At 44.0% G+C, this 134,724-nt stretch overlaps 1 protein-coding gene across 5 annotated transcripts; it reads left to right on the plus strand.

The window, feature by feature from the left end:
• The first annotated feature begins 5,732 nt into the window (after positions 1–5,732).
• On the plus strand, positions 5,733–119,610 carry LOC117523751 (solute carrier family 22 member 7-like). 5 transcript variants are annotated; one of them, XM_034185362.1, is made up of 11 exons: positions 5,733–5,748; positions 6,946–7,346; positions 12,289–12,392; positions 38,329–38,483; positions 38,580–38,748; positions 41,221–41,344; positions 57,875–57,984; positions 68,240–68,454; positions 72,762–72,870; positions 118,592–118,798; positions 119,530–119,610. In XM_034185362.1, exons 2-11 carry the CDS (start codon positions 6,963–6,965, stop codon positions 119,600–119,602), a joined length of 1,650 nt encoding a protein of 549 aa, XP_034041253.1. In that variant the 5' UTR covers positions 5,733–5,748; positions 6,946–6,962; the 3' UTR covers positions 119,603–119,610. The 5 variants fall into 5 exon arrangements, with proteins under 5 accessions (XP_034041253.1, XP_034041254.1, XP_034041255.1 ...); XM_034185360.1 differs by lacking the exon at positions 5,733–5,748 and adding an exon at positions 6,759–6,846; XM_034185363.1 differs by lacking the exons at positions 5,733–5,748; positions 118,592–118,798; positions 119,530–119,610 and adding exons at positions 6,758–6,846; positions 73,679–73,795 and having other exon boundaries at positions 72,762–72,876.
• The last annotated feature ends 15,114 nt before the right edge of the window (positions 119,611–134,724 follow it).

Consider the following 134,724-nt stretch of genomic DNA (forward strand, 5'->3'; position numbering starts at 1 on the left):
AATCAGGGTCTACTAGAAAACTGTATAATATTTAGCAGCCTTTCTTAATGTTTGTTGAAGATATGGATGCCAATAATATAGTATTGTAAACATCCGCTGTGTGTTTTATTATTGTTATTATTATTATTAATTCAATGGTATCTATCTGTTGCTGTTTTGTCCTTTTTTAACACTTGGCACTGTGAACTCATATGAGGGAGTCATGCAAGAAATGCTCCAATAGGTAACATAATTATGTCATGATTTGCCCCTGCTCTGTTTGTGATTAGGTTTTTCTGCCAGTCTGTCCTTATTGATTTCTTTTTATTTGCTTTTTTGATCATCAGTTTATTTTGCTTTGTCACAGCTGCTTGTTTTCTGTTCATCACACATGAGCCACATCTTGAGTTCCATTCTGCTTCAGTTTAATCTTTTTTGATTTTTGTTCATCATTGCTTTTGTCACAGCAAAGGAAAACTGATCACAGAAAAGAAAGAAAGCAAAAAGGAAAAAAGATCATTTCTTTTGACACCATACAAACTCACTGGCAATATCACCCAAGTCATCCAGAGGCATACAGTTTTAACTTATGGTTAAACTTTTAACCAAAAGAATTTCAGACACGTTATTTAAATTGTCACGTCTTAAGTTATATAAAATAAAATATCAGATATATGTTTTAGTTTTAAAGTAATGCACTAATTTTGAAGGATTTAGTGTGGACATGCTGTCTCCACACAGTGCATTATGGGTCATATCAGTACATTCACGACAGGAGAAATGCATTTGAGATGCTCTGATCAGGCTCCACACGGACAACAGCATTAAACACTTTGTATATTGTGCCTAAAACTCTCGTGAATATATTCTCTGGGTTTATAGACATTGTTATTGTGTTTGTTTTAGGTAAAAATGCCAGAAGCAGCCCAGGTTGCTTCTCCATTATTTTCAATTGGAATCATTGTGAGCTGCAATCGCTTCCTGTTTGCTCTTTAATGTCCTGCTTATGTCAAACACTGTCTGTCCTCTTTGTTCCAGAGTAATATATATAAGATGTCTGAAATTCACTTTGCATTTATTAAATTCCACGCATCTTAAATGTAGCAGACACGGATTATTTATTTCGAATATTTGTTTTAATAATACTGATCACACTTCAGCCACATGTTGAGTTCCGTTCTTGTTTAGTTTAGTTTTGAGTCACTGTTTTTGATTGTTTCATGATTGCTTATGTCACTTGTTTGATTTCTCAGGTTTACCACATTTGTCTTTGGTTGTATTATTCATGTCAGTTCTGTTCTAGTTTCAGCTTTTGATTTTCTTCTTGCCCTTGTTGCAGTCTTTTCCATTTGTTGTCAAATCTGATTCTGCCCATGTTTAGTTTCCATGCAGCCTTTGGTTTGAGTTGTTCTTCTCTGTCTTGTTAGTTTAGTATTGTTAGATTATGGTTTCTAGTCATGTCCATGCTGTCACTGCACTCCCTTGTGTGTCTCTTCTCATCTTGTCGGACTCTGTAGTTTTCTCTGGGCCCCTCCCCAATCAGACCGGGAGTGACATGTTTAGCCGCATGTTCTCCTTGAATTGCTGGCTGTCTGAGTGGTGTCCAAAAAATGAGGTGGGCTTCATAGATAATTGGCAAAGCTTCTGGGGAAAACCTGGTCTTGTTAGGAGAGACGGCATCCATCCCACTTTGGATGGAGCAGCTCTCATTTCTAGAAATCTGGCCAATTTTCTTAAATCCTCCAAACCGTGACTATCCAGGGTTGGGACCAGGAAGCAGAGTTGTAGTCTTACACACCTCTCTGCAGCTTCTCTCCCCCTGCCATCCCCTCATTACCCCATCCCCGTAGAGACGGTGCCTGCTCCCAGACCACCAATAACCAGCAAAAATCTATTTAAGCATAAAAATTCAAAAAGAAAAAATAATATAGCACCTTCAACTGCACCACAGACTAAAACAGTTAAATGTGGTCTATTAAACATTAGGTCTCTCTCTTCTAAGTCCCTGTTGGTAAATGATATAATAATTGATCAACGTATTGATTTATTCTGCCTAACAGAAACTTGGTTACAGCAGGATGAATATGTTAGTTTAAATGAGTCAACACCCCCGAGTCACACTAACTGTCAGAACGCTCGTAGCACGGGCCGGGGCGGAGGATTAGCAGCAATCTTCCATTCCAGCTTATTAATTAATCAAAAACCCAGACAGAGCTTTAATTCATTTGAAAGCTTGTCTCTTAGTCTTGTCCATCCAAATTGGAAGTCCCAAAAACCAGTTTTATTTGTTATTATCTATCGTCCACCTGGTCGTTACTGTGAGTTTCTCTGTGAATTTTCAGACCTTTTGTCTGACTTAGTGCTTAGCTCAGATAAGATAATTATAGTGGGCGATTTTAACATCCACACAGATGCTGAGAATGACAGCCTCAACACTGCATTTAATCTATTATTAGACTCTATTGGCTTTGCTCAAAAAGTAAATGAGTCCACCCACCACTTTAATCATATCTTAGATCTTGTTCTGACTTATGGTATGGAAATAGAAGACTTAACAGTATTCCCTGAAAACTCCCTTCTGTCTGATCATTTCTTAATAACATTTACTCTGATGGACTACCCAGCAGTGGGGAATAAGTTTCATTACACTAGAAGTCTTTCAGAAAGCGCTGTAACTAGGTTTAAGGATATGATTCCTTCTTTATGTTCTCTAATGCCATATACCAACACAGTGCAGAGTAGCTACCTAAACTCTGTGAGTGAGATAGAGTATCTCGTCAATAGTTTTACATCCTCATTGAAGACAACTTTGGATGCTGTAGCTCCTCTGAAAAAGAGAGCTTTAAATCAGAAGTGTCTGACTCCGTGGTATAACTCACAAACTCGTAGCTTAAAGCAGATAACCCGTAAGTTGGAGAGGAAATGGTGTCTCACTAATTTAGAAGATCTTCACTTAGCCTGGAAAAAGAGTCTGTTGCTCTATAAAAAAGCCCTCCGTAAAGCTAGGACATCTTTCTACTCATCACTAATTGAAGAAAATAAGAACAACCCCAGGTTTCTTTTCAGCACTGTAGCCAGGCTGACAAAGAGTCAGAGCTCTATTGAGCTGAGTATTCCATTAACTTTAACTAGTAATGACTTCATGACTTTCTTTGCTAACAAAATTTTAACTATTAGAGAAAAAATTACTCATAACCATCCCAAAGACGTATCGTTATCTTTGGCTGCTTTCAGTGATGCCGGTATTTGGTTAGACTCTTTCTCTCCGATTGTTCTGTCTGAGTTATTTTCATTAGTTACTTCATCCAAACCATCAACATGTTTATTAGACCCCATTCCTACCAGGCTGCTCAAGGAAGCCCTACCATTATTTAATGCTTCGATCTTAAATATGATCAATCTATCTTTGTTAGTTGGCTATGTACCACAGGCTTTTAAGGTGGCAGTAATTAAACCATTACTTAAAAAGCCATCACTTGACCCAGCTATCTTAGCTAATTATAGGCCAATCTCCAACCTTCCTTTTCTCTCAAAAATTCTTGAAAGGGTAGTTGTAAAACAGCTAACTGATCATCTGCAGAGGAATGGTCTATTTGAAGAGTTTCAGTCAGGTTTTAGAATTCATCATAGTACAGAAACAGCATTAGTGAAGGTTACAAATGATCTTCTTATGGCCTCGGACAGTGGACTCATCTCTGTGCTTGTTCTGTTAGACCTCAGTGCTGCTTTTGATACTGTTGACCATAAAATTTTATTACAGAGATTAGAGCATGCCATAGGTATTAAAGGCACTGCGCTGCGGTGGTTTGAATCATATTTGTCTAATAGATTACAATTTGTTCATGTAAATGGGGAATCTTCTTCACAGACTAAAGTTAATTATGGAGTTCCACAAGGTTCTGTGCTAGGACCAATTTTATTCACTTTATACATGCTTCCCTTAGGCAGTATTATTAGACGGTATTGCTTAAATTTTCATTGTTACGCAGATGATACCCAGCTTTATCTATCCATGAAGCCAGAGGACACACACCAATTAGCTAAACTGCAGGATTGTCTTACAGACATAAAGACATGGATGACCTCTAATTTCCTGCTTTTAAACTCAGATAAAACTGAAGTTATTGTACTTGGCCCCACAAATCTTAGAAACATGGTGTCTAACCAGATCCTTACTCTGGATGGCATTACCCTGACCTCTAGTAATACTGTGAGAAATCTTGGAGTCATTTTTGATCAGGATATGTCATTCAAAGTGCATATTAAACAAATATGTAGGACTGCTTTTTTGCATTTACGCAATATCTCTAAAATCAGAAAGGTCTTGTCTCAGAGTGATGCTGAAAACTAATTCATGCATTTATTTCCTCTAGGCTGGACTATTGTAATTCATTATTATCAGGTTGTCCTAAAAGTTCCCTAAAAAGCTTTCAGTTAATTCAAAATGCTGCAGCTAGAGTACTGACGGGGACTAGAAGGAGAGAGCATATCTCACCCATATTGGCCTCTCTTCATTGGCTTCCTGTTAATTCTAGAATAGAATTTAAAATTCTTCTTCTTACTTATAAGGTTTTGAATAACCAGGTCCCATCTTATCTTAGGGACCTCGTAGTACCATATCACCCCAATAGAGCGCTTCGCTCTCAGACTGCAGGCTTACTTGTAGTTCCTAGGGTTTGTAAGAGTAGAATGGGAGGCAGAGCCTTCAGCTTTCAGGCTCCTCTCCTGTGGAACCAGCTCCCAATTCAGATCAGGGAGACAGACACCCTCTCTACTTTTAAGATTAGGCTTAAAACTTTCCTTTTGCTAAAGCTTATAGTTAGGGCTGGATCAGGTGACCCTGAACCATCCCTTAGTTATGCTGCTATAGACGTAGACTGCTGGGGGGTTCCCATGATGCACTGTTTCTTTCTCTTTTTGCTCTGTATGCACCACTCTGCATTTAATCATTAGTGATCGATCTCTGCTCCCCTCCACAGCATGTCTTTTTCCTGGTTCTCTCCCTCAGCCCCAACCAGTCCCAGCAGAAGACTGCCCCTCCCTGAGCCTGGTTCTGCTGGAGGTTTCTTCCTGTTTAAAAGGGAGTTTTTCCTTCCCACTGTAGCCAAGTGCTTGCTCACAGGGGGTCGTTTTGACCGTTGGGGTTTTACATAATTATTGTATGGCCTTGCCTTACAATATAAGCGCCTTGGGGCAACTGTTTGTTGTGATTTGGCGCTATATAAAAAATTGATTGAATTGATTGATTGATCTTGGTTCTCATGTGTTCACACCCAGTCTCACTTCTTTCACAGTTGATCGTTGATGTTCTTATCTCCGTTCCAGCTCTTGTATCTGTTTTCCAAGTACCTAGTCATAGTTCCTCGTTGCTGACCGTGCCTGTTTTTCTTGACCTTGCCTTTTGTCTTAGCCCTTGTAACTTTGATTGCCATGCTCTGACCTCAGCCTGTATTTTTTGACACCTTTGTATTACACCTGTGTGTACCTTCACCTTGTTGACTGCCTTTTTGTGGACCAGACTCTCTGCCAGAATTTATGATAAAGCCTTTTATATCCTCCCACCTGCTTGTGAGTCTGCATTGTGGCTCCTACCTCAGCTCCCCTAAGAATCATGACAAATTAACTTGTGCTTTGTAATGTTTTACAACTACATGTGCAAATGATTTTATATGAAAGACAGCAGAACCAAAATTCAGCCTTTCTGAGTAGAAGAAACCTGCAGACCAGCCAATCAGTAAATATCAAGTGAATAATAAATTTCTTGTACAGGTGAGTATTTTAACATTTCTTGCAATACATTTTAAACATTGTTGGTTGATTCAAGACTGTCGAACTCGACTGTCAAACTCAACTTGAGGAAGTTGGCAGTTTTGGCCGTTTTCAAATCCTCACCATCATCCTGCTCACCAGCCATCGAATAACAGTGCCAATGCACTTCTTGCTGAATATCTTCATTGCTGGTTGCCGACTCACCAATCAGTGTTTAGCGGAGGCATTTTACCCATAATGCCTTTCGTATCTGTCTGTGTTTGTTACAAAACTTCAGAATTACTGCATTATTTAACATTAAAAGATATGTATATTTAACTTTGTACAAATGACAGAATTGACATTAATTGAGTTATTCTATCGGTATTAATTTTATTTTTAAATTCAAACCATAAGTCAGCACTCTTTATTTTCCAAGACCTCCGCCTTACAGCAACGCTGTTATTGAATAGAGAGTTGAGGTTCACTGCTCCTCTCAGCCGCATCTCTGGTGCAAGCTAAGTAGTAAACAGGAGCTTCCAGCAGGGGGCTCAGAGACAGAAGTGCTGATTCATTGTTTGGGTCTGTGGTCGCCTTTGATGCTACCAGAAGCGATCGTGGTGTTAAAACTCAAAATCAGCTTGTCAGTAGTTACAAGTGTACCGGAGACAATACTGGAAGTTATCGGTTAGCTGTAGCTTCCGATAAATTTCTGGGTGGTTTATCGGTTTAGCTTTATAAAACATAACTTTTCAGTTAGCTAATTATCTGTTATCGAAGCTGCCTTTTTGGTTAGCTGTGGTCACCACTGCCCGTAGGACCAGTGACCCATAATGCCGGCAACCCGTAGGACCAGTGATTCAACAGTCTCTCAAATCACAACTTTTTAAAATGTAATATATTAAATGAAGAAAAAAATGTTGATCCTCGTGTGAGGCATTCAAGAAATGTTCCAATGTGTCACATATTTAACTTGTGCTTTGTAATGTTTTACAACTTACGTGTGCAAATGAGTTTATATGAAAGACAGCAGAACCAAAATCCACTCCTTCTGAGGAGGAGAAACCTGCAGACCAGCCAGTCAGTAAATATCAAGTGAATAACAAATTTCTTGTACAAGTGAGTATTTTAACATTTCTTGCAATACATTTGACACATTGTTGCTTGATTCCATGTTTACTACTGTCTTCATGAAATAAATATAATTATACTTTTTAGGGCTCCCACAGACTGTGATGATGATGTTTGAGACTGTCCTCGAGGAAGTTGGCAGTTTTGGCCGTTTTCAAATCCTCACCATCATCCTGCTCGCCAGCCATCGAATAACAATGCCGATGCACTTCTTGCTGAATGTCTTCACTGCTGCGTTGCCATCTCACCACTGTGATATCAGCACCCTGGATGATGGAGTACACTTCCAAAATTTAACACATGAGCAGAGACTGGCTGTCAGCATTCCTGTGGGAGATGACGGCGGCATGAAGTCCTGTGAGATGTTTGTAGAGCCTCAGTTCCAGCTCCTGTCCAATGGCTCCAACAGCACCAACCTGCCCACAGTTCAGTGTCAGAGTGGATGGGTCTATGATCGCTCAACCTTCACATCCACCCTGGCAACAGAGGTAGGGGGGGAAGTGGTGAGACCTCAGACGTGCTTCCACTCATACAATCGCCTTCAATACAAGCTGAGACTTAAATATTAATGTTTCATCCCCTCACTTGTAAACAGAACTGGCTGTAAAAGTACTGGGTTGTGTTGACCCCAGTCCATGTTGCATTTGTCCACTTACATACTGATTTCTGAAAATGGATTGAATACATGTAAAAATGCCGGCAGTTCTCAGTTGGTTTGGAGTATTTCTGATTATTGTTGTGACCAGATGATGTCTTTGTGGCCAAGGTGGGGTTCAAACAACAGATTGCTCGTACGTAAGTCTAAGGGTCTACCAGGTCAGCCAAAGAGGAATTCCCCACTCGCTAAGTCAGAAGGAACATCCTTTCACATATTTTCTGAACCTTGTTCCATTATTATTATTGTGGTTATTACTGATCCTCTTGAATTAAAGCTCAAAGTTGACTTGACAAGTTAATTTTGATTGATTTATTTCAGCTCTGTTCTGGTGGCGTAGAGACACAATTACAAGGTCAATGTCCAAGTGCGAAGATCTGGCACAGTCCTGCATTCAAAAAGAAAGACACCAATGAAAATAAAAGACATTTTTAGAAAGTCGATGTCAATTCAATAAATTTCCATGACAAGGGAAATAAGTCTTCAGTTGATCTAGGCTGTGTTATAGTTAGACCAGAAGACAAGGTTAGGATCTGAAATGCAGAGTAAGGATAAAGCCAAATATTTATTGTGTGAACAGAGGACAGTAATACTACACACATTCCAGGAAGGAGATGCCAGAGTAGGTTAGATGCTGACTTGACCAGAATGCTTCACTATAGAGTTCCCAGACCAGTTGGAGGATGGAACCAGAACCAGGACCAGGCAGCCACGACGGAGCTGACAGGTGACTGGAATGCTGGAGGCAGAAGAAAGAGTTGTCAAAAATGCAAAGATAAACAGATCACAGAAGAAAATCAAGAGAGTAATTCACAGAGGATAAAGAACTAATGCCAGGTCCCACATAGGCAGAGTTTCTGGCAATTGTAGAGAATCAGGACCGGAGTTTAAGTACAGGTGTGGTTGATTGCCGGCAGGTGTGAAAAATCAGCTCCGTGGTGGGGTGTCTGGAGGAACAGGAGGGGAGGGGGAGCAGAGCTGACACAGGCAGTACAACATTACCTCCCCTCAATGAGAGCCCCCAGGCGACCTACCAGGCTGGCCCACGACACTCAGGAGTGCTCCTCAGGTCCATAACTCTCCCAGTGTTGGGGAAAGTGTAATGCACGGACCCGCAACAGAGGGCGAAAATGAACGGTCAATAGATAATCCAATAAATACAATTTATTGTGGCAAATGTGCACAACAGTTCGAATACTGCTTTTAGACACTCGATCACAAAATATAATAGGTGACGTGTAGGCAGGCCCGAGGGTAGGAGACGCCTATCCAGAGAAGAGCCGGGGCCCACAAGGTCCCGCCGCCAACGAAGACCTGCAGTACACTGAAGCCGCCAAGTCCCGAGTCCCCAGGTGGCCTCTGCTTCCAGCTGTCAGATCCGGTACTGCTGGCAGGAACAAAAACAGGTTAATGGTGGGTGTGTGGACACCCAGTAAGCATTAAGCAAACTCACAGTTCTTATCCACTTGGAGGGAACACCTCCACCTCCAGCTCAGGAACAATTTAACGGCAGAGCCTGAACCACTAGAAGTTCGTCACTCCTCCACCGTCCACAAACCCAGCTCCCAGCTGCAAATAGAGGTACAGGAACTCCTGCAAATAGTTCAGAAAAGGATTACGTGCAATCGGCACAACAACGGCTGAGAATTTACCTGTGTGGTAAACTGATATCTCGGCAGAGATGTGGTGTCTCCTCCAGGCTTTTATGGTGCAGTGATGATGATTACTGACAGCTGTCAGTCCTGGCTCCTGGGTAGTAACTGCACCCTCTGGTGCCTGAAACCCGACTACAGGCATGGCGCCCTCTGGCGTTGGCCAGCAGTACCTCCTCTTCGGGCGGCCCACACAACACCCAGTGCACCAGATCCTGGAAACCCCAGTACTGCATTTCCAGAATCTGGTGCACAGTCCACGCTGGATGGCCATCCACAAGCCGGGCGGAAGGAGGGGGATCAGCAAGAGGCCACAGGGTGCTGGTGTGGACAGGCTTCAGCCAAGACACATGTAATACAGGATGGACCTGAAGCAACTGAGGCAGATGAAGAAGGGCCGTGGCAGGGTTGATGAGATGGTCAACCACAAAGGGCCCAAAATACCTCAGTGCCAATTTCCTGCCCGCTGACTTGAACGGGAGATCCTTGGCTGAGAGCCACACCTTCTGACCTGGCTGGTATTGGGGGACTGGGGTCTGGTGCTGGGTTGCATGGCATGTAGTCCAGTCCAGTAGTCCAGTAGTAACACACTATGCCAGTATGGTAGCCATAAGAGAGTGAAAATAAATGCATCTTAAATCTAGACTTGAATTTCTCCACAGAATCTGACTGTTTTATTGACGTAGGGAGATCATTCCACAAACCAGACTCACAATAATAGAAAACTCTGTGGCCCGCAGCCTTTTTATTCACCCAAGGGACACAAAGTAATCCTGCACCCTGAGAGCAGTCAGGGGTGCCCGACGGAGGCCCTGTGTCTTTAGCCTTTGGCGCATGCCGCCTCGTGTCCCCCTCTTCCTTAACCCAGACAGCCTGTGGCTTCCACCATAAGTTTCCAGTGGAAGCTCAGGATGGATGATTTCTGCAGGAAAGATCACCATGGGATCCACAGTGCAAACAACATTATTCCGTAAATACAGGAGGAATTCACAGCCATACCGTGGTTCACCAATTCCAAAAAAGTACCAAAAAAAGCCTAAAAAGTACAGGAGGATCATCATACCCCGGTGAGATCATAGATTTTGCTTCCATAACATCCCAATCCAGTAAATTCAGTATAGATAAAGATGAAATGCACACACCGGCAACACACACACACTGTTGCTACCTGTTGCCATTACCAGCGCCATCAGATTTAAACTTGTTTAATTGAATAATGCAAGGCAATCTTCTACGGACTTTATGTGTATGATATTGCCAGCAGTTATCGGCATGTACAACTGAGTATCATTACACAGCAACAAAAGGTAAATCCCAAAATGCTGCAATATGTGCCCAGGGGTGCTATATGAAGGGAGAAAAGCAGGAGTCTAAGATGGGACCCCTGTGTCACCAAGGGAGGGGGAGTAGATACCAAGGCAGTACAACACTAACACAATATGCTGCAAATTCTGTGACTGGGAATTTTGTGGAAGAAAATAAAAGGCCAACGACTATTTCCACATAATTGTTTGACAAATAACACCAGACATGGAATTCTCTCAGTTATATACTTAATTCCTATGAAATCCCAAATGTGCTAGCATAGGTTACGACTTTGGATGTGGAATACCCACATTTTGGTTGACAGAACTAAAGGAAGTTGGTCACACTAAAGGTGCGTTTAAACATAAGCAAGTAGCGTTACGAATGTCATTTTTTCTGTCATTCGTGACACATTCCTGACATTCTTAATGTGACTTAACACATCTGAATTGGTTTCTTAATAGTGTGTGTTGGTGCGTGATATTCTTGATATTCGTGGAGCATGTTCCACGAATGTCACACACCACCCTCCTTTCGTCTCACGTCGTGGAGGTCGCAACTGAGTGTATTGATCCATCTTGATGAGTAGTGATCCTTAATAGAACGTGACAACATTCGTAATGGTTCCTGTGATGGTTCTTGGAGCCCAAACTGTCATGCGTTATTACGAAGTGACACGGAAACTGTCAAGTTTTGACACGACTTGTAACGCGGCGTCACATTTCACTGCGCGCCACGGCGAATCAGTTTTCTGTCACGTGTGCACAATCAAACTCGGCTCCAAAATGTCGTTTCACAGTTCCTGCTGAAGCTCCTCAGGATGCTCCTGCAGGAGTTCCACCTGCTGTTGTAACCGATGAGCGGGAGAACGAGTCTGAGCAACCAGAGGAGCTAGAGGAGACTCACATGCAGCCAGACATCTCTGCACCTCCTCCAGTCCGGCGGAGGAAGAAGCGTGCGCACAATTAAACCCTGCTGCACCGCATTCAGTTTGATTGCTGACACCAAGTCAGTTAAAAGTCAAATGTCACTGCTCTTCAACGCGCTCCTGCAGGTGTTCCACCTGCTGCATGTGCCTGATGTTTGGGAAAATGCGCCAGACGCGAGCCGCATGAAGCCACACATCTGGCTCTGTCTGTCTCCTCCTCTCTGCGCCACTCCATGGCACAGAGCCCAACTATGCATGCAGTCACAAAAGTCTTCTGAAAAACTGCAGCGATCTGAATTCGGTGGATGAATATGGGTGTGTGTGTGTGGAGAAATTCACCTCGTTCACAACGTGACAGAACTTAACGATGCGCTGTTACGCGCAATAGCACGCGATAGCGCTTAACAACGCAGAACACTATTCTTGACTGTGCGTAATGGTTCCTGATAATTCTCCGGCAACATGTGCCATTAATCGTAATGTGTGGTAACAGGTTGTAGCAATTCCTGAGGACACCTGACTCCTCTGCCCCGAATACATTCGTGATCAGCGGCCAAGAATGTGTACTTCGTGGCATTCGTGACTTGTCGTCGTTATGTGTAAACGCAGCATAAAGAGCAGCAAAGAACTTCTGTTATAATCTGAACCCTGGTAGGTTGAAATGATTTCTGGCAACACAAACTGCACAGAGTGTTCCTGCAAATGCTAACATTAAAGAGGAAAGCTACTATGAACAAATCATATTTGGCTTTTTCACGCTTGTCAAGGTCAGGTATGTGTCATATGTTTTCTGAAAAGTATTTGGATTTTATTGCCACTACATTTGAACTAATTTGTAAGAATTTATATCCTGAGTATCACTTTGTGTTCTCTGTTATCTCCGTTTCCAGTGGGATCTTGTGTGTGAAAGAAAACAATTAGCAAAAGCAACAAGCACGATCTTCTTTATTGGAGTGGCAACTGCCTCACTGGTGTTTGGATTCTTCTGTGATAAGTAAGTGCTGAGTTGAAGCCTATATGACAGCCATACATTTGTTTTAATGTTGTCATTGGACAGATGAGATGTATTTGGTTTTTGGTATTTGGCTTTTTTTTTTGGGGGGGGGGGGGGGGGGGGGGGGGGGGGGGGGGGGGGGGGTTGGCTCAATTTAACACTTGCTGGCTTATGTCAAATAGGTCACACTGTTCTTTTGGTCTGTCTGCTTATCCTTCCAGAAATAAAGAAAACAATGTCATTTAAATAAGTGACATTTAATACAGAGGGAAGCCTTGGGCCTAATTTACTAAAAATTCCCACATAATTAACGTTGAATTGTTTCGGTAGTCATCTGCACATTAGGGTGGTGTTAGGAAAAATGACCTAAAACCCTCTGACACAGACATAATGACACACCAAGGACGCAGGTTTCAACATTTAGAATATTTTATTTAAAGCTTTAAAGGTACATGTCAAACAGAGTGTAGGTCTGAAGACAAGTACTCAGAACATTCAGTTTCACGCCACTTATATACAGTCCCAAGGTGTGACAAAGTTCATTGAATCAAATCATATGATGCCATAAGACAGTCAGTCTCAGAGTCCTTTATTGCTCCTTCATCATGCACTGATGAAAGAATGTCTCGCCTCATCAATCTTATCTCTGCTCTTTGCACACTTCCCTCTTCGATGGCCCTGTTCAGTGGTGGGCACAGCTAACCAACAAGTTAGCCTCGATAACCATTAATCAGATAACTGAAAAGTTATCTTTTATGATGATAAACTGATAAAAAAAATTTATGTTGTGGTTTGCCCCTCGTCTGCTGGTTTGTCTGTCTTTGTGTTTGCAGGTGAAGTTGAGGTGGAGCTGCTGGGTGAAGTTGCCACATGTGTATCTGCTGTGGGTTGCTCGTGGGCCCTGCCCCATCTGTCAAGTCAGCACGTGAAGTGACAGAGCGGTGTCTTACAGCTGATTTACATTCTGCTGAGTGGGAACTTCACAGCTGAGTCTAATGGCAGCTCATCATCATTCTGGATTTAACAATCTGTATATTACAGAATACCATGAAGTGACAAAAAATGTACAAAAAAAAACTATACATTAAAGTGGTAAAAATGGTCAAGCGCAATCATGTATCATAAATAAATGAACTAACAACAGAAGTAAATTCTATACCCATTACTGTACACATAAGAAGAAATAAACACTATTGTGTATCATAAGTAACAGGAAGCAACAAGCGAAGAAGTTAACACTCTTTAAAGGCAAAAATGGCAAACCACAATAATTTGTCATAAATAACAAGTGCAAAAGAAGTAAGAGGAAAACAGTCTATATACAAAAGTTTGCAGGAGGCATCATAATTGTTTGCCACAGTGCTCACTATCCGTGATGTGAAATTCCATCAAGTTGGAGCATTTCTGGGCAACCCTGAGCAGCCTGCAGACTCAAGAAAAGACATCCTCTTTGTGGATTTGGACAAAAATGTGGCAAACCCAGAGAGTGATGCAAAAAATATTCTGCACTCAGATAAGCATTTAGCCCCCTGAGACAGAACCAGATTCAGTCTGTGTGCATAGCAATGCACAAACATTGACCTGGGGGCTGTTGCTTTAACTTTGGCCTGCAAACCACTGAGAGCTGAAGCCATGACAGCAGCCATGGCTTCTTCGTAAGGAAGACTATCAAATGGCTTCACCAAAATCCGGTCCACAACATTCAAATTGTCTGCCATTATGTGCAGCTTGCTACCTAGCTAGCTCGCTAGCTGGGACTGGCGCGAGGCTCGTGTGAAGTTTGTCCGCCTGTGAGTGCTTTGTGACGGTGGAGGAGCTCAGCAGCACCCGCTGCTCGGTAGGGACAGAAACTGCGATAGAAGTCAGAAAGAGTGATAGAAGTCAGTCTCCAAACACAAGCAGCTATAAAAAAAAAACACACCAGAAATAGAAGCTTGATTTGTCGCTAGTCGTTTTTAACAAAGAAAATGCCGCTAAGAGGATTAGGAAAGTCTCCGGTTCAACTCAGAACAGAATGAAATTAAAAATGCTCCCACGGATGTTTACACCAAAAGATCGCTGATTCGCTCATTTCGCTGTCAATCAAAATGGGATTCAGCCTCAGACAGATCATCCAATCATCAAGCAGAAGCTGAGCGTCCGGGCCGGCCAAGGCCAGCCCACTGCCCATAGACCCCCAGACACGCTGAGCGTCCGATGGGCGGGACAAGCCCCGCATTTATCCAATGACTCGTCTCATTTCGCTGCAGTCTTTGCTTCGCTATTAAACTCTGTGGACGCTCAGCGTCCACACTGTTTAAAGCACTGTGAAGCTGCTGGAATATGTAAATCAATACATACCTTTTTCCTTTGCTCGTTTCTCCTTTTCTTCTTTCTTTTTCTTTCGAAATTGGGCACCTGATGGCTTTGATCATTTCCTATCCATGATTATGTCTTACTCCGTTTCGACCACCTCCTCGTCCAAACATTGAATGATTCCCCCCTCCCCCTGCACAAACTCTGCATGGGCAGCGTTGCTCACCTAATGCGAGAGGTGAGATGGGGGGGGCTCTGCCGTAACGTAACCACGAACTCCCCCGTCAGGACAACTCCCCCACCCCCGGTTTTATTATTTATTTATTTATTTTTTGGACAGGTTTTTTTTTTTGACCATTTTTTTTTCCTCCGCACGCTCGTGCCCCCCCAGCCTCCAGGACGGCCCCTGGCTGCGTCCAAATAAAAGTTTTCAGTTATCTGTATTAAATATAAATTTTTTTTCGCAATTTATCGGTTTAGCGTAATAAAGATAACTTTTCAGTTATCGGATTAATGGTTATCAAAGCTAATCTCTTGGTTAGCTGTGCCCACCACTGGTTTGGGTCTCATTAACCTACAGTCACTGTCCTCAAAACCACTGTTGATCAATCAATCAATCAACTTTTTTCTTGTATAGCGCCAAATCACAACAAACAGTTGCCCCAAGGCGCCCACATTGCAAGGCAAGGCCATACAATAATTATGAAACACAGTCTACGTCTAAAGCAACATAACCAAGGGATGGTCCAGGGTCACCCGATCCAGCCCTAACTATAAGCCTTAGCGAAAAGGAAAGTTTTAAGCCTAATCTTAAAAGTAGAGAGGGTATCTGTCTCCCTGATCTGAATTGGGAGCTGGTTCCACAGGAGAGGAGCCTGAAAGCTGAAGGCTCTGCCTCCCATTCTACTCTTACAAACCCTAGGAACTACAAGTAAGCCCGCAGTCCTGAGAGCGAAGCGCTCTAATGGGGTAATATGGTACTAACGAGGTCCCTAAGATAAGATGGGACCGTGATTATTCAAAACCTTATAAGTAAGAAGAAGAATTTTAAATTCTATTCTAGCATTAACAGGAAGCCAATGAAGGGAGGCCAACACCGGGTGAGATATGCTCTCTCCTGCTAGTCCCCCCCAGTACCCTAGCTGCAGCATCCTGAACCAACTGAAGGCTTTTAGGGAACTTTTAGGACAACCTGATAATAATGAATTACAATAGTCCAGCTAGAGGAAATAATGCATGCAGAATTAGTTTTTCAGCATCACTCTGAGACAAGACCTTTCTGATTTTAGAGATATTGCGTAAATGCAAAAAGGCAGTCCTACATATTTGTTTAATATGCGCTTTGAATGACATATCCTGATCAAAAATAACTCCAAGATTTCTCACAGTATTACCAGAGATCAGGATATGTCATCCAGAGTAACGATCTGGTTAGACACCATGCTTCTAAGATTTGTGGGCCAAGTACAATAACTTCAGTTTTATCTGAGTTTAAAAGCAGGAAATTAGAGGTCATCCATGTCTTTATGTCTGTAAGACAATCCTGCAGTTTAGCTAATTGGTGCGTATCCTCTGGCTTCATGGATAGATAAAGCTGGGTATCATCTGCGTAACAATGAAAATTTAAGCAATACCGTCTAATAATACTGCCCAAGGGAAGCATGTATAAAGTGAATAAAATTGGTCCTAGCACAGAACCTTGTGGAACTCCATAATTAACTTTAGTCTGTGAAGAAGATTCCCCATTTACATGAACAAACTGTAATCTATTAGACAAATATGATTCAAACCACCGCAGCGCAATGCCTTTAATACCTATGACATGCTCTAATCTCTGTAATAAAATTTATGGTCAACAGTATCAAAAGCAGCACTGAGGTCCAACAGAACAAGCACAGAGATAGTCCACTGTCCGAAGCCATAAGAAGATCATTTGTAACCTTCACTAATGCTGTTTCTGTACTATGATGAATTCTAAAACCTGACTGAAACTCTTCAAATAGACCATTCCTCTGCAGGTGATCAGTTAGCTGTTTTACAACTACCCTTCAAGAATCTCTGAGAGAAAAGGAAGGTTGGAGATTGGCCTATAATTAGCTAAGATAGCTGGGTCAAGTGATGGCTTTTTAAGTAATGGTTTAATTACTGCCACCTTAAAGGCCTGTGGTACATAACCAACTAACAAAGATAGATTGATCATACTTAAGATTGAAGCATTAAATAATGGTAGGACTTTCCTTGAGCAGCCTGGCAGGAATGGGGTCTAATAAGCATGTTGATGGTTTGGATGAAGTAACTAATGAAAATAACTCAGACAGAACAATCAGAGAAAGAGTCTAACCAAATACCGCATCACTGAAAGCAGCCAAAGATAACGATACATCTTTGGGATGGTTATGAGTAATTTTTTCTCTAATAGTCAAAATTTTGTTAGCAAAGAAAGTCATGAAGTCATTACTAGTTAAAGTTAATGGAATACTCAGCTCAATAGAGCTCTGACTCTTTGTCAGCCTGGCTACAGTGCTGAAAAGAAACCTGGGGTTTTCTTATTTTCTTCAATTGTGATGAGTAGAAAGATGTCCTAGCTTCACGAAGGGTTTCTTATAGAGCAACAAACTCTTTTTCCAGGCTAAGTGAAGATCTTCTAAATTAGTGAGACGCCATTTCCTCTCCAACTTACGGTTATCTGCTTTAAGCTACGAGTTTGTGAGTTAAACCACGGAGTCAGACACTTCTGATTAAAGCTCTCTTTTTCAGAGGAGCTACAGCATCCAAAGTTGTCTTCAATGAGGATGTAAAACTATTGACAAGATACTCTAACTCCCTTACAGAGTTTAGGTAGCTACTCTGCTCTGTGTTGGTATATGACATTAGAGAACATAAAGAAGGAATCATATCCTTAAACCTAGTTACAGCGCTTTCTGAAAGACTTCTAGTGTAATGAAACTTATTCCCCTGCAGGTAGTCCATCAGGGTAAATGTAAATGTTATTAAAAATGACAGACAAAGGGAGTTTTCAGGGAATACTGTTAAGTCTTCTATTTCCATACCATAAGTCAGAACAAGATCTAAAATATGATTAAAGTGGTGGGTGGACTCATTTACTTTTTGAGCAAAGCCGATAGAGTCTAATATAGATTAAATGCTGTTGAGGCTGTCATTCTCAGCATCTGTGTGGATGTTAAAATCGCCCACTATAATTATCTTATCTGAGCTAAGCACTAAGTCAGACAAAAGGTCTGAAAATTCACAGAGAACTCACAGTAACGACCAGGTGGACGATAGATATAACAAATAAACTGGTTTTTGGGACTTCCAATTTGGATGGACAAGACTAAAGACAAGCTTTCAAATGAATTAAAGCTCTGTCTAGGTTTTGATTAATTAATAAGCTGGAATGGAAGATTGCTGCTAATCCTCCGCCCCGGCCCGTGCTACGAGCATTCTGACAGTTAGTGTGACTCGGGGTGTTGACTCATTTAAACTAACATATTCATCCTGCTGTAACCAAGTTTCTGTTAGGCAGAATAAATCAATACGTTGATCAATTATTATATCATTTACCAACAGGGACTTAGAAAAGCGACCTAATGTTTAATAGACCACATTTAACTGTTTTAGTCTGTGGTGCAATTGAAGGTGCTATATTATTTTTTCTTTTTGAATTTTTATGCTTAAATAGATTTTTGCTAGTTATTGGTGGTCTGGGAGCAGGCACCGTCTCTACGGGGATGGGGTAATAGGGGGATGGCAGGGGAGAGAAGCTGCAGAGAGGTGTATAAGACCACAGCTCTGCCTCCTGGTCCCAACGCTAGACAGTCACAGTTTGGAGGATCCCAAAAAATTGGCCAGATTTCTAGAAATGAGAGCTGCTCCCTCTAAAGTGGGATGGATGCCGTCTCTCCTAACAAGACCAGGTTTTCCCCAGAAGCTTTGCCAATTATCAATGAAGCCCACCTCATTTTTGGACACCACTCAGACAGCCAGCAATTCAAGGAGAACATGCGGCTAAACTGTCACTCCCGGTCTGATTGGGGAGGGGCCCAGAGAAAACAACAGAGTCCGACATTGTTTTGCAAAGTTACACACCGATTCAATGTTAATTTTAGTGACCTCCGATTGGCGTAACCGAGTGTCATTACTGCCGACTGTTACAATCTTACCAAATTTACGCTTAGCCCTTAGCCAGCAATTTCAAATGTCCTTCGATGTCGCCTGCTCTGGCCCCCGGAAGACAATTGACAATGGTTGCTGGTGTCGCTAACTTCACATTTCTCAAAACAGAGTCGCCAATAACCAGAGTTTGATCCTCGCGAGTGTATCGTCGAGTGGGGAAAAACGGTTAGAGATGTGAACGGGTTGACGGTGTACACGGGCTTGGTTAGGGCTACGCTTCCTCTCACAGTCACCCAGTCAGCCTGCCTTCCCGCTGCACGGGTCTGGGAATGTTCTATTTGAAGAGTTTCAGTCAGGTTTTAGAATTCATCATAGTACAGAAACAGCATTAGTGAAGGTTACAAATGATCTTCTTATGGCCTCGGACATGGACTCATCTCTGTGCTTGTTCTGTTAGACCTCAGTGCTGCTTTTGATACTGTTGACCATAAAATTTATTACAGAGATTAGAGCATGCCATAGGTATTAAAGGCACTGCGCTGCGGTGGTTTGAATCATATTTCTAATAGATTACAATTTGTTCATGTAAATGGGGAATCTTCTTCACAGACTAAAGTTAATTATGGAGTTCCACAAGGTTCTGTGCTAGGACCAATTTTATTCACTTTATACATGCTTCCCTTAGGCAGTATTATTAGACGGTATTGCTTAAATTTTCATTGTTACGCAGATGATACCCAGCTTTATCTATCCATGAAGCCAGAGGACACACACCAATTAGCTAAACTGCAGGATTGTCTTACAGACATAAAGACATGGATGACCTCTAATTTCCTGCTTTTAAACTCAGATAAAACTGAAGTTATTGTACTTGGCCCCACAAATCTTAGAAACATGGTGTCTAACCAGATCCTTACTCTGGATGGCATTACCCTGACCTCTAGTAATACTGTGAGAAATCTTGGAGTCATTTTTGATCAGGATATGTCATTCAAAGTGCATATTAAACAAATATGTAGGACTGCTTTTTGCATTTACGCAATATCTCTAAAATCAGAAAGGTCTTGTCTCAGAGTGATGCTGAAAAACTAATTCATGCATTTATTTCCTCTAGGCTGGACTATTGTAATTCATTATTATCAGGTTGTCCTAAAAGTTCCCTAAAAAGCTTTCAGTTAATTCAAAATGCTGCAGCTAGAGTACTGACGGGGACTAGAAGGAGAGAGCATATCTCACCCATATTGGCCTCTCTTCATTGGCTTCCTGTTAATTCTAGAATAGAATTTAAAATTCTTCTTCTTACTTATAAGGTTTTGAATAACCAGGTCCCATCTTATCTTAGGGACCTCGTAGTACCATATCACCCCAATAGAGCGCTTCGCTCTCAGACTGCAGGCTTACTTGTAGTTCCTAGGGTTTGTAAGAGTAGAATGGGGCAGAGCCTTCAGCTTTCAGGCTCCTCTCCTGTGGAACCAGCTCCCAATTCAGATCAGGGAGACAGACACCCTCTCTACTTTTAAGATTAGGCTTAAAACTTTCCTTTTTGCTAAAGCTTATAGTTAGGGCTGGATCAGGTGACCCTGAACCATCCCTTAGTTATGCTGCTATAGACGTAGACTGCTGGGGGGTTCCCATGATGCACTGTTTCTTTCTCTTTTTGCTCTGTATGCACCACTCTGCATTTAATCATTAGTGATCGATCTCTGCTCCCCTCCACAGCATGTCTTTTTCCTGGTTCTCTCCCTCAGCCCCAACCAGTCCCAGCAGAAGACTGCCCCTCCCTGAGCCTGGTTCTGCTGGAGGTTTCTTCCTGTTAAAAGGGAGTTTTTCCTTCCCACTGTAGCCAAGTGCTTGCTCACAGGGGTCGTTTTGACCGTTGGGGTTTTACATAATTATTGTATGGCCTTGCCTTACAATATAAAGCGCCTTGGGGCAACTGTTTGTTGTGATTTGGCGCTATATAAAAAAATTGATTGAATTGATTGATTGATCTTGGTTCTCATGTGTTCACACCCAGTCTCACTTCTTTCACAGTTGATCGTTGATGTTCTTATCTCCGTTCCAGCTCTTGTATCTGTTTTCCAAGTACCTAGTCATAGTTCCTCGTTGCTGACCGTGCCTGTTTTTCTTGACCTTGCCTTTTGTCTTAGCCCTTGTAACTTTGATTGCCATGCTCTGACCTCAGCCTGTATTTTTTGACACCTTTGTATTACACCTGTGTGTACCTTCACCTTGTTGACTGCCTTTTTGTGGACCAGACTCTCTGCCAGAATTTATGATAAAGCCTTTTATATCCTCCCCCTGCTTGTGAGTCTGCATTGTCCTACCTCAGCTCCCCTAAGAATCATGACAAATTAACTTGTGCTTTGTAATGTTTTACAACTACATGTGCAAATGATTTTATATGAAAGACAGCAGAACCAAAATTCAGCCTTTCTGAGTAGAAGAAACCTGCAGACCAGCCAATCAGTAAATATCAAGTGAATAATAAATTTCTTGTACAGGTGAGTATTTTAACATTTCTTGCAATACATTTTAAACATTGTTGGTTGATTCCAAGACTGTCGAACTCGACTGTCAAACTCAACTTGAGGAAGTTGGCAGTTTTGGCCGTTTTCAAATCCTCACCATCATCCTGCTCACCAGCCATCGAATAACAGTGCCAATGCACTTCTTGCTGAATATCTTCATTGCTGGTTGCCGACTCACCAATCAGTGTTTAGCGGAGGCATTTTACCCATAATGCCTTTCGTATCTGTCTGTGTTTGTTACAAAACTTCAGAATTACTGCATTATTTAACATTAAAAGATATGTTATATTTTAACTTTGTACAAATGACAGAATGACATTAATTGAGTTATTCTATCGGTATTAATTTTATTTTTAAATTCAAACCATAAGTCAGCACTCTTTATTTTCCAAGACCTCCGCCTTACAGCAACGCTGTTATTGAATAGAGAGTTGAGGTTCACTGCTCCTCTCAGCCGCATCTCTGTGCAAGCTAAGTAGTAAACAGGAGCTTCCAGCAGGGGGCTCAGAGACAGAAGTGCTGATTCATTGTTTGGGTCTGTGGTCGCCTTTGATGCTACCAGAAGCGATCGTGGTGTTAAAACTCAAAATCAGCTTGTCAGTAGTTACAAGTGTACCGGAGACAATACTGGAAGTTATCGGTTAGCTGTAGCTTCCGATAAATTTCTGGGTGGTTTATCGGTTTAGCTTTATAAAACATAACTTTTCAGTTAGCTAATTATCTGTTATCGAAGCTGCCTTTTTGGTTAGCTGTGGTCACCACTGCCCGTAGGACCAGTGACCATAATGCCGGCAACCCGTAGGACCAGTGATTCAACAGTCTCTCAATCACACTTTTTAAAATGTAATATATTAAATGAAGGAAAAAAATGTTGATCCTCGTGTGAGGCATTCAGAAATGTTCCAATGTGTCACATATTTAACTTGTGCTTTGTAATGTTTTACAACTTACGTGTGCAAATGAGTTTTATGAAAGACAGCAGAACCAAAATCCACTCCTTCTGAGGAGGAGAAACCTGCAGACCAGCCAGTCAGTAAATATCAAGTGGAATAACAAATTTCTTGTACAAGTGAGTATTTTACATTTCTTGCAATACATTTGACACATTGTGTGCTTGATTCCATGTTTACTACTGTCTTCATGAAATAAATATAATTATACTTTTTAGGGCTCCACAGACTGTGATGATGATGTTTGAGACTGTCCTCGAGGAGTTGGCAGTTTGGCCGTTTTCAAATCCTCACCATCATCCTGCTCGCCAGCCATCGAATAACAATGCCGATGCACTTCTTGCTGAATGTCTTCACTGCTGCGTTGCCATCTCACCACTGTGATATCAGCACCCTGGATGATGGAGTACACTTCCAAAATTTAACACATGAGCAGAGACTGGCTGTCAGCATTCCTGTGGGAGATGACGGCGGCATGAAGTCCTGGGAGATGTTTGTAGAGCCTCAGTTCCAGCTCCTGTCCAATGGCTCCAACAGCACCAACCTGCCCACAGTTCAGTGTCAGAGTGGATGGGTCTATGATCGCTCAACCTTCACATCCCCCTGGCAACAGAGGTAGGGGGGGAAGTGGTGAGACCTCAGACGTGCTTCCACTCATACAATCGCCTTCAATACAAGCTGAGACTTAAATATTAATGTTTCATCCCCTCACTTGTAAACAGAACTGGCTGTAAAAGTACTGGGTTGTGTTGACCCCCAGTCCATGTTGCATTTGTCCACTTACATACTGATTTCTGAAAATGGATTGAATACATGTAAAAATGCCGGCAGTTCTCAGTTGGTTTGGAGTATTTCTGATTATTGTTGTGACCAGAGATGTCTTTGTGGCCAAGGTGGGGTTCAAACAACAGATTGGCTCGTACGTAGTCTAAGGGTCTACCAGGTCAGCCAAAGAGGAATTCCCCACTCGCTAAGTCAGAAGGAACATCCTTCACATATTTTCTGAACCTTGTTCCATTATTATTATTGTGGTTATTACTGATCCTCTTGAATTAAAGCTCAAAGTTGACTTGACAAGTTAATTTTGATTGATTTAGTTCAGCTCTGTTCTGGTGGCGTAGAGACACATTACAAGGTCAATGTCCAAGTGCGAAGATCTGGCACAGTCCTGGCATTCAAAAAGAAAGACACCAATGAAAATAAAAGACATTTTTAGAAAGTCGATGTCATTCAATAAATTTCCATGACAAGGGAATAAGTCTTCAGTTGATCTAGGCTGTGTTATAGTTAGACCAGAAGACAAGGTTAGGATCTGAAATGCAGAGTAGGATAAAGCCAAATATTTATTGTGTGAACAGAGGACAGTAATACTACACACATTCCAGGAAGGAAGATGCCAGAGTAGGTTAGATGCTGACTTGACCAGAATGCTTCACTATAGAGTTCCCAGACCAGTTGGAGGATGGAACCAAACCAGGACCAGGCAGCCACGACGGAGCTGAACAGGTTGACTGGAATGCTGAGGCAGAAGAAAGAGTTGTCAAAAATGCAAAGATAAACAGATCACAGAAGAAAATCAAGAGAGTAATTCACAGAGGATAAAGAACTAATGCCAGGTCCCACATAGCAGAGTTTCTGGCAATTGTAGAGAATCAGGACCGGAGTTTAAGTACAGGTGTGGTTGATTGCCGGCAGGTGTGAAAAATCAGCTCCGTGGTGGGGTGTCTGGAGGAACAGGAGGGGAGGGGGAGCAGAGCTGACACAGGCAGTACAACATTACCTCCCCTCAATGAGAGCCCCCAGGCGACCTACCAGGCTGGCCCACGACACTCAGGAGTGCTCCTCAGGTCCATAACTCTCCCAGTGTTGGGGAAAGTGTAATGCACGGACCCGCAACAGAGGGCGAAAATGAACGGTCAATAGATAATCCAATAAATACAATTTATTGTGGCAAATGTGCACAACAGTTCGAATACTGCTTTTAGACACTCGATCACAAAATATAATAGGTGACGTGTAGGGCAGGCCCGAGGGTAGGAGACGCCTATCCAGAGAAGAGCCGGGGCCCACAAGGTCCCGCCGCCAACGAAGACCTGCAGTACACTGAAGCCGCCAAGTCCCGAGTCCCCAGGTGGCCTCTGCTTCCAGCTGTCAGATCCGGTACTGCTGGCAGGAACAAAAACAGGTTAATGGTGGGTGTGTGGACACCCAGTAAGCATTAAGCAAACTCACAGTTCTTATCCACTTGGAGGGAACACCTCCACCTCCAGCTCAGGAACAATTTAACGGCAGAGCCTGAACCACTAGAAGTTCGTCACTCCTCCACCGTCCACAAACCCAGCTCCCAGCTGCAAATAGAGGTACAGGAACTCCTGCAAATAGTTCAGAAAAGGATTACGTGCAATCGGCACAACAACGGCTGAGAATTTACCTGTGTGGTAAACTGATATCTCGGCAGAGATGTGGTGTCTCCTCCAGGCTTTTATGGTGCAGTGATGATGATTACTGACAGCTGTCAGTCCTGGCTCCTGGGTAGTAACTGCACCCTCTGGTGCCTGAAACCCGACTACAGGCATGGCGCCCTCTGGCGTTGGCCAGCAGTACCTCCTCTTCGGGCGGCCCACACAACACCCAGTGCACCAGATCCTGGAAACCCCAGTACTGCATTTCCAGAATCTGGTGCACAAGTCCACGCTGGATGGCCATCCACAAGCCGGGCGGAAGGAGGGGGATCAGCAAGAGGCCACAGGGTGCTGGTGTGGACAGGCTTCAGCCAAGACACATGTAATACAGGATGGACCTGAAGCAACTGAGGCAGATGAAGAAGGGCCGTGGCAGGGTTGATGAGATGGTCAACCACAAAGGGCCCAAAATACCTCAGTGCCAATTTCCTGCCCGCTGACTTGAACGGGAGATCCTTGGCTGAGAGCCACACCTTCTGACCTGGCTGGTATTGGGGGGACTGGGGTCTGGTGCTGGGTTGCATGGCATGTAGTCCAGTCCAGTAGTCCAGTAGTAACACACTATGCCAGTATGGTAGCCATAAGAGAGTGAAATAAATGCATCTTAAATCTAGACTTGAATTTCTCCACAGAATCTGACTGTTTTATTGACGTAGGGAGATCATTCCACAAACCAGACTCACAATAATAGAAACTCTGTGGCCCGCAGCCTTTTATTCACCCAAGGGACACAAAGTAATCCTGCACCCTGAGAGCAGTCAGGGGTGCCCGACGGAGGCCCTGTGTCTTTAGCCTTTGGCGCATGCCGCCTCGTGTCCCCCTCTTCCTTAACCCAGACAGCCTGTGGCTTCCACCATAAGTTTCCAGTGGAAGCTCAGGATGGATGATTTCTGCAGGAAAGATCACCATGGGATCCACAGTGCAAACAACATTATTCCGTAAATACAGGAGGAATTCACAGCCATACCGTGGTTCACCAATTCCAAAAAAGTACCAAAAAAGCCTAAAAAGTAACAGGAGGATCATCATACCCCGGTGAGTCATAGATTTTGCTTCCATAACATCCCAATCCAGTAAATTCAGTATAAGATAAAAGATGAAATGCACAACACTGCAACACACACACACTGTTGCTACCTGTTGCCATTACCAGCGCCATCAGATTTAAACTTGTTTAATTGAATAATGCAAGGCAATCTTCTAAGGACTTTATGTGTATGATATTGCCAGCAGTTATCGGCATGTACAACTGAGTATCATTGACACAGCAACAAAAGGTAATCCCAAAATGCTGCAATATGTGCCCAAGGGGTGCTATATGAAGGGAGAAAAGCAGGGAGTCTAAGATGGACCCCTGTGTCACCAAGGGAGGGGGAGTAGATACCAAGGCAGTACAACACTAACACAATATGTGCAAATTCTGTGACTGGGAATTTTGTGGAAGAAAATAAAAGGCCAACGACTATTTCCACATAATTTGTTTGACAAATAACACCAGACATGGAATCTCTCAGTTATATACTTTAATTCCTATGAAATCCCAAATGTGCTAGCATAGGTTACGACTTTGGATGTGGAATACCCACATTTTGGTTGACAGAACTAAAGGAAGTTGGTCACACTAAAGGTGCGTTTAAACATAAGCAAGTAGCGTTACGAATGTCATTTTTCTGTCATTCGTGACACATTCCTGACATTCTTAATGTGACTTAACACATCTGAATTGGTTTCTTAATAGTGTGTGTTGGTGCGTGATATTCTTGATATTCGTGGAGCATGTTCCACGAATGTCACACACCACCCTCCTTTCGTCTCACGTCGTGGAGGTCGCAACTGAGTGTATTGATCCATCTTGATGAGTAGTGATCCTTAATAGAACGTGACAACATTCGTAATGGTTCCTGTGATGGTCTTGGAGCCCAAACTGTCATGCGTTATTACGAAGTGACACGGAAACTGTCAAGTTTTGACACGACTTGTAACGCGGCGTCACATTTCACTGCGCGCCACGGCGAATCAGTTTTCTGTCACGTGTGCACAATCAAACTCGGCTCCAATGTCGTTTCACAGTTCCTGCTGAAGCTCCTCAGGATGCTCCTGCAGGAGTTCCACCTGCTGTTGTAACCGATGAGCGGGAGAACGAGTCTGAGCAACCAGAGGAGCTAGAGGAGACTCACATGCAGCCAGACATCTCTGCACCTCCTCCAGTCCGGCGGAGGAAGAAGCGTGCGCACAATTAAACCCTGCTGCACCGCATTCAGTTTGATTGCTGACACCAAGTCAGTTAAAAGTCAAATGTCACTGCTCTTCAACGCGCTCCTGCAGGTGTTCCACCTGCTGCATGTGCCTGATGTTTGGGAAAATGCGCCAGACGCGAGCCGCATGAAGCCACACATCTGGCTCTGTCTGTCTCCTCCTCTCTGCGCCACTCCATGGCACAGAGCCCAACTATGCATGCAGTCACAAAGTTCTTCTGAAAAACTGCAGCGATCTGAATTCGGTTGGATGAATATGGGTGTGTGTGTGTGGAGAAAATTCACCTCGTTCACAACGTGACAGAACTTAACGATGCGCTGTTACGCGCAATAGCACGCGATAGCGCTTAACAACGCAGAACACTATTCTTGACTGTGCGTAATGGTTCCTGATAATTCTCCGGCAACATGTGCCATTAATCGTAATGTGTGGTAACAGGTTGTAGCAATTCCTGAGGACACCTGACTCCTCTGCCCCGAATACATTCGTGATCAGCGGCCAAGAATGTGTACTTCGTGGCATTCGTGACTTGTCGTCGTTATGTGTAAACGCAGCATAAAGAGCAGCAAAGAACTTCTGTTATAATCTGAACCCTGGTAGGTTGAAATGATTTCTGGCAACACAAACTGCACAGAGTGTTCCTGCAAATGCTAACATTAAAGAGGAAAGCTACTATGAACAAATCATATTGGCTTTTTCACGCTTGTCAAGGTCAGGTATGTGTCATATGTTTTCTGAAAAGTATTTGGATTTTATTGCCACTACATTTGAAACTAATTTGTAAGAATTTATATCCTGAGTATCACTTTGTGTTCTCTGTTATCTCCGTTTCCAGTGGGATCTTGTGTGTGAAAGAAAACAATTAGCAAAAGCAACAAGCACGATCTTCTTTATTGGAGTGGCAACTGCCTCACTGGTGTTGGATTCTTCTGTGATAAGTAAGTGCTGAGTTGAAGCCTATATGACAGCCATACATTTGTTTTAATGTTGTCATTGGACAGATGAGATGTATTTGGTTTTTGGTATTTGGCTTTTTTTTTGGGGGGGGGGGGGGGGGGGGGGGGGGGTTGGCTCAATTTAACACTTGCTGGCTTATGTCAAATAGGTCACACTGTTCTTTTGGTCTGTCTGCTTATCCTTCCAGAAATAAAGAAAACAATGTCATTTAAATAAGTGACATTTAATACAGAGGGAAGCCTTGGGCCTAATTTACTAAAAATTCCCACATAATTAACGTTGAATTGTTTCGGTAGTCATCTGCACATTAGGGTGGTGTTAGGAAAAATGACCTAAAACCCTCTGACACAGACAATAAATGACACACCAAGGACGCAGGTTTCAACATTTAGAATATTTTATTTAAAGCTTTAAAGGTACATGTCAAACAGAGTGTAGGTCTGAAGACAAGTACTCAGAACATTCAGTTTCACGCCACTTATATACAGTCCCAAGGTGTGACAAAGTTCATTGAATCAAATCATATGATGCCATAAGACAGTCAGTCCTCAGAGTCCTTTATTGCTCCTTCATCATGCACTGATGAAAGAATGTCTCGCCTCATCAATCTTATCTCTGCTCTTTGCACACTTCCCTCTTCGATGGCCCTGTTCAGTGGTGGGCACAGCTAACCAACAAGTTAGCCTCGATAACCATTAATCAGATAACTGAAAAGTTATCTTTTATGATGATAACTGATAAAAAAAATTTATGTTGTGGTTTGCCCCTCGTCTGCTGGTTTGTCTGTCTTTGTGTTTGCAGGTGAAGTTGAGGTGGAGCTGCCTGGGTGAAGTTGCCACATGTGTATCTGCTGTGGGTTGCTCGTGGGCCCTGCCCCATCTGTCAAGTCAGCACGTGAAGTGACAGAGCGGTGTCTTACAGCTGATTTACATTCTGCTGAGTGGGAACTTCACAGCTGAGTCTAATGGCAGCTCATCATCATTCTGGATTTAACAATCTGTATATTACAGAATACCATGAAGTGACAAAAAATGTACAAAAAAAACTATACATTAAGTGGTAAAAATGGTCAAGCGCAATCATGTATCATAAATAAATGAACTAACAACAGAAGTAAATTCTATACCCATTACTGTACACATAAGAAGAAATAAACACTATTGTGTATCATAAGTAACAGGAAGCAACAAGCGAAGAAGTTAACACTCTTTAAAGGCAAAAATGGCAAACCACAATAATTTGTCATAAATAACAAGTGCAAAAGAAGTAAGAGGAAAACAGTCTATATACAAAAGTTGCAGGAGGCATCATAATTGTTTGCCACAGTGCTCACTATCCGTGATGTGAAATTCCATCAAGTTGGAGCATTTCTGGGCAACCCTGAGCAGCCTGCAGACTCAAGAAAAGACATCCTCTTTGTGGATTTGGACAAAAATGTGGCAAACCCAGAGAGTGATGCAAAAAATATTCTGCACTCAGATAAGCATTTAGCCCCCTGAGACAGAACCAGATTCAGTCTGTGTGCATAGCAATGCACAAACATTGACCTGGGGGCTGTTGCTTTAACTTTGGCCTGCAAACCACTGAGAGCTGAAGCCATGACAGCAGCCAATGGCTTCTTCGTAAGGAAGACTATCAAATGGCTTCACCAAAATCCGGTCCACAACATTCAAATTGTCTGCCATTATGTGCAGCTTGCTACCTAGCTAGCTCGCTAGCTGGGACTGGCGCGAGGCTCGTGTGAAGTTTGTCCGCCTGTGAGTGCTTTGTGACGGTGGAGGAGCTCAGCAGCACCCGCTGCTCGGTAGGGACAGAAACTGCGATAGAAGTCAGAAAGAGTGATAGAAGTCAGTCTCCAAACACAAGCAGCTATAAAAAAAAAACACACCAGAAATAGAAGCTTGATTTGTCGCTAGTCGTTTTTAACAAAGAAAATGCCGCTAAGAGGATTAGGAAAGTCTCCGGTTCAACTCAGAACAGAATGAAAATTAAAAAATGCTCCCACGGATGTTTACACCAAAAGATCGCTGATTCGCTCATTTCGCTGTCAATCAAAATGGGATTCAGCCTCAGACAGATCATCCAATCATCATGCAGAAGCTGAGCGTCCGGGCCGGCCAAGGCCAGCCCACTGCCCCATAGACCCCCAGACACGCTGAGCGTCCGATGGGCGGGACAAAGCCCCGCATTTATCCAATGACTCGTCTCATTTCGCTGCAGTCTTTGCTTCGCTATTAAACTCTGTGGACGCTCAGCGTCCACACTGTTTAAAGCACTGTGAAGCTGCTGGAATATGTAAATCAATACATACCTTTTTCCTTTGCTCGTTTCTCCTTTTCTTCTTTCTTTTTCTTTCGAAATTGGGCACCTGATGGCTTTGATCATTTCCTATCCATGATTATGTCTTACTCCGTTTCGACCACCTCCTCGTCCAAACATTGAATGATTCCCCCCTCCCCCTGCACAAACTCTGCATGGGCAGCGTTGCTCACCTAATGCGAGAGGTGAGATGGGGGGGGCTCTGCCGTAACGTAACCACGAACTCCCCCGTCAGGACAACTCCCCCACCCCGGTTTTATTTATTTATTTATTTATTTTTTGGACAGGTTTTTTTTTTTTGACCATTTTTTTTTTCTCCGCACGCTCGTGCCCCCCAGCCTCCAGGACGGCCCCTGGCTGCGTCCAAATAAAAGTTTTCAGTTATCTGTATTAAATATAAATTTTTTTTCGCAATTTATCGGTTTAGCGTAATAAAAGATAACTTTTCAGTTATCGGATTAATGGTTATCAAAGCTAATCTCTTGGTTAGCTGTGCCCACCACTGGTTTGGGTCTCATTAACATACAGTCACTGTCCTCAAAACCACTGTTGATCAATCAATCAATCAACTTTTTTCTTGTATAGCGCCAAATCACAACAAACAGTTGCCCCAAGGCGCTCCACATTGCAAGGCAAGGCCATACAATAATTATGAAACACAGTCTACGTCTAAAGCAACATAACCAAGGGATGGTCCAGGGTCACCCGATCCAGCCCTAACTATAAGCCTTAGCGAAAAGGAAAGTTTTAAGCCTAATCTTAAAAGTAGAGAGGGTATCTGTCTCCCTGATCTGAATTGGGAGCTGGTTCCACAGGAGAGGAGCCTGAAAGCTGAAGGCTCTGCCTCCCATTCTACTCTTACAAACCCTAGGAACTACAGTAAGCCCGCAGTCTGAGAGCGAAGCGCTCTAATGGGGTAATATGGTACTACGAGGTCCCTAAGATAAGATGGGACCTGATTATTCAAAACCTTATAAGTAAGAAGAAGAATTTTAAATTCTATTCTAGCATTAACAGGAAGCCAATGAAGGGAGGCCAACACGGGTGAGATATGCTCTCTCCTGCTAGTCCCCGTCAGTACTCTAGCTGCAGCATCCTGAACCAACTGAAGGCTTTTTAGGGAACTTTTAGGACAACCTGATAATAATGAATTACAATAGTCCAGCCTAGAGGAAATAAATGCATGAATTAGTTTTTCAGCATCACTCTGAGACAAGACCTTTCTGATTTTAGAGATATTGCGTAAATGCAAAAAGGCAGTCCTACATATTTGTTTAATATGCGCTTTGAATGACATATCCTGATCAAAAATAACTCCAAGATTTCTCACAGTATTACCAGAGATCAGGGAAATGCCATCCAGAGTAACGATCTGGTTAGACACCATGCTTCTAAGATTTGTGGGGCCAAGTACAATAACTTCAGTTTTATCTGAGTTTAAAAGCAGGAAATTAGAGGTCATCCATGTCTTTATGTCTGTAAGACAATCCTGCAGTTTAGCTAATTGGTGCGTATCCTCTGGCTTCATGGATAGATAAAGCTGGGTATCATCTGCGTAACAATGAAAATTTAAGCAATACCGTCTAATAATACTGCCCAAGGGAAGCATGTATAAAGTGAATAAAATTGGTCCTAGCACAGAACCTTGTGGAACTCCATAATTAACTTTAGTCTGTGAAGAAGATTCCCCATTTACATGAACAAACTGTAATCTATTAGACAAATATGATTCAAACCACCGCAGCGCAATGCCTTTAATACCTATGACATGCTCTAATCTCTGTAATAAAATTTTATGGTCAACAGTATCAAAAGCAGCACTGAGGTCCAACAGAACAAGCACAGAGATAAGTCCACTGTCCGAAGCCATAAGAAGATCATTTGTAACCTTCACTAATGCTGTTTCTGTACTATGATGAATTCTAAAACCTGACTGAAACTCTTCAAATAGACCATTCCTCTGCAGGTGATCAGTTAGCTGTTTTACAACTACCCTCTCAAGAATCTCTGAGAGAAAAGGAAGGTTGGAGATTGGCCTATAATTAGCTAAGATAGCTGGGTCAAGTGATGGCTTTTTAAGTAATGGTTTAATTACTGCCACCTTAAAGGCCTGTGGTACATAACCAACTAACAAAGATAGATTGATCATACTTAAGATTGAAGCATTAAATAATGGTAGGACTTCCTTGAGCAGCCTGGCAGGAATGGGGTCTAATAAGCATGTTGATGGTTTGGATGAAGTAACTAATGAAAATAACTCAGACAGAACAATCGGAGAGAAAGAGTCTAACCAAATACCGGCATCACTGAAAGCAGCCAAAGATAACGATACATCTTTGGGATGGTTATGAGTAATTTTTTCTCTAATAGTCAAAATTTTGTTAGCAAAGAAAGTCATGAAGTCATTACTAGTTAAAGTTAATGGAATACTCAGCTCAATAGAGCTCTGACTCTTTGTCAGCCTGGCTACAGTGCTGAAAAGAAACCTGGGGTTGTTCTTATTTTCTTCAATTAGTGATGAGTAGAAAGATGTCCTAGCTTCACGAAGGGCTTTCTTATAGAGCAACAAACTCTTTTTCCAGGCTAAGTGAAGATCTTCTAAATTAGTGAGACGCCATTTCCTCTCCAACTTACGGGTTATCTGCTTTAAGCTACGAGTTTGTGAGTTAAACCACGGAGTCAGACACTTCTGATTTAAAGCTCTCTTTTTCAGAGGAGCTACAGCATCCAAAGTTGTCTTCAATGAGGATGTAAAACTATTGACAAGATACTCTAACTCCCTTACAGAGTTTAGGTAGCTACTCTGCTCTGTGTTGGTATATGACATTAGAGAACATAAAGAAGGAATCATATCCTTAAACCTAGTTACAGCGCTTTCTGAAAGACTTCTAGTGTAATGAAACTTATTCCCCACTGCAGGGTAGTCCATCAGGGTAAATGTAAATGTTATTAAAAAATGATCAGACAAAAGGGAGTTTTCAGGGAATACTGTTAAGTCTTCTATTTCCATACCATAAGTCAGAACAAGATCTAAAATATGATTAAAGTGGTGGGTGGACTCATTTACTTTTTGAGCAAAGCCGATAGAGTCTAATAATAGATTAAATGCAGTGTTGAGGCTGTCATTCTCAGCATCTGTGTGGATGTTAAAATCGCCCACTATAATTATCTTATCTGAGCTAAGCACTAAGTCAGACAAAAGGTCTGAAAATTCACAGAGAAACTCACAGTAACGACCAGGTGGACGATAGATAATAACAAATAAAACTGGTTTTTGGGACTTCCAATTTGGATGGACAAGACTAAGAGACAAGCTTTCAAATGAATTAAAGCTCTGTCTAGGTTTTTGATTAATTAATAAGCTGGAATGGAAGATTGCTGCTAATCCTCCGCCCCGGCCCGTGCTACGAGCATTCTGACAGTTAGTGTGACTCGGGGGTGTTGACTCATTTAAACTAACATATTCATCCTGCTGTAACCAAGTTTCTGTTAGGCAGAATAAATCAATACGTTGATCAATTATTATATCATTTACCAACAGGGACTTAGAAGAAAGAGACCTAATGTTTAATAGACCACATTTAACTGTTTTAGTCTGTGGTGCAATTGAAGGTGCTATATTATTTTTTCTTTTTGAATTTTTATGCTTAAATAGATTTTTGCTAGTTATTGGTGGTCTGGGAGCAGGCACCGTCTCTACGGGGATGGGGTAATAGGGGGATGGCAGGGGGAGAGAAGCTGCAGAGAGGTGTATAAGACCACAGCTCTGCCTCCTGGTCCCAACGCTAGACAGTCACAGTTTGGAGGATCCCAAAAAATTGGCCAGATTTCTAGAAATGAGAGCTGCTCCCTCTAAAGTGGGATGGATGCCGTCTCTCCTAACAAGACCAGGTTTTCCCCAGAAGCTTTGCCAATTATCAATGAAGCCCACCTCATTTTTTGGACACCACTCAGACAGCCAGCAATTCAAGGAGAACATGCGGCTAAACATGTCACTCCCGGTCTGATTGGGGAGGGGCCCAGAGAAAACAACAGAGTCCGACATTGTTTTTGCAAAGTTACACACCGATTCAATGTTAATTTTAGTGACCTCCGATTGGCGTAACCGAGTGTCATTACTGCCGACGTGAATTACAATCTTACCAAATTTACGCTTAGCCTTAGCCAGCAATTTCAAATGTCCTTCGATGTCGCCTGCTCTGGCCCCCGGAAGACAATTGACAATGGTTGCTGGTGTCGCTAACTTCACATTTCTCAAAACAGAGTCGCCAATAACCAGAGTTTGATCCTCGGCGAGTGTATCGTCGAGTGGGGAAAAACGGTTAGAGATGTGAACGGGTTGACGGTGTACACGGGGCTTCTGTTTAGGGCTACGCTTCCTCCTCACAGTCACCCAGTCAGCCTGCCTTCCCGACTGCACGGGGTCTGCCAGGGGGGAACTAACGGCGGCTAAGCTACCTTGGTCCGCACCGACTACAGGGGCCTGGCTAGCTGTAGAATTTTCCACGGTGCGGAGCCGAGCCTCCAATTCGCCCAGCCTGGCCTCCAAAGCTACGAATAAGCTGCACTTATTACAAGTACCGTTACTGCTAAAAGAGGCCGAGGAATAACTAAACATTTCACACCCAGAGCAGAAAAGTATGGGAGAGACAGGAGAAGCCGCCATGCTAAAACGGCTAAGAGCTAGTAGCTACGCTAAGCTAGCGGATTCCCAAACAGGGAATCCGACACTAGACAGGCTGTGGAGCAGCACAGGTAACGCACGACAACAGTGCTAAAATAAAATAAAAATCCACTAGACAGGCTGTGGAGCAGCACAGGTAACGCACAACAACAGTGCTAAAAAATAAAATAAAATAAAAATAAAAATCCACTGGACAGGCTGTGGAGCAGCACAGGCAACGCACGACAACAGTGCTAAAACAAAATAAAAATCCACTAGACAGGCTGTGGAGCAGCACAGGTAACGCACGACAACAGTGCTAAATCAAAATCCACTGGACAGGCTGTGGAGCAGCACAGGTAACGCACAACAACAGTGCTAAAAAATAAAATAAAATAAAAATAAAAATCCACTGGACAGGCTGTGGAGCAGCACAGGCAACGCATGACAACAGTGCTAAAACAAAATAAAAATCCACTGGACAGGCTGTGGAGCAGCACAGGTAACGCACGACAACAGTGCTAAATCAAAATCCACTGGACAGGCTGTGGAGCAGCACAGGTAACGCACAACAACAGTGCTAAAAAATAAAATAAAAATAAAAATCCACTGGACAGGCTGTGGAGCAGCACAGGCAACGCACGACAACAGTGCTAAAACAAAATAAAAATCCACTAGACAGGCTGTGGAGCAGCACAGGTAACGCACGACAACAGCGCTAAATAAAAATCCACTAGACAGGCTGTGGAGCAGCACAGGTAACGCACGACAACAGCGCCAAAAAAAAAATAAAATAAAAATCAAAATCCACTGGACAGGCTGTGGAGCAGCACAGGTAACGCACGACAACAGTGCTAAAACAAAATAAAAATCCACTAGACAGGCTGTGGAGCAGCACAGGTAACGCACAACAACAGTGCTAAAAAATAAAATAAAAATAAAAATCCACTGGACAGGCTGTGGAGCAGCACAGGCAACGCACGACAACAGTGCTAAAACAAAATAAAAATCCACTAGACAGGCTGTGGAGCAGCACAGGTAACGCTCGACAACAGCGCTAAATAAAAATCCACTGGACAGGCTGTGGAGCAGCACAGGTAACGCACGACAACAGCGCCAAAAAAAAAAAAAAAAAAAAATCAAAATTCACTGGACAGGCTGTGGAGCAGCACAGGTAACGCACGACAACAGTGGTAAAAAATAAAATAAAAATCCACTGGACAGGCTGTGGAGCAGCACAGGTAACACACGACAACAGTGCTAAAAAAAAAAAAAATAATAATAAAATAAAAATCCACTGGACAGGCTGCGGAGCAGCACAGGTAACACACGACAACAGTGGTAAAAAAATAAAATAAAAATCCACTAGACAGGCTGTGGAGCAGCACAGGTAACACACGACAACAGTGCTAAAAAAAATAAAATAAAAATCAAAATCCACTGGACAGGCTGTGGAGCAGCACAGGTAACGCACGACAACAGTGCCAAAAATAAAATCAAAATCCACTGGACAGGCTGTGGAGCAGCACAGGTAACGCACGACAACAGTGCCAAAAAATAAAATAAAAATCCACTGGACAGGCTGTGGAGCAGCACAGGTAACGCACGACAACAGTGCCAAAAAATAAAATAAAAATCCACTGGACAGGCTGTGGAGCAGCACAGGTAACACACGACAACAGTGCTAAAAAAAATAAAATAAAAATCAAAATCCACTGGACAGGCTGTGGAGCAGCACAGGTAACGCACGACAACAGTGCCAAAAAATAAAATAAAAATCCACTGGACAGGCTGTGGAGCAGCACAGGTAACACACGACAACAGTGCTAAAAAAAATAAAATAAAAATCAAAATCCACTGGACAGGCTGTGGAGCAGCACAGGTAACGCACGACAACAGTGCCAAAAAACAAAACAAAAATCCACTGAACAGGCTGTGGAAGCAGCGCAGGTAACGCACGACAACAGTGCTAAAAAATAAAATAAAAATCAAAATCCACTGGACAGGCTGTGGAGCAGCACAGGTAACGCACGACAACAGTGCCAAAAAACAAAACAAAAATCCACTGAACAGGCTGTGGAAGCAGCGCAGGTAACACACGACAACAGTGCCAAAAATAAAATAAAAATCCACTGGACAGGCTGTGGAGCAGCACAGGTAACACACGACAACAGTGCTAAAAAATAAAATCAAAATCAAAATCCACTGGACAGGCTGTGGAGCAGCACAGGTAACGCACGACAACAGTGCCAAAAAACAAAACAAAAATCCACTGAACAGGCTGTGGAAGCAGCGCAGGTAACACACGACAACAGTGCCAAAAAATAAAATAAAAATCCACTGGACAGGCTGTGGAGCAGCACAGGTAACGCACGACAACAGTGCTAAAAATAAAATAAAAATCCACTGAACAGGCTGTGGAGCAGCACAGGTAACGCACGACAACAGTGCTAAAAAATAAAATAAAAATCCACTGAACAGGCTGTGGAGCAGCACAGGTAACGCACGACAACAGTGCTAAAAATAAAATAAAAATCCACTGAACAGGCTGTGGAGCAGCACAGGTAACGCACGACAACAGTGCTAAAAAATAAAATAAAAATCCACTGAACAGGCTGTGGAGCAGCACGACAACAGTGCTAAAAAATAAAACAAAAATAAAAATGAAAGCGTTAGCAAGCTAGTTAGCCTGCCAACGCTGATGAAGGCCAGCTGATAAAAGAGCTCCGTCGCGATGCTTCGACCGTTAGAGGTCTTCCTTAGGCGTTGGAGCACGGTGAAAAAGTAAAAAAAAAGTAAAAAAGTAGAAAAGTCTTGAAAAAGACTGTTAATTCAAAGAACTCAAACAGCTCAGTTCAAACAGCTAACAGATACAGCAGAACACCGCTGTGCTCCGGAACAGGAAGTCAATTAAGTAAAGCATGATGATGATAAACAATCTAATTATGGAACACCACTTAGATGTGATTGGTTGATGTGCAACCTGGCTTAAATTTATTGCTGTCCTCCCCTTAAATGACACTTCCCCACCAGTGTACGCATTAGTCATGTCCCTCATGATATGAAGCAAGGCAGGGGTGTTGCTCCAATTTGTAAATCTGGGTTTAGCTTACTAGCTGTTGGTGGTCAAAAATAGAATTCATTTGACCATCTGACTCTCCGCTCTGCCCAGGATACTATGTATAGCCAAGGTCAGAAAGCAGAAATTCAACCATATTTAGTTTACAGTCTCTTGCCGTGTTTACTGGAAAAAGAACCTTATTTATCACTGTGGCGACACATTAACTCTTCAACTACAATTGAACTTGGATCCAGTGGCCTGATGTCTTGTTCTGTGGATCATAGGATGGTGGCCATGAACTCATTCTTTCACTTCCTCTATTTCAGGTTCGGCAGAAAAAATGCTCTTTTAGTGGCCTACATCATTGGGTTTGTATTTGGCATCTCCAGTGCATTTTCAAACTCCTACACCATGTTTGCAGTGCTGAGATTTTTCACTGGGTTTGGAATCACTGGTTTTGACATGACCACCATCGTTCTTTGTAAGTTATTGTCCGACCCTGACATACTTACAGCATTATGGAAAACCTGTGAAATAATAATAACAAAGTCCACATTGGAATTTTTTTTTCATCCAGGCATCGAGTGGGTCGATGTAGGTCACAGGTCGTTTACAGGTGTGATGATGAGCCAGGCTTGGTCTGCTGGTAACATGCTGCTTGCGGGTTTTGCCTACTTGGTAAATGATTGGCGGATGCTGACGATAACTGTTACAGCTCCTTTGGGTTTTGCACTTTTGTCCTGGTGGTGAGTGAAACATTGGTTTTATTTTTATACAGCGGACATGTAGCTTTACAACTGCAATAAAAAAAAACAAACAAGTTCTGATCTTTGCTTTACATAGGTATACATTCATACATCTTCAACCGTTTATCAGGGATCGGGTCGAGGGGCAACAGCTCTAGCAGAGGACCCCAAACATCCCTTTCCCGGGTCACATTAACCACCTCTGACTGGGGGATACTGAAGCATTCCCAGGCCATTGTGGAGATATAATCTCTTCCCCGGGGTCTCCTCCCAGTTTGATGTTCCTGGAACACCTCTATAGGGAGGCACCTAGGGGCATCCTTACCAGATGCCTGAACCACCTCAGCTGGCTCCTTTCAACACGAAGGAGCAGCGGCTCAACTCCAAGATCCTCACGAATGACTGAGCTTCTCACTTTATCTCTATGGAGACACCAACCACTCTCCTGAGGAAGCCCATTTTGGCCACTTGTACCCGCGATCTACAACCCCAATTCCATTGGAGCTGGGACATTGTGTAAAATGTAAATAAAAACAGAATACAATTATTTGCAAATCCTTTTCAACCTATATTCAATTGAATACACCACAAAGACAAGATATTTAATGTTCAAACTGATAAACTTGATTGTTTTTGTGCAAATATTTGCTCATTTTGAAATGGATGCCTGCAACACATTTCAAAAAAGCTGGGACAGTGGTATGTTTACCACTGTGTTACATCACCTTTCCTTCTAACAGCACTCAATAAGCGTTTGGGAACTGAGGACACTAATTGTTGAAGCTTTGTAGGTGGAATTCTTTCCCATTCTTGCCTGATGTACGGCTTCAGTTGTTCAACAGTCCGGGGTCTCTGTTGTCGTATTTTGGGCTTCATAATGTGCCACACATTTTCAATGGGCGACAGGTCTGGACTGCAGGCAGGCCAGTCTAGTACCTGCACTCTTTTACTGCTGTTGTAACACATGCAGAATGTGGCTTGGCATTGTCTTGCTGAAATAAGCAGGGATGTCCCTGAATAAGACATTGCTTGGATGTCAGCATGTGTTGCCCCAAAACCTGGATGTGCCTTTCAGCATTGATGGTGCCATCACACTAACACACCCTCATACCATCACAGATGCTGGCTTTTGAACTTTGTGCTGGTAACAATCTGGATGGTCTTTTTCCTCTTTTGTCCGGAGGACACAACATCCATGATTTCCAAAAACAATTTGAAATGTGGACTCATTAGACCACAGCACACTTTTCCACTTTGCGTCTGTCCATTTCAAATGAGCTCGGGCCCAGAGAAGGCGGTGGCATTTATGGATGATGTTGATGTATGGCTTTCACTTTGCATGGTAGAGTTTTAACTTGCACTTGTAGATGTAGAGACGAACTGACGAACTGACAATGGTTTTCTGAAGTGTTCCTGAGCCCACGCAGTAAGATCCTTTACACAATGATGTCGGTTTTTAATGCAGTGCTGCCTGAGGGATCGAAGGTCACTTTCATTCAATATTGGTTTTCGGCCTTGCTGCTTACGTGTAGAAAGTTCTCCAGATTCTCTGAATCTTCTGATTATATTATGGACTGTAGATGATGGAATCCCTAACTTCTTTGCAATTGAATGTTGGTGATGGTGAAGGAAAGGTGATGTAACACAGTGGTAAACATACCACTGCCCCAGCTTTTTTGAAACATGTTGCAGGCATCCATTTCAAAATGAGCAAATATTTGCACAAAAACAATCAAGTTTATCAGTTTGAACATTAAATATCTTCTCTTTGTGGTGTATTCAATTGATTATAGGTTGAAGAGGATTTACAAATTATTGTATTCTGTTTTTATTTACATTTTACACAATGTCCCAGCGTCACTGGAATTGGGGTTGTTGTTCTTTCGGTCATGACCGACCCCTCCTGACCATAGGTGAGAGTAGGAAGAAATATTGACCAGTAGATCAAGAGCTTTGCCTTTTGGCTCAGCTCCCTTTGTGTCACAACAGTACAGCAGAGCGAATGCAACGCCACCCTGCTGCGCCAATTTTCCGGCCAGTCTCACACTCCATTGTCCCTTCACTCATGAACAAGACCCCGGGGTTCTTGAACTCCAGTTTTTGTTGGTCATGTAAAATAATTTGATTTCAGTTCAATAATGCATTTAATTTGACCAGAAAAAAAAATTAAAAGAAGTGAAAAAGAGAAAATGCACAAGATAGACCAACGGTTCTCAACATCTTTGTGTGTAAGTTGTTAATATTCCTTGTATGTTCATCATGAAATGTAAATCTTTTCTTCTTCTTATAATATCAGTATTAAATCAGGGGAAAACCTGCACACTGTTTGATTCTTGTTGCCTCTTTAATCATCCTGTGAATATCAGGTTCATTTTGTTGAAGCATTTAAAATATTATAACATCTGCATGAAAAGAATTGACATTATCCATTGATGTGTTGTCATGGTGACATTAACTTGGCTGTGATTACAGGTGGATTCCAGAATCTGCCCGATGGCTTTTAACCAGTGGTAGAGTAGACAAGGCCGTGTTTTACCTTAACCGATGTGCTCACATCAACAAGAAGCCAAAATCATCACTAAAACTCAAGTTACAGGTGAGCTGATGTTTTACAACAGCTGACTCTATTTTCCACTTGGTGCAAAGGTGTCATTGCTGTTTTCCACCCGACACGTTGTCACATTGTCATGTTTATGTTCTTTAAATCTCTGGTTCCCAGTCTGGTGTCTGAGGCTCCACTCTGCTTCACGTGCGAGATCTGCCCGGATCACGTGTCCTGAGTGGCTGTGGAACAAATAAATAAATGATGTAAGGAGAGGCAGACATGTTCAAAGCTTTTGCATTTCACGTGCATTTGGCATCAGTGTCTCTGATATGAGATTATAAAGTCAAATAATGGATAATCCCACTATCTCATCCCCTCAGCGAAGACACAAAACAACATTATCTGCTACAAATTACAACCATCAAATCATATTTCAAATTATGGGGGAAATTAGAGGGTTAACTCCCTGATCTAAAGGTCATATCTCACTCCAATCAACACTATCTTTTAAATCTTTAAATACGAGATCATGAATCAGTACTTCTGACTCTTTATCCTGTGTGGGCACTGATGTAGCTGGTAAAAATAAAATTAGCCATACAGCGTCTGAAAAATGCACACAGATTCACAGTTGTTTTTAGCCTTGAAAGTGACATAACCTCAGGAGCTCAATATTTGCTGTCTGAATGTCACTCCACCTGTGTCCAGTTACAGTCCACTTCATGGCTTACAAATTCTTGTATTTTGTGATCAACATATGTCCTGCTCCACCTCTTTGTAACCCGCGGTGTTTTCAGAAAAAACAAAACAAAAAGAAAAACCAACACGTTGCATACATCCAAATAAGACTGAATAAAAGAGCAATCAGAGATTTCGGACGTCTGCCAATCTGGATCTGGATTGCCTCCAAAATTCAGTAGAATTGCCCTCATATCTGTGGTGAAAATTTGGTGACAATTCATGAAATAGTTTTGATGTAATCCTTCAAAGCCGATATTAAGTGAAACTTGATCCAGAATCCGGATCCTGATCCAGATCACCTCCAAAATTTAATGGAGTCTTCCATGATGTAATACAAGGTCTGTGAGAAAACTATCCGACCTTTTTATTTTTTTCAAAAACTATATGGATTTGAATCATGTGCGCTTGCATCAGACAAGCTTGAACCTTCGTGCGCATGCGTGAGTTTTTTCACGCCTGTCGGTTGCGTCATTCGCCTGTGAGCAGGCTTTGAGTGAGCACTGGTCCACCCCCCTCATCGGATTTTTATTGTTTAGGAATGGCGGAGCGACTGCCGCTTTGTTCCATGAAAATTTTTTCAGAAACTCTGCCAGACAGACAGATGGAAACCATTTGGAAGATTCAGATGGCTTTTGGTGAAGATTCTATCGGTATCACATAGATTAAGGACCATTAAAACTGGATTAAAAACGGCCCACGGCGGCGGAGGGCGCCCCAAGCAGCCATCAACAGGCTGGAACGAGCAGATCACTTCCAAATTTAAGGCTCTGTTGATGCAGGACGTCGTGTGACTAGCAGAGAAGTTTCAGAAGAGGTCAGGATCAGCACTTTATCGGCACATTCCACTGTTAAAGGAGATTTTGTAATGAAAGACGTGGACGGATTTGCGCGTCGCGACGCAGCCGCTCATGGCGCGGGACAAACAATACCTCCGTGTTGGAAGTCTCACAGGACAAGTTGGAACATGCCCAGCTGTTAAACAATTTCTCTGAAACTCACTCGACTGAAAAGCCACCGAAAGCCAAATCTGAATCTTACGAATGGTTTCCAACACAGAAAAAGCACGAAGACAAGCACGAAGGTTCATGCTTGTCTGATGCAAGCGCACATGATTCAAATCCATATAGTTTTTGAAAAAAATAAAAAGGTCGGATACTTTTCTAACATTCCTCGTATGTATCTGTGTTGAAAATTTCATCAAAATCCCTGCAGTAGTTTTGTGGTAATCCTTTAAAGCCTATATAAAGTGAAAGTTGATCCAGAATCTGGATCCAGATCCAGATCACCTCCAAAATTTAATGGAATCTTCCATGGCCTCATATGTATCAGGTGTAAAAAAAAAAAAAAAAAATTCCATCAAAATCCGTGCAGTAGTTTTGACGGAATCTTGCTAACAGATGGACAGACAAATAAATAAATGCCAATGATTTTATTACGTACTTAATAATGATGACATACTGTAAAAGTGGTGTCTCTGATTTGGAATCTAGAATTATTGTTGCACTTTGACTTTAGTCCACAGAAACACAGTATTCCTCCATCAGCCTTCTCCAGACTTGATGGGGCTCCTTGTCGCTTAGCTTTTTTTAACTATCGGTTTAGCTCAGTTTGGTCAATAACACAAATGCTGAAGCTGGTCCACGTCATGGCTCTCCTGTTATGGCTCACCCACGTGTGAGCTTGACATTCAGATCACCAGCTGAGTGTTCACATGATCTGACGATCCGTTTCAAATGGAGCAGCCTGTCGAGGTGCACGCTGTGCCGCCGCAGCAACCCGTCGCAAAGGCGATATATGTTTTATGGATTTCCACATGATATGAGGACAGCAGGCACACACATGTGGTAGACAGTTGTAAGGTCATGTCCTTCAAAACATGATGTGCGTTCTCCAGCTGTGACATCCAGGTCCAGAGATCTCAACAGCAGCTGCTTGCGTGGCCACGCCCATCTGTTTGTTCAGCCCACAGAACAAAGTGTCACTCTCCTTTTCTTTGCTCCATGATCTTTTTTTTTCATACTTTATGTAATTGTGTATATAGATATTGTAGTAATTATTTATATACCTGTCCTGGCTGTGGTCTCTGTGTTTTTAATTTTACACGTCGTGTGCACTGAGCTGTCATGTCCAGCTGTCAGTGAGTGGCTGGTTGGCAATCAGCTGACAGGCATCTGGCTGTGCTGTGTGCACTCAGACGTGGTTGACTGGTCCCCATGTGATCATGTCTGTACATACATATCAGCATTTCATGCAAGTGTGCCCCCACCCCGCATGCCACATGTGTAGCAGGGGGGTGCGGTGGCGCAAAAGACACACACGCCATATGTGTTGCGGGGGGAGTACGACACATGCGCACATATGCGATACACACGCACGCCACATATGTTGATGGGGGAGTTGACACTCTGGCACGCCACCATGTGTTTTGCTTAGGAAACACCCTCATGGGGAACTTAGAAAAATTTCACAGTCAGCTCGACAGTGGTTGCCTGCTCACTATTTTCATGCTGGCTGCATGAATGGCACCACTTTTCTGAAGTGATCCACGAGTGGTGTTGGATGTTCATGTGTGGCACCTGGAATTTGGCCGACACCTGCCAAGAGAGGGATCGAATGGGGACTCAACAGGGCACTCTCTGTCTTTCGGCCACTGGTGTGCGAGAATGGTTGTGGCGACAGGTGTACGAGGCATTAGAGCAGTGCTTCTCAGTTATTTTCAGTTATGCTCCCCCCCCCCCCCCCCCCAGGAAGAAGAAAACTTTTCATGCCCCCCCCACCTTTTTATTAACATAAAAGAAACAAAAACAGAGCAGGTGATTAGAGACCATGCAAGGCTTATGACAAATGTGGATGTGGAATCCATTAGCTTAGCAGGGAATTTAGTGCAGAAAATCCACTATGGTGATAGTGCAGTTTATTTGCCAGGGAGGGAATTTCAACTAGTTGAGACTGTGGCCTGCTTCCATAGTTGTGTCCATAAAATCATAGAGGGATATGTTTTCGAAACTTAATACCCGTTACTATATTGGATGATGTTGAAATTGAGGATGGCCTAGTGGTTGTTCCAGCAATAGCAAAGATTTTGTGTCTGCTACCTACAACGCGTGTGGAATATCTCAAACCTAAACCTACTTCTAGGCATCTTATATATGCTACTCTGGAACCACCCCTAAACCCAAATAGTTCAACTGTCAACCCCACTGAGGTCCTTAGACTGGGTCTCATTAACATAAGATCATTGTCCTCAAAATCATTGTTGATTAATGATTTAATTATTGATCATCACTTAGATATGATTGGGTTATGTGAAACCTGGCTTAAACCTACAGCTGTCATCCCCTTAAATGAGGCCTGCCCACCAGCATATACATTTAGTCACGTCCCTCATGATGCGAAGCAAGGCGGGGGTGTTGCTCTTATTTATAAATCTAGGTTTAGCTTATTAGCTGTTGGGGGTTACAAATATAACTTGTTTGAGCATCTGATTCTCCGCTCTGCTCAGGATATTACACATTGCCAAGGTCAGAAGAATAAAAATCAGTCATATTACTTTGTCACTGTATATAGGCCTCCTGGCCCATATTCTGAATTCTTAGATGAATTTGGTGCATTCATCTCTACCTTGTCAACTAGTGTAGATAACATTTGATCATTGTGACTTAACATTCATATAAATAAGCCTTCTGATCCCCTCTGCAAATCATTTATGGAAATTGTGGATGCATTAGGATTTCAGCAATGCATTTGGGATTCGACGCACATTAGTGGAAATACCCTGGATCTGGTTCTCGCACGTGGTCACTATCATGAATATTGACATCATGCCTCTTACATCAGTGGTGTCTGATCACTCACTTATTAAGTTTACAGTTTCGCTGACATGTTTAGTGGAACAACAACCTTATATATCATTACGGCGATGCATCAACTCCTCAACTAAGACTGAACTCAAAGCTAGACTGCCTGATGTCTTAGCTTCACATCTGACAAATACCCAGTCAGTAGACAGACTTGTGAATAGTTTAAACTCAGTGCTCAAATCTACACTCGACATGATTGCACCACCTGTGTTAAAACCGCGCTCCCCCATGTCACAGTCACCTTGGTTCAGTGCTTATCTGTGTGACCTCAAGCATAAAGCAAGAGGTCTAGAACAGAAATGGCATTGTTCAAAATTAGAAGTACTTCACCTTGCGTGGCGTGATGCTATCTTAGACTATAAGCATGCATTATTGGCTACAAAGCGGACCTACTACTCTGATTTGATCAACAAAAACAAGCATAACTCAAAGTTCTTGTTCGACACAGTGGCAACACTTATGCATGGACAACCACCTGTAGTTCGCTCTCCTTTTACAGAACAACATTTCCTGGATTACTTTGGGAAGAAAATAGAAGACATCGGGTTAAACATATCCCAGCATGCCTTAACCCAGCCACTACACCCTGCTATTGATGTGGGCGCCACTACTGAGGTATTACCTAGATTTACAGAATTTGATAGTATCTCACTAGGCATGCTGACAAACCTCGTAATGTCAACAAAAAGCACAACCTGTTTATTTGATCCTATACCAACAAAACTGTTTAAGGACCTGTGGCCCACTCTTGGGCCTACTGTGCTGGAAATGATTAATCTTTCTTTAACTTCTGGATCTGTTCCTAAATGTTTCAAATCTGCAGTGATTAAACCATTACTTAAGAAACCTAATCTTGACCCTAGTGTATTGAAAAACTATTGGCCAATATCAAATCTATCATTTTTCTCTAAAATTCTGGAAAAAGTGGTGTCACAGCAGCTCATAGACTATCTTATTGAAAATAATCTCTTTGAGCCATTGCAATCTGCTTTTAGAAAATATCATTCCACAGAGACGGTTCTCACTAAAGTGGTGAATGATCTTCTGCTTACAATGGATCGGACACCACTACGGTTCTGTTGCTGTTAGATCTCAGTGCTGCATTTGATACAGTGGATCATCATATTCTACTTGATAGGCTGGAAAATCATTTTGGGATTACTGGGAGTGTCCTTGCATGGCTGACGTCATACTTGACCAGTCGTTCTCACTGTGTTTTGTAGAGTAACGCTACCTCTAACCTTAGTGACATGAAATTTGAGGTTCCACAGGGGTCTGTCTTAGGCCCCCTGCTTTTCTCCCTTTATATAGCACCCCTTGGGCACATATTGCAGTGTTTTGGGATTACCTTTCACTGCTATGAAGATGATACTCAGTTATACATGCCGATAACTGCTGGTAATCTCGTGCACATAAAATCCTTAGAAGATTGCCTTGCAGCAGTGAGAAGTTGGATGTCTAGAAACGTCATACTTTTAAACTCTGATAAGACTGAAATGATGGTTCTTGGTCCAGTGAGACGTCGGCATCAATTTGACCAGTTAACGCTCAGCCTTGGCTCGTGTGTCATACATCACACTGACAAAGTGAGGAACCTTGGGGTAATTTTTGATCCTTTGTTGTCCTTGGCCTCCACATTAGAAATATTACTAGGACTGCTTTCTTCCACCTGCGAAATATAGCGAAGATTCGTCCCATCCTGTCTATGGCTGATGCTGAGACCCTGATCCACGCATTTATCTCTTCTAGATTGGACTACTGCAATGTTCTATTTTCTGGTTTACCGCAGTCTAGCATTTGAACCAATTGTTCAAAATGCTGCCAGCCAGACTTTTGACATGAAGCAGAAAGTACAACCACATTACACCCATTTTAGCATCCCTTCACTGGCTTCCTGTCCCAGTGAGATCAGATTTTAAGGTTCTGCTACTAACCTATAAAATTATTCATGGACTGGCACCTCCCTACCTAGCTGACCTAATTAAACCTTACGTACCGGCCCGGGCTTTATGTTCTCAAGGTGCAGGACTACTTTGTGTCCCTAGGGTGAATAAGAAGTCTGCGGGTCACAGAGCTTTCTCTTATCGTGCCCCTTTTCTGTGGAATGATCTCCCTGTGTCAATAAAACAGTCAGATTCTGTGGAGATTTTCAAGTCCAGACTTAAGACGCACTTATTTTCCCTTTCATATGGGTAGCATACTGGTACAGTTTCATTTTACGCTTTTTACTCCTTTAATTCATTTATTAGTAATTACTATTTCTCTGTTTTTCTTGTTGTTTAATGCTGGCAAATTATACAGTATTTTTTCTTTCTGATGCCTGATTCTGTTTTTTTTTTCTCTGTTTAAGGTGCAGCTCCATCCAGAGATGGGAGTTGTATTCGTGTTGGCGATCCTCCTGTCCTGTGCGCCAATAGCATTTCTTGTATATTCGTCCGTGAATTGTTCTGTGAATTGTTCTGCGAATTGTTCTGTAATTTATGTTTGTATCATGGCCCAAGCAGAGGGTCACCCCTTTGAGTCTGGTCTGCTTGAGGTTTCTTCCTCAGAGGGAGTTTTTCCTTACCACAGTGCTTTGAGGCAACTCTATTGTGATTTGGCGCTATATAAATGAAAATAAATTGAAATTGAAAAACGAAAGAAGTTTAGATCAGCTTTCAGCAAAGAATAACTTTATTAACATTGTTTTTAGTCTGTAATATAAAACAAAAATTTGCATCACTTTGCTTGAAATAAAAAAATATCAAACTATAAACATTTTTTGACCGACTGCCATTTGATGCTGAAAAACAAAATTAAATAAAATCAATAAATAATATTCAATTGAAATTGATCAGAACACTTACTCAGGAGCACAATATAAATAAATAACAATATAACACTTTAACAGACAAAGCAAAACTGAATGAAACAATTTGTGCTGATTTTTTTTTTATTTTTTAGGATTATTTATTTATTTTTAGTGTTTATTTTTGCAGCACTTTCGTCATCCACCATGACAGAGACCATGTCTACTGCTGCTCAGAGCCTCTGCTTTGGTGTTATGATACTAATGGTGTTCGCTGGTTTACTAAAGCAGCACAAAGCGGGATGATTGCAGGCAATATTCGACACTTTTTCGCTGAAAAAACTCAAGCGGCTTATCTGCGTGATTGGGGTATAATGTCTTTAAGTAACACCTTCATTTATTTGGCTTCATGCTGTCCGCTGCCAACCTTTTAAGACACAACATTCTTTCCTTGTCTCCCACTGTAGTGTGAAAAAAACCCCGACATAGAACTGCGTTCCATTATGCTAGAGTCCTCAATACTCCCTGTGCACACTCTGACAATGAGAGCGCAACTGCCACCTACTGCAGTGGATGTGCAATTGCACTTTTTTCTAGTATGGGAATAAAAAGCATGTTCCCCTCAGTCATATGAGCCCCCCTGAGAAGGACTGCATGGTAGCTCCGATTTTTCAGCAATGGCATGCGATTCCGACCTCGTGCACCATTCGGCCTCATTTGTGCTATGTGTGAAGGGGCTTTCAGTGAAACTCACTGGCATCCCACATGTAGCAGCTTTGTTGAGCGTGGCACAATGCAGCAGTGCAAACTACAAACATGGCCGGTTCCACGCTTTTGTGAAAGGCAACACGTTTTGTTAAGAGTTCTCCTAACCACACGAATGGAAAGGATCCATGTTTTGAAGACCATTCTCACGCTGTGCTCGGCTTCTTTTCTGCAGTCCTCAAAATATTATCTTCCACTTATAAGCAACACCAGTCATGCTACTGCATCCTTGCAAAAGACACATTTTAACCATTTTGCGTATTCACCATCAAAGTACACCTGATTTAAAGTGGATATAACACTTAAAGACAACATAGTCTTATTACATGTAACAAAGGTTATATAATTTGGTCAACCTAAGCATCTTGGGAAAATGGATGCAATTCTCCCGTTATATATAACATCTGAACGTCCCGCCACTGAAAAATGTACACGCCCCGTGATCAGCTTCCTGCTGAGCACCAAGCCTAAAATACGTCACTACGTGTAGACCATACCGGCTTGCGCGCCTGGCGGCCGTTGTTTACACTTTGTTTAGCGGCAGAAACTTTGATTAAACACAGCTCTCAGGGATTTGTTTGTCGATATGCCTGACGAGTGTGTCGCAGCATATTGCACAAGCACAAGGGCGAAAGGTTTTATCCTTTTCAAGTCCAGGCAGATTGATCGAAAGCCACGGTGTTGTGCGATGCACAAAATGTCCGGCTGCCGCTTGCTCCGCTCGCACACACACATTTGCTCCCGACAGCAAACACTTTCCTCTACCATGTCCATGTTCTCGCACCACTCACAGGCACACATAAAATGTCAACCCCAAATAATATGTTCACAATAATCTTGAAATGGTCAACGAACTTACGTAGTAAACAAAGCGATGGCATGTAAACACGGCGGCGGCATGTTCAGTGTTTTCAGTGATCTTTTTCGAAACGTTCGCTGTTTATTTCCTATTCTTTCATGAAAATAACGTGACTAAACACGGATGAATGCAATGCCAGGCACTCGAACACGGCAAAAACCTGAAGGTAATGACAAGTAGTAGCTACACTGTCACGGCTCCGGAACAATAACAAAGGCAGTAAACAGACACTCGAATCGAAAATGCTATACAGTAATTAGAGTGTTATAAACAGCAGCAACAAAAATCAAAGCCTCCCTTACCATTCCATATTCTGCAGCCTTTCAAAATCCATCGGAATTGGCACGTCTCTTGCCTCTACTTCGGCTCCACCATAAGCACCGCCGGCATTATTTTCGCTGCCATAATGCTCCTGGTTTGAATGTTCATCCGAAAGATACGGCTCCAATCTGTAGGGTCTAATCACTGCTGCGACATTCTCAGGATCCGAGTCAGAAATAATCCACACTTGAAGAGGAGTCAGAAAAGTTCTCGATCTTGCTGTCCATGCTGAGGTCCATCTGTTCCTGTTGTTAATCGAACAGACAAAGACGGTACATTCTGTGATGTCACGGCATCACGTGACCGCTGATGGAACGATGCCAGCGCGCTTTCCAAGAAACACACTTTTGAGAAACTGTACAAACTTTATTTCTCAGTGATAATAATTAAAACCACTTTCAACTTACTATACTGTGTGTATATTTTGATATTTATATCAGTTTAACCAAATTTTTTAGGTGTCATATCCACTTTAACACCATTAAAAAATTACGTTTTTTTTCCCGTTCATTTCAATAGAAGGCCTCGAGGGGGTGTTACCCTACATGACATCATCAAAGCTCATATTCCTCACAGCTTGATGTTTCTGAGTGTTTATCAGCAACAGGTGAAATGAGGCTGATTTCCTTGTGTTTATGACTTAATTTCTAAGGGCATATGGCACTAAAATAAAACACAATATTTATTGAGAATAAAAAGCTCATCTGACATTTTATTTATGAGTGACACACACTTTAAGACTTGCAACCCCATAAAAGAGGCAAAAGTTAAAGATTGGGGAGGTCAAAATATATGCATATCCGTTTTTTAATCCATCTCTCTCTCTCTCTCTCTCTCTCTCTCTCTCTCTCTCTCTCTCTCTCTCTATATATATATATATATATATATCACAACACACACCACACATTTCCCAGATTCATGCTTAGACGAATCGAAGAAATTTTCTTACACCCCCTAAGAAGTACCATTCTGTTTCTACTTGCACACTTGGCGAACCTAAGCATATGGTGGTTTATCTTGTTTAATAACAATGACTGTCTTTATATTAAAAGGGTGTGTGCATGATTTTATTTAGTAAGTTCAATGTAAGTACATAATATAACTGTAAATATGTTAAAAATACAAAGATGACACAAGAAAGTGAAAACACTTATTTTCATTCTGGTCCATTTAAAAATCAAATGACAAGATAGAAGTAAAAATAATAATAATAATAATAATAATAATAATAATAATAATAATAATAATAATAATAATAATAATAATAGTGTGTGTGTGTGTGTGTGTGTTTGTGGTAACAAGAACCTAAACACTACTAAAGAACCTAAACAATTTATAAATACATTAAGACAGTAAATTAACATTAAAAAATTACATAATTAACAGGAAATAAAGTGTTGAGTTCTTCTAAAGATTGTTGAGGTCTAAGGTTCTAAAAACATTCTGGACTTACACACCATTCCAACTCATTATACAAGCTTTGCTTAATTTATTACCACCCTTGAAAAATGTCAGCTACCTATTTTATAAAAACAAACCCAATCTAGAGCCCATGGATCCCCACAGGCAACACACTAGTTACACTGTATTAGATAAAATGTCCACAGATGAATTGTAATCTTTAGTAGTTTATTATAACTGAGAAAGTTGTTGGTTTTTGTTTTTAAAAAAAAGCATTTTCCACGTGACTGTGTGGTAGTTTTGGCTTTTTTTGATATTAGCTTTTATAGTAGGGAGGCGCCTTGTTTCTTTTCACTCAAAAATTAGAAACAGAGAGATCATCATCATCATCATCATCATCATCATCATCATCATCATCTATTTTATTTGAGCAGAGGATAAGAAATACAGAAAACAAAAAAAAAAAAAAAAAAAAAAAAAACAGAAAACAATTTAACAATAACATAAAAAACAAAAAAAACTGAATTTACTATTAACTCAGAACATTGAATCTGCTCAAAAAGGAGTGGGAGGAAGAAAACTTATTTAATCCCACCCCTTTATTCAAATTTAACATAAAGTGCATAGCTGCTTCCCGTCAATTAGATAGAAAATTAAGAAAATAATACATTTAAATACTTGTAAATTCCCACAATAGATACCAACAGCAGCAAGAAAACAATACCAGTATAATAAACAAGCGACAAGCACATACCAACAACGGTAAGAAATCAACGATACCAGTTATGGCAAAGAAAACAAACATATGATACTCATACCAACAATGGTAAGAAAACAACAATACCAATTACGGTAAGAAAGCAAACATATAAAAAACATACCAACAATGATAAGAGACAACAATACCAATTATGATGAAGAACCAAACATATGAAAGAAAGAAACATATAATGCACAAACCAACAATTGTGATACAGAGTCATGAGCCATGAATGTAAAATGGCTTTTATTGTTAAGTCTCAATCATTCTATACCGATCCCAGACCCTCTGTTTATAATGTGACTTGAATTCATGAATGCTTTGGCATTGCTTGAGTCTGACGTCCAAACCATTCCATAACTTTGCTCCACAGACAGACACACAAAAAATTTTCCGAGTGGTTCTAACTTTTAATAATGTGAATTTGGCAAAACCTCTAAGATTATGAACACACTCTTTAACTGAGAAGAACTTTAGAATGTTACTTGGCAGTGATTTGTTAAATACCTTAAATAAATCTGTAATGTAGAATATTTTACAAGATCATGAAATTTAAGCAATTTTGATTGCATAAAAAGATTATTGCTATGTTCTAAAAATCCAACTTTATGTATGATCCTTATTGCTCGTTTTTGTAGTATAAATAGTGGTTGTGTTGAACATTGATAGTTGTTACCCCACACTTCAACACAATATGTTAAGTATGGGAGAACTAAGAACAGTATAATGTACGGAGTGCATTATGATCAAGAAATTGCTTTACCTTATTCATAATAGAGAGGCTTTTGAAATTTTCATTTTTATGTGTCTGATGTGGGCTTTCCATGTTAATTTACTGTCTATTATTACTCCTAAAAAATTTGTTTTCAGCTGAGTTTTCAATTTGGACACTGTCTATACATATTTGTAATTTAGATTTAACCTTATAATTACCAAATATCATTGCTTTTGTTTTATTTAAATTTAATGATAATTTGTTACTGTCCATCCATTTTTATTTTACTTAGTTCGTCATTTACAGTATTTATAAGTTCATTGTAATTATCACTACTGTAGAATATATTTTGTATCATCAGCGAATAATATTAGTTTCATGATCTAGATGCATTAAAAATGTCATTAATATACATATTAAACAATTTGGGACCCAACACTGCCCCCTGGGGGACACCACAAGCAATGCCAAGACATTCAGATTTGTAATTTCCCATTTCCACGTATTGGACCCTATCTGTAAGATAACTTTTTATCCAATTTCCTGCAACTCCTCTGATACCATAATTCTCTAATTTGTTGATTAAAATTGAATGGTTAATTGTATCAAATGCTTTTTTAAGATCAATGAATATTCCAACAGCATATCTTTTTCTGTCCAATGCATTAGTAATTTCTTCTATTGCCTCAATAACAGCCATTGAAGTGGTTCTTTTCTTTCTAAAACCATATTGACCTTCGTTTATTAACTGATATTTTTCTATGAATTTTTCCAAACGAGAGTCAAACAATTTTTCTAGGATTTTTGAAAACTGTGGGAGTAAAGAAATTGGTCTATAATTGGTAAAAATATGTTTGTTGTCATTTTTGTACAGTGGTATAACTTTTGCAATTTTCATTTTTTCCGGAACACATCCAGTTTGGAATGACAAATTACAGATATAGGTCAGAGGTTTTGAAATGTTGTTGATGACTTTTTTGACTAATACCATGTCTATATCGTGACAGTCTGTAGACAGTTTGTTTCTGCATTTATTAACAATGTCTTTTATTTCCTGTTCATTTGTTGCTGAAAGAAAAATTGAATTTATGTTTCTTTTTATAGTTTCATTAGACTGCTGAATTCCTGGATTTGGGATTTCAGCTGCCAAATCAGGGCCAACATGTACAAAAAATTTATTAAAACCATTCACTATATTATTCATGTTGTAATCATGAACATTTTTATCAATAAATAATCTGGATATCTTGTATTGGAAGATCCTGGTTTAATTAGGTTGTTCAAAATGTTCCAAGTTTCTTTGATGTTGTTTTTATTTTTTTGTAGAATTTCATCATAGTACAACTTTTACTTATTCGGATGACTTCTGTTAATTTGTTTTATATACTTTATATCTTATTCAGCTTCTTTTGTTTTTGAATTAATAAATTTTTTATAAAGGCTGTTTTTTTTTTGCAGGCTTTTAATATTCCTTTAGTTAGCCAAGGACATTTATTGTATCTTTTATTTTTATAGTATTCTTTAAGGGGACAATTTTTTTATACAACGTGCAGAAAATATCTATAAAATTGCTATATGCACCATCTACATCTGACTCACTGTAGACTGTACTCCAGTCTTGTATACTTGTATACTCTTCTGTTCTTATTCGTTTATGGACTACTTCTCTGTCATGATTAGTTTTTTTAAGGTCACAGTCATAAACAATAAAAACAGGTAAGTGATCAGTGATATCACATATGAACAGGCCACTTGTAACTTGATTTTCAATAATATTTGTAAAGATATTATCGATTATTGTGGCACTGTGAGATGTTATTCTACTTGGTTTTGTAATTGCTGGATAAAGGGACATACTATACATTGTGTCAGAAAAAGCATCTATTGATTTCAGTTTTTCAGGATTCAAAAGATCTATATTAAAATCCCCACAGACAAATATATTTTTAGTACTTATTTCCGAGAACATTTTTTCCATTTGTTCATTAAAAATGTCAATACTTGAACCAGGTGACCGATATACACAACTTACAATAATATTTTTCCTCTTTTTGTTGTCTATTTCGACTGTCAGACATTCCATTACTCCATCTATTGTTACTGACATACTTTCTACAACCGTAAACTGAATTGTTTTATGAATATATAATGCAACACCACCTCCTGTTTTGTATTTCCTGTTTACATAATGCAACTCATAATCTTCTAAATCAAAATCAATACCTTTTTCCTTTTGTAACCAGGATTCTGATATGGCAATAATACTAAATGGTGATATAACTGTTGCAAATATTCCTTTATAGAGTTAAAATTAGTGTACAAACTTCGGCTGTTGAAATGTATGATTGACAATTTGTCGTCCGAAGTCGTAACATTTGTATACTGGTCTTGTGTATAGTAATCACAGTTCATATTTATTGAAACAAGAAGGTTGTTGACCGGGTCAGTTTCATTTTCCTGATCTTGTGTGTTGTGCTCAGTATATTTAAATGTTTCCAGTTCCTTTTGTTTAAATTGTAAGATTCTCTGTAACAAATCTGTATCTTTGTTGTTCTTTGGTGTGAATATGTTTGTTGTAATGTTCATGGTGGTGTATAGAGTCTCACATTGTTACCTTTATCTTTCAGTTATATTTGTCAACCTCTTCTATATTTCTCACCACCATAACTTTTGCTTCTTCTGGTGTACCATTCAGTTTGATGAGAATCCTACAATTTGTTACCCACGTTTGCTGAATTCTTTGCTGTTTCTTTAGGTTTCTTGCTTTCTTGGCTATATCGGCATTCTTTTTGGTTAAGTGATCATTCATGAATACATTTGTTCCTTTTAGTTTGAATCTTTGCTTCAAGAGTGCCCTTTTGTTTCTTCTGTTGGCAAATCTTACGATGACGGTTGGCCTCTCTCCGGTTTGTCTCAGAGTGTGACACGCCTCAATGTGCTCCAGGTCCAACTCTATCCCTCTACTCTGGAGGTAGGATGCCACCTGTTGCTCCACAGAGAGCGTCTCCTGCTCACTGGGCTCCTCACCACCACCAACAACCGCACGCGCGTACGAGCGCGGCTTAATTTGGATTCCTGAGATGACCACATCGTTCATACGAGAATGTTGCTCCAGTTCCTCCACTCGCTGCTCCAGCTCTGTGATGCGCCGGTTTTTCTCCTCATTCTGGAGGCGCAGCTGTTTAACCTCCTCCAAAAGTTCCAAGAGCTGTGTCTGCTGCGTTTTGACAGCAGACACATCCTCAGCCAGAGAGTCAAGTGACTCTTTCAAGTCTCCGTAGTTCAATTTGGACGGCATCTTGTTAATAACTCCAACCTTACTTCAAGACAATTCCTCTTGTATTTCCTCACAGGTTTGGCATCCTGCTCAGTCCTGTCTCTGCCGGGGTTTTTATGGCTGTTAGTGCGCTTCAGTCACTTTTCCCAGCCGGTATTAACTTTGGACACTTGACTTGGCTAACTAGCGTGTAGCCCCGTTAGCTCGCAGTTAACCTCGGCTCCACTCCTTCCTCCGGGCTTCTTCTCAAACTGCCTCTACAAAGAAACTGGTCCTCTGCTTAGAAGACTGGTCCCATCTGTGTTGCGTGGCATCAACCCTCAGAAACAAAGAATCTATATTCTACAGGATCTTTTCCATGGGAGCAACTTGTCACGTCTGAATTAATATGAAAGATAGAATTCCATTTGCGTCGGCTAAACTGAGTCCTGTCACATCCTTCCATATTGGGAATCGTGCAGGATCTGCAGGATGGATTGTTGAATGAGATGTGGGATTTATTTTTTTATTTTTTCTGTTCAACACTTTTCAAAATAAGAAAGTGACAGCTGCTTCATGTCATATGTTGGATCTGTTCTTTTATCATGATGATTTGGTAGTTTATTTACCCCCCACCCCCCACCCACCCATGCTAATGCTAATGCTCTCCAGAAGCATTTACTGAAAAAGAAGTCTGAAGGAAATGACACGGTGAGATGCTGAAGATCATATTAAATAATGAATATAATATATATATATATATATATATAATATATATATATATATATATATATAATATATATATATATATATATATATATATATTATATATATATATATATATATATATATATATATATATATATATATATGAATGAATCACTTATTATCTGCATTGTCAGGACGTATTTTCATGAGTCTCTAGTGTAAGAAAAGCTGTATGCTCTGACCTTTAATCTGTGCTCATCCCTGGATCGGGACCACTCTGCAAAAACAAATGAACAAAAGGAAGAGGAACAGCTCTACGTTTGGAAGCATTACAGTTATTTATCTTAAGTGACATCAGTTTGCACACGCAGCAGACTAACACTGAGTATTCCTTTACATGTGTACAGACTCTGTCCAGTGCAAAAATCCAGGAAAAACAGCAACAAAACAACTCCTATTATCATCTAATCAAGACCCCAAAGATGAGACGGTTGACTTTGGCAACCGGGGTTGTTTGGTGGGTATCACATCAAAACACCTACAATCAGCAATAGAAGCAGAACTTAATTCAGTTTCTCAAAGCATTTATTTGTTAATAATACATTAAAAGTTACAATAAATTTGGAAGTAGTTTTACAACCCCAATTCCAAGGAAGTTGGGATGTTGTGTAAAATGTAAATTAAAAACAGAATACAATGATTTCCAAATCCTCTTCAACCTATATTCAACTGAATACATCACAAAGACAAGATATTTAATGTTGAAACTGATAAACTTTATTGTTTTTGTGCACATATTTGCTAATTTTGAAATGGATGCCTGCAACACATTTCAAAAAAGTTGGGACGGGGCAACAAAAGACTGGGAAAGCTGATGAATGCTCAAAAAACAGCTGTTTAGAAACAGGTGAGTGTCATGATTGAGTATAAAAGGAGCATCCCCAAAAGGCTCAGCTGTTCACAAGCAAAGATGGAGCAAGGATCACCACTTTGTGAACAACTGCATGAAAAAACAGTCCAACAGTTTAAGAACAATGTTTCTCAGCGTTCACTTGCAAGGAATTTAGGGATTCCATCATCTACAGTCCATAATATAATCATAAGATTCAGAGAATCTGGAGAACTTTCTACACGTAAGCGGCAAGGCCGAAAACCAGCATTGAATGCCCGTGACCTCCAATCCCTCAGGTGGCACTGCATTAAAAACCGACATCATTGTGTAAAGGATCTTACTGCGTGGGCTCAGGAACACTTCAGAAAACCATTGTAAGTTAACACAGTTCGTCGCTACATCTACAAGTGCAAGTTAAAACTCAACCATGCAAAGCGAAAGCCATGCATCAACAATATCCAGAAACGCCACCTCCTTCTCTGGGCCCGCGCTCATTTGAAATGGACAGACGTGGAAAAGTGTGCTATAGTCTGATGAGTCCACATTTCAAATTGTTTTTGGAAATCATGGATGTCGTGTCGTCCGGACAAAAGAGGAAAAAGACCATCCAGAATGTTACCAGCACAAACTTCAAAAGCCAGCATCTGTGATGGTATGGGGGTGTGTTAGTGCCCATGGCATGGGCAACTTACACATCTGTGATGGCACCATCAATGCTGAAAGGTACATCCAGGTTTTGGAGCAACACATGCTGCCATCCAAGCAACGTCTTTTTCAGGGACGTCCCTGCTTTTTTCAGCAAGACAATGCCAAGCCACATTCTGCACGTGTTACAACAGCGTGGTGTGGTACTAGACTGGCCTGCCTGCAGTCCAGACCTGTCATTGAAAATGTGTGGCACATTATGAAGCGCAACATATGACAACGGAGACCCCAGACTGTTGAACAACTGAAGTCATCAAGCTTACTTACTGTCCTCAGTTCCTAAACGCTTATTGAGTGTTGTTAGAAGAAAACACAGTGATAAACATACCACTGTCTCAGCTTTTTTGAAACGTGTTGCAGGAATCCATTTCAAAATGAGCAAATATTTGCACAAAAGCAATAAAGTTTATCAGTTTGAACATTAAATATCTTGTCTTTGTGGTGTATTCAATTGAATATAGGTTGAAGAGGATTTGCAAATCATTGGATTCTGTTTTTATGTACATTTTACACAACGTCCCAAATTCATTGGAATTGGGGTAAAAAGTAAGTACCTTCAGCTGCTCCCTTGTTTGCACTCGGGGTCGCCACAGCAAATCCAAGGTGGATCTGCATGTTGAATTGGCACAGGTTTTATGCCGGATGCCCTTCCTGACGCAACTCCACATTACATGGAGAAATGTGGCAGGGGTGTGATTTGAACCCAGAGCCTTCTGAACTGAAACCAAGTGCATTAACCACTTAGCCACCACCCCCATGCAGATCTAGGAGAATTTTCAGGGCTGGACTTGAACCCATGACCTTCTTGCTGTGAAGAGAGTGCTAACCAAAGCAAAAGTGTTTCACATTTTATTTTTACTGTTATTATTACTCATCTACCCAAATGAAGAATCAGCAGAGCGTATAGTCAAGAGTACATTGGTCTGCACATTTGTCGCAATATCTTCAAAGCTCTTTGGCCAAAAGGAACCAAATGTGGCACATAGTTAGTCGCAGTGGGAGCAATTCACCATGACAACAGTGATCTGATTTACATATTAATTTGGCCATGGGGTCAGTGAGTGCAAAATCATATTTTGGCTATATAACCTATTTTGACAGGTCAAGTCTGGGAACATGTGCTGGAATCACATCTCTTCATCCAACATACGACAGAAACACCTTGGGTCCTGGACAGCAAATACCCAGACAGACAACTGGACCATTAACTTTTACGCAAAAGTTGCCATCTATATCCTGCAGCCAGGTCAAACCTGGGCATCCTCTTATCTTATTCAGCCACTGGGTTCCTCAACAATCAGGCACCTGCTTGTTGGCTCATGCCCAGAGGAATGTTCCACATGGCCATAATTTTGTAGCTGATGTTCCACTGGTGGTGATATGTGCAGGCAACGAGGATGTACTTGTGTCATGACCTTGTTCAGGCAAGTTGCCAGAGAATGTTCTGCTCACTATACAGTGCAAGTCAGCCCAGGACCTGTTTTTTTTTTTTTTTTTTTTGGTGGTCTGAGCCACAAACACTGCAGCGCTGCACCAGACCACACCTACACCAGACACACCCACATGAGCACAATTTATATTGTTGTTTAGCGGATGTGAGTGCTGGGTATAAAAATTACATCTGCACCAGGTAAAAACTGCCTGTGATGCTTTGTGTTGGGAATAAGATAGAGTCCTAAATTATTTTAGCTCAATACACAAAATTTTGACACAACCTGCAACTGAGTCGATGGCATCTGCTGCAGTAGGTACCAGATGACATGATTATTATGTCTACCAAGGACGTAATAAAATCACTCACATATCTTCAACTGCTTATCCAGGATCGGGTCACGGGGCAACAGCTCCAGCAGGGGACCCCAGACTTCCCTTTCCCTTGCGACATTGACCGCCTCTGACTGGGGGATCCCTCGGTGTTACCAGGCCAGTGTGGAGATATAATCTCTCCACCTAGTCCTGGGTCTACCCCGTGGTCTCCTTCCAGATGGACGTGCCTGGAACACCTCCCTAGGGAGACTCCCAGGGGGCATCCTCAGTGCTTAATTTGTAAAGTGGGAGGTCCCGGAGCCCAGAGGATGGGTGGCTCTGGTGGAGAAAAAAAAAAAGAAAGGCGGGGGGGGGGCTTGCGAACAATGCTGTGCACCACACCAAAATAAACTGGGCATGTATTGTAGGTCTAATAACACTAGTCACACCAAATCTGGATAGAGTACAAATTCCTGTTTAATGATGTACAGTGGTCCCCTCATTTATTGCGGGAGTTTCATTCTCTGCGTTCACACCGGGCGCGACGCGAGCGACTGCAGCCACAGGTTGCCATGTAATCCCTATGTAAGGACGTGTTTTGGGCGCCAAACCGCGCAGTGCGACCCGAGTGAAGTGATTTGAGCGTTTTGCGCGTTGTGGCGTGATATTGCGTCGCGTCACGTCGTGTTGCCCTCCTCCCCAAGTTGAAAATCGAACTTTTCGTCTCGTCCGCCGCGATGACCAATCAGGGGACGAATATGTAGTGACATGGAGATGTCTGGAGTTTGACTGAGGATGTGAACATGTCCTGTCTCTGGTAGCAGCCTGTGAGCAGGACTTATGTCTCTTTTGGTCCTTTATTCACAATCATGACAGAGTTTTTGGAGCGAGCAGCAGCCCCACAGCAGCAGGGAGTGGAGTTTCTTTTTCTTTTTTTTACGTGCGCGTGCAAGGGAATCATCCATGGAGATTATTTTACTTATTAACTACACAGATGTATAATAAAGCAAATGGTGACTGGTTTCTAAAGACAATTATGACAGAGTTTTTTTTGGGAAAGAGTGAGGAGCAGCCTCACAGCAAGCAGTGGAGTTTCGTTCTTTCTTTCTTTTTTTTTGTACGTGCGCGTGCGAGCAAATCATCTGTGTGGAGAATATTTTATTAATTAACTACACAGATGTATAATAAAACAAATGGTGACTGGTTTCTAAACACAATTATGACAGAGTTTTTTGGGGAAGGAGCGAGCTGCAGCAAGAAGCGGAGTTTCTTTTTTTTTTAAATTCTTTACATGTGCGCGCGTGAACGGGACAGTTGGTACTCAAACTGGGTCCCACCAAGGCGGAAGGACCACTGAAAGCGTCCGTCATCCAGACGCAGCTCCTGCAGCAAATAATGATACTCTCTGTATTGGGAGCTTTTCACAACAACTCGCTCCGTGTGAAAAGTCCGTCATGATGACTTGACGCCGAGCAGAATGGAAGCTCCTCCTATTTGATGACGCACCGGGGCGAATTTTTGCAGCGAAAGTCCACCCAAGCAGAGCGACACACCGGGCGAAGGAGGCGCGTCCGTCGCCACGCGACCCCCGCGAATTTGTAGCGTCTGATCGCGCCCGGTGTGAACGCGGCGGAAATCCGCGAAGTAGCGCTATTTTTTACACTTATTATAGATGTTTTAAGGCTGTAAAACCCCTCACTACACACTTTTCTCAAACAGGCATTAACATTTTCTCACTTTTCTTGTTGGGAAAGTGTAGTGACACGGACCCACAACAGGGGGCGCAAATGAACGGTCAATAGATGAGCCAAAAAGTAACAATTTAATGTTGTGAATGTGCACAACGAACATACAGACAATCACAGAATATCATAACAGTCAATACACAGGAGGTGACGTGTGGGCAGGCTCGAGGATAGAAGACGTCTGTCCTGAGAAGAGCCGGACACACACGATTCCGCCGCCCCAGAACCTGGTGAATACTGGAGCCGCCAAGTCCCGAATTCCCAGGTGATCACCGTCCCCGACTGTCGGATCTGGTACTGCTGGCGAAGAACAAAGACAGTCAAGTGTGGGTGTGTGTACACCCAGTAACAACTACAGTGGGAATGCCACCTCCACCTCTCATTCAATATGTTGCAGCGGTCTCAGCTGAAAAGGAGCGCCGTCTTGCACAGCCTCCTCACAAACGACCGGTTCTCCTGCAAATTCTCAAAATAACAGAGTTACAAATCTCACAAAAAGGCTGAGAGTGTTACCTCCTATGAAGTATGATATCTCGGCAACGAGGTGGAGATGATGTCTGGTCTTTATGGAGTGAGATGATGTTGAGTAGATGGGTGACAGCTGTCAAGAGGTAATGAGTGACAGCTGTCACCCCCGACTGTGTCCATGGCGGCAGCGCCCTCTCGTGCCTGAAGCCCGCACTTCAGGCAGGGCGCCCTCTGGTGGTGGGCCAGCAGTACCTCCTCTTCTGGCGGCCCACACAACATTTCTCTCTTGTATAAACACTCTCTTTTTTCTTCTGTGCGAGAAGATTATAAACAGACACACGCAGAACACAATGCGTGGCTCTCCCTTCACTCACTGCCTCCGGGGGTACAGATGCGGGACCTGCAAAGAATCCAAGTCCTCTCTCGGTGGCCACGGAGCTCTGCGGCTACAGTCAACATCTGGATCAAAACAGCGAGCGTAGCCTCTGGACCTGTTCCCAGATTTGGCACATTTCCGCACAGCAGACAGGAGGGCGGCGGTGTGATTGGCAGTGAGAGCAATCGCGATGATTTTTTTTTTTTTTATATTTTGTTAGTCAAGAGAGGTGGCGGATCACGGATCCAGTATAAATAGCTGGCGAGCCAATTTCAGAGGTTCCGGAGCGCGTCCAAGGTTCCGGAGCGCGCTCCGGCTTGCTCCCCCTCAAATTAAGCCCTGGGCATCCTTACAAGATGTCCGAACCACCTCAGCTGGCATCTTTCAATGCAAAGCAGCAGTGGCTCTACTTTGAGTTCCCCACGGATAACAGAGCTTCTCACCCTATCATTACGGGAGACTCCAGCCACCCTCCTGAGGAAGCCAGTTTCCGCCACTTGTACCTGCACTATAGTTCTTTCGGTCATGACCCAACCCTCATGACAAATGATGATGAATCCTGCAGTTTAGCTAATTGGTGAGTGTCCTCTGGCTTCATGGATAGATAAAGCTGGGTATCATCTGTGTAACAATGAAAATTTAAGCAATGCCGTCTAATAATACTGCCTAAGGGAAGCATGTATAAAGGTGAATAAATTGGTCCTAGCACAGAACCTTGTGGAACTCATAATTAACCTTAGTCTGTGAAGAAGATTCCCCATTTAACATGAACAAATTGTAATCTATTAGATAAATATGATTCAAACCACTGCAGCGCAGTGCCTTTAATACCTATGGCATGCTCTAATCTCTGTAATAAAATTTTATGGTCAACAGTATCAAAAGCAGCACTGAGGTCTAACAGAAGAAGCACAGAGATGAGTCCACTGTCTGAGGCCATAAGAAGATCATTTGTAACCTTCACTAATGCTGTTTCTGTACTATGATGAATTCTAAAATCTGACTGAAACTCTTCAAATAGACCATTCCTCTGCAGATGATCAGTTATCTGTTTTACAACTATCCTTTCAAGAATTTTTGAGAGAAAAGGAAGGTTGGAGATTGGCCTATAATTAGCTAAGATAGCTGGGTCAAGTGATGGCTTTTTAAGTAATGGTTTAATTACTGCCACCTTAAAAGCCTGTGGTACATAGCCAACTAATAAAGATAGATTGATCATATTTAAGATCGAAGCATTAAATAACGGTAGGGCTTCCTTGAGCAGCCTGGTAGGAATGGGGTCTAATAGACATGTTGATGGTTTGGATGAAGTAACTAATGAAAATAACTCAGACAGAACAATCTGAGTGAAAGAGTCTAACCAGATACCGGCATCACTGAAAGCAGCCAAAGATAACGATACGTCTTTGGGATGGTTATGAGTAATTTTTTCTCTAATAGTTAAAATTTTATTAGCAAAAAAAGTCATGAAGTCATTACTAGTTAAAGTTAAAGGAATACTCGGCTCAATAGAGCTCTGACTCTTTGTCAGCCTGGCTACAGTGCTGAAAAGAAACCTGGGGTTGTTCTTATTTTCTTCAATTAGTGATGAGTAGTAAGATGTCCTAGCTTTACGGAGGGCTTTTTTATAGAGCAACAGACTCTTTTTCCAGGCTAAGTGAAGATCTTCTAAATTAGTGAGACGAAATTTCCTCTCCAACTTACGGGTTATCTGCTTTAAGCTGCGAGTTTGTGAGTTATACCACGGAGTCAGGCACTTCTGATTTAAAGCTCTCTTTTTCAGAGGAGCTACAGCATCCAAAGTTGTCTTCAATGAGGATGTAAAACTATTGACGAGATACTCTATCTCACTTACAGAGTTTAGGTAGCTACTCTGCACTGTGTTGGTATATGGCATTAGAGAACATAAAGAAGGAAGCATATCCTTAAACCTAGTTACAGCGCTTTCTGAAAGACTTCTAGTGTAATGAAACGTATTCCCCACTGCTGGGTAGTCCATCAGAGTAAATGTAAATGTTATTAAGAAATGATCAGACAGAAGGGTGTTTTCAGGGAATACTGTTAAGTCTTCAATTTCCATACCATAAGTCAGAACAAGATCTAAGATATGATTAAAGTGGTGGGTGGACTCATTTACATTTGAGCAAAGCCAATTGAGTCTAATAATAGATTAAATGCAGTGTTGAGGCTGTCATTCTCAGCATCTGTGTGGATGTTAAAATCGCCCACTATAATTATCTTATCTGAGCAAAGCACTAAGTCAGACAAAAGGTCTGAAAATTCACAGAGAAACTCACAGTAACGACCAGGTGGACGATAGATAATAACAAATAAAACTGTTTTTTGGGACTTCCAATTTGGATGGACAAGACTAAGAGTCAAGCTTTCAAATGAAGGATTTGGAGGATTTAAGAAAATTGGCCAGATTTTCAGAGGTTTGACTATTGGTTGAACCCTCCTTTCCAGCACCCTGGAGTAGACTTTGCCAAGGAGGATGAGTAGTGCGATTCCCCTGCAATTGGCACACACTCTCTGGTCCCCTTTTTAAAATATGGGTAGCACCACCCCAGTTTGCCACTCCTTAGGCACTGTCTCAGACCTCAACGCAATGTTGGAGACGTCTTCTCAAAGACAATCCCTCCACTCCAGAGCCTTCAGAATTTCTGGACGGATCTCATCGGACCTCTGGGCCTTGCAACTGTGGATTACCTCAGTGACTTCCACCAGGGAAACTGACAGTAATCCTCCATCAGCTTCCAGCTCTGCCCCTACTGTAGAGGGCAATCTGATCTGATGCAGGAGTTCCTCAAAGTGGTCCTTCCAGCAGTGAATTACCTTCTCAGTTGAGGTCAACAGAGTCTCATCCTTACTGTAAACAGCTTGGATGGTTCCCCATTTTCCCCTCCTGAGGCGCCTCATGGTCCACCAGAAGTACCTTGGTGCCAACCAAAAGTCCTACTCCATGGTTGCGCTGATCTCCTGACACAGCTGCTGCTTTGCCTCCCCTACAGCAGAGGCTGCTGCCCTTTGGGCCTGCCAGTACCTTGCAACTGCCTCTGGAGTCCTCCAAGATAACATATCCTGGAAGGACTCCTCCGTCAGTCAGATGGCTTCCCTGACCACCGGTGTCCGCCATGGTGGTCGAGGGTTTCTTGCATCTTGAGGCACCTAAAACCATCAGGCCACAGCTCCCCACTACATCTTGAGCAATGGAAGCTTTGAACATTGCCCATTCTGGTTCAATTCAAGATTCAAACAACTTTATTGATCCCTAAAAGGCCAATTCATATCACATTCAATTACCTGAGACAAAAAAAAACAAAAAAAACACAGCAACTGATCCACAATTATTACTAGTTGAAAGTAATAATGGCACACATCAGAATGTAAACAACCGCACATATACATTTGATTGTTTATGTACGCTAAACTTTGAAACAGTCCGTCATCTGAATTGAGGCAATGAGAGTATGCCCCCAACGTCCACATGGATGCTAGAAAAGCTTCGCTGGAGATGTGAGTTGAAGCTCTGTCGGACAGTGGACTCCTCCTGATGTTGCCACTTCACCCACACCATCCTGTTTTGGCTTACCAGGTCTGTCCAAAGTCGTCCCCCACCCTCTGATTCAACTCACCACCAGATGGTGATCAGTTGATAGCTCTGCTCCTCTCTTCACCCGGGTTTCCAGAACAGGTGGCCTCAGATCAGATGATACGATCACAAAATCTATCTTCAACCTAGGGTGCTCTGGTACCATGTACACTTATGAGTGTCCTTATATTCGAACACGGTGTTCATTATGGACAGTCCATGACTAGCACAGAACTCCAATAACAAACAACCGTTCGGATTGGGATCAGGGAGGCCATTCCTCCCAATCATGCCTCTCCAGGTGTTTCTGTCATTGCACACCTGTGCGTTAAAGTCCCACAGCAGAATAATGGAGTCCCCCACTGGAGCCCCATACAGGATTCCATTCAGGGATTCCAAGAAGGCCGAATACTCCACACTGCTGTTTGGTGCATACCCACATATAACAGTCAGAGTCCCACCACCCGAAGGCACAGGGTGGTGACCCTCTCATCTACTAGGGTAAACTCCAACATAGCGGAGCTCAGCCGGGGACTCGTGAGTATCCCCACATCCGCCCGGTGCCTCACACCCTGATTAACTCCATAGAAGAATAACGTCCAACCTCTTTCAAGGAGAGGGGTTCTGGAGCCAAGGCAGTGTGTGGAGGCAAGGCCCACCAGATCTAACTGGTATCGCTCCACATCCCACACAAGCTTTCCGCCACAGCGCAGTCATGTTTCACACCCCCAGAGCTAGCTTCTGCCACCTGGTTAGGGTCCCTCAAGGCCCTCGACATTCACTGCCACCCAATGGACAGAGCACCCAACACCAGCAGTTCGCCCTGCAGGTGGTGAGTATTCAGGGTGTAGATGGAAGGTCCGTGTTGCCTTTTTGAGCTGTGTCTGACCAGCATCCCTGGCAAGCACGGCCACCAGGCGCTTGCTGATGGGCCCTCCATCCAGGCTTGGCTCCAGAAGGGGACATTGGCTTCCTCCAGGCCAGATCACATTTCCTCTGCCTCCTTTGTCATACTTCATGGATTCTCACCACATTTTTACCACAGATAGATATTACGGCATGGAAGACTCCACTAAATTTTGGAGGTGATCCGGATCCTGATTGGCAGATGTCAGAAATCTCTCATTGCTCTTGTTTACGTCATGTAATCATCCAGGGCAGATTTTTTTACCCTGAGCTATATGGGAGCTTTGCCAGCCACCTTCTTATTCACCAAAATGATCTCCTGTTTGTCATTTTGTTGTGCAGGTTTGGAGTCTCAATGGCATTTTTTGCAATCAGTCTGAACATATCGGGATTCGAGATGAACATGTATTTGACTCACTTTGCCTATGCCGCCATCGAAGTGCCGGCTAATTTTGTGAGCACTTTCCTTCTAAATGCCATCGGAAGGAAGAAGTGCCAGTCTGGAGCTCTGTTACTGACAGGAGCGTGTGTCGCCATCAACATCTTCATTCCAAAAGGTCAGAACGCTTTGATGACATTTTGTCATTCAAACATGCTGTGATTCCTTTGTATGTGTTGCAAATTTATTTTGCAACACATACAAAGGAATGTATGTGTTGCAAATTTATTCATGTTTGTCAGTTTATAGATGCTTATTTCTGTCATGTTTAATGTACAGCACATTCATTATATCTGCCAAGGACATAATAAAATCATCCGTGTTTGTTTGTTTGTTTATTTATGTGTCGGTCCATCTGTCTGTTTGCAGGATTTTCACAAAACTTTCACCACAGATACGTATCAGGTTCAGGTTCAGGTTACTTTATTAATACCAGTAGGTAGATTTGTGTTGCAATCACAGAAAGCATCCAACTGAAAACATATAAGGACAACACTGACATACTTAAAGACCTGGCACATTCAGAAAAGTGCTCAAAGCCACATCAAACCACAGCTTCGAAACTCCCTAAACTGGTGCAAATTTTCCTACGATAATTTATTTGTCTGAATAACAGCAGCTGGAATGAAGCTGTTCCTGTAGCGCTTTGTTCTGCACTTTGGGACTGCAAACCTCCGACCAGAGGGGAGAACCTGAAATTCACCATATAGAGGGTGTGAATGGTCCTGGAGAAAGGCCATGGAAGAATCCATTTAATTTTGGAGCTGATCCGGATCTGGATTCTGGATGATGTTCCACTTTATGTCGGCTTTTAAGGATTACTGTTAGTAGGATTATGTCAAAACGACTGTGCGGATTTTGACGAAATGTTCAACACACATACATAAGAGTGCATGGAAGACTCCACTGAATTTTGGAGGTGATCTGGTGTCGCCAACCGAACGCCCCCCACCCCCCTTCATTCTGCATGTGTAATTTTGGAGCACAACATCGTTTCTGAGTGTCACTAATGTGATTATCATCTCGTTTCTGCTTCAAACTGCCTCCAGTCATCATCTGTCTCAGCAACAGATGTCTGAAGCTTTTGTACAACAATCATTTGCACATAAATTCAGCATTATTTCATAATAAAAGATGGGGAAGCGATCAGAGCACCACAGCAGCGCATCAGACTCTGATGATTTTAGACATTTAAAAAAGAGAAGTCTGAATTATGTTTGTGTTTGAAATGGCATAAATAAATCAAAATATGTAAAAGCCAATGGTGGTGCCCTAATGACCCTAAAGTTTTGTTTGATACAATCAGAGATATTGTTACACCTGCATCTCCTGCTGTGATCATTCAGTCGAATGAAGACTGTGACATTTTTTTTGTCCTTTTTTATGAGTAAAATTCATGATATCAGGACAAACATCAATCCTTCCCTTTCTCCTCCCGTTCCATATTTTCCCCGGCCATCAGTTCTGGATAGTTTTACACCAACATCATTGAAAGAGCTCACCGGTCTGGTCGATAGGATGAAATCTTCCTCCTGCACACTTGATATTGTCACTACCAAAAGGTCTTCCATTCTGTCGCCGGCTATTCTACTGATGATAAACAGATCGCTGCTTTCTGGCTGTGTCCCCAATATTTTAAACAGACAGTTATTCACCCTTAAAAAAAAAGAACTAATGTTGACCCTTTTTAGACTGATTTCAAAACTGCCTTTTATTTCTAAAGTTTCACAAAAAGTGGCCAAACAGCTAAATGAGTTTTTAACTGAACATAATATTTTGGATGAATTCCAGTCTGGATTCCGTCACTTGCTCTCTGCAGAAACTGCCCTTCTCAGAGTTTCAAACCATATTTTAATGCGCAGAGAAGCAGGCGACTATTCCGTACTTGTCCTTTTGGATCTCTCTGCAGCTTTTCATGGGGTTTGAATTGAAAGATAAAGGACTTGGGTGGGCAATTCTGGATTGGTTTTTATCTTATCTTTTACACAGGACTTTCACTGTTGCTTCTGATAAATTTATGCCCTCCTCTGCCATGTTATCCTGTGGTGTACCTCAAGAGTCTCTTCCGTTAGCTATATTATTTGCTCCCACTTGTTCCTCTCCTGAGCTCTTTCAAAGAGGTTTCTTACCACTGTTATGTGGATGACATCCAGCTATATATCTAGTCTGGCTGAAGAGTTCAAGTGTGCCAAGGTGAGGCTGAACATGTCTCTCACTGATTCCCGGGACCCGGTGGTGAGAGGCATCGCTCTTACCCTAGCAACAGGGAGGAAGTGGACTCCAGCCACAGCAGTACTGCAAGCTAAATCTGCTCTTTTCCATCGCGATGTAGTGGGCTATGTCCAACAAGGCAGAGGAGGCTTTCGCCTTGGAGCTGTAAGACGTCTCTGGCCAAAGGCATCTGCAACGGAATGTCGATCCATGGTGATAGAGGAGGTGCGCCGACAGGAGGAAGCAGCCAGATGCTCCATAGCCATAGCACAAGCTAAACAGGATCGCTAGACGAGGTGGGAGGGTGCAGTGAAGAGGAAACTCACATGGAGCGACCTCTGGGGCATGGAAGCTAATAGGCTGAGCTTATTCATCCGAGCTACATATGATGTGCTGCCCTCTCCCACAAATCTGCAGCTATGGCTTGGAAAGGATCCATCTTGCCCCCTGTGCACAACCCCTGCAACACTCAGGCACATTCTGGTTGGCTGTAGGACCAGCCTCACTCAGGGCAGATATACGTGGAGACACAACCAGGTCCTCACATCTCTAGCCGATAAAATCGAGTGTAAAAGGGTATCCATCAATGCCCAACCTGTCAACAACCAGGATGTGAGCCGACAACCTTTATTGTTTGTCCGGGAGGGGGACAAACCAAGAGTTAGCCCCTTAAACCCAGATTTGACCCCAATGAGTGCAGCCAGAGACTGGCAGATGCGGGTCGATCTAGATCAGAAGCTCATTTTCCCCCTGGAGATTGCAACAACCACTCTGCGACCAGATCTTGTCCTCTGGTCTAATTCCTGCCGGCTCGCCTACATCATGGAACTCATGGTTCCTTGGGAGGACGCTTTTGAAGAAGCGTACGAGCGTAAGAAGCTGCGCTACTCCAACTTAGCAGCCAAGGCAGAGGACAGAGGATGGAAAATAAGGGTGCGCCCGGTGGTGGTGGGGTGTAGAGGCTTCGTAGCCAGAACAACTGTAAAGCTCCTTAGGGAGCTCGGAATCAGGGGCCAGAAGCACAGACAAGCCATCAAGGAGCTGGCCAACACTGCAGAGAGGACGAGTCATTGGCTGTGGTTGAAAAGGAGTGACCCGACCTGGGCTGCTAAGGCAACATGTAACAGCAGGACACACACCCAGGCTTGGTTAACCTGTGGTGGGCCTGCCTAAGCAGAGGGTGTCTTGTGATAAATGGCCGAAACACCCTGTGACGCTGAGGCTAATGATGTGTCCTGCTGGGAAAGCCTTATAGCAGCCATTCACCAAGAAGTCCTGAAGTAAAAGCGGTGCAAACATCAGGGATTATAACATCTAATCCTGATAACGAATCTTCATTCACTCCTCAAACTGTTTCTGGTGTTTCTGCTCTTCAGAGCTATGTTGAGGTTATTGGTGGCTCAATGGTGGCTAACTACTTGTCCCTTAGCACAGCAAAAACTGAGGGCCTTGTTTGTGCCCCTGATGAGGTCATTCCCACTGTGGTTGGGAATCTTGCTTCTCTGGCTCCTTTGGTTAGCTCAGCAGTCAGGAATTTAGGTGTTATGTTCAATCAGTCCCTCAATTTTGATGCATATGTTACCCCACCCGTATGTGACAAGCAGGCCTCTGAGGTCTTCGGATCTTTGGACCTATATTCTGTGGACTCTGTGGCATTTGTTTGTTGTCATGAGGCCGGTCATGGTTTGCTCAGCCCTGCTGTTGACCAAGGCAGGGATGTACATCTAGAGCTGGTCCCCGGGCGCCCAAAGGCGACTTCTGCTCCTAACTGGCAATTAGGATGGGTAAAATGCAGTAGACACAATTCATTGTGCAGGGAACATGTTCCTATGTGCATATGACAATAAAATTCTTTTGAATCCTTTTGAATCCTTGAATGCTTGAATTTGTATCGGCTGGCATTTACCTTGTTTTAATTGTTTTATGTTTCTGCTGTTTTTAATTTCTTTGTTCATATTTGAAGTACTTTATCTTGAAAGGTGCTACATGAATAAACTTTGCTTACTTAATTACTTCTGCAAGGCACAGTATAGTCTCAAACTGCAGGCTTTCAGATTTAATTTGTAGGTATTTAGATCCAAATCAGATGAACAGTGTCAAAATTCTAACATTTTTTGTATGTGCATTCATTTTTATTTTTTTTTCCATCATTTTTAGAGAAAAACAAAGGTTTTATGTGCACTTTGCCAATTTTATTTCTTTATTTTGTTGTAGGTTTGTGGCATGTGCGTGCCATTGTGGCCATTATTGGAAAAGGCCTGGCAGAAATTTCCTCCCTTACTGTCACAGTTTACACGACTGAGCTTTTCCCCACTGTTCTCAGGTAACTGTTGACTTTGAAGAACTCACTCCACTGACTGTTTGTCAAGCAATTGTGACTGCTCATGACTTTACATAAAGTCAAAGCAAGAAACATGTAGGTACCATGAACTACCACATCCACCACACTGTGGAACAACCTTGGGTCCTGGATGGTAACCACCCAAGGAGACAACTGGTCCCTCCCCATGTCTCAAAAATAACCATTGATCTGTCACAGCCAAGTGAAGTGTGAGCATCTTCTCAGCCTTCTCCAGCTGATACTGAGGCGTGTGTGTGTGTGTGTGTGGTGTGTGTGTGTGTGTGTGTGTGTGTGTGTGTGTGTGTGTGTGTGTGTGTGTGTGTGTGTGTGTGTGTGTGTGTGTGTGTGTGTGTGTGTGTGTGTGTGTAACTTGAGAGATTCTCTTATCTCTGCAATGACATTCATATATCTGCCTCTGGTCCATTTGGTGCACTGGTGGTTGCCATCCAGTACACAGGTCTGTTATTGTGGCAAATGTAGCATTTGTTCCCAGACCTGACTCTGATCATAAAATTCCATAACTGAGCTTTGAGTTGTCAATTACAGTGCATTCAGAAAGTATTCAGTGTTTAACTTTTTCCACATTTTGTTATGTTACAGCCTTTTTCCAAAATGGATTTTTTTTTCCTCAGAATGATACACACAATACCCCATAATGAGAATGTGTTTTGTTTTGTTTTTTAGATTTTTGAAAAATTAAAAAATAAATAAATAAATAAATCAAAGAAAAAAAAAAAACGCGTGCATAAGTATTCACAGCCTTTACCATGAAACTCAAAGTTGAGCTCAGGTGCCTCGGGTATAACAGTGTTGTAGGTCATGTTGGATCATCAGTCGCACCACTTGTCCTGATGTTGGAGGATGCGTGGACTCAGCTTCCTCAGATTATCATCTGTTCTGTTGTCATCCACATGATGGTCTCCAACCTCAAGGCACGCTTCTGATCTCACAGAATCTGTGTGTGTGTGGGGGGATTTATTTTATTTTTTTTGTACTATTTTACATCCTGTGCAATAAATAAATTAGGATTAATTAACTAATTAATAAGAAAGAAAGAAAGAAAAAATGCACAGCACCCTACAGGGCTCAAGGGTGGGTTGCACATTCATGATAAGTTTAAGGCAAAAATACTTCCCTCTCTGATATTTCTCAGTGTTGACAGGTTTGATTAAATGGCAACTTAGGCTAAGCCTGACACTTAGCCTGGTAGCAACCAGCCTAGTTCAGAAGTAGTTATTACGGTAACTCAGCCAGACTTGATGTTAGTGAGATTGCTGGAATGGAACTCTCGCTTAGAAAGTTGCGACGTGTCAAAATAAGTGGGGATTTGACTTAATCGCATTGGCTGTTATACCCCTCTGGTCATGGTATTCAAGTAGGCTGTATCAGGTCACCTGGACTTCTTTTGTTCCTTGAAGTTTTGCTTTTCATCCAGAAAGGGTTTTTGTCACTTCTACCTGGAGTAGTGAGAGACTCAAATATTTATCCTCTGTGGGGCCTGAACGTCACAGTGATGTCATGAAAGCCATCAAGTGCTGTTGGTCACCGGAGATCATGTGGTCATGTGTGAGTTGCTATTGAGGTGATTATAGCTGGAGAAAGGTGGTATCTCAGCCCTCCAGAAGGTTTCATCACTTTTTAAAGATGTCTTTCTTTACATCTCTTTCAAATCATATGTCTGTCTGTTTTCTCTTGTTAGCACAATATCTCAAGAGCCAGTTGACCAGTTTCATGCATATTTAGCATAAGGGTGTACTTGGGTGATCCCCTGGCACTTTGTATTACTGATTTGTGGGGCTCGGTGGGGAGGACATGTCATCTTCTGATGACTCTTGTCTTAACATGTAGATAGGTGGCTGAGTCCTGACCAGAGGAACTGCACCATCTGCACTGAGCCATTATTTTGCTGATTGGCTGTTTGGATATTTGTGTTCATATTTCATATGCAGATACCTTTTTTGTGTATTAAACAGATTATTTCAGAACACAGTTAACAAACAAACTGGGTAACAGTGTCCAATGATGGCAGCTATAATTCAGGAAACATGAAGAAATCACAAGGCTCAGCATCAGGAAATCAGACATGGAGAATAAACAGCACAAAAACCATGAGACAGGCAGCAGGTCAGCCAAGATAATCCAGGACACATGGAGACACTAAAATCCTTGGGGAACATGACTGGAAACAGGAGCACATTATTTACACTGGATAAGAAATGAGTGGAACAGAGAGACTAGTCCACTTTAACAAAAGACACTAGAGGGAGCCCAAGAACAGAGGGAGAGAGCAATAACACAGCACAAGAGAAAGAATAAAGAAAGACAGACATTAGGACACAGAGATTAGGATTATTCTCCCTTTACCAACCCAGCTGGTAAAGGGAGAGAAGTGGTTGATTTGATGGAGATGTGAAAGTAGACATACTATGTGTACAAGTGGACAGAAAGTAAGGCCAGGAGTATTGGAGGTGGATTCAGACTTTTCTACCATCCTGATTGAAGGGGAAATGGTGTCGGAATCCTGTCATTCTGAAGGAAGAGTCCAATATACATGGTGTTTCAAAAGTCACTCTTGGTTTTCCATTGTTTTTTGAAAATTTGTTTGAAAAGTAAAGTGGATGAAATTTGCATGGTAAAATCTCTGAACTGAGAACATTTGTGGTACCAACTTTGAATTGGAATGTTCATCCATAAATCAGTGGTACACCTCGACGTGTGCACCACCTTTCATAGCAATCAAGCCACTGTTTCACGCATGCCTGACCAACATCTGGCAACATTTGGGGAGTCACCAAAGCACACGCATTTCTGATGCATTCTTCAAGTTTTGGGAGATCCCGAGACCTTCTTCCTTAGACTTTCGACTTGATGTAACCCCTCAAGAAAGTCTCTGAAATCACAACTTTTTAAAATGTAATATATTAAATGAAGAAAAAAAAATGTTGATTCTGGTGTGAGACATTCAAGAAATGTGTCACATATTTAACTTGTGCTTTGTAATGTTTTACAACTACGTGTGCAAATGATTTTATATGCAAGACAGCAGAACCAAAATTCAGTCCTTCTTAGGAGGAGAAACCTGCAGACCAGCCAGTCAGTACATATTAAGTGAATAATAAATTTATTGTACAAGTGAGTATTTTCAACATTTCTTGCAATACATTTTAAACGTTGCTTGATTCAATGTTTACTACTGTCTTCATAAAATAAATATAGTTTTATTTTTTAGGGCTCCCACAGACTGCGACGATGACGTTTGAGACTGTCCTCGAGGAAGTTGGCAGTTTTGGTCGTTTTCAAATCCTCAGAACCAGAAGACAAGGTTAGGACCCAAAATGCAGAGTAAGGATGAGGCCAAATAATTTGTGTGAACAGAGGACAGTAATACCGCACACATTCCAGGAAGGAGACACTAGACCAGGGAGATGCTGACTTGACCAGAATGCTTCACTGTAGAGTTCCCAGACAAGATGGAGGATGGAACCAGGACCAGGCAGCCACGACGGAGCTGACAGGTGACTGGAATGCACAAGAAACTGAGTTGTCAAAAATGCAAAGATAAACAGGTCACAGAGGAAAATCAAGAGAGTAATTCGCCAAGCATAAAGAACTAATGCCAGGTCCCACATAGGCAGAGTTTCTGGCGATTGTAGAGAAGCAGGACTGGGGTTTAAGTACAGGTGTGGTTGATTACTGGCAGGTGTGAAAAATCAGCTCCGTGGTGCGACGCCTGGAGGAACAGGAGGGGAGGGAGAGCACAGCAGATACCAAGGCAGAACAACATTCCTTCTCCTCAATGAGAGCCCCCAGGCGACCTACCAGGCTGGGCCACGACACCCAGGAGTGCTCCTCAGGTCCATAACTCTCTCAGTCCACCAGATACTTGGCGGAATGGTCTATTTGAAGAGTTTCAGTCAGGTTTTAGAATTCATCATAGTACAGAAACAGCATTAGTGAAGGTTACAAATGATCTTCTTATGGCCTCAGACAATGGACTCATTTCTGTGCTTGTTCTGTTAGACCTCAGTGCTGCTTTTGATACTGTTGACCATAAAATTTTATTACAGAGATTAGAGCATGCCATAGGTATTAAAGGCACTGCGCTGCGGTGGTTTGAATCATATTTATCTAATAGATTACAATTTGTTCATGTAAATGGGGAATCTTCTTCACAGACTAAGGTTAATTATGGAGTTCCACAAGGTTCTGTGCTAGGACCAATTTTATTCACTTTATACATGCTTCCCTTAGGCAGTATTAATAGACAGCATTGCTTAAATTTTCATTGTTACGCAGATGATACCCAGCTTTATCTATCCATGAAGCCAGAGGACACACACCAATTAGCTAAACTGCAGGATTGTCTTACAGACATAAAGACATGGATGACCTCTAATTTCCTGCTTTTAAACTCAGATAAAACTGAAGTTATTGTACTTGGCCCCACAAATCTTAGAAACATGGTGTCTAACCAGATCCTTACTGTGGATGGCATTACCCTGACCTCTAGTAATACTGTGAGAAATCTTGGAGTCATTTTTGATCAGGATATGTCATTCAAAGCGCATATTAAACAAATATGTAGGACTGCTTTTTTGCATTTACGCAATATCTCTAAAATTAGAAAGGTCTTGTCTCAGAGTGATGCTGAAAAACTAATTCATGCATTTATTTCCTCTAGGCTGGACTATTGTAATTCATTATTATCAGGTTGTCCTAAAAGTTCCCTGAAAAGCCTTCAGTTAATTCAAAATGCTGCAGCTAGAGTACTAACGGGGACTAGAAGGAGAGAGCATATCTCACCCATATTGGCCTCTCTTCATTGGCTTCCTGTTAATTCTAGAATAGAATTTAAAATTCTTCTTCTTACTTATAAGGTTTTGAATAATCAGGTCCCATCTTATCTTAGGGACCTCATAGTACCATATCACCCCAATAGAGCGCTTCGCTCTCAGACTGCAGGCTTACTTGTAGTTCCTAGGGTTTGTAAGAGTAGAATGGGAGGCAGAGCCTTCAGCTTTCAGGCTCCTCTCCTGTGGAACCAGCTCCCAATTCAGATCAGGGAGACAGACACCCTCTCTACTTTTAAGATTAGGCTTAAAACTTTCCTTTTTGCTAAAGCTTATAGTTAGGGCTGGATCAGGTGACCCTGAACCATCCCTTAGTTATGCTGCTATAGACGTAGACTGCTGGGGGGTTCCCATGATGCACTGAGTGTTTCTTTCTCTTTTTGCTCTGTATGCACCACTCTGCATTTAATCATTAGTGATTGATCTCTGCTCCCCTCCACAGCATGTCTTTTTCCTGGTTCTCTCCCTCAGCCCCAACCAGTCCCAGCAGAAGACTGCCCCTCCCTGAGCCTGGTTCTGCTGGAGGTTTCTTCCTGTTAAAAGGGAGTTTTTCCTTCCCACTGTAGCCAAGTGCTTGCTCACAGGGGGTCGTTTTGACCGTTGGGGTTTTACATCATTATTGTATGGCCTTGCCTTACAATATAAAGCACCTTGGGGCAACTGTTTGTTGTGATTTGGCGCTATATAAAAAAAAAAAAATGGATTGATTGATGGAAACTTTTTAAAACTACGCTACAGTTACTGTCTTATCACAGGAGCATGAAATGGGTAAAATCAACAAGCAGATAAACATATTTTCTAAAACAAAAAAAAGCACTGTGATAATTGACCAAACATTGTTTGGTACGGTGTATTTCTGCTGATATGTGACTGAAAGTGGTGTATTTGTTGTACTGTTGGTTTGTCCTGGTTGTGCGGTGTTGAATTGTGTGCTGAATAAATTCATAAATTCATTCATTCATTCAAATTCCTGGGAAAACGTGGAATAAGAGACCAGGCCCAGTGATTGCTGTCCCCACAAGGCCGTGGCCCATGTTCATGTCTCGCGCCTGAGTAAGCTGACGAGGTGTGCAATTTTATGCTGACTTGTGGTATACATGCATGGTTTCTGCGAGAATATTAATTAACATTGTAACACAAAGGAGGCGCATGTTTCTACAACCCCAAATATTGCTCAGGATGACAAATGATGGGCTTGTGGGAAGGCTCTACTGGTGTGGATGCAGGTGCAGGGGATGTAGAAGGAGACAGTGGTCACGAGGGTGCAGCTTGGCTATGAGATAACTGATCACTGAGGGATGACAACTGGGAGCATAACTGAGATACCTGGGTGGCAAGTGCCTGTTGTTGTGGAGAGAGTGTATGAAGTTGTTGCTGATGTCCTAATAAAATTCCCTGCAAGCTAATGGCTTTTCAGACTGGGTCTGCTCCCACTGGGTCCATATTGTGGCCAGAAACTCCTCTTATGGTTAGACCAAAAGACCACATTAGGACCCAAAATGCAGGGAGCAAGTATGAAGCCAAATAACAATTTATTGTGTGAACAAAGACAGTACTATTGCACAAAGTCCAGGAAGGAGACCCCAGAGTAGGTAGACGCTGACTTGACCAGAATGCTTCACAAGTAGAGTTCCCAGACCATATGGAGGACGGAACCAGAACCAGGACCATGGGGCTGCGATGGATTTGATGGGTGACTGGAATACTGCTGGCACAAGAAACTGAGTTTGTTTATTAAGTTATTTCTTTTATATAGTACCAAATCACAACAAAGCTGCTTCAAGGCGCTTCACACAAGTAAGGTCAAATGTTACCAACCCTTAGAGAAAGCACACAGGGGACAGTGGTAAGGAAAAACTCCCTCTGATGATTTGAGGAAGAAATCTCCAGCAGAACAGACTGAAGGGGTGTATTTTTGCATGGCGATGCGTTCAGGACCCGACAGCAAAAACAGTTTTCCCCGCGGCGGACTCGCACCTGGCAACAACTCAATTGCACAGTCGGAAACGCGATGAGGAGGCAGTGATTTTGCCTTAGCTTTGCTAAACACTGGTGCTAAATCATGATAACAGGAAGGTACTCCCTCCAGATCAGGAGTACCATTTGATGGAGGTGTAGGAATTTTTATCAAACAATTTTTTGAACAAGAAGGCCCCCATGAAATGATTGTCCCATTGACCCAGTCGAAAACAGGACTGTGTTGTTGCAGCCAGGGATGCCCCAGAATAACAGGATGAGTCATCTTATCTAAGACAAAGAAGTTGATTGACTCCACATGGTTCTCATTGACAGTTAAGCAGACTGACTGAGTGCAGTAAGAAATATGTCCCATATTATGGCCATCCACAGCCTTCACCACCAGAGGTCATGAGAGACGGTAGAATTTGAGGTGCAGGGATCTGGTGATAGATGATAATATAAGATTAGCGTCAGACCCAGAATCCACAAAAGCGGGCACAGAAACGGAGGACTGATCAGATTCTAATTTGGCAGAAATAGTATTCTGAGAGGCCGAGGAAAAAATTGAATTGTGACTCACCCGCACCGCTGGCTAAGAATTACCGGAGGCACCCTTGGCTGGACAACCAGAAACCACATGACCCGACTGACCACAATAAAAACAGAGTCCATCCTCCCGTCTGCGGCGTCGTTCCTTCCCCGACAGCCGTGCACGGCCCCACAGCCATGGTCTGTCAGTGCTGCAGGGTGCAGAGTCGGCCTCTGAGCGATGTGACAAGGGGCTCGGATGAGTGGGCGTGGTGGAGCATGGTGGTTGGAGACGGGCCTCCCGGTGGGGCCGTTCAGCCAAGCACCGGTCAATCCGGATAGCCAGAGCACTTAGTTCATCGAGGTCATCTGGAAGATCCGTAGGGATTAATCAATCCTGGATGTCCGTAGAAAGCCCGTGGAAGAACACATCAAGGAGTGCGGCCGGGTTCCATTTACTCTTGGTGGTGAGGATGCGGAAGTCGACAGCGTAGTCCGCCACCTGACGAATGCCCTGCTTAAGCTCAGGAGGGAGCGCGCCGCCTCACGTCCCGGGGATGTGTGTTGGAAAACCTGCCGGAGCGCGATGGTGAACGCCTGAAGGGAGGAGCAAGATGGCCACCGATGGCTCCATTCAGCAGTTGCCCACACCGCAGCCCGGCCGGACAGGTGAGATATCATGTATGCTATCATTGCCCTTTCAGACGGGAACATAGATGACATTAGTTCAAAGTGCAGCTCACACTGTGTAATAAAGGGCAACACGTCGCCGGTTTCTCCGAAGAATCGTTCCGGAGGGGAAAGCTGAGTGCAGATGGCAGCCTCCGGTGTAGGAGCCGGAATGGCGGCCGGTGGCTTGACAGAGAATGACTGGTGTTACCTTTTACTGGGTCCGGGCTGGCCTGAGGAACGAATCTTGACAGGAGTTGTTCCATCTGGGAGCTCACCGAGGACATGAAAGCATCTTGGTGTTGTGCTAGGTCGCTAAAGCCAGAGCTGAGAGCAGTGAGCCGGTCCTTTTGTTGGGCTAGCTGTCTGCTATGATGTCAAATGGCTAGCTGAAAGGGACTCGAGTCTGCTGCATCCATTGTTGGCCAGATTGTGGTTGGTGGTCTGGTGGTTGGCTCTCACTGCGGTATTGTATCACTTCCTGTTCTGGAGCACAGCTGTGTTTTTCTGTATCTGTTAGCTGTTTAATCTGCGCAGTTAGATTGATCTAGTTATCTAGATTACGATTTGTTTCCCAGTGTAATCTTTACGTGCCTTAACTAAAGCACTCCTTCTGCTGAATCACCTCTAAATTATTCACTTTGCGTGTTTTTAGGAATCCGCTAGGTTAGCGTAGCTACTAGCTCTTAGCCGATTTAGCATGGCGGCTTCTCCTGTCTCTCCCACACTTTTCTGCTCTGGGTGTGAAATGTTTAGTTATTCCTCGGCCTCCTTTAGCAGTAATGGTACTTGTAATAAGTGTAGCTTATTCGTAGCTTTGGAGGCCAGGCTGGGCGAATTGGAGACTCGGCTCCGCACCGTGGAAAATTCTACAGCTAGCCAGGCCCCTGTAGTCGGTGCGGACCAAGGTAGCTTAGCTGCCGTTAGCAAAGCTTCTGGGGAAAACCTGGTCTTGTTAGGAGAGACGGCATCCATCCCACTTTGGATGGAGCAGCTCTCATTTCTAGAAATCTGGCCAATTTTCTTAAATCCTCCAAACCGTGACTGTCCAGGGTTGGGACCAGGAAGCAGAGTTGTAGTCTTACAGACCTCTCTGCAGCTTCTCTCCCCCTGCCATCCCCTCATTACCCCATCCCCGTAGAGACGGTGCCTGCTCCCAGACCACCAACAACCAGCAAAAATCTATTTAAGCATAAAAATTCAAAAAGAAAAAATAATATAGCACCTTCAACTGCACCACAGACTAAAACAGTTAAATGTGGTCTATATAAAAAAAATTGATTGATTGAATTGATTGATTGATTGTTCTATCAGGACTGGTTCCACAGAAAAGCTGGACACAGGGACTCGATGGGACTCGAGGGACACATGCAGGACTTGATGACAGAGCTCTGTGAGTAGAATCAGTTTACTGGAGCAGTAAACAGGGTCTGGTACACAAAAAGGCAGTCCAACAAGAGCAGAAATACTTGGAACATCAGGCTTAGACGTGGTTGATAATACAGGCAGGTGGTCATTACACACGAGAGGCAAGCAGGTCAGGAATACACAAAAACAGAGCTCGAGAGTAGGCACAAGGCACAACAATCTGGTGAAGGAATAAGGCAAACAGAGGAGCTTAAATACACCCAGGTGATGAGGTGCTGATAGAAAGCAGGTGTGCGTGGAATGCACCAGAAAGGGGGTGTGGCCAGACAAAGGGAAACACCCACCACCAAGAGCCAGCAGAGACGGACAAGAGAGAAAGGGATAGACAGAACCGAATGGGAAAAACCCCCACAAGAAAAGCAGGCGAACAATAAAAAAGCAACCAAACCCCACAATAGCTCACATCCTGACAGGCCCTCTGCTTAGGTCATTCTAACAGTTACAAGGTTTTTGCAAAGTTTTAAAAAACTGAAGAAACAAAAACAAGAAATCAAACAACACAACTTTACAAAAGAAAAAAAGATTCATTTGATGAAAAGTAGACGCAGGTGTATGCACCACAGGCAGGGGTCATCCAGGCTTCCCCATGCTGTCAGCAGGCCTGTTCCTGTGACAACGTCCATGCCAAATACAGACTGCACAGCTACAGGCCTGGCATCTCACAGGCACTCTGGCACCCTGCAGTTTGTTGCGGTCAGTCCAGTAATCTTAAATGATGTTATACATACCTACCGTTATACATCAGCAGTAAATCGAGAGGAAAACAGAGAAAATACTAAGGTGATCGCTGGCCACTTAGCCCTAAGCTTCACTTACAAACCCAGAATTTCGATGAAGTTGAGGCTGATACCTGTTCTGTGCTAATAAAATGACTTTAAAAGGACAGGAAGCATAGTACCATACTAAGCCAGTATGCTAGCCATAAGAGAGTGAAAATAAATGCATCTTAAATCTAGACTTGAATTTCTCCACAGAATCTGACTGTTTTATTGACGTAGGGAGATCATTCCACAAATAATAGAAAGCTCTGTGGTCCGCAGCGTTTTTATTCACCCAAGGCACAAAGTAATCCTGCATCCTGAGAGCAGTCAGGGGTGCCTGACGGAGGCCCTGTCTCTTAAGCCTTTGGCACACGCCGCCGCGTGTCCCCCTCTTCCTGACTCCAGATGGCCCGTGGTTTCCAGCATAATTTTCCACTGGGAGCTCAGGACGGATGATCTCCGCAGGAAAGGTCACCATGGGATCCACGGTGCCAACAGCATTATTCCATAAATACAGGAGGAATTCACAGTCATACCGTGGTTCACCAGTTCCACTCCAAAAGTGCCAAATAAGCATAAAAACAGGAGGGTCGTCATACCCCGGTGAGTCATTGATTTTGCTTCCGTAACATCCCAATCCAGTAAATTCAGTATAAGATGAAAGACAAAATGCACAACAGTGCAACACACTCACACACTGCTGCTACCTGTTGCCATGACCAGTGCCATCAGATTTGAACTTGTTTAATTGACTGATGCAAGGCAATCTTCTAAGGACTTTATGTGTTTGATATTGCCAGCAGTTATCGGCATGTATGAGGTCTGTTAGAAAAGTATCCGACCTTATTATTTTTTTCAAAAACCATATGGATTTGAATCACGTGTGATTGCGTCAGACAAGCTTGAACCCTCGTGCGCATGCATGAGTTTTTTCATGCCTGTCGGTTGCGTCATTTGCCTGTGAGCAGGCTTGGAGTGAGGTGTGGTCCACCCCTCTCGTCTATTTTTTATTGCGAATAAATGTCTGAACGATTTGGAGCTTTGCTGCATCATTTTTTTTCCAGAAACTGTGAGAGACCTCCAGGTGGACACCGTTCGAAAAATTAATATGGCTTTCAGGGACGATTTTATGGGGATTAAACAGATTACGGGGTGTTACTGCCCCTTTAAGGATGACCCACAACTACTGAGAGCGCGGCGCGCTCCCAGCCCCCATCGACAGGCTGACACCCCGCTGGAACAACCAGATCATTTCCAACGTGAAAGCTTTGTTGATCCGGGACCTCGTCTGACTTTCACAAAAAGGCAGAAGATGTGGACGTCAGCACTTTATCAGCACATTCCACCATTACAGGAGTTTTTTTCATGGAAAAAGAAGCAGAGGGACGTGCCACCGTGCCGCTCATGGCGCGGCACAAAACCACCTCGGTGTTGGTCTCACAGGACGGCTTAAAGGTGGATTTCAGACAGCTGTCGATTGCTTTTCAGTCATGTGATTATCCGATTGTGATTGTGCATGAGCTGGACCTGCCCCAACATGTCCTGGAAGGCTTCATCACGGCGTTGCTTTGTGCCAAGCGGCTGCACCGTGACGCTGGTGGAGCAGCTTCTCTTCCCATGACAAAAACTCCTGTAACAGTGAAATGTGCCATTCATTTTTAAACTGGACGCTGTCTTGATCCGGTATGTCATCTGACTAGCACAGGAATTGTGAAAAGACGTGGACATCAGCACTTTTCCGGCACATTCCACCGTTACAGGAGTTATTTTCATGGAAAGAAAAGCGGAGGGACACGCCACGGAGCCATTCATTACACGGGACAAAACCACCTCGGTGTTGGTCTCTCAGGACAGCTGTCAGGTGGATTTCAGATGGATTCCGGTTGCTTTCCAGTCGTGTGAATATCCGATTGTGATTGTGCATGAGCTGGACATGCCAGAACATGTCCCATGAGGCTTCATCATGGCGTTGCTTTGCGCCGAGCGGCTGCACCGCGACGCGCGGAACTCCTCCGCACGTCTGTCTTAATGTGCCGGAAAAGTGCTGATGTCCACATCTTCTGCCTTTTTGTGAAAGTCAGACGAGGTCCCAGCTCAACAAAGCTTTCATGTTGGAAATGATCTGGTTGTTCCAGTGGGGTGTCAGCCTGTCGATGGGGGCTGGGAGCGCGCCGCGCTCTCAGCAGTTGTGGGCCATCCTTAAAGCGGCAGTAACACCCCGTAATCTGTTTAATCCCCATAAAATTGTCCCTGAAAGCCATATTAATTTTTCGAACGGTGTCCACCTGGAGGTCTCTCACAGTTTCTGGAAAAAAATTGATGCAGCAAAGCTCCAAATCGTTCAGACATTTATTCGTAATAAAAAATAGACGAGAGGGGTGGACCACACCTCACTCCAAGCCTGCTCACAGGCGAATGATGCAACCGACAGGCATAAAAAAACTCACGCTTGCGCACGAGAGTTCAAGCTTGTCTGACACAATCACACATGATTCAAATCCATATGGTTTTTGAAAAAAATAATAAGGTCGGATACTTTTCTAACAGACCTCGTATAACTGAGTATCATCGACATAGCAACAAAAGGTAATCCCAAAATGCTGCAATATGTGCCCAAGGGGCGCTATATGAAGGGAGAAAAGCAGGGAGTCTAAGACGGACCCCTGTGTCACCAAGGCAGTACAACACTAACACAATATGTGCAAGTGCTTTGTTCGAACTAAAATGTTATTTAATAGCGAAAACACAACAAAAATATTGAAAGGAACAAAAAGAAACATTAAATTCTGTGACTCTGGGCATTTTGTGGAAGTAAAAAAATGACTATTTCCACATAATTTGTTTGACAAATAACACCAGACATGGAATCTCTCAGTTATACTGTATACTTTAATTCCTAAGAAATCCCAAATGTGCTAGCATAGGTTATGCCTTTGGATGGATGTGGATTATAAAGTGGAATACAGTGGTCCCTCGTTTATCACGGGAGTTACGTTCTAAAAATAACCCGCGATAGGTGAAATCTGCGAAGTAGTCAGCGTTATTTTTTACAATTATTATAGATGTTTTAAGGCTGTAAAACCCCTCACTACACACTTTATACACTTTTCTCAAACAGGCATTAACATTTTCTCACTTTTCTCTCGTGTGTAAACACTCTTAAAGTTCAAACCTTAGTAGAAAAATAAGTCCCTTATAGAATGAAACCAAAGATCAAAACCTGTTTTCAGGCCCAAACATTTGTTTGAGAAATAAAAATAGAATGTTTTCCTATAAATAATTATGACGGCTTTTAGAACTAACAAATTTAATTTTAACGCTCAACCTATGACGTTGGACACATAAGAAATTATTAATAGTGACTGACCAGTATTTCACAATTCCTCTGACCGCGCCTCTTCGTCGTGGCGTTGCTCCGTATTTGGTTTTTGTTTGGGTTTTTTGGCTCAATTTAACACTTGCCGACTTCTGTCAAGTAGGTCACACTGTTCTTTTGGTCTGTCTGCTTATCCTTCCAGAAATAAAGAAATCAATGTCATTTAAATAAGTGACATTTAATACAGAGGGAAGCCTTGGGCCTAATTTACTAAAAAAAAGTTCCCACATAACTAAAGTTTAATTTTTTCGGTAGTCATCTGCACGTTAGGGTGGTGTTAGGAAAAATGACCTAAAACCCTCTGACACAGACAACAAATGACACACCAAGGAAGCAGGTTTCAACATTTAGGATATTTTATTTAAAGCTTTAAAGGCACATGTCACACAGAGTGTAGGCCTGAAGACAAATACCCAGAACATTCAGTTTCACGCCACTTATATACAGTCCCAAGGTGTGACAAAGTTCATTGCATGAAATCATATGATGCCATAAGACAGTCAGTCTCAGAGTCCTTTGCTGCTCCATCATGCACTGATGAAAGAATGTCTCGCCTCATCAATCTTATCTGTGTTCTTTGCTCACTTCCATGGCATTGTTAGGTAGTGGGCACAGCTAACCAAAAAGTTAGCTTCGATAACCATTAATCAGATAACTGAAAAGTTATCTTTTATGATGATAAACTGATAAAAAAAAAAATTACGTTGTGGTTTGCCCCTCATCTGCTGGTTTGTCTGTCTTTGTGTTTGCAGGTGAAGTTGAGGTGGAGCTGCTGGGTGAAGTTGCCACATGTGTATCTGCTGTGGGTTGCTCGTGGGCCCCGCCCCATCTGTCAAGTCAGCACGTGAAGTGACAGAGCGGTGTCTTACAGCTGATTTACATTCTGCTGAGTGGGAACTTCACAGCTGAATCTAATGGCAGCTCATCATCATTCTGGATTTAACCTTGGAGCTTCGACTGCTTCGGGGCCAGAATCTTTTTCTCACCATCTCCTGAAGAACATCTGCGTTCCTCCTGGTTGGAACCAGGTTGCCACGGGTGTCCAGCAGTGCCATACCATCGCTCTCAGCCATTCATCCAGCCCCAGTAGCTCCACAGGCTCACTTCACCTGGTCCCTGTCCAGTCAGTCCCGGGTCCCAGTCCTGTCAGTCCCTGGTTATGGTTCTGTTGTCCTCCTGCTCCCAGTCTTCTTTGTTCCTGGCTCTGGTCCTGGTCTCCTGTTGATCCAAGTCCGGTCAGTTCCTGGTTCCGGTCCAGTTGCCCCACCTGTCCTGTCTACTGCGCAGTTCTTCCTTGTTTGGTTCAATAAACTTTCGGTTGTTCCTCCTGTGTCTGCCTTATTGCTCCTGCACTTGGGTCCAACACGCAACCCGGTCCCCAACCATGACAGAAGATTCTGGCCCTAACCCTGACAGCGCAGCAGCAGGAGCAGTATTGGTCTTAGTCTGTCCTGAGTTTGTTCCTCCTCATCCATAGTCCTTTGTTAGTTCCTAGTCTAGTCCCCAGAGTTTGACTGTGAATGTCCTCTGGGGTAGCGGGGGTAGCCATCCTGGGCCCTGTGTTTATTTTTTCTCCTCCCTCAGCTGCTCCAGAGTTTGATTGTGAATGTCCTCTGAGGTGGAGGGGGGAAGGGGTTGTTGTCCTACACCCAGTTAGTTTTTTCCTGGTTTTGTTTGTCTCCTCTCTGGTTTTAGTTCTGTCCCACGTGTAGTTCCAGTAGGTTGTGTTTCTTGGTTCCCAGACCAGACCAGTCTGTAGTGTTTCGTGGTTCCCAGACCAGTCCGTAGTGTCTCTTGGTGACCAGACCAACCCAGTCTTTAGTTTTCCCTGGTTCCCAGACCAATCCAGTCTTCAGTTTTCCTGGTTCCCAGACCAGCCCCAGTCAGTTCCCCATGTGTCTCAGCCTAGTCATGTCCTGTATTTGGTTCTCAGTTCTGGTCCTCCTCCCTGGATTTCCACGCCACCTTCCCTGAGTGGAGTTTGTTCCCTGCCAGCTGACCTCTGCAGACCACTCCCGTTTTGTTTTTTATTTTGCCTCAGGCCCCTGGGGGTCGCACGGCTCCTGTCCCCATCGTGGGCCCTGAGGGGGTCGTGGGGTCCCTGTCTTGTTTTCAGCTCCACCTCAGGCCCTGGTGGGTCGCACAGCACTTCTCCTCCATGGGCTCTGGAGGGTCGGTCCAGTCCTGTTCCCCCGTGGACCCTGGAGGGTCGCATGGCAACATCTCCGTCATGGGCCCTGGAGGGTCATGGGGCTCCTGTTCCTCTGTGGACCCTGGTGGGTCGCACGGCAACTTCTCCGCCGTGGGCTCGAGAAGGGGTCACATGGTTCCCGCCCGTCTTCGTCTCCCGCCCTGTGTTCATCTTACCTTCCTCCTCATTTACGCACTAAAAAGCTGCTGCTTTTTTACATGCTTTCAACCCTTTGGCTTAAACAACCGAAATACATCCATAAATGCATTGATTGGCAGAGTAAAATACACGTAGTACTATAAATTCTTACCTGTTAATTTCAGCGGGATTCATCTGAAAAAAAAATCATCCTGAGATTATCCAAAACGGTCTAGACGGTGAAGAAACCTCCCTCTGTACACAGCAGCGCTGTGAGAGCTCCTCTCTCCCAAGTAATCCTTGAATTTACCCAGAAGCCCCTGCGGCGCTAAAGTGAAACTGGTTCATCAGAAGCTGACCGTGTATTCTGATGTGGCCATGTCCAAATAAGTTTTCGGTTATCTGTAATAAAGATACTTTTTTTTGCAGTTTATCAGTTTAGCGTCATAAAAGATAACTTTTCAGTTAGTGAATTAATGGTTATCGAAGCTAACTGGTTAGCTGTGCTCACCACTGGTTTAGGTCTCATTGACATATGGACACTGTTGTCGAAACCACTGTTGATAAACAATCTAATTATGGAACACCAATTAGATATGATTGGTTTATGTGCACCCTGGCTTAAACTTATTGCTGTCCTCCCCTTAAATGACACCTCCCCACCAGAGTATGCATTTAGTCATGTCACTCATGACATGAAGCAAGGCAGGGGTGTTGCTCTAATTTATAAATCTGGGTTCAGCTTACTTGCTGTTGGAAGTAAAAAAAAAAAAAAGAATTCATTTGAACATCTGACTCTCTGCTCTGCCCAGGATTCTATGTATAGCCAAGGTCAGAAGCAGAAAATCAACTGGTTGTTTGCCTGGGTAGTTGCTATCCAGGACACAAGGTGGTTGTGTGGGTGCAGGGAAGTGCGGTACCAGCACATGCTCCTAGACTTGACTTGTGGATCAAACATGCTGATGGAGAAGATCTAAAGTTCCAACTTTTCACTTAGTTGTGGTGAATGCAACATTAGCAGAGTTTTACCATCATAGGATGGTGGCCATGAACTCATTCTTTCACTTCCTCTCTTTCAGGTTCGGCAGAAAAAATGCTCTTTTAGTGGCCTACATCATTGGGTTTGTATTTGGCATCTCCAGTGCATTTTCAAACTCCTACACCATGTTTGCAGTGCTGAGATTTTTCACTGGGTTTGGAATCACTGGTTTTGACTTGACCACTATCGTTCTTGGTAAGTTATTGTCCGACCCTGACATACTTACAGCACTATGGAAAACCTGTGAAACAATAATAACAAAGTCCACATTGGAATTTTTTTTTCATCCAGGCATAGAATGGGTTGATGTAGGTCACAGGTCGTTTGCAGGTGTGATGATGAGCCAGGGTTGGTCTGCTGGTAACATGCTGCTTGCGGGTTTTGCCTACTGGGTAAATGATTGGCGGATGCTGACGATAACTGTTACAGCTCCTCTGGGTTTTGCACTTTTGTCCTGGTGGTGAGTGAAACATTGGTTTTATTTTTATACAGCGGACAGATGGCTTCACAACTGCAATAAAAAAAACTAATTCTGATCTTTGCTTTTCATAGGTATACATACATACATCTTCAACCGTTTATCCGGGATCGGGTTGAGGGGCAACAGCTCCAGCAGGGGACCCCAAACATCCCTTTCCTGGGGTCACATTAACCACCTCTGACTGGGGGATACTGAAGCCTTCCCAGGCCAGTGTGGAGACATAATCTCTTCCCCGGGGTCTCCTCCCAGCTTGATGTTCCTGGAACACCTCCAAAGGGAGGCACCCAGGGGGCATCCTTACCAGATGCCTGAACCACCTCAGCTGGCTCCTTTCCACACAAAGGAGCACCGGCTTGACTCTGAGATCCTCACGAATGACTGAGCTTCTCACCTTATCTCTACAGGAGACACCAACCACTCTCCTGAGGAAGCCCATTTTGGCCACTTGTGCTCACGATCTACAACCCCAATTCCATTGGAGCTGGGACATTGTGTAAAATTTAAATAAAAATACAATACAATGATTTGCAAATCCTCTTCAGCCAATATTCAGTTGAATACACCACAAAGACAAGATATTTAATGTTCAAACTGATAAACTTTATTGTTTTTGTGCAAGTATTTGCACATTTTGAAATGGATGCCTGCAACACGTTTCAAAATTCTGGGACAGTGGTATGTTTACCACTGTGTTACATCACCTTTCCTTCTAACAACACTCAATAAGCTTTTGGGAATTGAGGACACGGATTGTTGAAGCTTTGTAGGTGGAATTCTTTCCCATTCCTGCTTGATGTACGACTTCAGTTGTTCAGTCAGCTGAATTGTCTCTGTTGTCATATTTTGGGCTTCATAATGCGCCACACATTTTCAATGGGTGACAGGTCTGGACTGCAGGCAGGCCAGTCTAGTACCCGCACTCTTTTACTACGAAGCCATGCTGTTGTAACACGTGCAGAATGTGGCTTGACATTGTCTTGCTGAAATAAGCAGGGACGTCCCTGAAAAAGACGTTGCTTGGATGGCAGCATGTGTTGCTCCAAAACATGGATGTACCTTTCAGCATTGATGGTGCCATCACAGATGTGTAAGTTGCCCATGCCATGGGCACTAACACACCGCCATACCATTACAGATGCTGGCATTTGAACTTTGCACTGGTAACAATCTGGATGGTCTTTTTCCTCTTTTGTCCGGAAGACACAACATCCATGATTTCCAAAAACAATTTGAAATGTGGACTCATCAGACAACAGCACACTTTCCCACTTTGTGTCGGTCCATTTCAAATGAGCTCGGGCCCAGAGAAGGCGGTGGCATTTCTGGATGTTGTTAATGTTTGGCTTTTGCTTTGCATGGTAGAGTTTTAACTTGCACTTGTAGATGTAGAGACGAACAGTGTTAACTGACAATGGTTTTCTGAAGTGTTCCTGAGCCCACGCGGTAAAGATCCTTTACACAACGATGTCTGTTTTTAATGCAGTGCTGCCTGAGGGATCGAAGGTCACTTTCATTCAATATTGGTTTTCGGCCTTTCTGAATCTCTGAATCTTCTGATTATATTATGGACTGTAGATGATGGAATCCCTAACTTCTTTGCAATTGAATGTTGGTGATGGTGAAGGAAAGGTGATGTAACACAGTGGTAAACATACCACTGCCCCAGCTTTTTTGAAACATGTTGCAGGAATCCATTTCAAAATGAGCAAATATTTGCACAAAAACAATAACGTTTATCAGTTTGAACATTAAATATCTTCTCTTTGTGGTGTATTCAATTGAATATAGGTTGAAGAGGATTTACAAATCATTGTATTCTGTTTTTATTTACATTTTACACAACGTCCCAACGTCATTGGAATTGGGGTTGTTGTTCTTTCGGTCATGACCCAACCCTCGTGGCCGTAGGTGAGAGTTGGAAGAAATATTGACCAGTAGATCAAGAGCTTTGCCTTTTGGCTCAGCTCCCTTTGTGTCACAACAGTACAGCAGAACGAATGCAAACCCCCCTCCCCAGTGCGCCGATTCTCTGGCCAGTCTCACACTTCATTGTCCCTTCACTCATGAACAAGACACTGAGGTACTTGAACTCCAGTTTTTGTTGGTCATTTAAAATAATTTGATTTCAGATGAATAATGCATTTGATTTTACCAGAAAAAATTAAAAGAAGTGAAAAAGAGAAAATGCACAAGATAGACCAATGGTTCTCAACATCTTTCTAAGTTGTTAATATTCATTGTATGTTCATCATGAAATGTAAATCTTTCCTTCTTCTTATAATATCAACATTAAATAAGGGAACATCTGCACACTGTTTGATTCTTGTTGCCTCTTTAATCATCCTGTGAATATCAGGTACATTTTGTTAAAGCATTTAAAATATTATAACATCTGCAAGAAAAGAATTGACATTATCCATTGATGTGTTGTCATGGTGACATTAACTTGGCTGTGATTACAGGTGGATTCCAGAATCTGCCCGATGGCTTTTAGCCAATGGCAAAGTAGACAAGGCCGTGTTTTACCTTAACCGATGTGCTCACATCAACAAGAAACCAAAACCATCACTGAAACTCAAGTTACAGGTGAGTTGATGTTTTACAACAGCTGACTTTGGCCTCTATTTTCCACTTGGTGCAAAGGTGTCATTGCTGTTTTCCACCCGACACGTTGTCACGTTGTTGTGTTTATGTTCTCTGAGTCCCTGGTTCAGAGAGATCTCACAAACAAATAATCTACGAGGGCTGTCCGTAAAGTATAGGTACTTTTTATTTTTTTCAAAAACTATATGGATTTCATTCATATGTTTTTACGTCAGACATGCTTGAACCCTCGTGCGCATGCGTGAGTTTTTCCACGCCTGTCGGTGACGTCATTCGCCTGTGAGCACTCCTTGTGGGAGGAGTCGTCCAGCCCCTCGTCGGAATTCCTTTGTCTGAGAAGTTGCTGAGAGACTGACGCTTTGTTTGATCAAAATTTTTTCTAAACCTGTGAGACACATCGAAGTGGACACGGTTCGAAAAATTAAGCTGGTCTTCAGTGAAAATTTTAACAGCTGATGAGAGATTTTGAGGTGATTCTGTCGCTTTAAGGACTTTTCACGGTGCGAGACGTCGTGCAGCGCTCTCAGGCAGCGTCATCAGCCTGTTTCAAGCTTAAAACCTCCACATTTCAGGCTTTATTGATCCAGGACGTCGTGAGAGAACAGAGAAGTTTCAGAAGAAGTCGGTTTCAGCATTTTATCCGGATATTCCACTGTTAAAGGAGATTTTTTTAATGAAAGACGTGCGGGCGGATTGCAGCGTCGGCTCGCAGCCGCCGCGACGCTCCGCCACAGGAAAAACACCTCTGTTGGAAGCCTTGAGGACAAGTTGGAACATCTCCAGCTGATAATTTCTCATATACTCACTCCACTGAAAGCCATCAAAAGCCGCCTGGATTTTACAAATGGTTATCAACACGGAGGTGTTTTTCCTGTGCCGCAGCGCCGCGTCGGCTGCGTCCCGACGCGCGGACCCGTCCGCACGTCTTTCATTAAAAAAATCTCCTTTAACAGTGGAATATCCGGATAAAATGCTGAAACCGACTTCTTCTGAAACTTCTCTGTTCTCTCACGACGTCCTGGATCAATAGAGCCTGAAATGTGGAAGTTTTAAGCTTGAAACAGGCTGATGACGCTGCCTGAGAGCGCTGCGCGACGTCTCACACCGTGAAAAGTCCTTAAAGCGACAGAATCACCTCAAAATCTCTCATCAGCTGTTAAAATTTTCAATGAAAACCAGCTTAATTTTTCGAACCATGTCCACTTCGATGTGTCTCACAGGGTTAGAAAAAATTTTGATCAAACAAAACGCCAGTCTCTCAGCAACTTCTCAGACAAAGGAATTCCGACGAGGGGCTGGACGACTCCTCCCACAAGGAGTGCTCACAGGCGAATGACGTCACCGACAGGCGTGGAAAAACTCACGCATGCGCATGAGGGTGCAAGCATGTCTGACGTAAAAACATATGAATGAAATCCATATAGTTTTTGAAAAAAATTAAAAGGACCTATACTTTACGGACAGCCCTCGTATATTCTACACGATCTTTTCCATGGGAGCAACTTGTTTGTCACGTCTGAATTAATATGAAAGATAGAATTCCCTGTTTGCGTCGGCTAAACTGAGTCCTGTCACATCCTTCCGTATGGGGAACCGTGCAGGATCTGCAGGATGGATTGTTGAATGAGATGTGGGATCCTGATTTATTTTTTCTGTTAAACACTTTTCAAAATAAGAAAAATACAGCTGCTTCATGTCGTGTGTTGGATTTGTTCATTTATTGTGATGATTTGGTAGTTTGTAGTTTGGTTGCGCGCCCCCCCCCCCCCATGCTAATGCTAATGCTAATGCTCTCCAGAAGCATTTACTGAAAAAGAAGTCTGAAGGATTTAAATGACATGGTGAGATGCTGAAGATCATATTAAATGATGAATATATATATGAATGAATCACTTATTATCTGCATTGTCAGGACGTATTTTCATGAGTCTCTAGTGTAAGAAAAGCTATATGCTCTGACCTTTAATCTGTGCTCATCCAGATCGGGACCACTCTGCAAAAACCAAACAAACAAATAGAAGAGGAACAGCTCTACGTTAGGAAGCATTACAGTTATTTTTCTTGTAAGTGACATCAGTTTGCACACGTAGCAGACTAACACTGAGTATTCCTTTACATGTGTACAGACTCTGTCCAGTGCAGAAATCCAGGAAAAACAACAACAAAATGACTCTTATTATCATCTAATCAAGACCCCAAAGATGAGACAATTGACTTTGGCAACCAGGGTTTTTTGGTGGGTATCAGATCAAAACACCTACAAACAGCAATAGAAGCAGAACTTAATTTAGTTTCTCAAAGCATTTATTTGTTAATAATACATTAAAAATTACAATAAATTTGTAAGTAGTTTTACAACCCCAATTCCAATGAAGTTGGAACGTTGTGTAAAATGTCAATTAAAAACAGAATATGATGATTTGCAAATCCTCTTCAACCTATATTCAACTGAATACACCACAAAGACAAGATATTTAATGATAAACTTTATTGTTTTTGTGCAAATATTTGCTCATTTTGAAATGGATGCCTGCAACACATTTCAAAAAAGTTGGGACAGGGCAACAAAAGACTGGGAAAGCTGATGAATGCTCAAAACACCTGTTTGGAAACAGGTAAGTGTCATGATTGGGTATAAAAGGAGCATCCCCAAAAGGCTCAGCTGTTCACAAGCAAAGATGGTTGTTGTGTGTGGGCCGCTGAAGAGGAGGTACTGCTGGCCCATCACCACCAGAGGGCGCCCTGCCTGGAGTGCGGGCTCCAGGCACCAGAGGGCGCCGCCGCCTGATGAGAGCAGCCAGGGTGACAGCTGTCACCCATTACTGGACACAGCTGACTTTACTCAGTACGGAGGTATATCAGCAGGACAGCGTCTCCACCTCAGTGCCGAGATATCACCTTGAGTTTAAGGTAATCACCTCTGCAACATATACTGTATCTTTGTGACGATACTTTATAAACTTTTCAGGACAGCGGAAGGCCAAGTGTTCGGATAAGTACTCACCTTTCCTGCTTCAGTGTGACAAGAGGTGGAGGCGGCTTTGCCCCTCTCATCTACCGGGTGCGGTCGCATCCCAACCTGTGTGTTTGTGTTCTTTCCCGCCAGCAGTACCGGATCCGACGAGCGGAGGCAGTGGCCACCTGGGAATTCGGGACTTGGCGGTTCCAGTACTTCTGGGTTTCGGTGGCAGAGGAGATCTGGGTGGTTCCGGTTCAACTAGGACGGACGTCTCCTACCTTCGGGCCTGCCCACAAGACACCAGCAGATTTCGGCTTACACCTCCAAATTGCTAATTGTTGTATCAGTTGTGCTATTTTCACAACAGTAAAACTTGTTCTTACTTTTCTCCATTGTCCGTTCATTGCGCCCCCTGTTGTGGGTCCGTGTACCTACACTTTCACAACAATGGTTTGAGGATCACCACTTTGTGAACAACTGCATGAAAAAATAGTCCAACAGTTTAAGAACAATGTTTCTCAACATTCAATTGCAATGAATTTAGGGATTCCATCATCAACAGTCCATAATATAATCAGAAGATTCAGAGAATCTGGAGAAATTTTTACATGTAAGTGGCAAAGCCGAAAACCAACACTGAATGAAAGTGACCTTCCTTCCCTCAGGCGGCACTGCATTAAAATCCGGCATCATTGTGTAAAGGATCTTACCACGTGGGCTCAGGAACACTTCAGAAAACCATTGTCAGTTAACACAGTTTGTCGCTACGAGGTCTGTTAGAAAAGTATCAGACCTTTTTATTTTTTGCAAAAACCATATGGATTTGAATCACGTGTGATTGCATCAGCCAAACTTGAACCTTCGTGCGCATGTGTTTGTTTTTTCACGCCTGTCGGTTGCGTCATTCGCCTGTGAGCACGCTTTGTGGGAGGAGTGGTCCAGCCCCCTCAATGGATTTTCATTGTCAGGAAAATGGCTGAGCGACTGATCAAAATTTTTTCAGAAACCATGAGAGACAGCCAGGTGGAAACCATTCGGAAAATTCAGATGGCTTTCAGTGAAGACCTTTTGGTTTTGGGCATCACACAGATTAAGGAGTATTACAACTGGATTAAAGACGACCCACAGTGGCTGAGGGCACGCTGCGCTTCGAGCGGCCATCGACAGGCTGAAACGACCAGATCATTTCCAAAGTGAAAGCTGTGTTGATCCAGGACGTTGTCTGACTACTAGAGAAATGGCAAGAGAGGTGGACATAGCACTTTTTCAGCACATTACACTGTTACTGTTGTGTGGCTGGGGTGCCTGGCTGGCTTTTGTTTCTGTCTTCTGTTTTCTGTCTTTTGTTTTTCCTTCCAGGTGGCATGCGTTCAGGACTGAGTGGCTGTGTGGCTGAGTTATTAGGACCTCACCCTGATCACCTGAGGCTGGTCATGTGCAGCTCTTCAGGACTCACAGCTGTGGTGCATCTATATGGATTGGGGCATGGTTGCATTTAAGTCTGGAGTACACAGTGTGTATTTGCCAGAGACTCGACCTTGTGACCAGACGGGTGAGATCGACGTTTAGAGAACCATCTCATCATCATGGACGCAGAGACCGTACCAGGTTTGATGCCATGGTCTGTGAAAGAGGAGGGGGTGAGGTCTCACGCTCGTCAGCACACTTCCTGAGGTACTTTAGGTTTTGTGACTAACATGAGTACAGTCAGTAGATGTGGTGTCCCTCACACTTTATTATATTGAGCTGTTATGTTAGTCGTTTAATCAGCTTCCACTGCAGTGGAGAATTGAACTGGGTGTTCCATGCCTGCAGGGTGGGAAGCTGATTGGTGATTAAGCCAGGAAGTGTTTGCTGATTATGTACACCTTTGAGTGGTCTCTCTGTGTGTGGAGTGGTGGACTCACATGATGGTTTCTTCTTTCACAGACTCGGTTGGTCGCGGCCACCTGGGGGGTGTCGGTGGGGTCCTTGGGTCCGAACTGTTCTGGCTCCGGACCGTTTGTGCTGCTGGGAGCGCACCGTTGTTCCACCTCGCCAGACCGCGCACTTATTTGTTATTAATTAAGCACTCACTGTTATGTCATTAAATTTTGTTATCCTTTGAACCGTGCTCTATTTCCTTTATGCTGGGTCCTACTGTCAAACGCTGGTCGGTTCTCCGACTGCGTCCGACACATAACAGTAGTCTCTGGCCAATACATCACGGACCCAGCGGTAGCAGAGGTGGTACTGTGCCGGGAAGGCGGCAGCAGACGTCAGAAGTTATCCGGATCAGTTGCGGGTGCTCTCCGCCCGGATGGTGCGTGTCGGAGAACCGATTATTGAATAGTGATTTGAGCTCTCTTGCAGCCGTGTTCCTGTGGTGTTACCTTATCTGTGGGTTGTTGTGGAGTGTGAATAGCGACGGCTTTGCGTCACACTTTGACCAGATAAGAGGTAAAACGGGAGCTGCATGAGTGTGTCTTTAATGGGTGAACGCGCACGGTGGAGTTCTGTGGCACGGGTCGCTGTGCTTCCTGTTGTTACAGTTGTAGCCCCGTCTCCCCGGGTGAAGATAGCTACTGCGTCTGTTGTGTCAGCTGTTGTGTTAGTTGAAGCACATTTTGGTTGTGTGTTACACGTAGCTGCGCACAGGGAAAGCAGCGTGAGTTGTTTTCTCGGTTACCAAAGGGGTTTTTTATTTTTAGCACTTTGGCTCCCCCTGTTGGTGACTGAGTCACATTACCGTTATAGCTCTTAAGGTGGAACAGGTGTGTTCCATTTGTTTGAGCTTAACGGTATAAGTCACTTATTAGTTTTGTGTTGGTTCATTTTTTGTGGGGGTTTTTTGAGTTGGTTTTGTGTGGGATGTTCTGCACTATTAGTGTTCTGGGGTCGTGACCGTGCAGGCTGTCTGGAGCATAGAAAGGACCCAGGTAACTTTATGTTAGTCTGTTAGTCTTTCTTTTTATTTCTTTTTGTTTCACCTCCCAGGGTTTGATGGGACGGTCCTCTGGGGGGTGATGGGGGGGTAAGTGGGTTGTTTTTTCTTTTTTCTTTGTTTTTTTTTTTGTTTTTGTTGTGCCCTCTCTTCTCCTCTGGCTCCAGCCGTGTGAGCCGTAGGTTGTCAGCGTTGCTGGAGTGGTGCAGTTTGGTTATGCTGGGCGTTTCCCAGGTAACCTCTGCACCCGGTCGGGGTGTTGTTTTTTTTTTGTTGATTCCCTGTTCCACCTCCGGCTTCAGCACGCCTTTGAGCCGTATGCCATCAGCGTAGCTGAGGTTTGGGGCAGTGGAATATACCCGCAGCTGGTGGCTGGTTTGGAAGTCGGAGGGATGGCGTCGTTTTGTGCCGTCTGCCATTACCGCTGTTCCACTCCTCCTGGTTGACTTCTGGGGTATAGTCGTGGTTGGTGACACTGGACGTACTTCCAGTTTCCACTGCGCCGAGGGGGTGGGTTTGGGGTTGTTTTGTTTGTATGTTTTTTTTCTTTTGTTTTTCCCCCCAGTTTCCGCCCTCAGGGTGTGACTGTGGTGTCCTCTGGGGGGAAAAGGGCTGTGGGTCCATCTAGCCATAGACGGCCGAAGCTGGGTCTGTTAGTCATGAGAGGGGGCGTCTCCTGGGGTTTGATGGAACGGTCCTCTGGGAGGCGCTGGGAGTCCCCGTGGGTGACTTTGGATCCCAGAGGGACCTCGGCTGTGGTTATTACTCCTGGAGCTGGCGGGATGTCCTCTGGGGGGTGTTGGTCCCTACGTGTCATCCGGGGGGGGGTGTTAGTGGGGGGGTGTTGGTCCCTACATGTCGTCCGGGGGGGGGGGGGGGGGTGTTAGCGTTTTTGTTTGCAAGCTTAAGTTTGGGTTGTGTTTTTCTCTTCTCCTCTTCCCGGGGTTTGATGGGACGGTCTTCTGGGGAGGGGGGGGGTGGTTTGGTTGTTTGTGTTTGTCTTTTTTGTTTTATGACTAAACAGACTTTAAACATGGTCGGACAAAGGCTGACCGCACAGGTTCAAGAACTCCTGGCCACACCTGTGCAAAGTGACTGACAGAAACAAAGGCAAAGATGCAGTCAGAGGAGAAGACGTCAACCGTTCTGTTAGATGAAGATTCAGTTGGAAGATGAATGCAGATACGGTTTCCAGCCATGGTCCCTGGAGGGGGGTGTTTTTCCTGGGCCAGGTTTGTGTGGTCGCCGGGAGGCTTCCTGTGAGGGTGGGGTGCTGTTGTGTGGCTGGGGTGCCTGGCTGGCTTTTGTTTCTGGTCGGTTCTCCGACTGCGTCTGACACATAACAGTTACAGGAGATTTTGTAATGAAAGACGTGACGGAATTCGCGCGTCAGGACGGAGCCGCTTCTGGCGCAGAACAAAAAGCACCTCCGTGTTGGAAGTCTCACGGGACATGCCCAGCTCTTCCACCATTCGGAAGATTCAGACAGCTTTGGGTGGCTTTTCAGTCGAGTGAGTAGCCGAGAAATTGTCGAAGATCTGGGCATGTCACAACATGTCCTGTGAGACCAACACGGAGGTGCTTTCGTTCCGCGCCATTAGCGGCTCTGTGACGAATTCCTCCGCTCCTATTTTCATGACAAAGTCTCTTTTAACAGTGGAATGTGCCGGAAAAGTGCTATGTCCACCTTTTCTGCCATTTCTCTGGTAGTCAGACGACGTCACGGATCAACACAGCATTCAGTTTGGAAATGATCTGGTCGTTTCAGCCTGTGCGGCGCGCCCTCCGCCATTGTGCACCATCTTTAAACCGGCTGTACCACTCCTTAATCTGTGTGATGCCCATAAAATCATCCCTGAAAGCCATCTGAATTTTCCGAATGGTGTCCACCTGGCTGTCTCTCACAGTTTCTGGAAAAATTTGATGCAGCGCTGCTCCAGCTGTTCAGGCATTTTCCTCACAATGAAAATCCGACAAGGGGGGAGGACCAGTGCTCACTCAAAGCCTGCTCACAGGCGAATGACGCAACCGACAGGCGTGAAAAAACTCACACATGCGCACGAAGGTTCAAGCTTGGCTGATGCAAGCACACATGATTCAAATCCATAAGGTTATTGCAAAAAATAAAAAGGTCCGATACTTTTCTAACAGACCTCGTACATCTACAAGTGCAAGTTAAAACTCTACCATGCAAAGAGAAAGCCATAAATCAACAACATCCAGAAACGCCACCGCCTTCTCTGGGCCCGAGCTCATTTGATATGGACAGATGCAAAGTGGAAAAGTGTGCTGTGGTTTGATAAGTCCACATTTCAAATTGTTTTTAGAAATCATGGACTTCATGTCCTCCGGACAAAAGAGGAAAAAGACCATACAGATTGTTACCAGCACAAAGTTCAAAAGCCAGCATCTGTGATGGTATGGGGGTGTGTTAGTGTCCATGGCTCGGGCAACTTACACATCTGTGATGGCACCATCAATGCTGAAAGGTACATCCAGGTTTTGGAGCAACACATGCTGCCATCCAAGCAACGTCTTTTTCAGGGATGTCCCTGCTTATTTCAGCAAGACAATGCCAAGCCACATTATGCACGTGTTACAACAGCGTGTCTTCGTAGTAAAAGAGTGCAGGTACTAGACTGGCCTGCCTGCAGTCCAGACCTGTCGCCCATTGAAAATGTGTGGCGCATTATGAAGTGCAAAATACGACAACAGAGACCCCGGACTGTTGAACAACTGAAGTCATACATCAAGCAAGAATTGGAAAGAATTCCACCTACAAAGCTTCAACAATTACTATCCTTAGTTCCCAAATGCTTATTGAGTGTTGTTAGAAGGAAAGGTGATGTTAACACAGTGGTAAACATACCACTGTCCCACCTTCCATTTCAAAATGAGCAAATATTTGTACAAAAACAATAAAGTTTATCAGTTTGAACATTAAATATCTTGTTTTTGTTGTGTATTCAATTGAATATAGGTTGAAGAGGATTTGCAAATAATTGTATTCTGTTTTTATTTACATTTTTCACAACGTCCCAAACTCATTGGAATTGGGGTTGTTTGTTATGATGGATTATTTTTCCTCGTGATCATGACAGCAGATTCGCTATGGATCCACATCTTGATGTGGAACAGGTTTAACACCAGATGCCATGCAGATCTAGGAGAATTATCAGGGCTGGACTTGAACCCACAACCTTCTTGCTGTGAAGAGAGTGCTAACCAGAGCAAAAGTATTTCACATTTTATTTTTACTGTTATTATTACTCATCTACCCAAATGAAGAATCAGCAGAGCGTATAGTCAAGAGTACGTTGGTCTGCACATTTGTCGCAATATCTTCAAAGCTCTTTGACCAAAAGGAACCAAACGTGGCACATAGTTAGTCACAGTGGGAGCAATTCACCATGACAACAGTGATCTGATTTACATATTAATTTGGCCATAGGTTCAGTGAGTGCAAAATCATGTTTTGGCTATATCACTGATCACTGACTATATGACCTATTTTGACAGATCAAGTCTGGGAACATGTGCTGGAATCACTCCTCATCCAACATACGACAGAAACACCTTGGGTCCTGGACAGCAAATACCCAGACAGACAACTGGACCATTAACTTTTACGCAAAAGTTGCCATCTATCTGCTGTAGCCAGGTCAAACCTGGGCGTCCTCTTATCCTATTCCAGCCACTGGGTTCCTCAACATTCAGGCACCTGCTTGTTGGCTCATGCCCAGAGGAATGCTCCACATGGCCAAAATTTTGTAGCTGATGTTCCACTGGTGGTGATATGTGCAGGCAATGAGGATGTACTTGTGTCATGACCTTGTTCATGCAAGTTGCCAGAGAATGTTCTGCTCACTATACAGTGCAAGTCAGCCCAGGACCTGTTTTTTTTTTGGTGGTCTGAGCCACAAACACTACAGCGCTGCACCAGACCACACCTGCACCAGACACACCCACATGAGCATGTTTATGTACGCTAAACTTTGAAACAGTCCGTCATCTGAATTGAGGCAATGAGAGTATGTCCCCAACCTCCACATGGATGCTAGAAAAGCTCCGCTGGAGGTGGGAGTTAAAGCTCTGTCGGACAGTGGGCTCCTCCTGATGTTCCCACTTCACCCACACTATCCCGTTTGGGCTTACCAGGTCTGTCCAAAGTCCTCCCCCACCCTCTGATTCAACTCACCACCAGATGGTGATCAGTTGACAGCTCTGCCCCTCTCTTCACCCGCGTTTCCAGAACATGTGGCCTCAGATCAGATGATATGATCACAAAATCTATCTTCAGCCTAGGGTGCTCTAGTACTATGTACACTTAGGAGTGTCCTTATATTTGAACATGGTGTTCATTATGGACAGTCCAAGACTAGCACAGAACTCCAATAACAAACAACCGTTCGGGTTGGGATCTATAGGCCATTCCTCCCAATCATGCCTCTCCAGGTGTTTCTGTCATTGCACACCTGTGCGTTGAAGTCCCCCAGCAGAACAGTGGAGTCCCCCACTGGAGCCCCATACAGGATTCCATTCAGGGATTCCAAAAAGGCCGTATACTCCACACTGCTGTTTGGTGCATACGCACAAACAACAGTCAGAGTCCCGCCAACCCACCACCCGAAGGCACAGGGAGGCGATGCTCTCATCTACCGGGGTAAACTCCAACATAGCGGAGCTCAGCCAGGGACTAGTGAGTATCCCCACATCTGCCCAGTGCCTCACACCCTGATTAACTCCATAGAAGAATAACCTCTAACCTCTCTCAAGGATTCCGGAGCCAAGGCTGTGTGTGGAGGCAAGGCCCACCAGATCTAACTGGTATCGCTCCACATCCCGCACAAGCTTTCCGCCACAGCGCGGCCATGTTTCACAACCCTAGACCTAGCTTCTGCCACCTGGTTAAGGTCCGTCAAGGCCCTCGACATCCACTGCCACCCATGGGACAGGGCACCCAACACCAGCAGTTCCCCCTGCGGGTGGTGAGTCTTCAGGGTGCAGATGGAAGGTCCGCGTTGCCTTTTTGAGCTGTGTCTGACCAGCATCCCTGGCAAGAACGGCCACCAGGCACTTGCTGATGGGCCCTCCATCCAGGCCTGGCTCCAGAAGGGGACATTGGCTTCCTCCGGGCCAGGTCACATTTCCTCTGCCTGCTTTGTCATACTTCACAGATTCTCGCCACATTTTCACCACAGATAGATATTACGGCATGGAAGACTCCACTGAATTTTGGAGGTGATCTGTGTCGCCAACCGAACGACCCCCACCCCCCTTCATTCTGCATGTGTAATTTTGGAGCTCAACATCATTTCTGAGTGTCACTAATGTGATTATCATCTCGTTTCTGCTTCAAACTGCCTCCAGTCATCATCTGTCTCAGCAACAGATATCTGAAGCTTTTGTACAACAATCATTTCTGCATAAATTCTGCATTATTTCATCATAAAAACCTATCCAAGATGGCGCCACGTGAAGGCGCCCTGGTATTCTGTTGCTCCCTGTTTTGTCTGTTTTTGTGCGTAAATCGTGTGTCATCGTGCTCCTACACCCGCGAGGAGCTTCTAAACTTCAGATCATCAACACCCACGGACATTACGCCAGATTTTTTAGTGCCTGCAGCTGAACTGGTTCACTTTTTGGCCAAAAGAGTGAGACGCCGGCAGAGAGGAAAACGAGCTGGAGCTCTCGTGCGCCTCAGACGAAGGGGCACGCGCACGCCCCTACCTGGGATATTTCTCTCCAATGTCCGCTCACTCCACAACAAGATGCATGAGCTGGCACTGCTGATGAAGAAGAACAGAGATTTCTCCTCATCTTGTGTACTGTGCTTCACGGAGACGTGGTTAAATGCACAGACACCGGACTGCGCGCTCCAACTAGAGGGATTCCAACTCCTCCACGCAGACAGAGACCGAGCACCCTCTGGTGGAAAAACAAGAGGTGGAGGACTCTGCTTCTATATCAACAACGCCTGGTGCTCTGATGTGACTGTGATCTCCCAACACTGCTGTCCCTCTCTGGAATATCTCCTCATAAACTGCAGACTGTTCTACTCTCCACGTGAGTTTAACTCTTTCATACTTTGCTCTGTGTATATTCCACCGAGCGCGGATGTGCACGAGGCCAAGCGCGTGCTCGCGGATCAGATTATGAGAGTGGAGAGAGACTTTCCGGACTCTCTTGTTATAATTCTCTGTGATTTTAACAAAGGGAATCTCAGTCAGGAATTACCAAAATACAAACAGTTTGTTAAATGCCTGACCAGAGAAGGGAGCACGTTAGATCATTGTTACATGACAGTGAGTGGTGCCTACCGCGCGGTGGCCCGTGCAGCTTTGGGACTCTCAGATCACGTGATGGTCCACTTGATCCCCGCATACAGACAGACTAAAACTCTCTAAACCTGTTGTGAGGACATCTAAAGTGTGGAGCAATGAAGCTGTGGAGGAGCTACGCGCGTGCTTGGGCACTATGGATTGGGATATGTTTGAGGCTTCAACAGACAGTCTAGATGACTACACGGACACTGTGACGTCATATACGAGGTCTGTTAGAAAAGTATCCGACCTTATTATTTTTTTCAAAAACCATATGGATTTGAATCACGTGTGATTACATCAGACATGCTTGATTCCTCGTGGGCATGCAAGAGTTTTTTTCACGCCTGTCGGTTACGTCATTCGCCTGTGGGCAGTCTTTGAGTGAGGAGTCGCCCACCCTCTCGTCGTTTTTTCATTGTTTAGGAATGGCTCAGAGACTGCTGCTTTGTTTGATAAAAAATTTTTCAAAAGCTGTAAGGCACAACTGAGTGGACACCATTTGATAAATTCAGCTGGTTTTCGGTAAAAATTTTAACGGCTGATGAGAGATTTTGGTCTGGTAGTGTCACTTTAAGGACGGCCCACGGCGCCTGACGGCGATCTGCGCTTCGAGGCGGCAGCGTCTTGCCGTTTCAAGTTGAAAACTTCCACATTTCAGGCTCTGTTGACCCAGTAAGTCGTCAGAGAACAGAGAACTTTCAGAAGAAGTCGGCATGAGGAGTTTATTCGGAGATTCCATTGTTAACGGACATTTTGTAATGAAAGAACGTGCGGGCAGAGTCGCATGTCGGGCCGGACCCGACCGTGGGGGGTCACAACAGGAAAAACACCTCCGTTGGACACCTTAACGGACAAGTTGGAACATGCCCAAGCTGTTAAACAATTTCTCAGTTACTCACTTGTTGAAAGCCATCAAAAGCCGCCTGAATTTTACAAATGGTTTTCAACACGGAGGTGTTTTTCCTGTCGCGGCGCAAACAGATTTGTCGAGTCATCACGGAAACGACTCGGCGAATTTGCGCACACGTCTTTCATTACAAAATGTCTTTAAACAGTGGAATGTCCGCATAAAGTCCTCATGCTGGCCTGTTCTGAATCTTCTCTGTTCTCTCACGACGTCCTGGGTGAATTAAGCCTTAAATTAGGATGTTTTCAGCTCGAAACAGGCCGATGACGGCGCCTGGAAGCGCTGCGCGACGTCCCGCTCCATGGGAAGTCCTTACAGCGACAGAAACACCCCATAATCTCTCATCAGCCGCTAAACTTTTCACCAAAAACCAGCTGAATTTCTCGAATAGTGTCCACTCGGATATTCCTCACAGGTCCAGAAAAAATTTTGATAAAACAACACGCACCGTCTCGAGCAGCGTGTGAAACAAAGGAATTCAGCCGAGAGGGCTGAACCACATCTCACTCAAGGCCTGCCCACAGGGAAATGACATCACCGACACGCGTGAAAAAACTCATGCATGCGCACGAAGGTTCAAGCATGATTGGTGTAATCGCACGTCATTCAAATCCATATAGTTAAAAAAAAATAATAAAAGTGTCGGTTTCTTATCTAATACACCTCGTATTCATTTCTGTGAAGACAGCATCATCCCACAGTGCACCAGGGTGAGATATAACAATGACAAGCCCTGGTTCACACCTAAACTCCGGCAGCTCCGGCAGCAGAAAGAGGTGGCTTTCAGAGAAGGAGACAGAGACAGCTATAGAGGTGCTAAGTACAGATTTAGCAAGGAGGTGGCAAAGGCTAAATCCATGTACAGTTCACGTCTGCAGCAAAGGTTCTCTGCCAACGACTCGGCCTCTGTGTGGAGGGGGCTGAAAGAGATCACCAACTACAAGCCCAAAGCACCTCGTTCTATTGACGACCTGAAGCTGGCCAACGACCTGAACGTCTTCTATTCACGCTTTGAAGACAAGGACTCACACCTCCCCACCCCCCACACAACTGGATATTCAAACACTCTGGACCTCCCCCCTCTCACCGCTGCCCTCCCCCCTCCCCCCATTGCCGTCTCCGTCCAAGAGGAGGACGTGAGAAGACACTTCAAAAGGCTGAATCCACGTAAGGCCCCGGGCCCAGACTGTGTCTCTCCTGCCACCCTGAGACACTGTGCTGATGAGCTGGCCCTAGTCTTCATGGGGATCTTCAACACCTCCCTGGAGTCATGCCATGTTCCAGTCTGCTTCAAGTCCTCCATTATAGTTCCAGTCCCCAAGAAACCACGCGTCACTGGACTTAATGACTACAGGCCTGTGGTTCTCACGTCTGTAGTCATGAAGACCTTCGAACGCCTGGTTTTATCCCACCTGAAGTCCATCACCGACCCCCTCCTGGACCCCCTGCAGTTTGCCTACAGAGCCAACAGGTCTGTAGACGACGCCATAAACCTGGCCCTGCACTCCATCCTGCAGCACCTGGACTCCCCAGGAACATACACTAGGATCCTGTTTGTGGACTTCAGCTCTGCATTCAACACCATCCTTCCGGCTTTGCTCCAGGACAAGCTTTCTCTGCTCCACATGCCCGACTCCACCTGCAGATGGATCACAGACTTCCTGACGGACCGGAGTCAGCATGTGAGGCTGGGAAAGAATGTCTCGAACACTCAGGCTCTCAGCACAGGATCTCCACAGGGCTGTGTTCTTTCCCCTCTGCTCTTCTCTCTATACACTAACTGCTGCACCTCCAGCCACGACTCCGTAAAGCTCATCAAGTTTGCGGACGACACCACCCTCATCTGACTCATTTCGGATGGGGATGAGTCTGCCTACAGGAGGGAGGTGGACCGGCTGGTGACCTGGTACAGCAGCAACAACTTGGAGCTCAACGCCCAAAAAACAGTGGAGATGATTGTGGACCTCAGGAAAGCCACAGCCCCCCCCGCCCTCACCAACAGCCCCATCACCACTGTGGACTGTCACCGCTTCCTCGGCACCACCATCACCCAGGACCTCAAGTGGGAGTCAACCATCAGCTTCCTCATCAAGAAGGCCCAGCAGAGGATGTACTTCCTGCGGCAGCTGAAGAAGGCCAAGCTGCCTGTCCAGCTGATGGTGCAGTTCTACACGGCCATCATTGAGTCCATCCTCTGCTCCTCCATCACGGTGTGGTATGCCGGGGCCACAGCCAGGGACAGACACAGACTGCAGCACATTGTGGCCTCTGCTGAGAAGGTGATCGGCTGTAGCCTTCCATCTCTCCACGACCTGCACGTCTCCAGGACTCTGGGCCGAGCAGGTCGGATCACAGCTGACCCTTCTCACCCTGTACACAGTCTATTCAAACCACTCCCCTCGGGCAGGAGGCTACGGTCCATCCAGACCAGAACCTGCCGCCATAAGAACAGTTTCTTCCCCTCTGCCGTTAGACTCATGAACTCCTCATAACTCAGTCACCTTAACCTTAACTCTGTCACTTTATCATTTTATCACGGGTCACTTTAGACAATGTACTTTGGTTTTAATTGCACTCCTCCCACTGCACTGTTTTTTCTGTTTCTCTTTCTTTCTGTTTCACACAGACTTTCATATTTCATATGTCATTTTTTATCTTATATTTTGTCTTATTTTGGCACATATTGTATATTTTATCTTAGCATTTTATATTGCTCTCTGTTTAATGTTGCACCATTATATCAAAGCAAATTCCTAGTCTGTGAATCCTGTTCACTGACAATGGCAATAAACTTCTTCTGATTCTGATTCTGATTCTGATGATAAAAGCGATCAGAGCACCACAGCAGCGCATCAGACTCTGATGATTTTAGACATTTCAAAAAAGAGAAGTCTGAATTATGTTTGTGTTTGAAATGGCATAAATAAATCAAAATATGTAAAAGCCAATGGTGGTGCCCTAATGACCCTAAAGTTTTGTTTGATACAATCAGAGATATTGTTACACCTGCATCTCCTGCTGTGATCATTCAGTCGAATGAAGACTGTGACATTTTTTTTTTTTGTCCTTTTTATGAGTAAAATTCATGATATCAGGACAAACATCAATCCTTCCCTTTCTCCTCCTGTTCCATATTTTCTCCGGCCGTCAGTTCTGGATAGTTTTACACCAACAACATTGAAAGAGCTCACCGGTCTGGTCGATAGGATGAAATCTTCCTCCTGCACACTTGATATTGTCCCTACCTCCTTATTTAAAAAGGTCTTCCATTCTGTCGCCCGGCTATTCTAGTGATGATAAACAGATCGCTACTTTCTGGCTGTCCCCCCAATATTTTAAACAGACAGTTATTCACCCCCTTTAAAAATAAATAAAATAATGTTGACCCTTTTTTAGACTGATTTCAAAACTGCCTTTTATTTCTAAAGTTTCACAAAAAGTGGCCAAACAGCTAAATGAGTTTTTAACTGAACATAATATTTTGGATGAATTCCAGTCTGGGTTCCGTCACTTGCTCTCTGCCGAAACTGCCCTTCTCAGAGTTTCAAACCATATTTTAATGTGCAGAGAAGCAGGTGAATATTCCGTACTTGTCCTTTTGGATCTCTCTGTAGTTGTTCATGGGGTTTGAATCGAGAGATAAAGGACTTGGGTGGGCATTTCTGGATTGGTTTTTATTTATTATTTTATTTTAAATTTATGTCCTCCTCTGCCATGTATCCTGTGGTGTCCCTCAAGACTCTTTTCTGGGACCTATATTATTTGCTCCCACTTGGTCCTCTCCTGAGCTATTTCAAAGAGGTATCTTACCACTGTTATGTGGATGACATCCAGCTATATATTTCATTCACTCCTCAGATTGTTTCTGGTGTTTCTTCTCTACAGCGCTATGTTGAGGTTATTGGTGGCTCAATGGCGGCTAACTACTTGTCTCTTAGCACAGCAAAATCTGAGGCCTTGTTTGTGTCCCTGATGAGTTCATTCCCACTGTGGTTGGGAATTTTGCTTCTCTGGCCCCTTTGGTTAGCTCGGCAGTCAGGAATTTAGGTGTTATGTTCGTTCAGTCCCTCAATTTTGATGCGTATGTTACCCACCTGGAACATTCTTGTTTTTTCATTTTTGTAATATTGCCTGTTTATGCAGGATTGGGTCTAGGGCCGAGATGGAGATGATAATTCATGCGTTTGTCTCATCACATCTGGATTATTGTAACTCATTGTTTTTTTTAGCCTGAGCTCTAGAGTGCTTAGAAATGGTCCAGAATGCGGCTGCAAGGCTTCTTATGGGGTCATCAAAGAGGTCACATGTAAAACATTCTTTCCACTTTGTACTGGCTCCCCATCCATTTTAAACTTCAATTCAACTTTTAGAGCGCTGCATAGTCAAATGCCATCTTATATTGCTGCACTATTACATTTGTATGTGACAAGCAGGCCTCTAAGGTCTTCGGATCTTTGGACCTACATTCTGTGGACTCAATCGAAATGTTTAAAGTGAAGTTCAAGAGACATTTGTATCGGTTGGCTTTTACCAAGGTTTAATTGTTTTATGTTTCTGCTGTTTTTAATTTCTTTGTTCATATTTGAAGTACTTTATCTTGAAAGGTGCTACATGAATAAACTTTGCTTACTTAATTACTTCTGCAAGGCACAGTATAGTTAGTCTCAAACTGCAGGCTTTCAGATTTAATTTGTAGGTATTTAGATCCAAATCAGATGAACAGTGTCAGAATTCTAACATTTTTTTGTATGTGCATTCATTTTAATTTTTTTACATCATTTTTAGAGAAAAACTAAGGCTTTATGTGCACTTTGGCAATTTTATTTCTTTATTTTGTTGTAGGTTTGTGGCATGTGCGTGCCATTGTGGCCATTATTGGAAAAGACCTGGCAGAAATTTCTGTCATTACTGTCACAGTTTACACGACTGAGCTCTTCCCCACTGTTCTCAGGTAACTGTTGACTTTGAAGGACTCACTCACTCCACTGACTGTGGAGAAGCAATCGTTACTGCTCAAGAAAACAGTGTACGAGGTCTGTTAGAAAAGTATCCGACCTTTTTATTTTTTTCAAAAACCTGATGGATTTGAATCACGTGTGCTTGCATGAGCAAACCTTGAACCTTCGTGCGTATGCGTGAATTTTTTCACGCCTGACGATTGCGTCATTTGCTTGTAAGCAGCCTTTGTGTGAGGTGTGTGTCGTGCGCTCGGCGTTTTTTCATTCCAAGGAAAAAGATGGAACAACTGGAGCAGCGCGACTGCATCAAATTTTGCCAGAAACTGGGCAACAGCCAGGTGGAAACCATTCAGATTATTCAGACGGCTTTCAGTGACGATCCTCTGGGCATCACACAGATTAAGAAGCGGTACAACCGGTTTGAAGACGTCTGCACAACGGTGGAGAGCGAGCCGCGCTCTGGTTGGCCATCAACATGCTGAAATGACCAGATCATTTCCAAAGTGAACGCTGTGGTGATGTGGGACCGTCATGTGACTGTCCGAGAAATTGCGGAAGAGGTGGACATCAGAAATTTTTCGGCACATTCCACTGTGACGGAAGATTTGGCCATGAAAAGAGTGGTGGCGAAATTCATGCCGATGGCTTCGGCACAAAGCTGTTGTGGGCTGGGGTGTTTGGCTGGCTTTGTTTTTGTTTTCTGTTTCTGCCACCAGGTGGTATGTGTTCAGGACTGAGTGGCTGACGTGGGGCTGAGTTTGAGGACCTCACCCTGATCACCTGGAGGCTTGTTATCACGTGCAGTTCATCAGGACTCACAGCTGTGGTGCATCTGTCTTGATCAGGGCATGTTGCATTTAAACCTGGAATACACAGTGTGTATTTGCCAGAGACTCGACTTTGTGACCAGACGTGTGAGATCAACGTTGGGAGAACAATCTCACTACTACGGACGCCGAGACCGCTCCAGGTTTGATACCACGGTCTGTGAAAGAGGATTGGGTGAGGTCTCACGCTCTTCAGCACACTTCCTGAGGTATTTTGGTTTTTGTGACTTTCATGAAGTAAAGTCAGTAAATTTGGTGTCCCTCACACCTTGTTATATTGAGCTGTTATGCTATGCTAATCACCTAAATCGGCTTCTACTGCAGTGGAGTTTTGAACTGAGTTGTTCCGTGCCTGCGGGGAGAGAAGCTGATTTTACATTTAGGCCAGGAAGTGTTTTGCTGATTGTGTGCACCTTTGAGTTGTCTCTCTGTGTGGAGAGTGTTGGACTCACCTTACGGTTTCTTCTTTCACAGACTCGGTTTGTTGCGGCCACCTGGGGGGTGTCGGCGGGGTCCTTGGGTCCAGAATTGCTGTGGCTCCGGTCCTTTTGCGCTGCTGGAAGTGCGCTGTTTTTTCACCTCGCCAGACCGTTGACTTTTGGGTTATTATCACTTAATACACTATGTTAATTAAAATTTGTTTTCCTTTGAACCGTGCTCTGCTTCTTTTATGCTGGGTCCTGTCAAATGCTGGGTCAGTTCTCCGCCCGCGTCCGACACATAACAGAAGCTGATGGTGCAGCAAAAGCGCCTTCGTGTTGAAGTCACACAGGACATGTTGTGACATGCCCACCTCTTCCACTATTCTGAAGATTCAGACGGCTTTCGGTTGCTTTTTAGTCGTGTGACTATCCGAGAACTTGTGAAAGAGGTGGGCATGTCACAACATGTCCTGTGAGACTTCAACACGAAGGCACTTTTGCTCATCACGAGCACGAGCACGAGCACGAGCACGAAGGCGCTTTTGGTCATTTTGGACATCAGCACTTTTTCGGCACATTCCACTGTGACGGAAGATTTGGCCATGAAAAGAGTGGTGGCGAAATTCATGCCGATGGCTTCGGCACGAAGCTGTTGTGGGCTGGGGTGTTTGGCTGGCTTTGTTTTTGTTTTCTGTTTCTGCCACCAGGTGGTATGTGTTCAGGACTGAGTGGCTGACGTGGGGCTGAGTTTGAGGACCTCACCCTGATCACCTGGAGGCTTGTTATCACGTGCAGTTCATCAGGACTCACAGCTGTGGTGCATCTGTCTTGATCAGGGCATGTTGCATTTAAACCTGGAATACACAGTGTGTATTTGCCAGAGACTCGACTTTGTGACCAGACGTGTGAGATCAACGTTGGGAGAACAATCTCACTACTACGGACGCCGAGACCGCTCCAGGTTTGATACCACGGTCTGTGAAAGAGGATTGGGTGAGGTCTCACGCTCTTCAGCACACTTCCTGAGGTATTTTGGTTTTTGTGACTTTCATGAAGTAAAGTCAGTAAATTTGGTGTCCCTCACACCTTGTTATATTGAGCTGTTATGCTATGCTAATCACCTAAATCGGCTTCTACTGCAGTGGAGTTTTGAACTGAGTTGTTCCGTGCCTGCGGGGAGAGAAGCTGATTTTACATTTAGGCCAGGAAGTGTTTTGCTGATTGTGTGCACCTTTGAGTTGTCTCTCTGTGTGGAGAGTGTTGGACTCACCTTACGGTTTCTTCTTTCACAGACTCGGTTTGTTGCGGCCACCTGGGGGGTGTCGGCGGGGTCCTTGGGTCCAGAATTGCTGTGGCTCCGGTCCTTTTGCGCTGCTGGAAGTGCGCTGTTTTTTCACCTCGCCAGACCGTTGACTTTTGGGTTATTATCACTTAATACACTATGTTAATTAAAATTTGTTTTCCTTTGAACCGTGCTCTGCTTCTTTTATGCTGGGTCCTGTCAAATGCTGGGTCAGTTCTCCGCCCGCGTCTGACACATAACAGAAGCTGATGGTGCAGCAAAAGCGCCTTCGTGTTGAAGTCACACAGGACATGTTGTGACATGCCCACCTCTTCCACTATTCTGAAGATTCAGACGGCTTTCGGTTGCTTTTTAGTCGTGTGACTATCCGAGAACTTGTGAAAGAGGTGGGCATGTCACAACATGTCCTGTGAGACTTCAACACGAAGGCACTTTTGCTCATCACGAGCACGAGCACGAGCACGAAGGCGCTTTTGGTCATTTTGGACATCAGCACTTTTTCGGCACATTCCACTGTGAAAGAAGATTTGGAGAAATTCTTACAACGATCAGTAGTAAGAATCAGCAGTAATCCTGCGAAATTCTTTCCTGAAGCTTTTGACGGCGGAGCAAAAGTGCCTTCGTGTTGAAGTCTCACAGGACATGTTGTGACATGCCCACCTCTTCCACAATTTCTCGGATAGTCACACGACTGAAAAGCCACCGAAAGCCGTCTGAATCTTCAGAATGGTGGAAGAGCTGGGCATGTCACAACATGTCCTGTGAGACTTCAACACGGTGGCGTTTTTGCTGCACCATCAGCTTCATGCCGAAGCCATCGGCATGAATTTCGCTGCAACTCTTTTCATGGCCAAATCTTCTGTCACAGTGGAATGTGCCGAAAAAGTGCTGATGTCCACCTCTTCCACAATTTCTCGGATAGTCACACGACGGTCCCACATCACCACAGCGTTCACTTTGGAAATGATCTGGTCATTTCAGCATGTTGATGATCACCTGGAGCGCGGCTCGCTCTCCACCGTTGTGCAGACGTCTTTAAACCGGTTGTACCGCTCCTTAATCTGTGTGATGCCCATAGGATCGTCACCGAAAGCCATCTGAATAATCCAAATGGTTTCCACCTGGCTGTCGCCCAGTTTCTGGCAAAATTTGATGCAGTCGCGCTGCTCCAGTCGTTCCGCCATTTTCCTTGCAAAGAAAATCCGACGAGAGACTCCACCCATCCTCACACAAAGGCTGCTTACAAGCAAATGACGCAATCGACAGGCGTGAAAAAATTCATGCATGCGCACGGAGGTTCAAGGTTGGCTCATGCAAGCACACGTGATTCAAATCCATCAGGTTTTTGAAAAAAATAAAAAGGTCGGATACTTTTCTAACAGACCTCGTATTTTGCATCAAGTCAAGTCAAGGAACGTGTGGGTACCATGAATGACCACATCCACCACACTGTGGAACAACCTTGGGTCCTGGATGGTAACCACCCAAGGAGACAACCGGTCCGTCCCCTCATCTCAAGAGTAACCATTGATCTGCCACAGACAAATGAAGTGTGAGCATCTTCTCAGCCTTCTCCAGCTGATACAGTACTGAGGCGTGTGTGTGTGTGTGTGTGTGTGTGTGTGTGTGTGTGTGTGTGTGTGTGTGTGTGTGTGTGTGTGTGTGTGTGTGTGTGTGTGTGTGTGTGTGTGTGTGTGTGTGTGTGTGTGTGTAACTTGAGAGATTCTCTTATCTCTGCAATGACATTCATATATCTGCCAATGTTATCTGTGACATTTTAGCCACATGATATGCTTCTGTGGACACGATCCCCTGCACAGGTGCTTCAGTACTGAGAACCACAGCAACTGGAAAAGGCCCAGTGGATGCTCATGTATCTGCTGACTGCGACAGACAGATCATCAGTGTAAACTTTCAGGAGATGGGGAACAACCATCTGGTCCATTTGGTGCACTGGTGGTTGCCATCCAGTCCACAGGCCTGTTATTGTGACAAATGTAGCATTTGTTCCCAGACCTGACTCTGATAATAAAATCCCATGATTGATCTTGAGCTGTTCAGTTACAGTGCATCCAGAAAGTATTCAGTCACTTTTTCCACATTTTGTTATGTTACAGCCTTTTTCCAAAATGGATGAAATTTTTTTCCTCAGAATTCTACACACAATACCCCATAATGAGAATGTGCTTTTTTTTTTTGGCAAAATAAAAAAAAAAAAACAAAGAAAAAACATGTGCATAAGTATTCACATCCTTTACCATGAAACACAAAGTTGAGCTGAGGTGTCTCCTGTTTCCACTGATCATCCTTGAGATGTTTCTACAACTTAATTGGAGTCCACCTGAGGTTAATTCAGTTGATGTGATGTGGAAAGACACACCTGTCTACATATAAGGTCCCACAGTTGACAGTCAGAGCACAACCCAAGCATGAAGTCAAAGGAATCATCTGTAGACCTCTGAGACAGGACTGTCTCAAGGCACAAATCTGGGGAAGGGTACAGAAACATTTCTGCTGCTTTGAAGGTCCCAATGAGCACAGTGGCCTCCATGATTTGTAAATGAAAGAAGTTCAGCTCCACCAGGACTCTTCCTAGAGCTGGCCACCCGTCTAAACTGAGCAATCGGGGAAGAAGGGCCTTCGTCAGGGACATAACCAAGAACCTGATGGTCACTCTGTCAGAGCTCCAGCATTCCTCTGTGGAGAGAGGAGAACCTTCCAGAAGGACAACCATCTCTGCAGCAATCCACCAGTCAGGCCTGTGTGGTATAGTGACCAGACGGAAGCCACTCCTTAGTAAAAGGCACATGGCAGCCCACCTGGAGTTTGACAAAAGGCACCTGAAGGGCTCTCAGAGCATGAGAAACAAAGTTCTCTGGTCTGACGAGACAAAGATTGAACTCTTTGGTGTGAATGCCAGGCGTCATGTTTGGAGGAAACCAGGCACCATCCCTACAGTGAAGCATGATGGTGGAAGCATCATGCTGTCATCATGATGTTTTTCAGCAGCAGGAACTGGGAGACTAGTCAGGATTGAGGGAAAGATGAATGCAGCAATGTACAGAGACATCCTGGATGAAAACCTGCTCCAGAGCGCTCTTTACCTCAGACTGGGGCAACGGTTCATCTTTCAGCAGGACAATGACCCTAAACACACAGCCAAGATATCAAAGGAGTGGCTTCAGAACAACTCTGTGAATGTCCTCGAGTGGCCCAGCCAGAGCCCAGACCTGAATCCGATTGAACATCTCTGAGAGATCTGAAAATGTCTGTGCACCGACGCTCCCCATCCAACCTGATGGAGCTTAAGACGTGCTGCAAAGAGGAATGGACCAAACTCTCCAAAGATAGATGCACCAAGCTTGTCGCATCATATTCAAGAAGACTTGAGGCTGTAATTACTGCCAAAGGTGCATCAATAAAGTATTGAAAAAAGGCTGTGAATACTTATGCACGTGTGATTTCTTAGTTTTTTTGTGTTCAATAAATTTGCAAAACCTTTAAAAAAACTTTTCATGTTGTCATTATTGGGTGTTGTGAGTAGAATTTTGAGGGGGAAAATCACTTTAATCCATTTTGGAATAAGGCTGTAACTGTCATGGTCTGCTCGTCTGCCTTGTTCTGGCCCTGGCTGTCTGTTTTTAGCTCCAGGTGGTGCGCAGGTGGAGCTGAGGAACCTGAACCACACCTGCAGCTCATCTGCACCTGATGATGCATTGTAATTCATTTTCTTTCTTCGTTGTAAGTTTTTTTTGTTGTTGTTTTGGATTGTGTGTGTGTGCTGAATAAATTCATTCATTCATGATCAGCTGTGTATTTAAATCCCAGTCTCCAGTTCATCGTCGCCAGATTCTACTTCCAGATTCCGGCCAGAATCTCCAGCCTGATTTCAGCGTCTACAGCATTACTCCATAACGAGATTTCACAGAGAACTCCTCAGCGTGAATCCTGAGTTTCCCACAGCTTCTCCTCGAGGTAACCTGGCCACTCTATTATCCACAATAGAGTATTTGATGTTTCCAGATGCCTTCCTCTGGTGGCTTACACGCCTTAATGCTTGTTCATTCCTGCATTCTGCTACATCTATCTGGAGATGCTCAGCTGTGCCGCTGTTCACCTGCAGCCTCCAGAGCAGGGGTAGGCAACCTGTTGCAGAAAGAGCCATGAGGGTGCAGGTTTTCTTTGCAGCCACTGACTCCACCAGGTGATTTCACTGATTAATCAGTGAAATCACCTGGTGGAGTCAGTGGCTGCAAAGAAAACCTGCACCCTCATGGCTCTTTCTGGAACAGGTTGCCTACCCCTGCTCCAGAGTGTCTCACTCTGCTTCAGCCAGTTTGCTGTTCATCTGCGCTCCTGACATTCTGTTCTCACGGGGAACCAGCCTGAGATCTACATTTGGATATTCCTTCTCTGATATTCATGAACTGAACTTTGTGCTGACCTAACTATCAAGCCATTCCTGATGCTGAACAATTCTGAGCAAGTGCCAGCTAAATCTGAACTGCCTCATTATCATGCTGCAGCTGCACTGCATTGCTGAACTCTGAACATTCCTCTGTTTTAGCCACCTGTATTACGAGTGCATCTACTCACTTCTTTCTCCTCTTCTCCTTGAGAACACTTCTCCATCCTTGCTCCATTTGCGGCCACCTGGCACAAGTTCCTGCCCTGGACTCCTATCAGCACCTTTTCCTCCTGCCTGGTTCTGACTGCGCTGCAGCTCCCAGCTTCCACCGCCTGGAGCAGGCTCCACTGTCTCCACTCTCCAGGCTTCTTGATTTATCAACTCACTTTTGTTGCACATTTATTGTAAATAAATCTTCCTTTGTTCATTTCAAGTCTCTTTATTGCTCCCTGCATTTGGGTTCAGTACCAGTCTTGTTCGGTTCTGCCCAGACCCCTAACCATAACAGTAACATCACAAAATGTGGAAAAATTGAACCACTGTAAATACTTTTCAGACGCACTGTATCGTTGGATCTCACTGACAAATTGATTAATATTGAAACAAAGTTTTATAAATTGTTGCTCTTTACCTTCTCTCTTGTCAGACAAAAGGGCTTCGGGTATAACAGTGTCATGGGTCGTGTTGGATCATCAGTTGCACCACTTGTCCTGATGTTGGAGGATGTGTGGACTCCTCTTCCTCAGATTATCATCTGTTCTGTTGTCATTACTTCCACTCTGGTGTCTCTGCTGCTTCCAGAAACACTTAACGTGAGGCTGCCAGAGACTATTGACGACATTGAGAATCCAAGGTATGCAAATTCAGTTCATTCCCATTTATTGATAAAGTGCCAAGTCACACCGTAAATCATCTCAAGGTGCTACACACAAGTAAAGTCAAATGTAGACTGCCCCCCTGAACCAGCACACTGGCAAAAGTGGTCAGGAAAAACTCCCTTTGATTACAGGAAAAAACGGAAAGCAGACCAGATGTGTTGTGTGTGACCATCCACTTTGGCCATTTTAACAGAAACAGAAGTGTAGTTTGACAACCGTATACATACGTTCATTGTGACCAAGGGAGTTTATATGTAACCGGGTGAAGAACAAAAGTCCAGGGAAATGGATTGCAGTTGGTGAGTCAGTGTTTGAATTAATGCCAGATAGCTCATCAAAGAATACATTCCCTAGTTTTCATCCACATGATGGTCTCCAACCTCAAGGCACACTCCTGATCTCACAGAATGTGTGTGTGTGTGTGTGTGTGTGTGTGTGTGCGTGCGTGCGTGCGTGCGTGCGTGCGTGCGTGCGTGCGTGCGTGCGTGCGTGTGTGTGTGTGTGTGTGTGTGTGTGTGTGGTGTGGGGGGGCGGGGGGAACTCCAAAGACAAAAGGTGAGGAACCACTGGTTTATAGAATAAAAATATATTTATAAGATAAATCATTCTGTTTGCAATACTACACATCTAACAGCACAACACTTTGTCTCAGGTTACATACTTTACATATATTTATTTATTTGTTTTATTTATTTTTATTTTTAAGAGACCACACTCCCTCTCACCCCATGGAGTCTGCAGATGTTTTGCTGGAAACTAAACCAGTCATTGAGCAGTGAAGCCCCAAGAACAAGAAGAGACGAGAGTCGGCGTCCATTGAACTGCATTGTAATCAGTCAGTTGAGCACCACTGGTCATTTTGATTTTGTACAAATGGTGCAGCTGCAGACGGCACGTGCACCAGATGACAGGTTGGCCATGCTGATGCTGACCTTAAGATTTTTTGCCAAAAACCAGTTATTCTCTTGTCTCAGTGCTTTGGAGAACAAAAATTTTATATTTTTTGTTCCCAGTCTTTTCTGGTTTCTTTTTATGGAATCTACCAAAATAATCAACATATACTTTGTTATTATTATCATTATTATTATTATCATTACCAAAGTTTCTATTCATCTTCTTATCATTATCATTCTTTCTATTCCGTTTTCTGTGATTACTGAAGACCATAATGGATACTAGTGCTTGCACATGCTTGTGTTATTCTGATGTTTAATATGTTAGTGTCTGTGAGACGTCTATGGATCCATCCATCTATCATCCAGGAACCCATTCCATGAAGCAAGCTCAGAAAAGTGGCGCTTAATTTGAAATACCTGACTTGAATAAGCCTAACAAATGAGATGAAGCTGAAGCGGTTCCATAAAGGCAGTCATGTTCACGCAATCTAACTGAGTCAAGACAGGTTAAGTCAGTCAGACTAATTGCGTGTGCACGCCATTCATAGGCAGCCCATGAAGTCGAACACACACATCAGCTGGATTCACAAAGAGCGAGCAGCAACATTCACTGCCTCAGAGCAGCACTTATAATGGAGACCTATGAGGAATTTAAACATCTAATAATTCTGGGTACAGTGTACTGATAAATAAATGTGCCCTTATGATGCAGATTGCAATGCTTTATGCTACTGCTGTGGTGAACATGTTTAAGTTTCTTCGATCTTGTCAAAATTATGTCCGTATGTGTTTTTGATGTCTAAATTATGACACAACTTGACACCATAAGCGAGTGGTTGTGTTGTATTATGGGCTTCAAAATGCGGAGCTTTGTGTTGTTAGAGTGATCCGAGAAATTTCTCCTGCAAAAGCTGATAATGTCATGAATAAATTTTTTTCTGGAGTCTGACTTGTGCGTTTCAACCTTCAAACTAACATATCACTTGATATTAAAAAAAATAACTTGTTTTATTCAGCGATACATTAGTTTAAATAACTTAGTGTTTTTAGGGTGTTTTTAGGGAATGATACCTTAGCTTAAAGTTATTTAAACTAAGGGATCACTCTATAAAACAAAGCTTTTTTTAGGGAGTGATACATTAATTTAAATACCTTTAAGCTATGTATCACTCCATAAAAAAAGTTTTATTTTTTTGATGGAGTGATATGTCCCAGAGTTGACAGCTTTGATTAAGTGGCAACTCAAGCTAAGCCTGACACTTAGCCTGGTAGCAACCAGACTAGTTCAGAAGTATAAGTTACTACGGTAACTCAGCGAGACTTGATGTTAGTGAGATTGCTGGAATGGAACCCTCGCTTTGAAAGTTGTGACATCTCAAAATAAGTGGGGATTTCGCTTAATTGCATTTGCTGTTATACCCCTCTGGTCATGGTATTCAAGTAGGTTGTATCAGGTCACCTGGACTTCTTTTGTTCCTTAAAGAGGTTTTGCTCTTCATCCAGAAAAGGTTCATCACTTCTACCTGGAGTAGTGAGAGACTCAAATATTTATCCTCTGTGGGGCCTGAACTGTTATGTGGGCCGCTGAAGAGGAGGTACTGCTGGCCCACCACCACCAGAGGGCGCCCTGCTTGGAGTGCGGGCTCCAAGCATGAGAGGGCGCCAGACCCAGAAGAAGTGACAGCTGTCATTCATCCTCTGCACCAGCTGTCACTCATTCATCATCATCATTATCACCTTAAAGGCCGGACTGCAACTCCACCTCCTCGCCGAGAAATCGACTACTGAAGAGGTAATTTCTCTGCTGACTAATACGTTGTGTAATAATCTGAACTTCTGTTGCAGCCATTTTCCTGGTGGTTTTCCTTGTCTGTGGGATTGGCATTTGGTGTGACAGCGACGGCTTCGCCTCACACTCCAAACCAGATAAGTGGTTAACCAGGAGCTGCACGAGTGTGTGATTGGAGGTGGAGCAGTACCAGGGTCGACAGCCGAAGACAGAGGCCACCTGGGGACTCGGGACTTGGCGGCTCCGGTGTTCTTCAGACCGTTGGTGGTGGAAGCCGTATGGGACGCGGCTTCTCTCTCGTTGGGGGTCTTCTATCTTCGAGCCTGCCCACACGTCACCTGGTGTCAATTGACTTTGCAATTCCTGTGTATTTAGTTGTGTATTATCACAACATTAAATTGTTACTCTTTGGCTTATTCATTGTCCGTTCATTTGCGCCCCCTGTTGTGGGTCCGTGCTACGACACCTTCCCAACATGAACGTCACAGTGATGTCATGAAAGCCATCAAGTGCTGTTGGTCACCAGAGATCATGTGGTCATGTGTGAGTTGCTATTGAGGTGATTATAGCTGGAGAAAGGTGGTATCTCAGCCCTCCAGAAGGTTTCATCACTTTTTAAAGATGTCTTTCTTTACATCTCTTTCAAATCATATGTCTGTCTGTTTTCTCTTGTTAGCACAATATCTCAAGAGCCAGTTGACCAGTTTCATGCATATTTAGCATAAGGGTGTACTTGGGTGATCCCCTGGCACTTTGTATTACTGATTTGTGGGGCTCGGTGGGGAGGACATGTCATCTTCTGATGACTCTTGTCTTAACATGTAGATAGGTGGCTGAGTCCTGACCAGAGGAACTGCACCATCTGCACTGAGCCATTATTTTGCTGATTGGCTGTTTGGATATTTGTGTTCATATTTCATATGCAGATACCTTTTTAGTGTCTGAAACAGATTATTTCAGAACACAGTTAACAAACAAACTGGGTAACAGTGTCCAATGATGGCAGCTATAATTCAGGAAACATGAAGAAATCACAAGGCTCAGCATCAGGAAATCAGACATGGAGAATAAACAGCACAAAAACCATGAGACAGGCAGCAGGTCAGCCAAGATAATCCAGGACACATGGAGACACTAAAATCCTTGGGGAACATGACTGGAAACAGGAGCACATTATTTACACTGGATAAGAAATGAGTGGAACAGAGAGACTAGTCCACTTTAACAAAAGACACTAGAGGGAGCCCAAGAACAGAGGGAGAGAGCAATAACACAGCACAAGAGAAAGAATAAAGAAAGACAGACATTAGGACACAGAGATTAGGATTATTCTCCCTTTACCAACCCAGCTGGTAAAGGGAGAGAAGTGGTTGATTTGATGGAGATGTGAAAGTAGACATACTATGTGTACAAGTGGACAGAAAGTAAGGCCAGGAGTATTGGAGGTGGATTCAGACTTTTCTACCATCGTGATTGAAGGGGAGAAGGAAGAGTACAATATACAGGGTGTTTCAAAAATCACTCATGGTTTTCTATTGTTTTTTGAAAATTTGAAACATAAAGTGGATGAAATTTGCATGGTAAAATCTATATGAACTGAGAATATTTGTGGAACCATCTTTGAATTGGAATGTTCATCCATAAATCAGTGGTACACCTCGACATGTGCACCACCTTTCATAGCAATCAAGCCACTGTTTCACGCATGCCTGACCAACATCTGGCAACATTTCGGGAGTCACCGAAGCACACGCATTTTTGATGCATTCTTCAAGTGTTGGGAGATCCCGAGACCTTCTTCCTTAGACTTTCGACTTGATGTAATTCCATGAGAAAAAAAAATCACAATGGTGTGAAAACAGGTGAACAGGGAGCCCATTCCACAGGACCACGACAACCAATCCACCGATCCAGGAACTGCTCATCCAAGAACGCACAAACATCATGTGAATAATGCGCTTGGGCATGGACCAAAGAATGGACCAATTAAGCCAGCTGAAAGCACACCAGAGGATTAATTTAGGCGTATTATGCTCGTGGATTTGCACAGGATTGGCAGGTCCCCATATGTGGGTATTATGCCAATTGCAATGACCAAAAAGGTGGAAAAGCGCTTCATTGCTGAACCACATTTGCTCCAGTATGGAAGCGTCTCTCTGGAAAGGATCCAACAGAGTTTCACATAATTCCAGGTGGCTGTCATAGTCTTGCAGTTCAAACTTTTGGACAACATGGATCTTGTAGGGAAAGAGCCTGAACTCACGCTGAAAGATCCTTTGGATAGAAGTAACGCTGATATTGAATTCTGAAGATGCTCTCCAAATGGACTTTCCTTGTCTGAGATCAAAAGCCTCCCAGACAGCTGCAACATTCTCCTCACTCTGCAGACTTTGGGGTCTTCCTGAATGAGGTCTATCTATCATGGATCCAATCTCTATGAACTTCCTGTGGGTGTTGAGGATGGTGTTTCGATCTGGTGCATAATGAGGTCCACAGAATGCCAGAAATCGTAGCTGGACTGCCATCACAGATTGAAGCACCTCCATCCAAGCAATGATTTTTCTCCTCTGTTCTAAAGTAAGCATGGCACTTCAAGAAAACAATGGAACACTACATATTTGCACTCAAAAAAATTCTCAGTCACTGAAGATGGCAACAGCACAAGATTACTACCCTATGTTGTATACCTGCAAAGAAAAGAGAAAATAAAAACCATGAGTGGCTTTTGAAACACCCTGTATTAAGCATGTGTTATAAGTGAAGTAAATGTCATCAGTGTGTATGCCCCATAAGTGTGTTATGAGATGGAGGAAAAAAGGTTTTTGGAGTGAGTTTGATGAGGGGGTAGAGCTTGTACCTAAGGAAGAAAGAGAGGTGACTGGGGTAGGCTTTAGCAGGAATATTGGCGATTGGAAACAGAGGTCATGGGTAGATATGGTGTGAAATGTAGAAGGGCAGATGGTGGCTGATTTTGGAATAGGATGGAAACAGATGTGGTGAATGACCTTCACTATCACCAGATCACAATTATGTGGATACCTATGGCAGTGGTGTCCAAACTATTTCAGAAAGGGCCGAGAGGGTGCAGGTTTTCCTTGCTGCCACTGACTCCAGCAGGTGATTTCAGTGATTAACATCACTTTGAGCAGGTGGGATGAGTTCATCAGTGAAAGGAATGATGCACTGGGCTCTTGAAGGTAATGACAGATGACACTCTGTTTTATCTTATGCCCAAAACACACCCGTGATTAATTAGCAGACTAAATACAACCACTTTGCAGCTTACTTTATGTTGAGATTGTATAATATGTTCAGAGCAAAGTATAGTTGAACATATCCCCAAATGCACCTGTCCTGTTTTAGCCCATGCATTAGATTGTCATTTACGTGGGGTTTTCCTTACAGGCAGGGTGGTGGACAAGTGGTTTGTGAGTATGGTTTGAGTGCAGAAGGTTCCTGGTTCAATCCTTACCCCTGCAATGTTTCTCCATGTAATGTGGAGTTACATCAGGAATGATAAATGGTTATATAGCGCTTTTACATCTGCATCAGATGCTCACAGTGCTTTACAATTATGCCTCACATTCACCCCAATGTCAAGGTGCTGCCATACAAGGCGCTCACTACACACCGGGAGCAATAGGGGATTAAAGGCCTTGCCCAAGTGATTTTCCAGTCAGGCGGAGATTTGAACCCATGATCTTCTGGACTCAAGCCCAACACCTTAACCACTACACCATCACCTCCCCTAAGAGGTGATGGGAGGAGGAGGAAGGGTGAAGGGTATCCGGTGTAAAACTTGTGTCAAATCTACATGCAGATCCACCTTGGATCTGCTGTGGTGACCCCGAGTGAAAACCAGGGAGCAGCTGAAGGGTCTTACTTTATGTGAGATTTGTTACCAATCTGTAAGTTGTATTAGGGGAGGTGATGGTCTAGTGGTTAAGCGTTGGCCTTGAGACCAGAGGATCCTCGGTTCAAACCCCAGCCTGACCGGAAAATCACTAAGGGCCCTTGGGCAAGGTCCTTAATCCCCTAGTTGTGTTGTGTGGGCCGCTGAAGAGGAGGTACTGCTGGCCCACCACCACCAGAGGGCACCCTGCCTGGAGTGCGGGCTCCAGGCACCAGAGGGCGCTGCCGCCTCACAGGAGCAGCCGGGGTGACAGCTGACACTCATCACCTGTGACAGCTGTCACCACTCATCTGATCTGCATCGGTATATCAGCAAGACGTCATCTCCACCTCTTTGCCGAGATATCGTTCTACCTGAAAGGTAATATCCTCAGCCTGACTGCTTGATAGAAAGCCTTTTTGTTGTGATTTTTGTGAGTGATAACAGACTTTTTCTCCAACGAGAGGTGGAGGTAGCTTCCCTGCCGTGCAGATTGCTGGGTGCAGACGCACCCACGTTTAATTGTGTTTTTGTTCCTCGCCAGCAGTACCAGGTCCGACACGCGGAGGCAGTGGCCACCTGGGAGTTCGGGACTTGGTGGCTCCAGTATTCCCGGGGTCTGGTGGCGGAGGAAATCGTGTGGTTCCGGTTCTGCTTTGGACAGGCGTCTCCTATCTTCGAGCCTGCCCACACGACACCTTGTAATTTGACCTTTGATCTATTGTGTAATCTGTTGTGTTTGTTGTGCACGTTCGCAACAGTAAAGTGTTGTTATTTGACCTATTCCATTGTCCGTTCATTTGCGCCCCCTGTTGTGGGTCCGTGTACTTACACTTTCCCAACAGGATATCTCGGCCAACGTCATGGATCCCGAGGGGCGTCAACCGGCTGTTGAACGGCCAATGGAAGAACAGGGCGCTCAGGCGCCCGCAGGAGGAATGATCGGTGAGTTGCAGCGGATCCTCACCGTTTTCACGGCTCGGTTGGATTTAATGACCGAGCAGAACGTCCTCCTTAACCGCAGGGTGGAGGCTCTCGCCGCGCAGGTGGAGGCGCGCCCTCAGGGCGCTGCTGCGGCTCTCCCTCCTGTCGACCCTGTGCGTAACAGTGACGTTCCACTGGTCGTTCAACGACCCCTCCCACCTTCCCCGGAAGCATACATAAGCCCTCCAGAGCCGTACGGAGGTTGTGTGGAGACGTGCGCGGACTTCCTTATGCAGTGTTCGCTCGTCTTCGCACAACGTCCTGTCATGTACGCGACTGGTTCTAGCAAGATAGCTTATGTAATTAATCTGCTTCGCGGCAAGGCACGCGCTTGGGCTACAGCGCTTTGGGAGCAAAATTCACGGCTCCTTCTGACATATGATGGGTTTGTGAGGGAGTTCAGAACAGTGTTCGATCACCCAAATAGAGGAGAGACCGCTTCAGCCGTGCTGCTGTCAATGAGACAGGGGCGCCGGAGCGCAGCTGCTTATGCAGTCGACTTCTGCATCGCGGCTGCGAGGTCCGGCTGGAATAACACTGCCCTCCGCGCCGCCTTCGTAAACGGACTGTCGTTGGTCCTGAAGGAGCTCCTGGTGGCAAAGGACGAACCGCGGGATTTAGACGGGCTTATTGATCTCGTTATACGATTAGACAATCGGTTAGAGGAACGCCGTCGGGAGCGAGGCGAAGGACGTGACCGGATACGCGCCGCCCCTCTCCCTTCCGGGTTCGAAAAGGGGCCGCCCTCCCCACGCTCCACAGCCGCAGCGCTTTGTGGGGCAACAGCTCCCCCTGTTGACGTTGTTAGGGAGACGCACAGGGCCAAAATGGGGAGGCTGATCCGTGGAGAGTGTTTTCTCTGCAGCTCAACAGAGCACACACAGAGAAACTGCCCCAAACGGCCAAAACGTCAACACTCGCCCTTAGAGACTGGGCTAAGGGGGGGTCAAGACATTCAAGTGAGACACACACAAATTGCCACACGACTCCCAGTCACAATCCTGAGCGGGGATTTAACCCTTCAAGCCCGAGCACTGGTGGACACGGGGTCAGAAGGGAATCTGCTAGACAGCAGATGGGCAAAGGAGGTAGGGCTCCCTCTGGTGGTGCTTCCTACGCCATTGCAGGTGCGGGCACTAGATGGCACCCTCCTCCCTTTACTCACACACAAGACACCACCAGTAACTCTGGTGGTGTCTGGAAACCACCGGGAGGAGATTGAGTTTTTTGGAACTCCTGCCACCTCCCGCGTGATTTTGGGCATCCCATGGATGTTAAAGCACAATCCCCGGATCGATTGGCCGTCTGGGGTGGTGGTTCAGTGGAGCGAAACCTGCCATCGGGTGTGTTTAGGATCCTCGGTTCCTCCCGGATCCCAGGCTAAGGAGGAGGTCAAAGTCCCGCCCAATCTGACGGCGGTGCCGGTTGAGTACCACGATCTTGCTGACGTCTTCAGCAAGGACCTGGCACTCACCCTTCCCCCGCACCGTCCGTACGATTGTGCCATTGATTTGGTTCCAGGCGCTGAGTTCCCGTCCAGCAGGCTGTACAACCTCTCACGACCTGAGCGCGAATCAATGGAGACCTACATCCGGGACTCATTAGCTGCCGGGCTGATCCGGAACTCCACCTCCCCGATGGGGGCAGGTTTCTTTTTTGTGGGCAAGAAAGATGGCGGACTTCGTCCATGTATTGATTACAGGGGGCTGAATGAGATTACGGTTCGCAACCGATACCCGTTGCCATTATTAGATTCCGTGTTCACCCCCCTGCATGGAGCCAAAATCTTTACTAAACTGGATCTTAGAAATGCGTATCACCTGGTTCGGATCCGGAAGGGAGATGAATGGAAGACGGCATTCAACACCCCATTAGGTCACTTTGAGTACCTGGTCATGCCGTTCGGCCTCACCAACGCCCCCGCGACGTTCCAAGCATTAGTTAATGATGTCTTGTGGGATTTCCTGCACCGATTCGTCTTCGTATATCTAGACGATATACTCATCTTTTCTCCGGATCCTGAGACTCATGTCCGGCATGTACGTCAGGTCCTGCAGCGGTTGTTGGAGAACCGGCTGTTTGTGAAGGGCGAGAAGTGTGAGTTCCACCGCACCTCTTTGTCCTTCCTGGGGTTTATCATCTCCCCCAACTCCGTCGCTCCTGATCCGGCCAAGGTTGCGGCGGTGAGAGACTGGCCCCAACCCACTAGCCGTAGGAAGCTGCAACAGTTCCTCGGCTTTGCTAATTTCTACAGGAGGTTCATTAAGGGCTACAGTCAGGTAGTTAGCCCCCTGACAGCCCTGACCTCACCAAAAGTTCCCTTCACCTGGTCGGATCGTTGCGATGCCGCGTTCAAGGAGTTGAAACGGCCCTTCTCGTCTGCACCCGTTCTGGTGCAGCCCGATCCTAGTCGCCAGTTAGTGGTTGAAGTGGACGCCTCGGACTCAGGGATAGGAGCTGTGCTTTCCCAGAGCGGGAAGACCGATAAGGTCCTTCACCCGTGTGCCTATTTTTCCCGCAGGTTGACCCCGGCCGAACGGAACTATGACGTCGGCAATCGAGAACTTCTTGCAGTGAAAGAGGCTCTTGAAGAGTGGAGACATCTGTTGGAGGGAACGTCCGTGCCATTCACGGTTTTCACTGACCACCGGAACCTGGAGTATATCAGGACCGCCAAGCGGCTGAATCCCAGGCAAGCCCGCTGGTCACTGTTCTTCGGCCGTTTTGACTTCCGCATCACCTACCGGCCCGGGACCAAGAACCAGAGATCAGATGCCTTGTCCCGGGTACATGAAGATGAAGTCAAAACGGAGTTGTCGGATCCACCGGAACCCATCATCCCGGAGTCCACTATCGTGGCCACCCTCACCTGGGACGTAGAGAGAACCGTCCGGGAGGCCCTGGCACGAAGCCCGGACCCCGGAACTGGGCCGAAGAACAGACTTTACGTCCCACCAGAAGCTAGGGCTGCAGTCCTGGACTTCTGTCACGGCTCTAAGCTCTCCTGTCATCCAGGGGTGCGAAGAACCGTGGCAGTTGTCCGGCAGTGCTTCTGGTGGGCGTCCCTAGAGGCCGACGTCCGGGATTATATCCAGGCCTGCACCACCTGTGCCAGGGGCAAGGCTGACCATCGTAGGGCTTCGGGTCTGCTCCAGCCGCTGCCCGTGCCCCATCGCCCCTGGTCCCACATCGGCCTGGATTTTGTCACAGGTCTCCCGCTGTCCCAGGGCAACACCACCATCTTCACGATAGTGGACCGATTCTCCAAGGCGGCCCACTTCGTGGCCCTCCCGAAGCTCCCGACGGCCCAGGAGACAGCGGACCTCCTGGTTCACCACGTCGTCCGGCTGCATGGGATCCCAACAGACATTGTCTCAGATCGCGGTCCCCAGTTCTCCTCGCACGTCTGGAGGAGCTTCTGCCGGGAACTGGGGGCCACGGTGAGTCTCTCATCCGGGTACCATCCCCAGACCAACGGGCAAGCAGAACGGGCCAATCAGGAGATGGAGCAGGCCCTGCGTTGCGTGACAGCCGCGCACCCGGTGGCCTGGAGTACCCATCTGGCCTGGATCGAGTATGCCCATAACAGCCAGGTGTCGTCAGCCACCGGCCTCTCCCCTTTCGAGGTATGTCTGGGGTACCAACCGCCTTTGTTTCCAGTGGTTGAGGGAGAGGTCGGTGTGCCCTCGGTCCAGGCCCACCTACGGAAGTGCCGTCGGGTGTGGCGAGCCGCCCGTTCTGCCTTGCTGAGGGCCCGGATGAGGTCAAAGGCCCATGCAGACCGTCGGCGGACCCCGGCCCCTGCGTATCGGCCAGGGCAGGAGGTGTGGTTGTCGACAAAGGACATCCCCCTCAAAGTGGACTCCCCCAAGTTACAGGACCGTTACATCGGTCCCTTCAAAATCCAGAAGGTCATCAGTCCAGCCGCAGTGAGGCCGGCAGCTGAAGCCTCACTGCGGATCCATCCTGTATTTCACGTGTCCAGAATCAAACCACATCACACCTCACCCCTCTGTACTCTGGGTCCGGCACCGCCTCCTGCCCGGATCATCGATGGCGAGCCGGCTTGGACTGTGCGCCGGCTTTTGGATGTCCGTAGGATGGGCCGGGGCTTCCAGTATTTGGTGGACTGGGAGGGGTACGGACCTGAAGAACGCTCCTGGGTGAAGAGGAGCTTCATTCTGGACCCGGCCCTCCTGGCCGATTTCTACCGCCGCCACCCGGACAAGCCTGGTCGGGCGCCTCCCGGCGCCCGTTGAGGGGGGGGTCCTGTTGTGTGGGCCGCTGAAGAGGAGGTACTGCTGGCCCACCACCACCAGAGGGCACCCTGCCTGGAGTGCGGGCTCCAGGCACCAGAGGGCGCTGCCGCCTCACAGGAGCAGCCGGGGTGACAGCTGACACTCATCACCTGTGACAGCTGTCACCACTCATCTGATCTGCATCGGTATATCAGCAAGACGTCATCTCCACCTCTTTGCCGAGATATCGTTCTACCTGAAAGGTAATATCCTCAGCCTGACTGCTTGATAGAAAGCCTTTTTGTCGTGATTTTTGTGAGTGATAACAGACTTTTTCTCCAACGAGAGGTGGAGGTAGCTTCCCTGCCGTGCAGATTGCTGGGTGCAGACGCACCCACGTTTAATTGTGTTTTTGTTCCTTGCCAGCAGTACCAGGTCCGACACGCGGAGGCAGTGGCCACCTGGGAGTTCGGGACTTGGCGGCTCCAGTATTCCCGGGGTCTGGTGGCGGAGGAAATCGTGTGGTTCCGGTTCTGCTTTGGACAGGCGTCTCCTATCTTCGAGCCTGCCCACACGACACCTTGTAATTTGACCTTTGATCTATTGTGTAATCTGTTGTGTTTGTTGTGCACGTTCGCAACAGTAAAGTGTTGTTATTTGACCTATTCCATTGTCCGTTCATTTGCGCCCCCTGTTGTGGGTCCGTGTACTTACACTTTCCCAACAAGTTGCTCCTGCTGTGTAGTGGGCGCCTTGCATGGCAGCACCCTGACATCAGGGTGAATGTGAGGCATTGATGTGTAAAGCACTTTGAGCTTCTGATGCAGTTGGAAAAGTGCTATATAAATGCAGTCCATTTTATGTGTCACTTATTCTCTCAGGATTTCAGTGAATCTGTGTGTAGCAGTAAATTTAATTGGCATTTAAGTTTTGATTGATATGGCTTCAAAACATTCTCAAGTTCTATAAAATTAGGGGAAAAAAACAAAAATGAAAAAAGTGAGCTAAAAATATGGAGATGGTGTTTGTTTGTTTGTTTGTTTGTTTGTTTGTTTGTTTGTTTTTTGAGCATTCTTCTCTAGAAATATTGTATGAAGCCTCTTTCGTGACATAATATAATTTGAATTTTGTTCATAGTGGCTGTCCTGTTATTATTAACTTGGCTTTATCTAATCTGTGACAGCGTTACTTTGTTTTAAATAAAAACTTCACATCCTTGAACAAAAATAATGTTCTCTGTTTGATTTTTTTTTTTTTTTTTGATAACGTGTGTGTTATGTGTGGTGATGTTCATATTATACCTAAATTGGGTGAAGGTGCCCCAACACCTCCACTCCCAGGTCACAATGTAGGACATGTAAAAACGAATAATCAGTGGTTGTCAGTGACCAAAAACTGAACTACACACACACACACACAAAATGTTGATGGCATGAGCAATTTATAATACATTAAGAAAACAAAAAAAAAAAATGTGTGCCCAAAGTACCACCAGTTCACCAAACATGGCGCTGCACTTGTTACATACTGAGTCTGAACAATGACAGTGTCTCCATGGTAACCGAGGGGCCTGTCCTCAGGATGCCTTGTCAAGAATTCCTTTGTCCTGGCAAAAGATTACATTCCATATCAGACTTCCATGCAAAAAGGATTTTCACAAAACTTTGGGATTCTGCACTTTTGTTTGTGTGTGTGTGTGTGTGTGTGTGTGTGTGTGTGTGTGTGTGTGTGTGTGTGTGTGTGTGTGTGTGTGTGTGTGTGTGTAAAATCAACAGCAACTGGAGACAGCGCCAGAAAAGATGCATGTAAGTTAGTGTGGCGCCCTCTAATGGTCTATAAGAGGACTGTGTGATCCGTTTGTGGCCGGAACGGTGTTGGGATTCGAACACCAGGCTGCTCGAACTGAAGACCGAGTTTTGGTGTTCAGTTCGAGCAGTCTGGTGTTCGAATCCCACTGTTGTCCAAGCCAAAAAGATAGGTCCTCCGTTCACATTTTTATCACGTTCAACAATATCGTTAGTGTACAAAGTGTGCAACATGTTACATTACTGTAAGCCATTCTTATCAAGCAACAGCTGGAAAATTAAGTTTAAAAAATGTTTTCCTACATTCAACAATGTCATTTAGCTAAAAACCAACTTGTTAGCACTCAACACTTCAGGATTTGTAATCTGTTACTGTAAATATTCCTTCTAGTAACTGTTTTGTCATTGCAAAATCGCAAATTTGGTGTTTCGATGCAAATTAAATGCAAATAAAATGCTGCTGTGCAGAATGACTTTGAAACATCGGCATCTGGGACTAGACCCATCACCATTTGGAACTGGATCTGGCAGAACAGTCACGACTCAACAAAGTGAACAGGGCCCGGTTTCATAAAACAGCCTAATCTTTCAGTCTATTAAACGTTCTTAGTGGACTACAGTTAGTCACCCAACATTATCCGTCTGATCACCGTTTCACATTGATGGCTAAACTTGTACGAGGCCTATTATAAAAGAAACCGACCTTATTATTTTTTTCAAAAACCATATGGATTTGAATCACGTGTGATTGCGTCAGACAAGCCTGAACCCTCGTGCGCATGCATGAGTTTTTCCACGCCTGTCGGTTGCGTCATTCGCCTGTGAGCAGGCTTTGAGTGAGGAGTGGTCTACCCCCTCGGCGGATTTTCATTGTCAGGAAATGGCGGAATGATTTGGGCTTTTTTTCCATCAGAATTTTTTCAGAAACTGTTAGAGACTGGCAGCTGGAAACCATTCGAAAAATTTATCTGGCTTTCGGTGAAAATTTTACGGGCTTCACAGAGAGCAAGGACTGTTACTACAGCTTTAAGGACGCTCGACGCGCCGCGCTCCGTGCCGCCATCGAGAGCCACAAACCACCGGATCATTTCTAAACGGATGGCTCTGTGGAGCCGGACCATCGTGTGCACTTTCTCTGGTTATCACAAGAGCTGGACATCAACCATTTTCCGGCAGATTTTAACAAGAGATTTTGTCATGGAAAGCCGAGCGGAGGCTTTGCGCGTCACGACCGATTTGCTGATGGAGTGAGACAAAGGAACACCTTTTGGTCTCACAGGACGGCTTTGAGATGGCGTTCAGACAGCTGTGGGTGGTTTTTCCAAAGAGTGATTATCCGAGAAATTGTGGATGTGCCTGGACATGCCAGAACATGTCCCGTGAGGCTTCATCACGGCGTTGCTGTGCGCCATGCGGCACCACCGCGACGCGCGAAGCCTCCGCTCCTCTTTCCATGACAAAAACTCCTGTAACAGTGGAATATGCCGTTCATTTCCAAACTGGACACTGTGTTTTATCCGGGACGTCGTCTGACTAGCACAGGAATTGTGAAAAGACGTGGACATCAGCAGTTTTTCACCACATTGAGACAGACGTGCGGAGGAATTCCGCGCGTCTGTTATACGGACACAAATCCCGAACAAAGTTAAAGGAAAGCGGTTAACAGGTGGTTGTCCTTGAATAAGTGTTGGCACTGCATCGAACAGGAACTTTGAATTACGCTTGTTTTTGTTCATCAAATCAGAGTAATAGACCCGTTTCCTTCTGTCCGTCTGTGTCTTTTGTCTCCATTGTTAGCAGCACACATCCTGCAATACAGACTTTCCTGGCCCTGAATAAACGTTCTGCAAGCTTCATTTTCAGGTCGGTCCCTGCAGTGAACACATACACAAAGGTGTTGGACCCACTAAAACGGCCCGCGAGTTCTTGCGGTGGAAATAGGCCTGTTCATGTCTGGGATGTGACCGTTACTCCTCCAGGAAAACAAGTGTTTTACTCTCTCGATGCCCTGAGACTGATTGTTTCTTGTGGTTTCTGATGGTCTTGGTCGGTGATACGTCAGCACAAACATTGCTGTTTTCTATTTACCTACATAAACAATTAAAGGTCATGAAAATTCTTTCAGATTAAGCAATTTGATGATGTATCCACCTTCATTTTTAAAAAAGTATCAGTATCGGTGATACTGACCCTGTATTTACTTGGAATAAGATCAATACCAAATATCGCATTATTGCACACAAGTATCATGCACCGCCGTCCTGAAATGGGCGGTGTTTATACGTTTCCTGAGCCAA

Source organism: Thalassophryne amazonica, chromosome 13, assembly GCF_902500255.1.
Source record: "Thalassophryne amazonica chromosome 13, fThaAma1.1, whole genome shotgun sequence".
In the NCBI taxonomy this organism is placed as follows: domain Eukaryota; kingdom Metazoa; phylum Chordata; class Actinopteri; order Batrachoidiformes; family Batrachoididae; genus Thalassophryne; species Thalassophryne amazonica.

Coding starts and splice junctions, on each gene's coding strand:
- LOC117523751 (XM_034185362.1), top strand. CDS start 6,963: ATGATGATGTTTGAGACTGTCCTCGAGGAAGTTGGCAGTTTTGGCCGT. Junction 7,347..12,288: donor CATCCACCCTGGCAACAGAG/GTAGGGGGGGAA, acceptor CTCCGTTTCCAG/TGGGATCTTGTGTGTGAAAG. Junction 68,455..72,761: donor CAACATCTTCATTCCAAAAG/GTCAGAACGCTT, acceptor ATTTTGTTGTAG/GTTTGTGGCATGTGCGTGCC.